Genomic DNA, 126,633 nt, shown 5'->3' with positions numbered 1-126,633 from the left:
CCAAAGCTGGTCGCCAGGGTCCCAGCTGGACAGTGCTCTCTACCAGTGCTCAGGGGAGGGTAAGGGCAGGGTGGGTAGAGGGGGTGTTCTTATCACAGCCCCTCATGATATGGTAGAGGGTGCCCGGAGCCTTGTAGAAGCGGCATTGCGAGGAGTACAGAGTGGGGGCCAGAAAGTGGGTGCTAGTGGGGTGGGAAAATGTGTTTGTTTGGATGCATCGGAGGTGGCGCTCTTGTTCTTTAGTGAGGCTTTTGTGCGCAGGGGGATATAGGGTTCGTTTCGTGTGGTAATGCTGGGTGATTTCGTGGAACGACAAGAGGGGGCAGACCTGCCACTGCTCGCCGAACTTCTGGCTTGCTCGGTTGGTCAACTCTCGGGCATGCTGATGGGCCGATTCGTTGCCAGACACAGTGGAGTGAGCTGGAGCCCAAATAATCCTGACGAGATGTCGAGGAGGATTCTGGAAAAGATTGGCCTGGCAGGTCGTGATATGCAACCGCTGGAGAAGCTTCTACATGCTTGTTAAGTGTCTGTGATGATTATTTCTGAAGAGGTTTGTGCAATGGCACGGGAGATGACCCCTTCCCGCGCCTTGAGTGAGTGGATGGTGGAAATCGATGCACATGTAATGAGGTCTCCGGTAGTAGAAACCACAGCGGTCATAGCTCTTCCCCCGGGATATGAAGCGGCGTCTGTATAGACTGTGGCAGGCAGAGTGTCGGCTGTATTGATTAAGCACCGCTTTCGCTCGAGCGTCCCTAGGAGCCTTGTGATGTGTTGGATGCATGTTGCGCGGCAGTGGGGCCACATAAATGACAAGCGAATCTCATGGGGAAGCTGAGAGTGTCATTGTCCTGCAGGTGCTGCAGAGGAGAGCGCAGGTGCAGTTGAGACAGAATAGCTATTCCGGTAGGGGTAGAGCTGAGACGTAAGAGTTGGATCAAATGGTGGGCTTCGAATAGTTCATCTAAGGTATTGTGGACCCCCAACCGCATGCGTTTCTGCGTTGAGGTCGTAACAGCTAGTCCTAATGCTACTTTGTACACCTTGCGTATCAGGGCTTCCACCTTGTCCTTTTTGATCTTGGAGAGTGGGGCGTAGGGGAGGGAGTAAGTTATTCTAGATACGATGAAGGCATGAACCAGCCGGAGTACATCCTCCTCTCGCATACCCCTCGTCTTGGTACTAACCCTCCGGATCAGGTGGGAGACCTGCTTTGTGGTGTTCTTAAGTCTGTTGAGCAGTTGGATGTTCGAGCGATCCGCTTATGATTTACACTGGACGGTTAACGTCTCTGGTGCACGCGAAGTTCCACATAGAGAGTAGAGCAGTGCCGGCCATATACCGGTACTTGCATTGGAGTTACTAATCACGAAGTCGCTGAACTCCATGCGGAACTTTGCACGTTCCTCTCGAAGACCCGCGCACTTTGAGATCACGTGATGTACCGACGCTGTGGCCCCAGTGGAGCAGGAGGTCCACGTGACGACCGTCACAGTCTGTTGATCCTGGCCACCACTAGAGCCCGCACTCTGGCCCCTGCACTCAACTCTTCGAAGTGCTGCGTCTGCGAGGCCCCCGGTACCCTCTACCATGTCATGTGGGGCTGTGATCAAAACCCCTTTCCCCTGACGTCCCCTGCCCTTCCGCTCCCCTGAGCACTGGGAGAGAGACTGTACAACTCTGACTCTGACGACCAGCTTTAGCTTCTGAAGACAGCCCAAGAAGCCGGACGGTGTCAAGGAGTCCGGTAATAAGGACTGTTTCCCAGGCCTGACTGCTATACAAAGACGTTTATTCCTCCTCCTACTCCTGGCCAGCATCTTGGCAGCGCTTCTGCATGTAAGCGAGCCGCTTGGTCAGCACTTAATCGGTAAACGCGGCACCATCCCGTGCCTTGTACGGAAGCTCTTGAGGGCCATGTGGTGATCCGAAAGTTAGTGGAGCGGAATCTTGCAGTACAAAATTCAGCAGCGATATCTTGGACGTGCGCGTGGCTTTTACCTTGGCATTGTAGGGTGGGCCGGGGAATGCATGGTTGTAGCGCAACTCCACATTTTTAATGAGGAAATCGCGCTATCTATGAGTATAATATATGCCTCGTTAAATGATTTAAAGAAAAGAGACGAGCATGACAAAATTTCGCTGCTGCGCATCCGTACGTAGATGACTTCACTTCACTCTCCGTTCAAGTGAGTGTGAAAGAAGTCTAAATCTCACTGGCTATACATACTGGAGATAAGGGCCCTCATTCTGCCCGCGTTTTCTTTTTCACATGAGTGAAGTAGCTGCCGCCATGCCAGAATTACGACCAATGTCAGTAGGCGGCTCCGAATTTCGCTCGTTACTTTAGAGAGGTGGGGGTGAAAGGTTAGTTACGATTTCGAGGTATGACGTCACAATTTCGCTCTCTTTTGCGCTCTTCATATTAGTGAATTCGTGGACGCTGCTCCGGTGTATCCCCCCCTCTGCCCAAGAATAAACATTTATTGAGCAAGAAGGTATTAGTTCGGGGATAGGGTCAGCCTCCTATGTCCAGGGGGTCGCAAGCCTGCGCTGAAGTCATGGCTCTTTGCACCAGGGCTTCTTGAAGCTCCGGTGCCGATCTGGTCAGCGCAGACTCCCACTGGTTAAGGGATGGATTGTTAATGGGATTTAGGTTATGTGGGCAGAAGAATGCGAGATGATACGTCGTAAGGAGTGAGTTGCAGTTTGGGCAGTCCGGTGAGAAGAGGGATGGTGAATTCTTCGAGAGGATTATGCCATTGTAAAAAATGTTTCTCTTTGCAGCCTTCGTGGTATGTACGCTTGGTAGTTCGATAGTCAGGGGTATGAGGGAAGGTATGTTCTTCTCATGTGTGTGTAATGTGAGAGTATTGAGTTATAAGCGGGCTGGGGTGTTTGTCCAGAAGTTGGGATATGAAGGCCGTGGATGGCAGCATGTGCTGCCTCGTTCCCTACAAGGCCTGAGTGGCCTGGAGTTCAGACGATGGTTACTTCCATGTCGCTGGATGGTGCTCTTGCCGCTTGATACACGCGACCGGCGTGTTGAGAGTCCGTTGTTATTGTGCAGTATGGCTCGTTGCAATGCGTTTCGGTGGTATGAGAACGTGCATTGCGTCTGTGCCGCCATTAAATAGGTGAATATACGGGGCCGCCATGGCGTTTCCCCCTTTTGGTGTGAACACCGCAAGAGTTGTTCTCGGCCTTTTATGGGTCTGTGAGGTGTGTGTGTGTGCCTTGTGTGTTGGTCATCTCCGTATTTCGGGATGAGCTGTCGAAGCCTCGCGCCGCGTCGTCTCTCATTGAAGAGTGGATGTGTATGCTTCGGAACAGACGCTCCTCTGGGTTTCCTGCGTATTCTTGGTGGTAGTGGCTCGTGATTTGGGTGGGGTAATTGTAATGTCCCGAAGTACCCTACTGCCAGCGGGAGTTCGAATGTGTTTGGATAGTTGAGATACTTCGTGGTATTCTAGGAACTCCCATAGAGTGTGGTGCTGCAGGACGTTTTTGTTTGATGTGTACGCTAGGAGCCCAGGGGCTGAATTTTCAGCGACAAAATATAATTGCATTGTTTACGGAACGCGCCTGCAATGGTCCAATAATTGCTAAAATTTACGCCTGAGAGAAATGCAAAGACCTGTCCGTTATATGTTTTGTTTCTGGCAGGGGCATTTTGAACACGGGGTATGTAACAAAGGTGTGTACATCTTATATGGTTCATGTAAATGACCAGAGTGCATAAGTGACTGTAAAACACGCAGACCTGCAATAGGGCTTAGTACCTTGTGAAAAACATTTGTAGTACATGTGCAGCTTGAATATTCTCGTTAATGAAAAAAGGAAATAAACACGCATGTCTGTTCGGGTATATGTTTTAGAACATTTAAGAAATGGTAGATTGCTGAATGAACAAATGCGACTGGTAGGCGTATACGCTATGAGCGACATTCATGTTTATGTGCGGTTAAGCGTACGTACTGTGCAATATAATTCCGTCGCGTTTGATCAGTGAGCCTTTTTGGCTTTAAGAAACCTTACTGCGCAACCGTTATTCAAAAGCATTTCAGTTTAACTGGTATGGATATTGAAGTCAGCAGGGTTCAAGCGTTACTAAACAGATGGCTAGATGCGAACGTAACATAACTGATACGGCGAAAATTCGGGCCGGTAAAAGATGCCGGACGTGATTCAATAAGGTGTCGCGCTTTTCGGGAGCTGCCCCCAATCCTCGTTGGCTCCGTTTGGATACTTGCTAGGTTACGTCTCTTGTATGCAGTACCTGATTTCAACGAAGGAAACTTATAGCGTGCGTGTAGTAGACGTTACCATACAAAGGAAAATTTGACATCCACCTGAATCGCAGCCGTACGGCAACAAAGAAAAGCTATAGAGCTTTGTCAAAACTTTTCAGTTGAAGAGAAATTGCTCCTGGTCCAAGCTTCTGAACTATGTAAGAGCAGCTCGGCCTTCGTAATGTTTATCCTGAACGCAGCGTTTCGCACTACTAGAATTCTCTTGCCTTGGCATTAGCTAATTGAGATACAAACTCTGTGTTAACCCGCAGTCCCATTCGCGTTTCACACTCGGCGCACAAAATATCTGTATAACCTGTTGGATACGCGAGGAAATGAACGATCCGACATCCAAACCGGTTTCGGGAGCCCGAGGCACAGGAGTAGCCTCGCCGTCACGTGTTTCGCCGTTTTAGTCGTAAACGCCACCATTAGTAGAGACAGCTTGCGTCTGCATTTTGGAAATATCGTCCGCCAAGGTGGAATACGTGCTGCATTTGGCTAGTTTGACGGGCAAGTACTTCATTACTGTAGCCTCCATGTGAGCTATCACAAATTACCACGTACTAAAAGACCACTCGCCCGTACGGGCTCAACAGAACTCGTCCCCTACCATATCAACAGCACGCAAAGTCAGAAAAAAGTTTGATGCAGCCTGCACTAGTGGTGCAAGGCTGGAGAAACAACAGAGCGGGGGGTCACCCTAGCTTCCCCGCACGCTGACAGCAGATCCAAGGAGAAAGGTAGCAGCCGGAACCCAGCAGTGAAAAGCCATTTCGGACGGCGCTATAAAGCATGAGCCATTAAAGTATGTACAGTGTTTTATTCAGTAGCAACAATCGCCTTCCGAAGGCACAGCCGCGTCCGGAAAGTCATTTTTTAGCTCGTTCTCGCTTCGGTAGACCTCCGCTCCTTCGCCAGCTGGTCCGGTGGCCGTCTCCACGTGTGGATTGTGAAGAGATGGCTTGACAGGTTTGTCATCATCTTTGGCGCGGCGGACCCGTGGTGCGCCGGTAGCTGCACGACGACGACGAGGAAGGCGGGATCTGGTCATGTGGCGCAAGCCCACGCGCAAGCCTGGACGACGCCGGGCGGTAGCCGCGAGGCACGCACGCACGGGCGCTGGATATTTATTTTGCTATAGCCAAAGGTCGTGCCCGCCGTCTCGCGCTGGGGACGCCGGGCGTTGTTGTTGTTCCTATTCTGGTGGCACATACCCACGTGGGGGATTGGCCAAGAAACGGGGTGGCTTTTCCGGGCTAAAACGCCCACCTCACAGCCCTATATAATCAGCCTGTAGGAATTGGGGAAACGGTTACCGAAATATATAACAGATCTAGAGAAGAGTCAGTGATTGATGCCATTTTTGGGAGAAAAGGCTAAAAAAGTTTGACCTTGTTAGCAGGACATGCGTCTGGTCTCTGATATGTACGCGTGAATGGCCGCAATAATCCCTCTATGACAAAACCCCAGTGATGTGGCCCCAAACGAAAGGAGCACAGGCATCGACAGAGGAAGGCCAATGCGTTGAATTCGTGCGGGTAGATACCGTGCCCGAATGAAAGAAAAACCGCTGCAGTACAGGAAAAAGTGTTCAATTGTTTCAATTTATTCGCAGGCAGCACAAAGACCACAGGAGGTGAGACCAGCGCGATGCAATAAAAAATTAGGCTGTGTTATTCTGCATCTGATGCTGGTTAAAGTGACCTCACGCTGGCAGGACTCGCAAAATCTCACATTCCAAGTGTGAGCAAGATGGGCATAGTCATCCAAGCCTGTGATAGTACCTTCCTGTGTCATCCCTAGTCGTAGATATCTGCGGAACCTTGCTCGCGCCAGGAGAAATGAGGTAGGGCTGAGGTCCACCATAGGGCCATCTAAAGCTGAACCGGCCAAAGAGTCAGCCGTTTCATTGAGCCATAGGACCCTGTGACCTGGGACCCATATGAGCCGTATGTCGCGTAAATAAGGAGGCAGAAGACAGTTGAAGGCACGAATAACTAATGAATTTTTTGGAGTTGGTAGCGCGGTACAAACCGACAGGGAATCAGAAATAATAGCAACATTTAAATATCGTGGAGGTAAATTTTTAAGGCCATAACTGTTGCAAAAAGCTCACCTTCGAATATAGGAGTAAAACCAGGTAAACGATAAGAAAATGACCAATTAAGTTGTGGGCTGAAAATTCCCACATCCGCCCTCTCCGCACGTTGCGATGTATCCGTTGCCACTACCACTTGTGAGCGCAAGTTCCCCAGATGCTCGTCCAGGAAACCTATTAGTATCCGTGTGGATACCAGTTTGGCGTTATGGGGGAATACGTTATCGAGGGACATAGGAGCAGGTTTGACTTCAGGTAACATCGGAAGAATTTCCGGAAGACTAATGTTGAGCGGTGAAAGCAAGCTTTGGGCATACACACAGTGAGGACGATTGTATCGAGGCCATGGAGAGTAAAAAACAATAATGGCTGAGCCACCATCAATGACAAAGATTTGCTCAGAGGAGACGCAAGGATTTTTATCATAGTCTGGACTGTTAAAAGTTTATATCGAGACTCTAGGCACGGCGAACGGACCTTTAAATAAAGAATGTTATTTGCCACATATCGCGTTAGGCCGAGGCACAATCTCAGTGCTCGTTGCTCCAAACGAATAAGAGGATGGAGTTTGTGCGCTGCTGCACGCGAAAAGAGGGCACACCCAAATTCTAAAATGGGTCTTACATAACCACCGTAAATAAAGAGTAGGGTGTCCCTCCGCATGCCAATCTTTCTGTTGCTAACTCTACGCAACAATGCTAGGGCTTTTTCACCGTTTCTCGAAATATTTTCATTGCGACGCACGCGCTCACGTGTGCCCAGGGTTTTATGTCTCCACCGAATGGATTTGTGTCGGCCTAAACAGCTTTGCTGTTCAAAAATAATCAATGTTCGACTGATGAATCTTGAAGAGAGCGTCATCACCTCGTTCCTCCCCCCTCGCGAACTTGAGGTTTGGGCCGATGCGCACGCTTTTCTCCGGCTTCAAAAGCCCGCAAGGAGGCGTCCTCGCTGGTCGCTCGTACCCAGTACCCACTGTGCTTTGCGCTGAAGCCGTCTCAGTGTTTACGTTTGCTCGCTTTAGCAGGAGAATTCGCTGCCAGTCACTCCTGGTTTCCGGTACAATCGCATTTCGTAGCCTTCATTCTTATTACCTCATCTTTTGCCACCGACACTGGCTTCAGACTCGATTTTATAACGTGTAAAAGCGGTGGCGGGAGTCGCAGGACCCGTCGAGACGACGTGCGACCGAACCGGCACGTCGGCAAAGGTCAGTTGTGAGCCGGGCGTCGACTTGTCGTTTCCCTGGCAAGGTTGCCATCGTTGCGAAGGGAGCTGGATGCAATCGCGAAGGCGGCTCTTCCCAATCCGTTGTTCTGTGCTCTTCTGTCGCTGGCTCTGTTCACGGACCGACGCGTATCGCTCACTTTCTTGGCAGCGAAGATCTGGCGCACATGCCGCAGCTATGGCTCATGCAGTAAAACAGCCGTCACAACTCGAGTGCGACCCGATCTACACTCAATGGGAATGCATCTCCTGCTCCCCTACCACTTGAAGCCGAATGTGCATACTGCGCACAACCGAAGAAACTCAGATCAATCAATCAATCAATCAATCAATCAATCAATCAATCAATCAATCAATCAATCAATCAATCAATCAATCAATCAATCAATCAATCAATCAATCAATCAATCAATCCATCGATCAATCAATCAATCAATCAATCAATCAATCAATCAACATTGTCCAAGGGTGCGATCAAAGCCCAAGTCTACGGCCTACTCCCCAAGTCTTAGGCGAAGTCTAGGGCAGTGGGTGTCGGCTGTACAGCGCCCGACAACCAGACCAGCTCCTGTTCCCTTAGACAGTTGTCTTAGTAAAGACGATGATGGATGCCCATGAAGAGAATACCGATGCGCAAGAACATCATCCCTTGCAATAAAGACGTTGCTCTCCCGATTTCGCCATGAAGGAGCCGGGACAGAAACTGTTTAAAGTTGTTTTGCTCGTCGTGAAAGGGGCTCGATTAGCATGATCTTGTTTATACTCGGAATAGGTTTACAAAATAAACTTTTTTCAGATAAGCATTTACAGCACTTTGGCCAACAGCTAAAGCCGTATATAGCGAATAAACCACTACAGTGTTGACTAATTGTGCAGTTCGCAAAACTAATCAATACCACCAGTTCACACCATTTTTTTCCAAATGAATTCGGTACAGTGACTATTAAAAAATGTTTTGCCTACATGAACATTTCACTAGGGATTTAGGCAACTGGTCTCCTTGACCAGAGTTGTGTATGTTGCAGCGAAAACGACTTTCAGACCCGCCGTGGTTGCGCAGTGGCTAGGGCGTTGTGCTGCTGAGCCGAAAGATACAGGCCGCGGTTGCTGCTTTTCAGATGGTGACGCAAAAGAAGAGGACACGCCCGTGTGTGGATATATCAGCGCACGTTAAAGGAGCCATGAAAAGAAAACAAAAGTTTGTTTTATTCGAAAGATTAGGTGTTTCATAGTACCCCAAGCGCTTTCCCGGAAGCAAATGATGCTTTATTCACTGAGAAATAAGGCAATTTAAGCCAAAATTTTAAATCTCCCGCTAAAATTGCATATTTAGTCACGTGAACAAGGGCGTCATACGAGCCGGTCCATGAAACAGATACTTAGTATGCCGACTCCATATAGCACCCACACGCGGGAGTCGACCGAGACGGCGGCCATTTTAAAAATACTAGTAAAACATAGTGCACCCGCAGCCCTAGTCATGGAATCGCCTGATCCGGAGAACAAAACTCTCGCCGAGGAGCTCGGGCTTGCATTTAACAACCTCACACCACTTGAACGCTCAATGCTTCTAAGTGCACGAGCGGCAAGAGTTGTGCGATACGCGGTGGACGGGAAAGCGAACATTCCGCGTTAGCCACAACAGACGAACGCCCAGCCCTCGGCACCGCTGCCTCGTCAGCCCCGTCGCGACGGACGAATGCAGACTGGTACGTATGTGCCGTATTTTCAATTTCAGTAGCAGTATCGCTTATGCCAGTTGGCCGGTGTCGTGTATGGAAAGCCGTTCGCTCGAGCTCTCTGCTCCGACCAGAAAGATTCGAGCGTCAATGCGCGGTGTGTACGGCAATTTTTTTCCCCAAGGTCAGAGCGCTTCGCCGAGGTTCGTCGTTGGGCAGCACATGAAAGGAGATCTCACCGGCGGGGATGTCGCACTCTCTCGACGATTTGCCCGTACTACACGGGCATTTCAAAACACAGCAACGAAATTTCATTGTAAAGTACTCGAACAAACTGAAGTTTTCAGTGGTTGTAAGCTGTTAACGAGCTCGTAAAGACAGCAGCAAGCAAACACGACCTCCATACCGAAACCTGTGCGACGAGTGGCACTATCTCGTTGCTGCTCTGTCTTCCTTACTCCCCTTGTTTCTATTTTTACCTTTGCTGGTTGGCGATATGACTGCCAACCTCCTGTGAAGGGATTACGATACCAAGCAAGGTCGCGGCTGTGCGTGCTGGAACGGTTCGTTGGCCCCGAAGAGCCTTGTACCCGAAAATTCGTCTGCGCGTCGGTGGCGACGGCGAGATGTCGAGTTCGGCCGGCGGTAGTTTCGTACGCATTGGCATACACGCTTGCGTGTTCGTTCGGAACTTCAACCGTTTACTCCACCGTTCTTTGTCATAAAAAGAATGTGCAGTATATTTCACGGGCATTTAGCTCGCTATGCAAACTGTAAGCCCTGCCTAACATGCGTTTGCTTTTGCCGGCCTCCGCCAATCGCGGAGCATTCTCGAGTGACATCATAGGTTCTGTTGCGGATAATGCGCTGGTGGGTCGCATGGTCATTTCCTTTTTTCCTAATTATGTAGCTCATTTGAGCGAAGTTTGCGTTATAAGTGGTGTCGTTATGGTTCTAACGAGGCAATCTTTCGAATGAACCAAACTTGTGTTTTCTCTTCATGGCTCCTTTAAGGAAGCACAGGCGGTAAAAATTAATCCGGAGCCCGCCCTCCACCACGGCGCGCTTCATAGCCCATGTGTAGCCTCGGCGCGGTAAACTAAGATTTGATCGGAGAAAAACTTTCAGGCCTTCGCTTCCCTCAAACCATCTCAATCCGGTAATTTTGCCAAATATGACCATCCCAAAGTGCGTCCAATTACTGGAACTACCTTAACAATCCTAGTTTCTTCGCAGGAAGCCTGAGAGTGTACCCTGAATAAACGGAGTGCACCGTCGACGTTTATTACATGGGGCATGTTTCGGCAGTGGTGCGTACGTACGACACGCGAGCCATGAGTGATGATTAGAACACGCAGGTGGTGTATCGCTGGCGGGGTTCTCTTGCGCAACATGGTCGTTCTATCTGAACGGGAAAAAACGTGTGTGAAATAGCTCCGTCTGCCTCACGGATAAGATTGCATGTCCTCGCTGCAATGGCTAACTACGCAAGCCACTAACGGGGAACCGTACGTTTGCGTCGGAGGCAGGGTTCTGGCGAATGATCGGAGAGGCCTGAATGAGCCAATAAAAAGCTCTCGTGGATGCACAGTAAGAGGCATTCAGACGCTAGGCACTCTGAAGGCGCGCACGCTTAACGATGTTCGGCTCAATAGGCTGGAGGGAAATTTTGTTGGCCACATTTCTAACCATCGCCTGTTTTTCCGGTATATGTTTTGCATCTGCAACGGATGGTAAGGTTTTTAAAACAAAATTATGTGTTTTTTATTCACGGTTTGATCGGAGAGTGGTCGCAGATTCGCGTTCTGCCTTAAACATCGAAGTCATATTACAAAGGTGCATGAACGCGCGGGGGGGCGGGGGGGGGGGGAGGCTTAGCGGGTACATAGGATATAATCCAAGGTTAGGACGTGGTCTTACTTAATTTATATGTAAAATGTGTGTCTGTGTTTGGCTCATTCAGTCGCACATAGAAATGTAACCGGGAAGACGGTTCTATCTATTCTGTTCCCTTTCGAGGTGATATAAGAGGGTGAGCACGTAACGCGGAAATGGCGTTGTAATTATTCTTTGTCTTGAGTGTTCACTGTAAGCATCTACCTACGTAGATTAAGTGCCTGCGAGGACTCATTTAAGTGAAAAAACGGCGTTCAAAGCCATCTGTTGGTTAACTCGTACGGTGTTTTGATTTTTTGGAGTGTCACTTTTCGCCTGGTATCGACAACTCGGGGGGGGGGGGGGGCATTATGTGATTACGTTTCACCTAGACAATTGCCTCTTCTCTTTCATTCTGATATGCTTTCATTTAACTATGTATGTGTGGTTATTACAATAGACGTAGGCGAAACACGCATATCTTAAAAGTAATGTACGTCAAAGTCGATTTGCCATAGCGCGGGTGTCTTCGGCCAATGACACAACTTCTGCACTAACAAACCAATTAAACTTTACCAACACGTCCGGTTGTACAGTTAAACCTGTATGTGACGAACCTCTATGTAACGAATTCCTGGATTTAACGAAGTGTTTCAATTACCCATTGCCACCCCCCCACCTGAAGCGCACGTGTTTGCGACCTCTATTTAAGGAAACATTGCAGCAGTTAACCTCGATGTAACGAACATTCTGAATAAAAAATCGGCCGGAGAAATAGGCTAATTTGGCGAGTGCTATCACTACTGTAAGGAGCCTGTAGCAACGAAAGCGCCGAGAATGGCTTAAAAACGAAATTCGTCCAGATCATGACGAGGAATGAAGCGGCTATTGCCGTACCGTGGCTAACGTACTGTCCACCACTGGTTTTGCTTGTGTAGCGTGACACCACACCAGGTAGCAAGATTAACTAAACTTCAGTTCTTTTTGGCCCGCACCGCCATCTTCCGTGCGTCTTCACGTGTAAGTGCGATTTCGTTTCGAGACTTACGTTTTCAGATGGCAGGCCATCCGGTCGGCAAGTAGTCTCACGTCTCCACTGTTATCTGTGGTATCGACTCAATTTGCTTCCAGAAAACGAAAAGTTGTACCCTATCAAAACAATAGCAATTTTAAATGCCGTATCCTCCAACGGGAACGAAAAATGTCGCCGCCTGGTACAGTAACCCAGCTAGTCCCGTTCCAACAATCTTGAGTGCAGCAAAGATAATCAAGTTCGCAAAAAAAGGCGCCCTTTCAGCTCCCATTTGGCTCTTGGAACGCCTTGAGGAACCGAAAGGGTCAAAAGGCAAAAATTACGTTTGTTATTGCGTAGGTAAGTGACCTTGCTTTTTTGGAGAGCCTTGCAGGGCCAAAGCTTGTGCAAAAGCTGCAGGCGCAAATCACGCCGTTTTTCACTGTGAAATAAATCCATGTAGGGTGAGTTCCCTTTCACAGATAACTAGCATTTTGGCTTCATTGCTGCTTCATTCCCGCGGGCCTTAAAACTCGAAACCTGCACGTAACGAAAACCTGTATGTAACGAAAAATTGCCACCTTTTGTCAACTTCGTTACATGCAGGTTTAACTGTATACAGAAACTCAAATAAAGGTATCATACTCATTATTCGTCAGTGGATCTTACTAAATGTTTTTGATCAGCGCCTCAAAATCTCTAGAATATCACACAACTCGGTTCTGTTCTGTGATAGTTGACTGCTTCTCATCGCTGTGCGACATAATGAGTTACGTAAGCAGCGTTCGGTCGGCGGCCGAGGTCTTGACTTGGTGGGTACGACTTTGTGGATTTTAATTACTGCTGAACCAGCGGTTTTTGAGTTAGAAACAAATGACAGCAAAAAAGGAGTTACAGTATGCCTCACCCAATGTGCAGCTTTGGATCGCCGTATTTTTATGTGAATGCGACCTTAGTCCGAGTAAAGGTTTTCATATCGGGGCAATACATTTTCTCTTCAATTGCATAGGGTGTTCTCTAACTTGCGCTGCAGCAGATATTATAAGGATCGGAACATACCGTATAGGTATTAAGCCAGTGCAGAAGAGCCTATAGGGGCACAAACACGGCGCTTCGTTCGCGGATATCCTCACAAATTAAAGGCGCCATGAAAATGAAATACAACTCCATCAACTGAAGAACTATCTATAGCCTTTGGTAACTCACTAAGCTACATTTCAGCCACAAAATATGGTTTTAAGCGAGGAAACGCAAAACGTTTAGGAAGTTTTCAAATTTTCCGCCACAGTGACGTTTAATAGGCAGCAGTGACGTAATATGGGTCATCACTACGGACAGTTTTGGGTGTGTAGACTGCACATTAGCGTTCGAGTGGTACAGTGAAACGGAACTGGAGGCCCCACTACAATGGCCCAGTCGTGTGTCTGTGCGCTGGGTTTGTTCGGCGGCCGCCAACCGTGCAAGCAACATTCTTTGACGTCATTTGCGAGTCATTCTTTGATGACGTCATTCTTTGACAACCTGCGAGTCGCTAGAAAGTGGCTGTGGTGTCGCCACTGCTTGATATGATTTCATTAATATCTCGAGTGTTTGTTAGAACTGTGCGATAAAATTGGTATCAGTGTTATCGGAACAAGGCAGTCTTTTACCGAAACAAACTTGCATTTTACCCTCATGGCCCCTTTAACTGCTGGCATTTTTTCTGAAAATGGCATACCGATCAGACCACCTATCTATCATACTGAAATTTGCGTTGCACTTGCCGCACTCATCTCCTTTACTGTTCCTACGGCTCGTTTTGAGCACCTCCTTTAAGAGGCCCACACAGTGACTGTTCTAATTTTATTGATCTGCGGAATTTTATACTATAGAATGATGATTTCTACTATAAAGTTCTAATTTAAGTCTCATCATGCTTCGCCAGAAGGACATCACGCGCGGTTCGCAATAAATATTTCACACATGCATTTCATTGTTTATTAGGCCTAACGCGTAATTTCAACTGCATTTGGTTTTGGTATTCAGACTACTCCGCATTATAGCGGAAGGCCTTGTCTGGACAGGTCAGAAGGCAGACATGCTAAAACATTAATTAATGGCTGTTTGTTTTATAGCCCTCGACGCTTAGAATAACTACCTAAAGGTTTCATTACGACCCCAAAAGGTACACGACGCGTACAACGGCCGTTCGCATTTTACTGCCGTCAAAACAGTGTCAAACACGTGGCAATAGCACTTGTCAGAACAAGCTTTCATAACATATTGTAACCGGATTGCAGTGGTAGGTGGGCTCCGTAATTATTCCGACTGCTTTCAACTATTCAAAATGCGCATAGAGTTGTTACCAACGATGCTTTTGCCTAGCTTTTGTAATAAAAATATCCCGCCTAATTTTGAACTATACTCAGTTAGAAGTTGAGAACGCTAGCAGCCCATGGAGTGTATCACTCCACCAAAGCGACGGACCCGGATGTCAACGCATGCTCACGTTTTGAAAAGAGATTTCGCCTAATACGCGACGTCATCTGTTTTTTTCTCACCTAGTTTGTTTGTTGCCGCCACAGTAGTAGTTTAAAAGCATGTTACGTGAAAACAAAATCAGGGAAACGACTCGTGTCACACTTGAATACCCGCACTAGCGCACTTTCTGAGCCGCGCGGAGGAACAAACCGGGTGCGGTTTGGAGGCGCCGGGGCAACTTCCGTTTTCGTCCTGGCCGGAGTTGTACGCAAGTACAGCAACTAAATATGTAGACAAACGTCTTTGAAAGTGGACATCCCTGGCGCGACTTCCATTGCGGAAAACGTTTAATTCGCCTCTCTGGTAGCTTTGCAAGTCAAAATGGGCAGATAATGTAGCATTATTTATAAGCATATATTCTGCAAAGAAACATCACGAAATGATAGGCTAGGGTAAAAGTCACAGGAATCGTTTCAGCGAGCTTGGAGTAGCGACGATTTCTTAGAATAACTACACATTACTGTTCTCCTCACTAAAATCAACAACTTTTTTGTACTTTCGTGTAAAATTGAAAATTTCACAAAAACCCCTTTTGTTCATCTATTTCTAACATTCACCTATCGTTGTTTGACGCAGTTGGCAACTCTTAAAATGTTTTCTTGAAAAGCCAAATTTCCGTAAGAATGTCAATCTGTTCTCCATTTATTTGCAACGTAGCTTGCTTAGCGGCTTCCAGTTAAACGAGGTTTTCCGCAGCCTAATTCTCCCACAATTAGCCTTTTCTCACGACAAGTGGCTAACATAGATTATAATAAAGTATCTACACAGTGAACATATTTGAAGTTTAAGTTGGTGTGATAATATTACTCATTAATAGCACAAAAAAAAAGAAAATGAAGGGATGAGAAATCGTCTGCCTTCAAGGCAAGCGTTATACGTTTGTAACCACCCCGTCTTTGACCGCCTCTTCTAAAAAAATGCTGCTTTGGCGGGTCGTATGTTACCTGCATGTGTAGTTTTTTCTGCTTGCATATTATGTGGTGGGTGTATTCTCTCCAGCGAAAAAGCAGTGGAAGGCATAGTGTTCGTCAGGTCGGCTTATTCTCATACACAGTGTCTCTTTTCCCGTTAATATATTTGTACATAATTACTTTATATTCTAACTATTCTTCGCTGTTATTACTATTCTTTTTTGTTGTTTTATTTTACAAATTATATTTACTTGTTCCGCCAACTGTGATAGCCATGTTTAAATTGTATATATTGGCAGGTGTAATGGGATATATGTCGCTGGAAAATTGTTACTGACGGCAAAATGCTACGTACACAGTGTGTAGGGTGCTGAGGACCTCGGTCAGGCCTTCTGTGCCTTCCGTACCAGTGCCTTCTGACTAGTTTTTTTCAAATTATGTACAACTAGCTGAACTTTAATTGGTTAGGGTTTACTATTCTTCGGATTACGGTGAGTGGGACATCAGCTCGAAAGGCTCATCAGCAGAAAATCGACAGCCGGACAATGAAGCAAATTTATGTAGATTATAACGTGAATCGTTCAAAAGATAATGCCAAACTGTCACTTCTCGTGAATTTTTAGGTCCTGCAGACGGAAATGTGAGCAGCTTGACAGACCTTACCAGTCTCGCTGATGTGACGACCCCTTCGCTTCCTGCGGCGGCAAACACGTCAATGGGCAATGATTGCATCGAAATAACCCTTCCAGATATTCTTGGCATTGGCCAGGTATGACGAGTATGTTCTGGCTTGCCAATCTGACATAATCGTCTGTGAAGGTTTGTAGTGCTTTTAACACTACGCTGGCTAAACAAGATGAAGTTCAGAATCTCAGCTCAGACGACAATATTACTTACGCTCCTGCAGAATACTTGGTATAACATATGTGAAATTACCGCACCCGGTCCGTCTTAAATGGAGTATTCACCAAAATGTGATTTTTCTATCTTTTAGGTGGGAAATTATAATGGCGCTCAATTAGAACGCTGAAATATAAAGTGTTATGATCAATTTCATCGCCTTGATTAAAGTAAGTAATTAACAGTATCAGTTTAATAGCGAAAGATAAGACACCGTGTCTACCGCAGCCGTCGTGGCAACCTACGGTGTTTGTGTTATTTGCGTTGGATTCAGTAGTAATATTAGCTTACTAAAACCATCTGCAACATTTTTGTCTGTTACAATAAAGAGGGCATTTACGGGAGGGGTCATTGGGCCGGTTAACGCAGGAAAATTATAAATGCGAGCTCAAACAGCAATGGTGATTTCGTGCGCCTTAACCTGCGCGGCTATAACGACGACGGGTGCTCTGGTCGTATCGGGCTACCGCACTTGCATCGCTATTGAACAAGTTTGTTGAGGTGTGGTAGGCTCCTTGTTTCTTTCATGGCGTCTCAAAGAAATAGGCGTTACGCACATGATACGAGTCTCGCTGAAACGTTAACTGGATATTACAATGCAGTTACAAAATTGAAGGGTGCTTCAATCACTTATGGGTATATTGCAGTAATGGTGGTGAACTGATTTTAGTCTAGCCTCATAGATAGAAGGAAGGTTATTGAAGAGGGATTGCTACATCGGATTATGATTTCGGCAGGCTTGTGATATGCATCCACTATTTATTAGGTTAAGGAGAGTGCTGCTGCGCTTGTAAATGTAAGCAGAAAAAGGGCAGTGGCGTGTTAAAGATCTCTCGTTTATAATCTTTTTTTCTTTTGCAGTGCCTGCGAGGTAATCTTGATTTGTGCAGAGAAAACAAGGTAAGCTGGGTGCCACTGGCCACAGTTTTGTAGTTATCATTTTACTTTTTATTTTGGCGGAATTTCGAAGGGTGGGTACATTACATTAGTAGAAAAAATTCTATCATTTTATGTGTTTTACGTATTGTGTTTCTGAAGAGTTCTTTTTTATTTTTTTCTAAAATTTTAACAGATGCTAATTTGAAGCATGAAAGCTTATAAAAAGTACCGTCGCTTTGCTGTGACATTCACATTACATGTTGTTTCATGTGAATACATTCGAAAATTCTGATGGCTGGATTGACTCGTGACTACATTTTTCTCCCTTTTATTTAGACGCTGGTGCCCGGATTACTGTCGCTCGTGAACGTAAGATAACGGCGCTGATGCAGTCTCTGTTTTTTTTCACCTATACAAGATTCTTTAAAAATGCCAGGAAATGCTAAGTCGTGATTAACAAGTTATACATAACATCAATGGATCCACTCATTAGCCTAGATAAGCAAAAAAGAGGCAGACACGTGTGCGAAACGTCTATCGGAACTACAGTTTCTCCTATTAATAGGTTCTTCTATTAACAATATCCTGCACGTCCGGTGGTGGCGCTTATAACAGTCCAGCGGCACAGCATTAATTTACTAATCTAGTAAACGGGTTGGTCAAATAGAAAGAATAAAATGTCACGAAAGAATGCGTGCCACTTTGTTCCCGCAATTACACAGCTTTCCTTCAAGTATGGGCTTATGCTATACCGTTTAATGTAAACAAACTACTTCACACTTGCGCCTCCACTTACACACAGACGCACGCACACACACACACGCACGCATGAATTCACGGACACACGCAAGCACAGGAAACGTGAGAAATAATGGCAATTTTATAAAAACGGGAGGCACTGCTTGTGTAATGACTCCGGCTGCTGGGCGCATATAATCAACACTGCCTGGAAAGAAAGGAAGCCTGGGTGATTTGTTTTCTGCGAACCACAAACATCAAGCTAGTAGGAGCATTTTACTATTCTGTTTGATCGCTACCTCGCATTGCTGGTGCTATCGAAGACAGCGACCAACGAAACTAGGAAATCTGACTGCTTGCATGCCCTTTATTAAGCTGGGCGACGACGTTTTTATCAAGTTGGAGTTGATCTAACACTGCAGTCCTCACCTGGCCAAGTGGCTGGAATGTGGCTGGAAGTGGCTGGAAGTGGCTGGAAAGTGGCTGCAGTCCTCACCTGGCTGGAATGGAAGGGGTGGCAATATCAGTGCAATGTTTTCTATGAGCCTCTGTCACCTTCCTCACAGATATTGCGATCGTGGACACGTAAGAGAAACGCATGTGTCAAGATTTGTCCTTCTGACGAAAACAGTAGCAATGTCTGAAGCAACGCTTTCACAGGCTTCCAAACAACAAAGTCTTGAAATCAGGGAAAAGTGTACGAGTGCTTTTAGCTGTTTGATCCATGGCGCGTGTTGCTTGAGAGCAATCCTAGCATCTTTAAACGGGAATATCCTACAGAAACACCAAAGTACCTACGACCCCTAACCCACACACAAACTAGGTGAGAGAATTACATAACAGTTGACCACGAGGATGATAGTAGTGAAATTGGAAGTGACCACTTGTTACTTGTTTTGAGCTCTCGCCCCCGTACGTTACAGATATACAGATGTACGAAGCATGCACGGCATTCTTCTGTACCAGGTTTATAAAATAATTAACTCCCCTTTTTTTCCAGTGCACTATTACTGGAGTCTTTAAAAACTTGTCGGTATTGAACGCCCTGCAAGCTCTACGAGACATCATCGTTGCTCTAGGGCATAAAGTTCATGACACAAGTAAGTTGATGAGAAAAGTTCGGAGAACCATTGTTGGCGGTCGCTGAAAATACTTGCAACAAGGGTTTGCCTGAATAGTTGTGATTTAACACTAAAACTTCCTATATTGTTTAACACGGATTCCGACATGGTCTTTTCCACGGAGGCAGCCGATTTAATTACCATATAAAGGCATTTCTCCAACCAATATTGTTTCACGAAACGACACGCTGTCATGCAGCTGTCGCGTAACGTCGGTTTCAGTTCTTTAGCGATAATCTCAACTCAACAAAACTTGTTGCTTAGCTAGTTGGTACATACTTATAAAAGAAAAAAAAAAAAAAACGTGGCGCAAATTAGACGTGGACGAAAAAGACAAGGTAGGTTGGTTGGTTGGTTGCATAGAGTTTCTCCGAAAATCAATGGCGCGTACGCACTCTGGGGGATTGGCCAAATCAGATTGGGTAAACTGGTTAAGTGTTTAAAGTAAGGGTAAAATAGAGCTGTGGAGAATGTGAGCGAAGTGATGTTGACAATTTTGAGAATCCAAGAAAAAAAACTATAACATACTGAAGTAAAACGTAAGCGAGATTGAGGTGCCTGTATCTGTCGTGCCTTGTTTTCTTCGTCCACGGCTAGTTTGCGCCACGTTTCCTTCTTTTATCTCAACTCAGCTTGTTTCCAAGATCCTGACAGCTGTTACCATTCGATTATTGATTCTGAATACTGCTTCGGCAGATGGGCAGAGCAGTGAAGGTGCACAGTTGGTCTTTTTCGTACTTTACTTCAAAAATTTGTAAACTGCTATGATGGTTGGTAAGTCTCTACATGTTAGGTGCTTAATATCTAAGAGCGGTGTTGGAGAGCAAGGTCGCTGGCTCTTCAGTTAACGTTGCAAAACACCAGCTGATGATCCGCCCTGGTTTGTCATGAAATGTCAATGAAACGCACGTTTATCCAACCAAGTTACCAGAGGTGTTTGGGTGACCACTAAGTTGATTCAAGGAACCTGCCGAATTGAAGTAGTTGTTTGACATAATGTCTGACATCTGCTCGGTGAATACAGTTTTCGGCGTTACGGTCTGTTTTAAGCTCTGTCGCAGCAACGGCCATTTGATGCAGCTCTTTCTGCGGCAGCTTTTAAATCAAAAGCCTAAGTGCCCAATTCTGCGAAAAACTCGTTGTTGTAGTAGTCGTTCTTTCCAGGTAAGAATGGCCCCCCACTGTCAACACTGAATATAAATTAAAGCAGTTCCCCCAACGTCAAAGCTGTCGGAAGTGGGGAGCCATGGCGCGAAAGACTGTCTGTTCGCAGGTTGCATTTATACGCCTATCCTACCGATTCCGCATGTATAACATTGCCTGATACAGGCAGCGTTGCTCCTACTGTCCCACCAAGAAGGGCTGTGGTGCCCTCTCTTGAGTAGTTTCGGTATCAGCCTGGCGTTGATAGCGAAAGTAGTCAAGAGAGGGCGGTGCCGCAGACCCTGAAAACACCTATAAAGAGGTACTCGATTCAGTTTTCATTATTTTGGGGTAAGTAATATTCTGTACTTATTCGCGGTCTCTCAACGGCAGCATCCGTGGCATCCGCACAGCCAAAATCACCACCAACACTTTGCACATGAGTAACGTGTGCCTCTGAGGAGCAGTGGGATATACATTAGAGAGTTTCAGCTGACGGTTTCTGACGGTCCGCTCCGCTCCGATAGCTAGCGGGAGCGCCATTGCGCATGCGTGGCGCGCAAGGGCGCTAGCGGCGATACCGGAGCGGGGCCCCGCTCCGCTAAAGCGGGATTCACGACACGGAGGCGGACGGATATGTGACGTCAACAGCACGTGACCGCCGGCCTGGTGGTGCATCCACACGCGCGGAGCTAAGGTGGCTAGAGCGGAGCTACGCGGAGTGACTAGCAGACGACAGCGCCGAGGAACAGGTTCCATTCCCCGCCGAGGGCCACCGCCGTCGAGCGAAAACATGCGGAGGCATTTTCTTTCCCGGAGCACAGCCTCCGCGATCGGCCGGCAGCCGATCGCGGAGGCCGTGCCCGGAGCCTCCGCGGGCTATCCCCACCGAGGGGCGGCGCCTAAAACCAGTCACGTGAACGGGTCCCGCGGGCCAGAAAGAGAGGGTTTCTCCGTCGTGTGAATCCCGCTTAACCGGGGCCTCTTAGCGGACTGTCGCGGCAGCATACGTTACCGTGCGGAATAACAACATGGCTGCCCCGCGATGCGAGCGCGCTCCCGCGAACTCCGTTTCTTTAGTTGAAACACGAGCGACGAAATCGGGAAAGCTCTGCCAAATAGGCAGAGGTGCCACACCCCTCAACGAAAGCGAGTACGGAGTACGGAAGTACGTAAGCGAAAAACGTCGACCGAAGAGCGGGTCTGCTTCTAAGCAGCGCGGAGAAAGTGAGCCTTGTCTTGGCTATTCCAAAGTTTATCGGCTTCTTTAAAATAATTTAGAACCATTATACCGTGTAAGCGCCTGCATTGTATAAAAAGGGGAAATGAGGCACTAAACACGGTACTTTACATTACTTGGGCGACCAAATTCCAATTCGTATCTTTACTTTGCGATGACGTTTGCACACCAGTGACGCGAATGATTCCCCGTCGAGGGAGATACAGTTACCGCTTATCTAAAAGCCTTTCTGCGCCCACGGTGCTGTTGTGCTTAGCGGTCTGTCCGGAGCATAGCAGAACGTCAAAAACGGTTAGTTAAAACTCTCTATTAGCTTTGTAACGCGAGGGACCCAGCTTTGATCCATACCAGGGGGAACGGTTTTTGTTTTCGAAGCCCCGGCTTGGGAGCGTGACGCCGTTACTCCGGACGAGCTAACGACGAGCCGTGCCCTAAAGCTGAGGACGAAGTCCTTCTACTCCGTCCCCGCGCCGCGTAATACGCGACCGTACGTCACGCTTGCTAGGCGTCGGTAGCGGCGCCGCTGGGATCGGGGACGGGTTGTCCGAGCTGTTCAGACGATCCCCGGCTCATCGGGGAATCCTTCGCCGTTGGCGCAATGCTTCTCGCCCGTCTGCAATCTCTGCTTCCTTTCTTTTTGGTGCCTCGCTCTTATCAGAGTTGCTGCTAATTACGAATGCGGGGAGTTCGGCGGGCCTATGTTTCTGGCTGGCATGTGGTGGCTGCTCCCGTAGCGCCGAGTCGTTACACCGCCGATCACCGGCAGTGGGAAACGCAATAAATGTGTTAACAGCGCACTCAAAGAGCGATGTTTGTGCACGAAGCTAAAGCATTTCTCTAACGGCCCAGAAATCTCCGCCGAGGCCACCCCTGATCACAGCGATCACAGCGGCGGCGCTCCACAGGGCTGGCCGCCTGCTTCTCCCGCGAATCTGCTGGCTGCGCCCCCCTCCCTTTGTTAATTCCCAGAGGCGTGACGTATGGTCACGTGATACGCGGCGCAGGGAGGGTGTGGATAGATTTCACCGTCGTGTGAATCGTCCTTGAAGTGCTCCGCACTTGAAAACACATGAGTGATCTGATTAGAGTAGCAGCCCATCGCGGTACCACATCGCTTTCTATGCACGTTTCTAGCGGTACAACAAGCGTGGTCGCTGTTCTTTTCTTCGTTGCACTTGCCAAATTAAGAGTCGGCGAGTGATTGGGAGCTTTGGGGGGCTATTCTGCCGCCTTCGAAACATTCAGAAAACTAAAAATTGCAAACTTAAAAGAAGTGGACCGGTGCCTGCCGCGTGACACCTCAACTAGATAGCACATAGACCACACTTCGGAGAACCCTGATTCTAGGGTGGCTGTGAATTGCTCTAGTCTGCTTGCTGACGTAATTCGCACTGTATGACGAAGAAATGAAAGCGAAGAAACGCAAACAGGGTGTAGCAGAAAAAGGAACCCAGTTGAAGCAATCCACACCGAAAGACGAAAGACGAAGACAGGAAAGCGTAGAAAGAGACGCGAATAAGATGCAGCAGCATGGTTGCTGATAAGTATCGCCTCGCCTTCGCCTATACAGCACGCAAGCAGGCTTTTAAGTGCCTCGAAGAATTTTTGTTGTGGAAATAAATTTTTCGTATTCCTTAGTTTGAGGCGGAATAAATTACATTGCACGTACTCTTAATATCTGATGAGAAGATTGCATGAACCTTTCGTTTCAGTTGGAAGCCTCCTCAGCAGGCTGTTGTCGTTTATCCCAGGCAACAATGCGGAATCTCTCGGCGACAGTACTTGTCAAGGTGAATTAAGAATTGGCTTTCCCAACAGTCTAGGAAAGGTAAGCATGCTCTTAAACGTTTGCTAATACTCATACCTGTTTTTAAATTCGGGTTACGAAGATGAAGGCACGTTTGCAGGTTCTAGTGATGGATTGACATTTTTGTTAAGAAATGAATGGCCATCCTGTCCTACGGAAACGGACCAACGTGAAGCTGTTGGGAATATCCTTATTTTGCAACTATGCAATATGTAGAGATTAACAAAGTCTTTGAACTAGCTCTTGTTGGTACAGTCGTCCACCGTCTTAGCTGGAGCAACTGTTTATCCACTTATCGTTTCCTCCGGAATTTGCGTAAGGTAATTTCTTCAGAACTTCTGGATTTCGCATAAGGGAATTAACGGGGAACTTAAGTCATCTACGTTCGTTTGAGCCGTTCTTCAGCAAAATGGTTGAGATATTCAACACTAAAGGGGAAAATGATGCTCCCGCTATACCTGTGGACGACCCTACCCACCGCAGCGCCTTAGTGTCTTAGCGGTTTTGCTGCTGCATCCAAGCACGCGAGTTCAGGTCCCGGCGCGGAGACCGCTCTTCAGATAAAGGTGCAAAGCGAAGACGTCCGTGTGTCCAGGTTTCGACGGACTGGCAATATTAATCCGGAGTTCCCGACTGCAGTTCACCTCATAGCCAGGGTGTAGCTGCGGCGCGTCTAGCCCACCCCCCCCCTTCCCTCCCCCTCGAAATTGTTTGAACTCCTTAGTGGCAGTTTGTAAACGTCTCTTCAAGTTACCCGCACGACAGATGATTGATTCTGAGTTTTGGGGTTTAACTTGGCGAAGCTACACGGAGTTGTCAATGTCGGCGTAGTGGAAGGCTGTGGAATAATTTTGGCCCCCTAGGGGTCTTGAACGTGTGCCGAAATATCTGTTAAGCGTCGGCAAGATCAGGCGGAAGGTTTGTGAAGGAGTGTATTGCTCTGCTTAGAACTGACTGCCACCAATTACTGCGGCTGGGTGGTTGAAGCGTGGCGCTAGCAAATACGTGGTCCCGGGTTCGAACCGAGGACGAGGTTGTCCTTTCTCTTGCGGTAGACGTGCAGATATACGCGCATCAAACCCATCTTTCAACCCCAGACTGTCGCCCATTTTTGGCGCCATGCCAGCGGATCGAACGGTAAGAAGTTGCTAGGTAACTAATCCAGCTACTAAAAAGTATTAGAACTCAACTGCCGAGCCTTCTTGTTCAGTTTGCGGCGTACAACGGTCGTTCGGAAATAAAACAAGATGAAGTTGACGTGTAGTACTTTGCCTCGTTCAAGTAGCGAGCGCGATTAGATGTTACGGCCCTTTACGATGAGATCATAGTGCCACTGCGTGTGCCAGTGTCAATTAATGTTAGTAGTGTGGTTATGACCTCACTTTATCTTCCCGTCCGCTTGTCACAGTACTAGGATAAAACGCCGGTGCCCTCAAAGGAAGATGGAAAGGGAAACCGCTTTTAAAGTTCCGTATTTTATCGCGGGAAAAGCGGGATCACGATCCAACCTCCGGTCTGGCTTCCAACAATGAAACTCCTCCGTCGCAAAAAAATTTGGAATGGTCACACGGGAGTGGTGTGAATTTGTGTTTCAACTGATGGTGTTATGGATCTAAATTATTGACTTGTTTTATTTAAAATTTATTGTGCGATTTTATTCGCTGGTAGGTATGTTGAACGGTTGAATGTTGGGCTAGTTGGTAGGTGTTCATATCTAATCACAGCGCGACAGGCGAGACAGACAGGACAATAACCACAGGACGAGCGCTGCGGAATAAGCAAAGCGTTCGTCCTGTGGTTATTCTCCTGTCTGTCTCGTCATTCGCGCTGGGATTAGATATGGACAGGTATGTTATGGACTAATTTACGTTATTTGTTCACTTGGATGTTGTGTGTTGTCCTTGGCCAACCCTATGATGGTTATGTGGTACTCCATTTATTTTTGAACACTGGGCATACCCAACTGTGCACGCACACGACTTGTGTGCGAATGCGCTACAACTAGAACTCAGCAATGGAAGATGTCGCAGCGGACGTTTTCGCACTCGTTTATATTATACTGGGATATATTCCTCTGCAGTTGTTCTAACCTTGTGGAATAGAAGATCTGTCTAATTTTTGCTGGGCGTGATAGTCTGCTTTGACCGGCCTTGGTGTAAGCCAAAATCTTGGTGGTATGACATGATAACCACTAAAAAGAACCTGAAGCGGAATTTCCAGTTCTGTTTATTTTATGTCGCTTCCAAAGTGTCCATTCTCACCGACCCCTGATTGGCTGAAAGCAGGCGGCTGGATGTGACGTAGCGCAAGCAAGGCTGGCCATCAATATGTGTACATATCATTGGTCGGAGGCCTCGCAATGCAACTGCGCCACGCAGCAAAAAAAAAACAGTTTCAAAACTACTTTAGAATTCCACTCCTGGCCCCAGCGCTTAATCCTGGAATGCCTTATCTACAACTAACCTCAGAGCAAAAAAACTTTTTCGTTTTGTGCATTTTCAAGAACTATTTTGTTTTAAAGTAATATCTTTGTATGACCGATCAACTGTCACATGCCGTAAGGCTATGGCTGTTGTGTGGCGCAATGTCATGTTAATTCAGGTTGCGTGTCGTAACTGTTATTGAAAATTGATTCTGTGGTGATATGACTTCCATACTTTATTTCAGTGCCTCAAAAATACACTAAAGCTCTGCAGTAACGGAGAGAAGGTTGACGTAAGTACAAGCATTTCTCGGGAAGGGTGAATTCCGAGCAGAGCAATTATTTCACGTTGCGATTGTTATTTCTTCATTATTCACGCAGGAACATAAACACCATTGCAACTTTAATTCAAAAACTTCCAGGAATATCAAATAAACGATTTTAAGCTATTGTTACGCCGATTTCAGAAGGGCTAAGATTTTGGCGCCTAAACAGCAATTAGCCTTGACTAAAAATAAAAGCACAAATTGCAAAACTGTAAAATAAGTATGAAACAGCTAGCAGTTTGAGGCCTCCTGGGCGATAAGGAATTTATTTTGTTGTTAGAGCACTCCCATGTTAAAAAAAACTTCTATGAAAACGCTGCCGTACGCCACTGTCAGAATGCTTTCAGGTTTGCGTAAGAATTCTGACTCAGTATATCATAACACTGCGTGTTGAATGCGTATAGGCTAACATGAATAATGTGACTTCTTCTGGCTGTGAGTATCAGTGGTGCGGCAAAAATGACGCTTGCATTTTTAACTGGTATTTTCCCGCGCCTACTTCTCTGCCGACGAACAGAGACGTGAGAGCCTCGAGTGTCGTGTGTAAATTCATAAAGTAGCTCTCCTTATTAAAAACAGTCATGATCTTCCCGGCCAAGAAAATGGTCTTTATTTTTCTGGAGTAGTTTCATAGGGCGTGGAATTACGATCTGAATCTATTCACACTCGTTTGATGAACTTTTTGGTTGTGCTTGCTTGTCAGAGAAGGTGCAAATTTTATTCCTTTCGTCACTGTTAACTACAATTTTGACATACTGAAGATGAATTAACGATATTTAAAATTCGCCCGAACTATGCGCATGCGGGACTGTAAGTTTATGATGTCATCGTTAACACACGCAGTATATTAAACAAATAGAACTGTTTGCGCTCTAACACTATATCTTATTCAATGTACAGCTACAGGAATTTGAGTTGGTGGGTCGAAGTTTCGTCGCGACTGTTTCGTCGCGACTCTTCCGTACCTGTGAAGTTGCAGCGCCAGCCAGTTTGTACCTTCGCCAATGTATTTAGCTGAAAATAAAGTAACAACAAACATTTACAACAGCTCAAACACTGAGCGAATATGTTTAATTGATTTCAGATGCCGGTCCTGGAATCACTGATCAGAGCCTTGTCTGTAAGTTTGTATACTTGACGTTGGGATGAACATGATTTGTTAGCGTCTGTTATGTGTATTATAGTGCCAGAGTATACGGCATACAGTTACACGGGAACGTTAATTTATTTCGGACACCTCGCTAACACGTACACCTTGATTACACCCCGCTGCCAGTTTTTTGACTGAGAGTGCGCATTTTGTGCCACTAGCCTGCAGAAACATGTTCCAATTTAACCGTCTGCTCGTGAATAAGAAACATGAAAGGGGCGTGGGCTAGCCGCATACATGGCTTCAAACACAGTTTCTTCCATGCTTGTTGAAATACACAAAGGTCAAAGTGCCATAATTCGTGTTCGTTTGAATTGCACGTAAAAACCGGAGAAATAAATAATGAAGCCCGATTATATTGAATAAGCGTTTGCAACAAGTGTGTGTTTAGAAAGTGAATCGCATTCATATGTACATAACAGGAATAATGGGTCAGGAAGGTATTGGATCAAAAGAATTGGGAATACAGAACGTGAAATAAAAACCAGTGAAATTATAACTGCATTAGACTGAAAAAAGGGCATTAGACTACACCGTTTCTTGAACTTTAAAGCAATTTCTTGAAATTCACAGAAAGCAATAATATCGTCATAAACGCTGTTTTTCTAACTTTAAAGTTGTATTAAAGCGTACAAAGAACTTTTTGTGCTTCCGTAAGTGGAGGATGATTTGAGGTTTTAGGCATTTGTTAATGTATTGATCATAAGAACTTTGTGCCGCCGCCCAATCGTTGTTTTCTCCGTCGTGAAGTTGCGGTGTGCAGTCGCATCAACGTATGAATTTCCGCAGGTATGCACTCTTGGAGCTGCTTAAGGACTCGAATGATGAGTGCGGTAAAGTAGCAGTACAAATGAAACAAGGCTTAATCACAGCGTCTACTGGTTTTGGGAGCTGCTACTTGTAGTATAGTTATATCTTGGAGTTATTATCGCCACAGACACGCGCACACACAAGAAGTGCGCACAGGAATAGGGAGAAGGGAAGTAATGACGTCACTATATTATCGGCTAGGTGATTGTATCGGTTTTATCTTCACGTGTGCTTGGAGGACGATACATTCGTAAGTTTTTGAACACCAAAGTTAACTTCTTTATTGCCAAATAGTAACGTATTCCAGTAATGCACACCATACATCTTCGCATGCTTTTAATGGGGTAAAGTACACCAACAGAATTACTGCAGCAAACAGAGGCTCTTGAACGTGCATCCTCTATTAGAATTATCCTAGTGTTGTTCTGGTATCAGAGGACATTCGTTACAAGATCTCAGTGGTGCGCGTGCAACGAAATTTGATGCAAGATTATATGTTGTTGGGCAAGTCAGCACTGAGCACCAGAACACATAACAACTTGAAAAGTGAATGAAGACTTAGACACCAACGAGAGGACAAGCGCTCACTTTCGACTGTTAATTTCACTGAAAATACACATCTCTATATCCTTCCGTTACCTGCAAGCGCGAAAGTGCACTTGTCTATCCTCTGTGTCTTCTAGTCTTCGTCCACCTTCTCGATGTTGTGTGTTCTCCGTCTGAGAGAGAATTACGTTTAGTTTTTATAGCTTTACACACCCATACCGTTGAATCAATTTTTAAAGCGTGGAACCAGCAAGCAGTCTATCACCAAAGAGACCCTTTTCATTTCAAATTATGAGCGCCTACAATGTTTGTCGGTCTGGTCGTGAAGGCACAATATTTAGTATATTCTTTTCGTGCAGTGCATTCTCACCGACCTTGTCACCAAGGAGCCGATCGAAACATTCAAGCAGCTATTTTGTGATCTTTCAATGGCTGCAACTGCCATACTAGGTGCAATACCAGTACTTGAAGACATGGTAAACCAGACACTTGGACAGTTTTGTAAGTGTGCACCCACTTACTTTCTCATGCGTGAAGAACTGGGGGATTTTTCCCTCCCAAAGGTGTAAAAAATTTCGCTCCTGTTTCTTGGTCTAGAATGCTGAGTCACTTTGGTGTTGAGCCTTTTTGGGTATCTGTGATTTTCCCTACGCTGACTCAGAGTGAAAAAGTTTGAGTTAGCCATGTATTTCCGTTGTAACGGTGTATTGAACATTTGTATTGAACTTTTGTGCAAGGACAACTGAAATTAAACTCGCGCAAACAATACAGATATTTATTTTTGTTTCTTTTACTAATGTGAAACACCCCTTGAGAACTTTTCAGGCAGTATATCTATTTCAGGAATGAGAAGCTTTTTTGTCTCAAATGAAAATAGCGGTAATAATGCGAGTGAAATTATTGGTGTACGAATCAAAATACGGATATGATAATATGCAGGATGCGTAGATTAACAAGTAAATATATCCTCTGTTAAACCTTCCCTCGAAGGTACGGGAAAGTATTTTCATTGTTGGCTGACCTTTCTTTGTCCCACTTTTCAGGTCGTTCATGAGGAAGAATACGCTTATAGGTGGTTACAGCCTGGTCGCGAAGTAACTTGGGCTGGCTCCTGCTGCAACTTCCAATAAAAACGTGTGACTACTGTGAACATGGTCATTTTTAGGTATTCATAACTTCAATATGGCTATAGGGTACTCATACCAATACGCGAATCGGCTGCAGACATACGGATGAAAACGTGCTTAGTTCTTGCTATTAAGCAAACATGAACAGACGGTAAAATCCCATAAATAAATTAAGGGATACAAGCCGAATAGGGCCTTAGCGCAAAAAATACGAGGACGGTGGCAGACGAGACTGGCGCTACCAAACCTTTCTTAATGGAAAACGTCATGAGTCTGGCACGGCAGTGTGCCCAGGCGATGTGGCTTAGGATGACCCAGGCTTGAGGAGAAGACACGGAAACAAAAGGGCCCACTGTACAAGTAAGGTACTTCAATAAAACCTTCAATTAGGAATGGGTTGGTAGCGCCTGTATCGTCTGCCACTGTTCTTTTTTTTCGCTAAGCCCCTCATTCAGTATGTACCAACTGGCCCAAAAGCATGTTTTATTGAAGGGGATACAATCCATATATTTGAAAACAAAGGCGCACTTCCAGTACCGCCGTAATATGAAGTGTAATTGTCCCAGAAGATTATTATGACAGGTTCGGATAACACCACTCGCGTGTTATACCGCTATCAGCTTTCCGACTTTTTACAGCAGAATATTATGTAACCGGAACAGATCCGGATTTAGAGCGGTAGTTTGGACAAAGACGGACTAGTGCTGTGGACACCAGGTGGCGTGTTGGGGAAGGGAGAAAGGGAAGGCGCGTTTTGTATACCTAATAACAGGTATCTTTTATTTGCCTGCGCACAGCACGTCTGCGCAGCTGTAAGCAGCTCCGTATTTTGATTGCCCATCAAGCTTCTACGGTGGGAGCAGTTTTGTGCTGCCCGAAACTGCTCAAAGCTGCTCTGGGCAGGCAAATAAAAGAGCCTAAATGCTACTTTGATGGACGTTTTAGGGATGAATGGTCACGCCATCGGCTTCTCTCACCCTGCTTTGTCACTGAATTGCAAGAGCCATTCCGACTTTAGTCATGGCACTCTATTGACCCGGCATGAAGGTGAATAAGTTGCAAACCAGCCCGGAGTGGAGGCCGCCTGCAAGCGATAAACATGCTGCAACGCCCGGCGCTTTAGCAGTGGGGGGTGGGTTTAGCCCACACATGCCTCCTAGTAAACTTTTAGGGTGGCTTAACCTCGCCACGTAAAAACTGCAACACAATATTTTTTCAGAAAACTCACCACTGGACGGTTTGCAGTAGACGCAGTATTCTTTCACTTGTAATGTCTTGTAAAATGGTTGAGAGATTTAACGGCAGGTTTTGCGACCTAGAGGTAAAAGGTAGGTAGGTATACGCGTTCCTGTACGTAACATTCGCAGTGTCTGCGCAACCTACTCAAACAAGGCCTTTAATGGAGTTATTTATTGGCAATTTATAGGCGATGTCGTGGTTCTGTGGCATTCTCAAGTTTTTTCGCGAGCATCGGAGCAGACAACAGAGCGATGACGTTCTGATAGAGCCACGTAACCACTAGTTCGAAGACGCAGTCTGCGGATTGAACAGAGAGCTGCAGCGATGAATGCGGGCTTGTTTATGCTGAGACACATTACACTGCGCTAAAATAAGCGTGCACGGAGTATTCGTTGAACGCGAAGAAATGGGAGCCTCGAGAAATGCGGCTTCAGTGTGATTGCTGAAGACAACCCTGTCGTGAGTACTGATGGTTTCTGTGAACATCTTTTCTGCACCGCCGACGATTAGTGGAAGACTGTTGGAAGGCGTCTGAAGCAATCGGTGGGCATTGTCTACACTATGGAAAGCGTACGGGATGTCGTGCACGCCTGCTACGCATTGGTATGTCGGGTTCCGTAAACGTATCGGTCAAAATATGCAGGCGAGATGAACGGCCAGTATGGTGTTGCCCAAAGGTTTGTTGAGTTTCGCGCATTGAGGATTTATCATGTGGCGATTCATTCAGTACGTGAGCCCGTCATCACGGGCATGGTAATCGACGGTGTCTGTGCATGAGTTCTGAAAATAGGACGAGGTCAAATGGCGCAGAAGTGACTGATATAGGATAGGAGTCCTTACTGAGGGATAATATTGTGATGAATCCCTGTTCGAGCCAAACATGCGGTGGGCGCTGGGCCACTGATGGAAGACGACGAGAACGACGATGCTTGGACCCGGGCTCACGCTGCTGCTTAACCCAGTGCTTCCCAGCCTATATACGTGTATTTGCCACGTAACAATATAAATTGAGATGCCGAAAACAGGCATCCCCGTTGAAACATTGGTTCAGAGGGCATGCCTAATGGGCGTGGCTTCAAGCCGTCGAGCGACACCGTTCAGTGTAACCATGGTGGAAAGAGTACTCAGGAAAGGCCCCTAGCATCCCAATGCATTGCTAAAAGTGTGGAGGACGTGACGTCATTTTTAATGAGCCCATCGACAACGTTGTCGTGCCTTTCACGGCTGCGGCGGATAAATCCTGCCAAATGCCACGGATAATTTTTTACGGCGCTTTGACTGTTGCTGCCTCGCCACGTTGGCAATACAGCGCAGTCGCTACGGCGTCGTCGTCGTCGGCAATCTGCGCACTGCAGCTGATTTTGCAGCGTTTCTTCTACTGTCGCTTCCTTTGTGGTGTAATGTTCCTTCGAAGGGAACATCCGATCATTATTAATTGGCGTTGTCAGTGAGCATAGTTGCCGTTCTCTTGCGGCGACTTGTTGTCGATTCTGCGCAGTGGTTTCCCTCCCTAATGGTCTGCCGGTGAGAAGGTGCCCGGTGGCAGCTTCGGCAAGTTTTGGAAACCCGGCAACCCGGCAGCCACCGGTGACGCATCTTGCAAACAACTGCAGCCACTTATCCACGTGAAGTGGAATTCATCGCATCTGAGACGTAGCGCACAAAGACCGCCGTGCAGCACGGACGCAAAAACTGCTTACGTCGTCGGCTTTCATGAGCCGCCCGTACTGCCCGTACCGCGAAGCTGTTACCAAACCAGACACAGCAGAGGAGAATGGGAAAAAGAGCTGGGCTCAGTGGGCTCGTTGACATGGCGGATGCGGCTTCACAAACGTGACGTCAGGGCCACGGAGTAAGATCAGGGCCTTTCCAGACCTTTTCTTTCCTCCGTGACTGTGAGAACGGATAGCGCTTAGACAAAGGCACACGTCAGACGCCTGCGTGAATTGAAACAGTGAGAAATAAACAAATCCAGTCTGAATGCTGGTCCTGGCATTCTCTTGGTAACTGCTTTACTAAGAGGCAACCCATGAACAGGCCGTAGGACGTAAGCTGCAGTTTTTGCCAGGCCTAACAAAACCATTTGCGATCGAACGTTGGAGGCACGTATCTCTGGATGCGAAAGTAGATGTAGGTTTTTGAAAATGGGCCGTCGATGTGACAGCTTAAGGTAGGGGTGCCAGGGGTGCATGTGTCCATTGAGGGTGTCTATATGCCAGACCAGAGCCTTCTTCTATTGAAGGCTTCGTGCCAGATGACCGGAACTACTCGGACTGATTTCAGTAGGAGACGGATGTCCAACAAAAGGCGTGCCAGCTCCACGTATAGTTGTTTGTTGTCTGAGGGTCTGCATACTTCCTCTAGGAAGCATAAAATGGCAAACACCTGACTGAGACTGTCCCAAATGGTGTCGCAACTTCTCTGGCATGTTGAAAATTGGTTTAAAGTTTAATAAAAAAAAACTGAGTGATGCGCCTCCTTAGAAATGGGGGAACCCCAAAGCTTGGTTTATTATAAAGACAGCTATGAGCTTATTAAAATTATGCTAATTTTATCGCACACGAAACAAATCATGGAGATGAGGAAAACAGACGAAGCAGTGGCGACTCCTCAGCCACTGTTCGGGGATTTCTCTGTGACGCCACACAATCTTGGTCGTGCAATTTTCGGCCATTGGCCAAAGCCATCACAGAGTAGCGTGAGTGAGCGATTGTAGCAAGTCCTCCAGTTCCATTTTATCGTCCCGCTTGAATGCTATCGTGCAGTCAGCAGATTGAGAACTACGTTTTTACTGCGGGTCCACATTACGTCACTCCTGCTCATATTACGCCACTGTAGCGGGAATATTAATTTTGTAAATACTTCTTCCGTTTTTTTTTTGTTAGAAAACGTCTTCTGTGGCTGGAACGCAGCTGAATGACGTACAAAGGTTATTTCTTTTAAATTGAGCCAAATTGTATATTTTCTGCATGGCCCCTGTTGCGGAATTATGGAAGAAGAGGAAGACGACCGGGTACTATTATCACGATGAGGGCCGAGAAGGAAGCGAATAAACCTCGGTCCGGCTCAGCCATGGCCTCGCGTCTGCGTCCCGTTCCATAACATTTCTGTTGCCGAGAAACCCGGGAACGACGGACCAGCGAACTTCACGGCGCACCGCCTTCAAGGTAGTGCGTGGTCTCAGGTACGTCGGATCTTCTCATTTCGGAGGCCTCACCCTTGAACGGTGCCTGCCATGGCTGCGTGCTGGACACAGACCCCCCACCTAGAGCCCAGAGATGAACCCCACCCATCGGACAGTCCCGACCCTTGCTTCTCTCCGCTCTCTGGTTTAGAGGACAGGCAGGTCGTGGACCAACTTATCAGTTCGCGGGTCATCCTCCGGGCGGACATAACGGAACTAGCCAACACCACTATTCTGGTTTTGGAATCGTCACCATCGAATATAAGTATGCTCATCGATTTGCACCGTATGGCAGAACAGAAACAAGACGAACTTCGAAAGCTGGACGGTCATATCCAGAGCCTTCTCGACTTTGAGAATTTTGTGGCAGACTTAGAAGAAGGCGAAGAGTATTCTAACGTGATAAGTCGCATGAAGGTTTCGTTAAAGGAACGAATTTCTCAGGCAACGTTGAGAACGTCGTTCACCGCGACGAAGAATTTGCCGCCAACTCAACCGACGCGTGGATCCTTTCAGAGGGGGCACCTACCTGAAAAGGGACGCGGCCATTGTAGCACTCCCATTCGCAACAAGGGCTGCTTGCAAAACCGCGAGTTCGTCGTGTTCAGCGGAAGAGAACATGGAGCAGCAAAGCGCCCCTACATTTGCAACGTCGTCGGTTAACCAGGCCGCGGGATATAGCAGCAAGACCAAGTTCGACCAAGCAGCCGGCGCCCTGGCATTTCGCCGAAGCCATGACGATACCATTTCAGACTCGGGTGCGCCCGTGGCCAGACCCAAGAAGCCAACCCGTATGGGCAACACTCAGATAAAGACAACAGATGAACAACCTAGAAGTGATCCCCCGTGCAAAGGCAGCAAGGCACTCATTCGTGCATCTCAGTTACAAAACGAGTGGCTCTCAAACAAATCTCGTAACACGCAAATTCAAGCACGTGAAGGGGAAGCGTCGGTCCGACTACAAGCAAGAAACTCCAGTTCCATGACAACGGTTCCGACGCGAGTGGGAAATACTCAGCCCGTACCCAGAATGAAACTTCGAAAGGAAACAGGAAGAGAAAGGGAAACTACTGACCAGAAGATTCAGGCTCGATTTTGAATACGATTCATCCACGCTCGCTCGTGGAGCAACTTCACTGCCTCATTCAAAAGAGAGTCTCATTCAAGAAAAACTTCTCGCCCCGTCTTAGCCAAGAAAGTGTCAAGAAGGCATCGTGCTTCAAAGCATCGATGAAGGATAAAGCAGAAAGGCATCTACCACCTCCAGACTCCGCAGGAATGACATTGGACTAATCTACGGCAAGCCTAGACTAATCTGCTCTGCACTTCCCCACCACTAGCACCACCGTCGGGGGTGGGAGTATGTTGCGGAATTATGGAAGAAGAGAAAGACGACCGGGTACTATCATCACGATGAGGGCCGAGAAGGAAGCGAATAAACCTCGGTCCGGCTCAGCCATGGCCTCGCGTCTGCGTCCCGTTCCATAACAGCCCCTTCTAAAGGCGTGAACTCATTATGGAGTGTCTAGTGGCCGGCGTTCAGGACGTAAGATCCCTCCTCTATGAAGGTGCGAAATGTACGCCGAGAAGACCGCGTGACCAAAGGCGCTATAAAAATGCTCACTGGTTAAAAATTTATTTAGGAGGAACCCAACAACGTCATTCCTTATCCGAAAAAGGCTTGTGTGCCGAAATTTCGGCGCACGATAAAAATCCCGGGGTATGTAAATGTATACGCAGTCCCCCTTCGGCGCGTGAAAGCCAAAAATCTGAGAACTTGAATTTCTGTGTCAGATTTTGGCAGCCATCGGCTGGACTGCGTATCGTAATGCAGATATAATTTTTCAAAGCGTGAATTAACAACAGTGAACAAGACACTGCCCACATTCTCGCGTTCATTAACCGAGCTGGTTCCAGTTTTTCTGCAACCGATAACTTTTTTTGCTATGCTGCAAACGAATACATTGTAGCTTGTAGGTGTCGAGAGTAAGAATTTTTTGATGGTAGAAATGCAAGCGGCATTCCTACCCCGATAAAAAGTTTGGAGCCATTTCATTGGTTAAAGGTGTGAAGCTGTAAAAAGTACACATCACACACAGTTTTACAACGTACACTTATTTGTTGTTCTCCTTTGTTGGTAAAAGTAGTGCCTATGGATTTGAAAATATTCAATGAAAATGGGAAAAACTAGAATTTTATCCTGGCAGACAAACATGCAATTCTTTGTTTTCCCCGTAGAAGCCCATGTATTAAGAGCACACGGGATTTACGCAACGTTTAAAACTTCACGGTAAACTGTGCGGGGCAAGTAAATGAAGCAGGCGTAAGGATTGAGTATTAGCGGCTAATTACCATATAGTCGATTTTTGTAAATATTTTCATACGACAAGAGTTACGACCGTTTCCAGGACAGTGTTCACGGTAAATTTGGCTTTTCTGGAAGGCGTTTCGGCGCACGCACTGAAAAACCTGCACACCATTTCAATCGTATAAAGCTCCGCCTTAAAACAAGCGATGTTTACTGAAGAAGAAAATGTTTTTGTCCGGTGGCCTAGCAGCGCGAGTGTTTTTGGGTGGGTACTAGGGAATTGCTCTTCCGGGTTACCCACTTTCTTATACTTTTATCACGATGGCATCGCGTTGTGCGAGTGGAGTAGGGAACCAGTAAGACGAAAAAGGGGCTGGTGGCCATACGAGAGATTACGGAGGTCAACATTATTGAGCAAGAAGACCTTGCCTAGACCAGGCCCCCGCAAAAAAAGTCAATGTTGATTAGTTAATAATAATAATAATAATACACTTGATTTCACTGCACCAAATACATATTCGGGCCAGTCCAAGCCAAATAAAGCTTGCGGGGCCGTGCCCCGCAGTTGCTGGCCTGTACGGACACAGCGATACAAATAATCTCGTCTGTAAAGGACACAAAAAACGCAAAAAATAAAAATGAAGGAGAAAAGCGAAAAGAATGTACGAAGAAGAGTCGAGGAATAAAGCAAGCACCAGAAAATACATTCAACAGTCAACCACGCAGTACAAAAACAGTGTCTCTAACTGGAGCACAGGAGCTAAAAGAAAACAGTTCAGAGGGAAGGGAGTTGAGGATAGAAGGGACACAGAAAGTACGCCGCCGTTCACCATACTTAGTGCGAACCCTCGGCACAGCAAAGTGGTCTCGTAGGCTGAGGTCACGTTGCGGCGTGTACAGTATAAGGTGTTTATGGCACCAAATATATTTTAACACCACTGTTTGCTTAAACAACACAATGAAATCTGGCATTCTTGTCAACTGAAAAACGTCTACATGCGACTCAAGCGATGCAGCGTACATTACTGACCTAAGAAAGAATTTCAATAGACAGTTAATTTTGTTTTTCCAGAAGGCGGTACAGAAGTAAAAACTGCAAATGCTATACCGCAAGACGCTGTAAGCAAGTGAGTAACGATCGTTTCTCCGAAGTCCGGTGTCGATCAGGAACCCAATCGCCCGGGCTCCAGTTTATTTGGCAGGAGGCTGGCTGGGCGATGGTGTTGAAGTTCTTGGAGGCGGCGGTCGAATTGACGAACTCAAGGCGTTGGGGTTGATTAAATGAAACGAGGGGTTTATATGCAGCTATTTACAGTGGGAAAACTGGGTACATGAATAATAAAGGAAAAACTGCAAACTTCAGCTAGACGCTAGCTCCGAGTGCGCACAAATCACTCGAGCTCCTCAACTTCGTCTAACTCTCGTATTCTCGGAGCGTACACAAACCGCTCGAGAAACCACGGCCGAGACTCTGTCTCGCCGCAAGATCCGCCTAGTTGCCCGGTGCGGCGCTGCACCCTAAACCTCCGACGCGATCTTAACTCCGACTAGGGGGCTCACAAATCCCAACCTAGCTTTAACGGTCGAGACTCCTTGTCCCGCCGGGAACTGCCAGCTCAGCGCTCAGACAAGAACGATTTCCAACGGCCAAGTTCGGCCTTATATAACCTCGAGATCACCCTCTCTCGGGAACGCCCCTGTAGCGTTCGTACACGCGTATGGGAGTTCCCGAATTCACGTAGACAGCTGTCACTCAGCGTGCCACGGAATATTCATTGAGGCGCCGCCACATTCGGGTCAACGGCACGCCCACAGACGAGCAGTTTCGTGCGACCCCGCGGGGTGAGAGCGAAAGACGGCGACCGTGCGTCATGCTGACCAGGGCGCGACAACAATAGAGACACGCCGGTAATCCCACCACCTCCGCGGGTCGGGCAGGCGTTCCTGGAATCCGGCGGCGGTGTCTGCTTTCTCAATGGGGGATTATCCTTGAGGAATGCGGTGGGCCAGACAATCCGTCTCCCGTGCGCGCCGCGACGAATTAGCGGCAGTTGCAGCGCAGTGTCGGCAGTGCTACGTCGCTAGACAGATTCGGCGGGTTCTCACACGCAGCCCGGGCGCCCGGCTGCTAATCTCATAAGTGGACCTTACAACACCGCCCTTTAAGAGGGTTACTGGACCTCTTGGTTCAGTCAATCTAAAGAGAATTTAAAAGGGCCACTCGTTTCAACTCTCCTTCCGCAATAACAGCGGAACAAACAAACAACAGAAAAAAAAACACGTGGAAGGAGCTAGGTATGACCACAAATGAGCCCCCTTCTATTTCTGCAGCTGATCCAAACTCTCTCTCGCCTAAACTATAAACACAACCTATTCAATAGCCGTCAACAGGGACGGAATACTCTAGCAAACCGGAAACACACACAAAAAAATGCTAACAACACGAAGTGCGAGTAAAAAGAAATTGGGTCGTGTCTCCGGAGCGCGTAAACGGCACGAACAACGAGACAACTCAACCTATAACACTGATGCGCGCTATACTTGCACACACGCACAAACATTCTGGCACTCGACAACAAGAACAAAAGGGATAAGGACTGGCAAACACGGGCAATGTTGCCGTCAACAAAAATAAAACGTTAAGAAAGTTTGCATTGTGACTTTGCGCACGCACGCGAATGTCATCCTTGACGGCGTAGCCTGATAACGTTCCTTCAAGAATGTTCGGCTGTGCTTTCGCTCACTTGCGGTGTACAGAAAGTTCCGTTCGGTGCGCGGATCGATCAATTCGGTGCACGGATCGAGCACCCAAGGCATCTCGTCGCGCACAACCACGGTACACACACACACACACACACACACACACACACACACACACACACACACACACACACACACACACACACACACACACACACACACACACACACACACACACACACACACACACACACACACACACACACACCACACACACACACACACACACACACACACACACACACACACACACACACACACACACACACACACACACACACACACACACACACACACACACACACACACACACACACACACACACACACACACACACACACACACACACACACACACACACACACACACACACACACACACACACACACACACACACACACACACACACACACACACACACACACACACACACACACACACACACACACACACACACACACACACACACACACACACACACACACACACACACACACACACACACACACACACACACACACACACACACACACACACACACACACACACACACACACACACACACACACACACACACACACACACACACACACACACACACACACACACACACACACACACACACACACACACACACACACACACACACACACACACACACACACACACACACACACACACACACACACACACACACACACACACACACACACACACACACACACACACACACACACACACACACACACACACACACACACACACACACACACACACACACACACACACACACACACACACACACACACACACACACACACACACACACACACACACACACACACACACACACACACACACACACACACACACACACACACACACACACACACACACACACACACACACACACACACACACACACACACACACACACACACACACACACACACACACACACACACACACACACACACACACACACACACACACACACACACACACACACACCACACACACACACACACACACACACACACACACACACACACACACACACACACACACACACACACACACACACACACACACACACACACACACACACACACACACACACACACACACACACACACACACACACACACACACACACACACACACACACACACACACACACACACACACACACACACACACACACACACACACACACACACACACACACACACACACACACACACACACACACACACACACACACACACACACACACACACACACACACACACACACACACACACACACACACACACACACACACACACACACACACACACACACACACACACACACACACACACACACACACACACACACACACACCACACACACACACACACACACACACACACACACACACACACACACACACACACACACACACACACACACACACACACACACACACACACACACACACACACACACACACACACACACACACACACACACACACACACACACACACACACACACACACACACACACACACACACACACACACACACACACACACACACACACACACACACACACACACACACACACACACACACACACACACACACACACACACACACACACACACACACACACACACACACACACACACACACACACACACACACACACACACACACACACACACACACACACACACACACACACACACACACACACACACACACACACACACACACACACACACACACACACACACACACACACACACACACACACACACACACACACACACACACACACACACACACACACACACACACACACACACACACACACACACACACACACACACACACACACACACACACACACACACACACACACACACACACACACACACACACACACACACACACACACACACACACACACACACACACACACACACACACACACACACACACACACACACACACACACACACACACACACACACACACACACACACACACACACACACACACACACACACACACACACACACACACACACACACACACACACACACACACACACACACACACACACACACACACACACACACACACACACACACACACACACACACACACACACACACACACACACACACACACACACACACACACACACACACACACACACACACACACACACACACACACACACACACACACACACACACACACACACACACACACACACACACACACACACACACACACACACACACACACACACACACACACACACACACACACACACACACACACACACACACACACACACACACACACACACACACACACACACACACACACACACACACACACACACACACACACACACACACACACACACACACACACACACACACACACACACACACACACACACACACACACACACACACACACACACACACACACACACACACACACACACACACACACACACACACACACACACACACACACACACACACACACACACACACACACACACACACACACACACACACACACACACACACACACACACACACACACACACACACACACACACACACACACACACACACACACACACACACACACACACACACACACACACACACACACACACACACACACACACACACACACACACACACACACACACACACACACACACACACACACACACACACACACACACACACACACACACACACACACACACACACACACACACACACACACACACACACACACACACACACACACACACACACACACACACACACACACACACACACACACACACACACACACACACACACACACACACACACACACACACACACACACACACACACACACACACACACACACACACACACACACACACACACACACACACACACACACACACACACACACACACACACACACACACACACACACACACACACACACACACACACACACACACACACACACACACACACACACACACACACACCACCAACGAAAAAGGACGGGTGAACGGGAACGTTCACGTCCGTCGTGGCGGTGTTAAGGCTCGGAGGCAATTCAATACTAGCCTCCCCAAGCAACAATCTGAAAGCAGGGGAGTGCATTCGCGTACTTCCAGCCCCCTGTGCAGATGATCCAGACCGCGCGGCGTTGCAATGTCAACGCAAGTCTCGACAATTTAGCCCCATGAGGCGAACACAACTTCGGGGAAGACAGAGTGGTATCACAAAGTGCGACCCCGTTTCCTGCCCCATAGGCCAAGCGGCCATGCCTATCCAATGCCCCAACGTAAGGCAATGCTGCGCGCTGGCCGCGTGAGCGCAGGGCTGATGCTGAAGCGTAATGGCGGCCCGCGAACGCGACGACCTTCTCGGGATCATTCTTTCCCTTACGTACAGACTTCCCCACAACAACAACCTCACAAGCACCTGTCACTACCAAAAACCGCTCGTGCACGCTAGGTGCATTCTGAGCAGCGGCCTGACAAAGACAGTTTTTCGGCTGTCCCAGGACGCACTCATCCTGGCACAACTCAGAACTAGGGGCTGTGACACACTGCCAGGTCGCAGAACTTAGTGCGTCAACCCATCCAGCGTGGCTCCCGACTAAATCTCGGTAATGGCCACAACCAACACTAATACCTGTGACACACGGCAACGCTAGATCTCCTTTAAACTAAACCCCTTTCGCCACGCCAAAAGGCATTTTGTGGAAAGGAGTGGCGCTCCTGACACACAGCAACCCCCGATCTCCTTTACATACTTGCTGCAACTGACACACCAATACAGTGGCGCTAGCAGTTCTGTGGAAAAAGCATGCACGATAACAAAAATAAAGTGCGGCTAATAGACCTTCTCTATTATTTTAGATAGAAACTGTGCGTTTTATTGTTGTTTAGAAAGAATAAATGGGTAATTTAACATATTTGTATTAAACAGCAACGATGGAGTGCTTTTTGTAGCCTATGTTCTGTGCCTAATCTGGCAACAGTAGGCAGATGTTTACAGAAATAATTTACGATTGGGCTTGTTTCGTGCAATTTATTTCATTGCAGTTTTAACAATTTATTAAAGTATTATGAAATCGCATTTGGTCTCACTAAGTTCTGGGAAGCTTATGATTTGCAAGCGCCTGCTTACGAGGCTGCGACGCTAGCTGCTCCTTTTCGTGCGGGAAAGGAGATAGGCGAACACCCCTTACGGGAAATGCCCGTTTCGGTGAAGGAGATTCTCCTTTGTCGTGTGTCACCGAGGCGAACGCCGTTTCGGTAGCAGTCCTTCTCTGCAAAGGCCTTTTAGGCGCCCGTGTGTCAGGGGTATAAAGCTACGAAACTCAGACACCGGTTTCGCGAGATCGCCGATTCCGTCTCGTTCCTCGCTTTCAACTGTAGCTGCCTCCTCACACGGTTTTTCCCTCTCCTTCGCAACCTCCTCGGGAGCTCTCACTCCTTCGCAACCTCCTCGGGAGCTCTCATTCTTGCTTTCGCAGTCTCCACGCATGCGTTTTGGTGTTCTCTATCAACCTCCTCGGTTACACTCTCACCATCAAGACTACCAAACTCACGCGACATCTCCGTATCGTTCCTACCCTCTTCAAACGTTATGAGCTCCTCATCCTCCGTCTTTTCGCGTTCTCTCTCACTTCCTGTTCCATTTTCGACATGTTCAACCCAGTCTACCTTCTCAGCTCCCTTATCCACCTTGAACTCCTGCGTTTCCTCAGCCTGATCGTCAACTCCGCCTCTTTTTCGCTCCGTTTCGTCACATGCTTTCACGTCTTCTATCTCCTTTCTCTTCTGGGCGAGCTCGTAAACGCCCGACACGGAGTTCGCTTTCTCGTGCAACTTTCGAGCGTAATTGGGCGCGCGGCGAGCCCCAAGACTTTCCTGTGCGACTCCAGTCTCCTCCGCTCCGCCGATTAGAATTTGGGTACTGCCCGTGCCAGCAAGTTCAGCGCAGCGTCCGGTGCAAAAGCAGCTGGCGGCTCTACACCCGCAACAACGGGGCTACCCTTGACACCGCGCTCGCTGGAACACTTTTCACTCTCGCTTCCCTTTCCATGCAGCTGTTTCCGGCTGAGCTTCTCGCCACCTGTGCGCAGCCGCGACCGCTTATCTCGTTGTCGCGCGGCTTCAAGTTGAAAAACGGGCTGCCCCCATTCAACTTTGCTGTCAGTGCGTAACTGGGCCTGCTCGACGGGTTCTGCCCTATGCACTGCAGCTCCATCCCCAAACTTTGCCTGCGTGGCTGCTCGTCATGTTCGAGCATCACTTCGTTACACCGCTCTACGGTATCACCGGCCACGCCTACCTCGTCGCTCCTCATCCCAATGTCCATCTCCGCGCGTTCGACATCGGCGGAAATGCTAGCCTCGTGTAGGAAGTCACGGCTACTTACTTTGTCATCGCAATGTTCAACTTCCCCACATTGGCCGGAACCATTCGACTTCGCTGTCGCCATACAACTGTCTGGGTCCGTGCCCCCTTGTCTCTTCTCAACTGTGTCCGACCACGCGGTGCCCTGCCTTCTCCGCTCCAGCTCCAACTCATGCTTTCGCAACTGCTCTTGACATTCGAGCTTCAGTCTTTGTACACCATCCTTCCATTCCCGCACTTCTCGGCTCTCGGGCTCCGCCGCATCGCGCGCTTCTGTTCTCTCCTGCTCCTTCGCTAGGAGCTTCAGTATTTTAGATTCTAGTTCCCTTAGTCTAAGAATGAAGGCCTCGGATGTCGCTTGGGCAACCCCCTCTGCCGTCGTACCTCCTCGAGGCGGCGCCTCGCGTGTCTGACGATTTCCGTCTCCTTCCGCCATGTTCGCCAGCATGCTCCGCGTGACAACCATGCACCCTAATACTCAGGCTACACCGCCACAACGAAGCGCAAGAAATCCCACTCACCCGTACCTCCGGTGGTCGGCTGCCGCGTCGTTGGCCCCGTGTGCTGGCTTGGCTCTGCCTTGATGAATTCATAGCGCAAAAAAGGACGAGGACATAGAGAGAACACACAACACAGCGCTAACTTCCAACTAATTTTATTTCACACAAACGTACAAATATGTATCCCCAGCCTACCCTCAATCACTTCCCATCGTCACCGCCAATGCTGACGTGTTGCAGCCATGCGCAGAAACGTTGCCTCCTTATCCGACAAATTCAGTGACGGCACACTCACACAGGACAACCCCGCTTTACTAATCAAATCTGCCTCTACTCTGGCTCTGCCGCTCCACTCCGCGCGGAGCTCGGCTGCCGCCGATGAAGGCGGGCTTGCGTCTGCTTGCTGCCCCTGGTTGTGGCCTGGTGATTTCTTCTGCCAAATCCTGTCGACTGCGCCAGTAAGGATCGTTTAAGTCCGGTGTCGATCAGGAACCCAATCGCCCGGGCTTCGGTTGATTTGGCAGGAGGCTGGCTGGGCGATGGTGTTGAAGTTTTTGGAGGCGGCGGTCGAATTGACGAACTCAAGGCGTTGGGGTTGAATAAATGAAACGAGGGGTTTATATGCAGCTATTTACAGTGGGAAAACTGGGTACATGAATAATAAAGGAAAAACTGCAAACTTCAGCTAGACGCTAGCTCCGAGTGCGGACAAATCACTCGAGCTCCTCAACTTCGTCTAACTCTCGTATTCTCGGAGCGTACACAAACCGCTCGAGAAACCACGGCCGAGACTCTGTCTCGCCGCAAGATCCGTCTAGTTTCCCGGTGCGGCGCTGCACCCTAAACCTCCGACGCGATCTTAACCTCGACTAGGGGGCTCACAAATCCCAACCTAGCTTTAACGGTCGAGACTCCTTGTCCCGCCGGGAACTGCCAGCTCACCGCTCAGACAAGAACGATTTCCAACGGCTAATTTCGGCCTTATATAACCTCGAGATCACCCTCTCTCGGGAACGCCCCTGTAGCGTTCGTACACGCGTATGGGAGTTCCCGAATTCACGTAGACAGCTGTCACTCAGCGTGCCACGGAATATTCATTGAGGTGCCGCCACATTCGGGTCAACGGCACGCCCACAGATGAGCAGTTTCGTGCGACCCCGCGGGATGAAAGCGAAAGACGGCGACCGTGCGTCATGCTGACCAGGGCGCGACAATAGAGACACGCCTGTAATCCCACCACCTCCGTGGGTCGGGCAGGCGTTCCTGGAATCCGGCGGTGGTGTCTGCTTTCTCAATGGGGGATTATCCTTGAGGAATGCGGTGGGCCAGACAATCCGTCTCCCGTGCGCGCCGCGACGAATTAGCGGCAGTTGCAGCGCAGTGTCGGCAGTGCTACGTCGCTAGACAGAGCGGCGGGTTCTCGCGCGCAGCCCGGGCGCCCGGCTGCTAATCTCATAAGTGGACCTTACACAAGTGCATGTGATATTTGTTTGCGTATGTATACGGGACATAAGGATTTATTAGAAAACAGGAGGCAAGCAACCTTTCTGAGTTTGGTACGTACATAGTCTGCATGGCTATTCCAGGACATACCAAAATCAGACAATAAAGCTTAGTATTTGACAGTAGATAGTTGGGCAACAGTTCCACATGTACATGGGACACAATTACTATTTTGCAAAGAAATTGGAACGCGGTGAGGAATAATCTTAGCTGGATTATGGAAGCAGACTAATTGTGAGTCATTGTTATTTATTTGTAATTAGATTATCGCTGTACCATCGCATTACTTGCATACAGTCATATTGCAGGTATTCTGTTGCTAGTTCAGCGTTATGTCTGGATCTGGATACAAGTACGATGCCGTGCGCATACTGGAACACTCTGCAATGAGGGCAAGAATACCTGAGGTGGTTAACGTATATATTAAATAAAATAGTAGCAAGAATAGACCCCTGAAGAACGTCTTAGGTTAAATGCTGTGAATTCCTTTTGATAGAACTCAACATAACCATTTGAGAATGGTCGGATAGGTAATGGTTAATTAAAGATAGAAACTGGCCTCTGAATATATACTGGAACAGTGTATCAGATAAAATGGAGTGAATAATAGAATCGAATGCCTTGGAGGCATCCAAAAACATGGCACAGGCTACTTCATTATGTTCTAAAGTATTGTTTAGAAGATCAGAAAGATCTAAAGCTTTTTCTGTTCCACGCCCTCTGACAAAACCGAATTGGTTGGGTGAGAGCAAATCATGTGCATCAAGGAAACTCAGCATCACCGTTGCAGTGTGTTTTTTTCTAAAATAAGCGCAATGGTAGGAAGAATGAAAATCCTCCGATAGTTTGTAACGGAATTTTTCGGGCCATTTTTGTACAATGGGGCGACAACAGCTTTTTTTAAGCCCAAAGGTACAATTTGTGTATCAATGATATTGTTGAATATAGTGAGTAATTCATGATTAAGACGCTCAAAATGCCTACAGAGAATGCAACAGAAATGCCATCAATTCCTGCAGCTTTATTTCTTTTGAAACCCGCCGCGGTGGCTCAGTGGCTGAGGCGTTGCGCTACTGAGCACGAGGTCGCGGGTTCGATTCCCGGCTGTGGCGACCGCTTTTCTGATAGAGGCGAAAAGCAAAAACACCCGTGTGTTCGAGATTTCGGCGCACGATAAAGATCCCCAGGTGGTCTAAATTAATCCGGAGCCCTCCACTACGGCGCGCCTGATCGCCTGCGTTGCGTCGGCGTGTTAAACCCCACAATCAATCAAATCAATTTCTTTTGAAGCTGAATAGGATGTAACTCAGATCATCTGCGGTACAGAACGTTAAAAAAGCTGATTCAGATATCGACTGCAGCCTCTTAGCGGGGAGGCAATGCGCATGCGTTGCTTGGCCAGCGGAGAAAAAAATAACTGAATTGGTCAGCCAGCGTGATTTACGCAGCACCGAAGTTTCGGGCGACTGTAGCGCATGCGTCTGTCGATTTTCTACCGCGCAGTTCATTAATGGTGGCCCGAATTTTAATCGTGTTTGTCCTAGAAAGCCTGAACTTTATGTTGAAATGCTTGCGCTTTTCAGCTCGTATCAGGGCATTTGCTCTATTGCTGGCGGTTCTGTTTAGCCATCTTAAATAAGCATTCTTTGGAGCATGCCTAAATCGAGCCCAAGCCAATTCCCGCTCGGCAATGGCAGTTAGCACAGCAGCAGTAACCCAAGGATATCCAACTTGTCTTTGTCTAATATGAATTAATTTTTTCGACGAATTCTGAATAGACTGAAATGCCTCTAAAACCCGGTTGTACAGTTAATCAACTCGGTATGTAGTCACAAGGGAATTCCAATCGTGATGGTCCACTGCCAAGTCCAATTTCTTTCTGGCAATTATTTTCACTCTGTCGGAGGGCAAAAGGGATTGCCACATAGCCTCCGAAGGAGAGAAAACACGACAGCCAGTAAAAAAATGATCCGACATTTTTTGTTCGACAATAAATGCTGTGTAGTCACTCTGATCCAGACGGACGTTAACGTGATCAAGACAGGCAGAAACAAGTTTGTCGTGCAAAAGTTCAATGCGAGTAGGAAGCTTAATCGCAGCTTCGACACCGACGTCCGCCAGAGTATTCAGATAATCTACCACAATATGTTTTTCGTTCTTTAAAAGGTTGATGCTCAGGTCACCAGTCATGCGAATACGTCCAGCAGGCCAATGGAATTCATTCAAATCTTCGATGAATTAGCAAGCATTTTGATTAGGCGGACGATAGAATGCGAGTAGGGAAATATCGAAGAGTGGGCTCTGCAGCGCAACAGCTAAAAATTCTGCACTGGAAAAGGAAGTCGTTACGGCAGAAGATAGCCATTTCTGCTTGACAAAAAGTGCAGTGCCCCCGCCCAACTTGTTAGCACGAGTAAAATAATAGGTGTCGTAGCCTGCGATTGAAAATTGTTGGGTTAAGCAATCAGGAATATTTATTTCAGTCAAAACAATGGCGTCTAAGGATTCTTTTATTGTATCAGTAATACAGCATAGTTCGTTCCAATGTTTCTGAATGCTGCGAATGTTCACATGAATGAAGGTGGAAGAGCCACCTGTGATTGCAAAAGCGAGTCTTGAGGTGCATCAAAATCTCTTCATACAAGTGTGTCAGGTGCAATGACAGCGCGAAGCGATGAAGGAAGCGGACCGACTAATTCAGCCGTTCGAGATCTGAGAGCTGATGAACTTAAATGGCCGGTTCACCTTTTTTCTTCCGGAGGTAGATACGGCCGTTCTTTACCCACACAAATTGGATGTTGTGTTCGTTAGCCACTGCACGCGAAGCAAAGAAAAACTCCCTGTTTGATCTGGTAAGGTTCTCCGAGAAATAGAGAGGGGGGTGATCGTTGCTGTGGGTCAGAGCACGCAGCTTAGAGCGGGCAGCCAACCAATGGTCATGAACGTCTTTAGATGTGAACCTCACCAGTACTGTCGCAGGTCCGCTCTTACACTTGGGAAGCCTATCAATAGCGGACACCTGATTGGTGAAAATGAAGGAATCTGGAGTTTTTTGCTCAAGTCTGACAAGAATACGCTGAGGTTTCGTGAAGCGGGGAGGCCGTGTATTTTAAGATTTGATGACCCGCTGTACTGCTCTTTGTCATTGAGGTCCGATTGCAGCCTTAGTATGATTGAAGCGTGTGCTTATACACAGCCTTCAAGTGAAACAATATGCTCCGTCAGTGCATCAACAGCGGTGTCAAGCGCCTTCGCGTCGGACACTAAAGAGTCTTACATTTTGGATAATGCGACCAGGGACAACTGAAACCCACCGACGACTCCTTTCAGTTTCTCTACTTATGGCTTCAACGTGAGAAGCTCGTACAGCTTCTGTTCGAGGGATGAGATAGATTGAACTTGAGTTTTAATGGTTTCGAGCATACACAGCTCCTCAGGAATGTCAGACAGAAGGGCTGCAGCGTTCTCTGAACCATGCTGGGACGAAGGAGCAGTACGACAAAGCTTACAGCGCCCCTTTTCTCGTCTAACGCCCATAGAAGCAAAATGGGATTCTGCCACTCCTGCACATCTCTGGCCTAAATGGTACTTGCAATAACAATTGGAACATCTTAGAAACCGAGTGTCACCAGAAATTAAATCCGCTCAGAACAAACATTGCACTCGTCATCCATGGTGATACAGCGCAGCGGGTAGTATGCAGTTCACGGCAATATCAATACATCCTACAACTTAATGCGTGGCCGCTCACCTGCAGTGCCAGAAAGGACGAGTTCAGCGCAGGTCCGAAATGCGCCGCCAAATGCGCCGCCAACCGCCTCCTCCCAGACCAAATTTGTGGTCTGGGAGTTTTGGAAGGCCCATTGTTTAGTAACCTATACTTCCATTTGAAGGCTAGCACTCAAATTTTTGAGTTTCTAAAATAGCGTTCATTCAAACTAAAAAAAAATGTTATGTTGTCTTTGGAATGGAGTAGAATAAGACAAGATGTTCTAATACGTCTGGCAGCCCTGCAGGGGTAGTTGCTTTTCAAGGCATCACGAAATTGCAAGCACTTCTTTGTGGGACGTTAGTTAACAAAGTTAAAAAAAAAAAAAACAGGCAGCTTTCTGCAACTGACTTGCACGAGGCTGGGTTGTCAAGAGTGCTGGGAGCAACATGAATTTTCTCAGAATTACCGTTGTTAACACAAAGTATTTATATGCAGGGATCCATGAAGATCTGACTGGCATGACGTCACGGAAATGACATCGCCAGAAAAACGCGGCTGCGAGCCGGGCACTCCGTCGGCGGAACGGGGCGTGCCACGGACTTTGCCGACTCCGCTACGAGCTGAAGGCAGACAGCCGTATGAACGCGCCATCTATCATTCCTATGACCTCCTCTATTTCGATGGTATACGTTGTAGTGCATCACGAAGCTAATGAGCGCCGACAGTTGGCGCCAGCTGAGCTCGTCGCAACGCAACCGTCTGCCGCACACTCCACGGAGAAGGGACGCAGTGGTCGCACATTGGCGAAAGCGACGCGCCAGCAGGTTGTCGCTCGTCAAGCACACCCACAATACAGCCTCGCAAATCGTGCTCTTTCGCTGCAGCGGATCGTGAGTGCCCCAAACGGTTCGCTGGCAACCCGTTCGGTTTCGTTCGCATGGTTTGCAAGTGCGTGTGGTTTCATTCGGGGTTACGCAGTGCTCCGGTGCGTGCAATCTAGTGCCTAATGTTGATAAGTCTGACGGTGCCATACCAACGAAATATAAACAGCAATGTGCAAGTTCATATCGATGAAGAATAAACATTCAACTCACCCTGTGAAGGCACATTTCACTTTCGTCTTTTACCGATTCCTATGAAAGAGGGATCAACCACATTTTTTCTTTATTCTTCAAAGCCAGTAGTAGAAAAGGGGTTGCTACAAACCGGTGCATACGTAGAAGGTCCTGCTTAGTGTGGCGACCGTTCTGTTGTTCTTGAGGATTAGCCCTTGTTCAGCGTGGTATACACACTTATTACTACTGCTACTATGCGGTGAATTAAACACCGAGAAACCGATCAGTGCGTACCCCTCTCACCTACGCCTTTAAGGCGTACGTTAATAACATGCGAAATACACACGGCGTTTCTCTACGGCGTAGATTCTCGCGAGACCCTGAGCGAAACGTTCAGCCAGCAGCGCGACACTGTCGCCACGTATACGCAGATATTCCGGTGAACACGGCCCCTGTGAGCCAGAAATTCTCGTCTATGCCACGGTACCTCTACGAATGGCGCAGTTTTTATTTTATTGCTCACGCAAAACAATGGGTGTTTTTCTGGGATTTCGAAGGACTCAGCCGAGATGAAAAAAATAACATTACAACCCTCCGTACTTGTTTGGTGGTCGCACATAAAATGCATTGCTTCCGGCTTGTTCCGTATTATTTTGTATAAAGTTTCCGTGGATATTTTTAGTGAAACGTCCTTCTCTCTCTCTCTTGTATCCGCTACTTGGAAAGAGGCTGTTAAGGTGGGACAGTACAAGGTGTCTTCATGGAGGAGGAGGTTGCAAGGGAAAGGGGCATCGCCGTGCTCCCTGCCGTCACATCTGACATCGTTTTCAGTGCATATGCAGCTGCACAGGAAGCTGCTGCCAACATCAGCACGTCGTTTGCTAGCCACTATAGAGAGATCCGGCTCTGCTTTTGGATATCGCGTTAGGAGTGTTTTTTGCGCGGAGCACAGGGCCTGTGGAGCCGTAGTGCTTGCAACACCAGGAAATCGGTACCCATGTGAATGAAATTTTCACTGACGTTATCAACATTTGCACCCTTGCTCTGAGGAGTACTCCTCAAGGGGACAACGTTCGTCAGTGTCACTGATCCATGCCCGAAGACTTCGATACGTGAGTTTTCACAGAGCCAGTCGGTGGGCATATTTCTGTGCCTGTTTACGCGGTCGAGATTATCCCGTAGTTTGTTTTTGAATAGAGCCGGGTGGCCGACGGATACCGGCATACGCATGCATCTTATCGACTTGTTACCTTTTCGATAATTTCTATTTGCCGAACCACCATTTTCTAAGGAATTAGAGGGCTCCCTTTTTGTGATGTTTATTGTCCGAATAACCTATTTTGGAAGCCCGTGCGGTCCAAGCAGGAGGCAGAACGGGATTCACTGATATGTTAATCACAACTGGCACGATTGACGGCACACATCAATTGAATATATTTGGAAAGATAGTTTGAAGACTTAGCGGGTGCTTTGCTTTCGCTTTTATTAGGCCCAAATCTTTCTGGTGGGTTTATGAGGAACAGAACCGCTCTGGGCTCACTTCTTTGTAGGTACCAGAAATGACAAAGAACAGGAACCGTAGCGACAAGATTAGACACGCACGAAGTAGGTGCCATTTGCCGATAGCTTGGTCGGGGGATGTACGGGTAGATTTCTATAAAGTTGGAAAGAAACAGCGGGTAACATCGGACACAGTAAAGAAAGGTGTGTACGAGCGAGCGCTGACTAACAACTGTTTATATGTTTAGAAAGAATAAAATATTTGGGCAAAAATATTCTCGAAGAGTAGCCGTGCGCATGATCGGCGAACAAAATACAGTAGATCGATATAATTCAAACCTGGGGGCCTCAGGCTTTTGTTTAAATTAGAATATATTTGAATTATCAGAAGTTCTTAAAAATATGATTCGGGGCAACATGCGAACTCGTGTTGTGATACACAAATTCACATTTATTTATTAATAAAACATTCACACACAATACGGAAGGGCTGTCCACGCTTTAAAAACAATCACGAATTGATGTCTGCTTTGTCACTGCATGAGAGTTCCAAACAAAGTTTTTTTTTGCCAGCATGGGCAGACAGTTTAAAGGAATTGTTTTTTTTCACTGGTCAAGAACTTTCGGATTCCAGCAATATGCTGAAAGGATGCAAGTGTGCAGCTTTAGAAGCCGCAAATGCAGCCGATATTTTCAGGCTTTATGGATCAAACAAAAAGTACGATGTAACGGAATTGACGCAATTAAGCAGTTTGAAATAAGCGGCTTCAAAATACATCCAAAGTATAGCTGACCAATCAAAATGTTTGAGTCTGTTTCAATTAACCGGAAACTTTAAATATCCGTGTTTTAATTATCAAGAGTCTCCTGTAAGTTTTTTGCACACAGAGGGGATGTTAGGATCAACGAAAGACGCTCTCTGAGAAGTATGCTACTTCTTTTTTCCAAGAATGCTACTGACGGGGTTTATACGCGAGGTTCCTTTATTGTGTATATTAAATGCTTTACAGATCTCGGGTGTAGCTGGCGTTTGTATCTTCTCGAGATTTTGCATTCTCCGAGCTGCGGTGCGCTCCGCAAGCCTGGGCATGTTGAGAAAGCATGCTGCCCGTTGCAGTATTCAGTGTGTTGCTGTGCTCCTTTAAAGGTACCCTGCAACAGATTTTCCAACATTTTTTAGAAACAATAACTTCTATCAGTATGTAGTAAACCAACACACCCAGAACTTATATCAGGGGTCGCAAAGTACCTGAGCCAAAAATTCTGCTATATGCCCAGTAGATAACTTAGAATCTTGCAAAAAAAATCACAGGCGAAATCTGTGAAGCGTGTGCTGTACACAATAGACGAACCTCGCGTCTCAGTGCCCCGTCAGTAGCACTTTCGGGAAAAAGTGGTCGCCATCCCGCTGTGCGAAAGTGGATGTCCAGTGAAGCTGTTGTAAACCACTGCAAATGCTGATGACGGAGGGTATGATATGTTTGTCGCCGTCTCGGTGGGCGTTTCGCTTGCGCTCGGCTTTTCCAGCAGCAAATGCTCGGTCCCGCCTAGCTTGACTCATGCTTCTTGGGCAAGAATTGCTCTATTTAGTGACGCTAGTCTAGCCTAGCCTGGAAACATAATCTGCAATCATATTATTTGTTAGGAACACACGGGGAGGGGGGGGACCCATTGTTCACAGGTGCCTTATCACCCATAATACGGTTTCGATGCTTGTTTTGCGGTTTGCTCCAACGAATTCTGAAGTCTACAAACCTTTTCATGCGTTAATTTTTCATAAGATCAGGACATGTCCTGGGCTGTGTTGCGCATGTCCAGTTACATATTCCTGTCAACTGCGCCAATTATAGGGCCGCTAGCGCAGCCCACTGATAAAATGGCAGCTTTCAGGACGAAGAAGTTGAAAAGGTCTATACTTTGAGCCTGATTAGCCTGACGCATGCGCTCGGTGTCTTAGGCGAAAACTGCTGGGTCCTGCTGGCGGTTTTTGTTTACAGCGCAAAATTCTTCGACCAACTAGCGGCTAACAGCTTCGCTGTAAAAGAAATAGCAGGTTTGTCTGGATAGCGGTTTTCATGGGGACGGACATTCGCTCTGTGTGCGAATAAGTTATTTTGTTCACTGCTCATGTGGACGGCTACTCTTCGAGAAAATGTGCGTGATGCAGTCAAGCGAGTGTTTCTCTTCTGACGGCGTGTATGTGTTGCTTTACTCGATCTACTGCTTATGCTCTCAGGTGATGATGTTGAGACTAACCCGGTGCCTGATGTGGCCGCAAGCATCGCCTCCTGTATTTTTACAATGCCAAACGCATCGGCCCGGACCAGCCAACCAAGCCCTCTCCTTCTACTCCGGCCACTCTCCCCCGATCGGTAGCCTTACCAGCGCTTCAGTCATGTGACCAGTTCAGCTTGGGACGACGCGTGATGGAGAGTGGCAACGTTGGCAAAACATGCTCCGCCGCGTCTCTGAATTTTCTAGTGCTGGCGCGAGCGCCATTACTCTGCTAACCTAAAACATCGGTTGCCTTGGCAACCAGGCTCAAGCCACTCTCGAATTCAGATAAGGTTGCGTGATACCGGTTCAGCTCGCGGCCCCAACTTGCCACATGTGGGCAATGCAGGTGTACCACTCACTCGCATTGGGAAGAGCGCGATGCATTTGGCATTGTAAAAATACAGGAGGCGATGACGTATGTACTGCCACGCTTCATTCTCTTTTAAACACTGTCCGCCGCATTGAAGCAGGGCAAGAAACAATGCTGATAGAACTAAAAGGTGTGAACGAAAAGCAAAAAAAAAAAAACCGATACCCAAATAACAGAACTAACTGACAGGGTAGCTACCCTTAAATCAAGCCTCACTCCGTTGAACCCTACCGCACCCAGCTCTTCTGACAATGCTTTTTCTACATAACAAACTAACTTCATAGTATAACATCTATAGGTGCAAAGATGCTGCAAGTAGGCTAAGACAATCTAGTCGGTTGTTTTTTGGTGTTGAAGACGAAGACGAAGAGGACTGGAACAGCTCTGGGGCAAAAATTATTAAATTCTGCTCAGATAAACTAAACATTACAATCACTCCTGCTCAATTCAAACGTGTCCACAGGCTGGGTAAATTTTCTCCCGAAAGACAGAAGCCCATAATGGCTAAGCTAACTTGCTTCGAAGATAAACAACGTATTCTAGGTTTTGCGCACCAGCTGAAAGGATCAACATTTGCCATTGGTGAAGATTTTTCATTAGCTACGCGGCAAGCAGGGAAAAGGCTGGTCGAGTTCGCCAAATCGCAAAAAAAAAAAAGCCTTTCACGTTGGCAGTCTATAAACTACGCATGGATAAGGAAACCTTTGTATTTGACCCTCCTTCAAACGCCGGGGTGCAATCGCCAATATAGATAAAGAAAAGTGCATCCCCACGTGCTCGAAATCAGCCGCAGAGATCTGACGTAACACCGTAACTAACGCTGTCCTACACTAATATTCGAAGCCTAATGGCGAAACGTGACCAAATTCTCTCGCTAATAGATGATAGTGACACAGATGTTCTCGCGTTTACTGAAACATAGTTAGAACCTGAAATAAATACCAGTGAAATTTTTTATACTGACACTTACAATGTCCATCGACACGACCGCGCAGACAAAAGAGGGGGCGGAGGGCTATTGGCGATTAGAAAAACAATACCTTCATTCAGCATCGATACTAACAGTGGACTCAAAATCACCTGGGCTGCATGCTTAACCCCATCCCCCTGTCAAATACTGGTGCGTGTGTGCTACCGTCGACCGGACTTTTCCAATTCGTTCATAGAACCTCGCAACAGTATCACTATTGCTACTCAGCGGTGTTAGTTTTCCAATATTTTCCTTTTAGGCAACTTCAATTACCCCCTAATTGACTGGCCTAATCTCTCATCGTCTTGCCGTACGTCACTTGAATTTATTAGCCTTACGCTAGACTTTAATTTGTCCCAAGATATTTTGGAACCTACTAGGTGTTTTAATACTTTAGACCTTCTTTTAACTAGCTCCCCAGAAAACGCTGAAAACATTTTATTCATTAACGACTTTAGCGACTACACAGTACTCCAACTACCCATTTATGCCCCATAAGCCTTCAATGGTTGCACAACAAAAAAAAAATCGAGATTACAATAAAGCTAACTGTCTGTATATGAACACTGAACTGAATCTGTTTTTTAACGGACCTTTTTTTGCCTTTGTTCTCTAGCCGATGTGTCGATGAAAACTGGATGCTGTTCAGAAATAAAATGTCAGCGCTGATTGATAAATATATTCCTCTAATCTCAATAAGTAATGATAAAACTAACCCGTGGTTTAATAAGCATCCTAAACGTTTGAGGAAGGAAAAGAAACGCTTGTACTCGAACGAAAAGCTTGCTTCTAGCCCAAGGTCTTGGGCGAAATATAAAGAATGTCTGAATAACTACGCGTCTGGTATTACCGCTGCTAAGCACAGATATTTCCATTGCTACTTGCCTTCACTTCTCAAATCTAATCCGAGGAAGTTTTGGGACGGAATTGGACCTCGTAAAGTCGATAATAACACTTTGCTAGTGGACAATCAGATGCCTCTTAGAATTGATGAGTGTACGTCAGCATTTAATACGTATTTCGCATTTGTTTTCACGCGGGAAGGTCATTCTAACAACCCCATACTCCAACATTTTGACTGGCCATTCATGGAACCCATCAACATCACAGTTCAGGGAATCGCATCACTAATTACTAACCTCCAAACTTCAAATTCCGCTGGCATAGATGGTATTAATTCTAAGGTGTTAAAACATACGATATCCATTTCAAGTCAGATTCTTTTTCACAGCTTCCGCAAATCTTTATCATCCGGACAGCTACCCAGCAAATGTGGTTCCGGTCTTTCAAAGTGGCGATAAAACTTCCCCTGATGACTATCGCCCCATTTCACTGACTTGTATTTGTTGCAAGCTTCTCGAGCATATCATCGCCTCCCACATTTACAATCGCCTCGAGTCTAACAATTTCTTTTTCACTAATAAACACGGGTTTAGAAAAGGCTGCTCATGTGACGCTCAACTTTCGGAATTCACGACTGACTTGCACCAAGACATGGATAACAATCTACAAACCAATGGCATTTTTTTAGACTACCCTAGTCTACCCGCGTCGCCCACTGCCGCGTCGCCCACTACCCGCGTCGCCCACTGCCGCCTCATCTCTAAATTGATTGATTGATTGTATGGTTTAACGCGCCGACGCAACGCAGGCGATAAGGCGCGCCGTAGTGGAGGGCTCCGGATTACTTTGACCACCTGGGTATCTTTAACGTGCACCGAAATCTCGTACACACCGGCGTTCTTGCTTTTCGCCTCCATCAGAAAAGCGGCCGCCGAGGCCAGGAATCGAACTCGCGACCTCGAGCTCAGCAGCGCAACGCCTTAGCCACTGAACTACCGCGGCGGGTTCAACTCTAAATTATCGTTCCTTCAATTAGATTTCGTTACACTCTCGTGGCTCCATAACTTGTTATCCTTACGCCCGCAATTTACAATAGTCAATAGCTTAAGCTCCTCCTTCACTGACGTCACATCGGGAGTCCCTCAAGGTAGTGTTCTTGGCCCTTTACTCTTTCTAATTTACATTAATGACTTACCTACTAATGTCTCGTCTACCATGCGACTTTTTGCAGATGATTCCATTATATATCGTCCCATAAGCACTCCTTACGATCATATAGCCCTTCAAAATGACCTAACATAATTTATAATTGGTGCAACACCTTGAAGATGACCCTTAACTTATCTATGTGCAAAATAATTTCTTTCTCTCGCAAGCGAAACGATTCTAACCGCACGTATTCTATCAATACCACTGACTTGACAAGGGCGACGTCATACAAATACCTAGAAGTACACTTAACACGTAACTTGTCATGGTCGTCTCATATAGCCGCAGTATCTGGAACGGCATCGAAATAATTGGGTTACCTACGCCGAAACGTGCGCAACGCACCTACTGACATCCGTAAATTAGCCTATTTAACTCTCGTTCGTCCACAATTAGAGTTTACTTCATCTGTATGGTGGCCACATCAAGCTTATTTATAGCGAACAGTGGAAAATTAATTCAAAATAGAACTCCACGCTTCATTTCTCGGAAATATGGCCGCCACGCTAGTATTACTCAAATTAAAATAGGTATATCAATTCATCTGCTAGAAACACGGTGTTCAATCTTTCTTCTCTGTCTTCTGCACAAATACATAAGTTCAGCTACGTCATCGCCATTGCTTCTGGAAGCAGCTGTAAGGCATGTTAGCACGGCTTCATAACAAATTCAGTTGCAAGCGAATATTTGGTAAAACACGTTTTTTCAACTTATCTGCCCTTCCACGCGCCATTTCATTGTGGAATGATCTTCCAAACGCCATCGCCTGCTTATTGAACCGTGATGCATTTCATGAGTGGCTCACTAGCCATTTTTCTTAAAGCTTAATCGCACATCTTAATCTTGTAGTCATATTGTCAAACTTTCTTTTTTTCTTTTCTTTGCTTAAAATTGATATTGTAGTCCACTTTAACTGTAACAACACTTGCCCGAAATTGTATAATGATGTCATATAATAATGTTTTAGGACATTTCGCAATGCTTCTGTTTTACTTTACTACCCAACCTGCTACCAAGCTGTTCTTAATAGCCTGCATTACCAAATTCATTGTGCTTCGTTGAGGTTTTCATTATTTACACCATAGAATTCCAATGTACTGCGCTGTGCGCATTTTTGTTTTCTTTTCTCCCCCCCTCGCGCAATGCTCTTCGGAGTCTGTCAGGTAGTGTGAAATAAATAAATAAATAAATAAATAAATAAATAAATAAATAAATAAATAAATAAATAAATGAATGAATGAATGAATGAAACTTTATTGGCACAAGGATGGCGACTCGGCCTATGTGGGGGCGGGTGGGGAGGGTGGTGTCAGTTCGGGAAAACTACATTCTCAGATGAACGCCAGTAGCGAGAGCGAAGTCCCACAAGGAGGCAAACACCTGCTTGGCTGTGGCTGCGGGTGGGTAGAGCCAGTCCGTCAAACACGTAATGCTGCTGTGTTTGCAAGACATGCGCTCTGCGTGCAGACCCGGACACGTCCAAAGGAGATGTTCGGTACAATAAGAAGAGGTATCAACTTGGGTGTGAGGTATGTCCTTCCTGATGAATATGGCGGCCTGTGCTTCTGTTTTGAATTGTCCCCCGCGTTGTTTGTGATGTATGGACGGCACAAAGTAGCCCTGATAACCTGCTATTTCTGGGGTCGTACCTCTCGTTTCCTGAAGCAGGAGTGCGAGGGGCTGACCTGTTGTCCGGAAAAGTTCCCCAAGCTCTGCGGCACTGTACTTCAGAGAACGGCAGTTCCATTGAAGAACGTCAGGGTGGGAATAAGGCTTAGACGAATCCATGAGCTGTGGTTTCAGGGTTGTGACCAGTAGTCACGTCTAACTGCATGGCAATACGTTGTAGAGTCTTCTGAGTCTCAGTTAGCTGTTGCGCTATGTGTTGCATGCATTGCTGAAATGACTGCATGTCCTGGTGGCATTCGACTGGGAATGTTGCTGCCTCTTTTGTGTGTTTTTCTACCATGGGGAGAAATTTGTGATGACTAGGTAAATTAACTTGAAACTGTGGTTCGTCCGGCGAGGTATCATCCTGGCGACGAGAAGTGGCAGGGGAGGTGGTTTGTTGCTTTTCGAGAGTGTTGTTTGCTTGAGGCTTGCTTGATGCCTGCTTGAAGGAGAGATTCTGTCTGTGTGTCATAATGTGCTTCTTTATGTCATTCATTCGCTGCTCATGGTTGCGTTTGAGTAATAAAATTTGTTTCTGTAGAGCTGCCATCTCCTCAGCGAATTGTATCTCGGCTTTTTGACGTGCTTGTTGTAGTTCAGCAATTATGGGATCATCCTCGTACCTGACGGCAGATTCGAGCGGCGTGAAGTCTTGACTAAGATAGTTTATCTCTGAAGCTTTCGATGCAACGGGTAAGGGCGAGTCGCCGGGGTCTGTAAGTCGCCGTTGACGGTTGCCATTTTGGTAACGGTTTTTAAAGCGGTTTTGTTGTTGGCGTATTTTAAGCGTTTCGATGAAGTGAGTGCGAGCTGGACAGTGTGGGCTAGTTAGTGGCGAGGTGTCCGTCTTTTTTACAATGCACACAGTGCTGCGCCTGTTCCTTATAAGGACACAGACCTGGAGAGTCCTTCAACTCGTGGTATCTACTACATTCGTTACAGATAATAGTTGGGGAAGGACAGCTGCACGCCTTATGTCCTGGTTTGTGACAACGTGTGCAAATTAGTGACTTCGCCTGGTAAATTTGCACACGGCGTAAGAAACCGTGGTAAGTTACAAACCGTGGAACGATGTCAGAAGCGAAGTGGATAAGCACAGTTCCATTACGACCCATGGGGCGTGCAGCGAGTATAGCGACGCCATCAGCTTTAAGAGCGCGCATGAGCGTATTGTTATCGGCTCCTAATAAATAAATAAATAAATAAATAAATAAATAAATAAATAAATAAATAAATAAATAAATAAATAAATAAATAAATAAATAAATAAATAAATAAATAAATAAATAAATAAATAAATAAATAAATAAATAAATAAATAAATAAATAAATAAATAAATATTATTTCCTTCTTTCTAATCAAATAATTAGTTGTTGCTCAGTGCTTGTGTACATACGTCTTTCTTTGCTCTGTCCTGTGTTTAGCGCTGTTTCGTTCGAAGATGTACGAACTTCCCAACTACAAACCCTGTTGCAGTTTCTTTCTCTAAACTGGTGACCAGGCACGGCCGGCTGTATAGAATTGCCCATAGAAGCCGGCGACAATGGGAGCCAGCGAGTCAAACAATTGCGGGGTATGGGGACGGCGCGTTCTGTCAGGCCGTGCTACATTTAACCCCAATCTCGCCAGCTTCGCTTAGCTCGCAATGCTACCTGCGTCTGCTCGCATAAAATTTAGCGGCCATTCTAACCAATACCAATTGTACTAATCAGCGCCTATGACACATGCCAGCGTGGAGAATTTACGGTTCAGTCCTTCAAGCTATGCAAACTACAAGGTACACAACGGAACCACACTGCTACCACATCTGCCTGCTGAACTCGCATTCTTTATTTGCGAGCATTGCCGTTCATTTACGCTTCAGAAAACTTTATCGGCTTTAGCTTTACGCTGCCAAAGTTGCTTTTTGCGTGCAGCTCGTCTATGCTCGAGCAAAAGTTCAGCGCTCGTGTGTATCCGGTCTTCTTTTTGCCGGTGCAACAGCTGCGCTGTTTTCCCCCTCATCATACCTTTTTTAGGATCACCACCCATGCTGCAGTGGCACTGTCTCCACAGAGGCTGAAGGCCAACCAAGCTGCAGGCGAAATTTTTGATCCACTGTAACTTTTGTGGTTTTTGTGTTCCACGCAGCATTTGAAACCGTGCGCGCCGTGGATTACTTTCAGTGTTTATTTTTTTAGTATCCATCCTGTAGTGGAGAACACGCTGAATATCTTTTTGTATTTTATTCTTTGTGATGTACGGGCGCTATGTAGCGCGTTAACAGAGGGGTTACTGCTGTGGATACTTCTTGCGGGTGATATCCTGCGTTTGAGCGTTCGGTGGACGCCAGCCGGGTGAGTTCTTTTTGCCAATTTAGCAAGTTACACTTGCGCGTTAAAAACAAAGAACTCTTATTTGCGCACACCTTGATGATGATGATGATGATTCCTATTTGTTTCCCCTTGCAGGGGTGAGACAGCTGCGCATATTGCGCCTTTTTGATACAATTCCATTTTCCTGCGCCAAGCTGCTCCAAAAGCATGAAAATTGCGAAAATTGCGCCAAACTGCTCCAAAAGAGCCTGAAAGGCACGGATTTTGATGCTCATGTCAGTTCCGACGGGGACGAAAGCCTCCCGCATCGCAGTGACCGCTTTTATTGGCGGTCAGTTGCAAACACAGAAATGACAAAAATAGAAAGACTGAAGAAATGAAGCAAACGATAGCTTCTAAAACACGATTGGCTTTCTGTCCGGGTTCGCTGAAACGGCCTTCCCGATTAGGCATCGCTGTGGCTACAAACATGGCCGCCGCCTGATCTGCCATACTGCCTATTTCACGCGCTCACTGCGCATCGCCGATATTTTCCCTGGTTTATTTTACGCTATCAGCTGGGTTCCAGTCTATTCATTCTATCAATTGTGGCTCTGAACAGTGACGTTAACGCGGGGATATGGTTTGATATTGGTGCGAGATTACGAGAAGTTGCGCGGCTCGTACAAAAAGTTTTGAAATGTGGGGCCTACGACTTCGGCGTGGTTTGTCCTTGAGTGCGAAACTCGGTGCGTGCGTCTATAATCGGGTTCGTGAATTGAACTTTTTGGCTCGTTGTGGTGTTATAAAATGCTGAGGTGTTGCTATGCTTCGAAGCGCGGTCGCGAGCCTCGGCCCGGGAGGAAACGGTCGGCACGAAAGTTGCGGGCGGCGCTGCGGCGCCGCGACCTGTCCAGGCAGCGCCCAATAGGTGCAGGACTGCATGGTACGCGACTAATAACACTAATAACAACAGCACGCGACTAATAACACTTGATGTATGCGAAGTGAAATTTAATTCCCAAAACTAGGTGGAGTAACGCTACTCAAATGATCACCGGGTGGACGTGCGCCCCACGGACTGCAACGGGTAGGCATGCGACCGTTAGCTCGAAGTTGCTCAACTGTTGCCGTGACTACACTCGTTCGTACAACGCAGCCTGGGATTACAAAAATAATAATTTTAGCATTGAAACGGTAAAAAAAAAAAAAAAAAACGCCACAATTGCAGAGCCCTTAAATTTGATAATGTTAACGGCAGTTTTGTTGTCAGTGTTGCGCACAGCCACAACACAATCTCACCAGTTAGGAAAAAGGTAATGCAGTTAGAACTTTGTGATACTCTTTACAAATTCTTTCACGTAAGGCTGTTTCAGTGTACGTGTATTCAAAACTGATTGAAATGGGTACTTGATCCTTCAAATTGCTGAAATTGTGATTTTTTAAGCTCACAAGACGATGTATGAAATGTCCCTACCTGCTCCAAATCAAGCTTCTTCTGCTCCAAAATCGAAATTTTGCTGCTCCGAAAACTGCTCCCAAATCTCTTTGGGCTGTCTCACCCCTGCCCTTGGAAGCGGGGTGATGACATGTCATCTTACCAAAAAGGACTAATATAACCATGTTTTACACCCTTGGTTTAATACTAGTGCTGCTTAGGGCAGGCACTAAAGCTTATTAGCCCCGAAATACTTTCTTTTCCCTGTTAGAGGTGGTAACTGTCCTGAGCAATATTCCCCTCTCTGCTTTTCGTCCACCAGCATTCTAATCTTCTTTTCGTCCCCTCGACAGCCTTGAAGTTAACTTCATCTCTAACTTCCACCTTATCCGTGCACGCAAACTGTTAAAACTGTTACTTGCGCACACAAAGACGAAATAACAATGACGGCAGGCAGAGCAAACCCGAATATAGCGGATAAATGGCGATGAAATGCAGCCGAATCCAGTACAGTGGTGTCGGAAAGAACTAAAAAAAGTCGGACAAGCAATAAATTCGGCACGCGAAATCGCCGAGCATGGGCAGGTCGCTATGTATGGAGCCGGTCGTGCACCGGGGTTGCCGTCAGCGGCTAAGCAAGAACTGGCGCAGCTTCCACTAATGGTGAAGGCTGGAGAAACAGCAGAGCTGACGGCCCCTTTCCCTTCGGCGGAGACCCGGCTGTTGCACATCGCATTTATTTCCGAATTTGCCGCTGAAACTTCTTCATTAGTGGCAGGCCTGGGTCGTTTCGTCCGCAGGCTTTCGCAACCCTCCCAAAATGGACCGTGTTAGCACGCGCTAGAATCCGCGGCCAAGTCCAAAGCCAACGGCCGCGCTGCGAACTCTAAGGAAATGCTGTGTGCCCGCAACGCGATGATAGCTCAATCAGGTAGACGTCGGCTGCATAACCCGAGGAAGCCAGTTTTGATTCCGACCACGGGAAGCATTTTTAACGCGATAGCGTTATTAGGCTCATTTTTCGATTTCCCCGTGGCTCCTAGCCGTCGGTTATCAGCCGTGCTCATCAGGCGTCCACGGAAATACGTCACCCCTGCCACCCGGAAGCTACGCCTGAGGTAGCAAGATTAAAGGGCTCCTCTGAACTTGTAATGTGGCGCAACGGCAACAGAAGATTGCAGAGGAGGACAATGATACGTCGGATACGAAAAAGAGAACGCGCGTTTTCACCAGGTGCCGCGCCGGCTCGGTGAAGTTTGTTCTATGCCCTGGCGGTGGTAGCATGCCCGGCATACAAGGTCTCCAGCCGCGCCCGCAACTTCCGTCATCACACCAAAGCGTGTTTCCATCAGAAGGTCAAAAATATGAATTTCTGATAATTCCTGTACTGAAGCTACACGAGGGGTACGAGCCACGCCGATGAGGATGTCTGCGGAAGAATTTAGACCACTTCAGGATTTAAAAATACTTTCAAAATACTTTTAAATATTCCCACGGTTCTGTATCCGCTGCAAGCTCGGTTCGGTAAACGACAGATGGCGCCACGCGGCCAAGTTAAAAATCACCATAAAACAAGTACGAATATTCTCCCAGAGGACAGCCACTTAAGAATTCTCGGCGGGGCTCGAAAGACAAGCGGTAGTTCCAACTCGTGCATTCGCACTTTCACATTCTTCCCCTCGGGGAAATGCGGGGAATTTTTCAAAAAAGGGCGCACCAACAGTGTAACCGGCTGGACATGCCTAGACGGGTCCAGACGGACGGCCATTTACTGGATGGAGGGATGAAATAATATTCGGAGCAAAGAATAAACTCGGGAAGCGCAGGACAACAGCGGGTGAAGGTCAATAGGAGTGCCTTCACGCTGCAGTCGTCCTAAATGGGATGTTGGTGAAAATGACAATGGATAGGTCCTCAACGTGTGCCTTCCTAACGCATTTAAAAAAATCGACGAAACCACTCTTTTCGCACCAAGAAAGAAAATTTAAAAACAAAATCGAGAGGGGCCATCACACCCCTTCTGAAAAGAAACAGGCCACCCAAACAGACACCCCCAGCAGAAAAGAAAAAAACAGCCGCCCCCCCCCCCCCTTTGAAAGGAAAGCACAGCGCGCCATGATAGACATGGCACCTATGCAGTGACCCCACATAAAACTCTTCGCTACAAAGATTCGGATCCAATCCTATACAAGCAGAGGCGATATGTCAGGATCAAGCTCATTCGGGGAAAATTCCAATATCATGATACCACAGTATGCACCGAATAAGGGATGTACGAAAGCACGAGGCCTCAATTGTCGTAGTTGACTACTCTGGCAACCTTTGTGACTGCATGAACCTCTAAAATACAGGACCAAAGAAGTGGAAGTTGGAGACATCCTCTTGCGAATCCGAGTAGCTTAAGTATCAAACTGAAGCGTAACATCATTACAAACGCTAAAATGACATTATCCAAGCTTCTGGAGGCAAAATTCCTCTCCAGTCGCTGATCATGTTACTTTGCCCTACATATGCTGAATTGCCCGTTCCCCTTGGGCCTTCGGGGCGGCGCCGTGGTTACGTTGCCGGTTTCACGGCGTAAAGTTCCCGGGTTCGATTCCGGGGCCTCCCTAAACACATTTTGTGCTTGAGGCTTCGAGATTATTTGGTGTGATGGACGGACAAAGCTTGGAGTAAATGGCTGAGAAGAAGGTAACTTTAAATGATTTCCGCCACTCAGTAGCGCTGGTAATGATGTATTCCGTTTTGTTTACTAATTTTTTTGTTGCCTGCGTCTGGCCTGTTTTCGAAGCGAAGTACGGGTTTCCTTCTTCTTTTGTAGGCCGCACACGCTGCCTTATTTGATAGAAACAGTGCTTCGATCTGCCTACAATGTTCTTCGTTGATTAATTTTGTCCTAATTCGACTGAAGAACTATGCTCGCAGAGTAAAAAAAAAAAGAAACAAGAAACCGCTCGCAGAGCAAACGCCGCGGCATTCGTTTCACGGACGATCATCTGCGCACGTCACTCTCTTGGCTGCTTCATCGACGCTTGTGTATGTCCTAAGTTCTTTGCGGAGCACATTTTCGCTCCAATTAACGTTATTTATTGAAAAAAGCCTGCATCGTCCTTGTCTATGGGACATGTGGTAGAGGTGCTGGGTGCATGAGTCATAAGCCTAAAGCAAGCCGCCAAGCAAGTCTGACTCGGCTTTTCAGGCTTTTATGCAAGATCTTTCCCCGAATACGGTCTTCTTCAGGACAGTTTGATAAAAGCAGAAACAGGGATATTGACCATCCCTGCGAGGTCGTCCTGCATGGTTCTGAAACAGCATTGTGTATCGCCATCGCTGCGGGAATGCACCGCTGAAAACCCGTAAGAGGGATTGGAGAAGCTGGCGCGCGTCCGGATGTTCAGCAGGGGCACGAGGAACCAAATTTCTCTCCTGCGTTCTTTTATTTAGAAGAGGCAATCCTAGTGCATTACTCGAAGAAATGCAGGGCGCAATCGACGCAGTCGCTGTCGTCGGCTTTCTATACGTGTCCAACGACGCCCGAAGACCTGTTGCCTCATTCGACATGAGCTGGGTGCTACCTCAAGAAAAACTGGAAAAGTTAAGAACTTTGCCACGCCGCTGCAGCGAGTGTTTTTCTTCGACTTCCAAGTTACGACAGACGCCCCTGACAAAGCACCGAATTATAACCGAAAATGAAGCCCGCCTAACGCGACACTGCGTCTCCACGCCAGCGCGAAGCTATCCGTTCGCAAGTTGAAGGCATGATCGACGACGACATCATACAAACCTCGAATAGCACATTGGTGGCCCCGGTTGTTCTCGCTCAGAAAAACGACGGTACTATAACTTTATCGGTTAACTCTTCCTAAGAAGTTTAGATTTAAAGCAACGCTTTCAAGTTCTCACTTGGCAACCGTCTGGGCACCAAAACTCTGTGAACCTCTACAACCTGAACGAGAGCGAACGAATCCCCCGCGAGAAAGCAGATCCTTTCAAGCATTGTCGTCGTTAGACAAATGGGCGCTAGCTTTTTAAAGCAAACATTTACTACTTTCGTCCAGCGACTTCGCGGAGGGTGCGCAAGGTGACCTTTTGAGCGGAGACACCCCCCCCCCCCCCCCGACACACCTCTCGAAGCGCATCGCGTGATTCGCCGGGCCCGCTGTCGGCGCTGCCACAAGGCCACGTTTTCAGTGGTTCTGCGCCGAACGAGCAGCGGTCGCCGACCAACCCCGCAGCTTCCCATGCCGGCGGCGCTGGGTTGTCTCGGGCAAGGTCACTCGTCTCGCGCCCGGCGACGGTACGTTCGCCGTGAATGAACGCCGCATTCGCCCCGGCAAACGCGGCGTTAATTCGCCCGGCCTCCTTCTGTGAGCGTTGCACGGGTCTGAACGGCTTTGAGACGTGGTCGGCAATACAGATAAATCAAAGGTTAACCAAGCGAAACCATGACTCAACCAGACTAAGCCAAGCTTTTGCTTTGCAATCCAAGCTTAGCTGAGCTAAGCCGCAGCCACTGTTTATTTATTTTCTACATAAGCATCGAATACCTTTGTTGTCCATGGCGTCAAACAAAATAGACCACAAAATGAGACCTTCATGTAAAGTTTTTGCGCTACCGGAGGAACGCTTCGCCCGAGAGAAGTTTTAAAGACGCTTAATATCAAAGTAACACCATGTAAATATGTGTCTGTTCATTTCAGTTGGTGGGGCTGTACTTATACTATCTCCCGCTTGTTAGATGTGTACTGATATTTTATCAACAAATTCTGGTACGCTATGTCATTAAACCATCTTTTAAATGCAGAGCATTTCTTTAACTCACATGTAGCGTCCGCCGTCCGTCCGCAACAGCTTAGCGCGCAGGTGCTCCCTCTCCCCCACTCCTCCTCTCCCGCATCACGCTACCCTCCTCGCTCTCAATAACAGGTCCGAACCGCTCCCCCTACATTATATAAAAAAATATTACTTACCGGCGCCTGGTTTCGACCCCACGACCCTGCTGGCGGAACGCAAGGTACATGGTGCTCTTCCCACTGCGCCACAAAGCCGACACAGAATCAAAGGCTACGAACGCGCATTATATCCTTGACTCATTCAAACTACGTCAAGAAGCTGCTGATACAACGCATTCACTACCACCAACTCCCCAAACACTAAACGTTAACGCAATACACCCACCCCCTATGCGACGCATTTACTCGAGTCCCCCTCGCGGGGAGATGGGTCCAATTTTTTTCGTTGGCTGAATAAAGATTTACCACTGGCTTGACGAAGGCTCGCCGAGGTGAGTGTCGTTGAATGCAGTGGAATGTCATCCGGTTTAATCGTATAGGGTGGCAGTAAAACTTCGGGCATAGAGCATGTGCTTCCTTTCTAGGGGCATTGCATCTCTTGTCATGTGCTTGTTGGAACGCGGCTGAGCTGCTGCGGCCCCAATTGCCCTTCTCTCTCAGAACCATGAGCTTGCAATCGTTTTGTTAGCTTAACTGCACGTGTCGTACATGACCCGGTTGGAGTCGGTGCAACGGCACTTCATGGTTTTAAGACGAAAGTGTTTTATGCCGGGGTCCACCAAGATACAACTGACGTCATATTTGTCACGGAAATGGCATCGCCAGGAAAACTTCAATAGACGCTGCGGCGCCGAAATTCGAGCCACGTACGCTTGCGCCGCAACGGGAGGTACGAAATGCGCTCCTGACTGCGCTATATGAACCATATAGTTTCTCAATGCCACCTAGAGTGGAAAGTGTCGTTGCGATCGCACGCTGCCATGGGAATTGTGGGTACTGTGGGAATCGGATTGGCAGCAAGTGGCTATAGTGCATAGGGCTATGGATTAGGCTTCTTGCCTGCGAAGTGTTTGTTAGTTCTGTTTTCGGTATGCTGTTCCGTTTTCGGGATGCCACTTTCTGGCATTCAATGGCTATCACAGATATGTTTACACAACACCGTCATTAGCACTTAACGCGTCTGCTCGCATTAGCAGGGAGTTTCTTGAGAAGGGGTGACCACATGCAGCGACGGCGACAAACGACGCGGAAAACATAACTAAAAAGTTACACCAACAGAGTGTACTGGGCGACAGCGACAAGCGAAAAAAATTAATACACTGCCGCCAATGTTCTCTGTGGTCGTCGCTCGTCGCTACAGTTCACTGTATCGTCTCTGCCGCTCGCTTGTGGGCTGCTTCTGGCCGGCAAAAAGCGAACGAGGGCCCCGGAGGCCGGTGTATAAATTTATGCCGCTTGCCGCTGTCGCCCACACGATTGCCACTAAATAAGCCACGATAGCCCACACTATCCGTTTTCTGTACCCATTCAGTTACGATTCTCGCGTCGCTCGTCGCCATCGCTGCGTGTACCTACCTCTTGAAGCATGCACTGACTTGGACAGGCGCAATGAGGCAACATACATAGCGACTCGACAAGCCAGTATTTATTTGCCATTTAAAGAATTCATGTAATTTAATTATGCTTTGCGTGCGTGCTTGAAGACTTACTTGCGGCAATAGGCTCCGCCTTTAGGTTTATGTATATCTGCTTGGACAAAACAAATAAATACGACGGGATTGCATCATCCTTGCATCTCTATGGTCATCTGACTCGGCTGCCAAAGCGCGTCGCGTACGATAATATTGCTGCATTGAGAGGAAGCAAGAACATAGTTTAAGACAATCTAACAATTTTTCTCAGCTAATTATTAAAATACTCAAAGAAAACCTCAACCAGTTTGGAGTATGTAACATTTTAAAAACATATCCGGGACGGCCCGCTGTATCTCGCGGCGTGAGCCAAAGGCAGTACTTCTGTTTTTTTTCTTCTTTGTGCCCCCCAGGTTTGTTTTGCAACATAATCCTTGTAACACAGTGTCTTATAGTGAAATTTGTTAACGGCGGCACAATGAGCAGCAATTTTCGAAAAAAAAAAAAAAAACTCAATTTGCGATAGCCACAAAGTCGTTGCCGGCCATGCGACGCCTAACTTCCGGCCGAACTACACGGTATGGCGGCACCCATGCAGACATGGAGCGCTTTCGCAGAATCACGTTGACGCTAGCGCCAGATTCCACTTTAGGTAAGCTAGTGAGAAACTCTATGCTATGAACAGAGGCCTAAACCGGACGACAAACGCGCCTGTAGCCTTTCCTTCAGATGGAGCTACCATCTTGGAAAGACGCAGGAGGTAGTACACCATGACGCTAATGAGCGCCTAAAGTTGGCGCCTGATGCCAACGCCTACGTGTACGGGGGACTTGTAGCGTAAGCTGCGGAGAAGCCGCATTGCGGATGTCGCGCTCGTGGCACGGTCCGCTGGTCACACGGTCCGCTCCTCCTTTAGCTGCAGCGGACCGTGTGTTCACCAAACGATTCGCTGACAGCAATTTGGTTTCGTTTCCACGGACGGTTTGCGAGCGCGTGTGGTTTGAGTCGGATGTCGATTTACGCAATGCTCCGACGCGTACAATCCAGTGTCTACCGTTGATGCGTCTGACGGCGTCATACCGACGAAATATAAATTTCGACGTTGAAGTTCATATCGGTGCAGAATAACCATTCAACTGCTTTGTGAAGGCCCACTTCACTTCCGTGTTTTACCGGTTCCTATGGAAGAGGGAACAACCACATTTTTTGTTGGTTGTCGGTATCCTATTCAGAGTGTACACTGATATCGAGATAATAACTATTTGCGAAATTTTGTGCCTGTGGTTTGTGGTGTGAGTGTTTAAGTACTTTATTGGTGAAATAAAAGCTATAGGCGTACGCGCGCGCATGCGCGCACACACACACACACGCACGCGCACGCGCACGCTAACACACACACACACACGCATGCACGCACGCACGCACGCGCGCACGCACGCATTCACACACGCATGCGCGCACGCGCGCACACACATAGTTCAGAAAAACGTTGTCTGGCTTAATGGTAACTATACGATTGAGTAGTCACAGCGAAAATAATAAGACGCATATTAACGTTTCGACAGGGGTCGGTTCCATCTCATGAATATGTTGTGGCTATACCTGTTGTAGTACAGCGGCTCTACATTTTGAGTGTCAAGAAAGTTTGATTCGAGGCATTCTAAGAAAATATTGGCCTAGCTAGGTCTAATGGAACGTCAATGGAAACTCGAATTGGACATAACTATGCGAATATCTTTATGGCTAGCCTGAAATCATTGACACTCAGAATTTTAGGCCACTGTGCTACAAAATGTATGTTGACGGCATATTCATGATGTGGCAGCAGTGTGAATCGGAGGTCTTAACCTTCACTGAGGCATTTAACCCAGGACATCGTAGTATTTCCCTTTATTATTACTACTCCAAACACAGTGTAAAGTTTCTGGAGGTTACCGTTACTTCTTACCAGGGCCGGGTTCAAACTAAACTCTATAGAAAACCGAAAGATATGCGGCAGTGTTTGCATTCCCAGAGTACTTACCTCAGGCACTGCAAGACAGCAATACCTTCTTGTCAAGTCTACCGTTTTAGGAGAATTTTCACAAAGCAAGCCGCTTTTGACTGCAACTGTCGAGAACATAAGACCACCCTATTGAATAAAGAAATGCTCGGAACAGGTTATCGACGGGGATATTATCCGGGCGAACAAATTAGACCATGATGAAGTTCCTAGGAAAAATACCCCGAAGGTTATTCCGTAAACTAACCTAATTTAAACCCACTCAGCCTCCACTCTAAGAGTGGCAACCGTTATAAGAAAACATCACAATGTCCTTATTCAAAGTCAACTCATAACAAGTATATTTCCCGAACCACCACATGTTGTCTACCAAAGCGTTAGGTATCTAGGAGACTGTCTCACTAACTCTCGCATCAGCCGTCCGCAAACCCATGGTTGCATGCCCTGTAATAAACCTCGATGCCCACAAATGACCACGAATGACCACGAAAGTATGACCACAAAATCATGCCCACAAATGACCACGACGCAGCGTGCCACCAGCAGGGCTTAAAACTAGTACGGGAATAGAAAAGGTAATTGTATCTGTGACTCCACTCACGTAGTGTTCCTTATCGAGTGCACTATTTGTTTGCAACAATATATCGGCCAAACTGAAACGCCCTTTCGAATGCGGTTCAATAATGACCGCGCCCATACAAAAACGTTGTCCTTATTTGCCTTCGTCAAGACATGTGAATGGTCCCGATTTTCTATTTGAACAGCTTAAAGCCACAATTTTGGAATTCGCTTTTAAAATTTACCATGACAACGAGGTTCATGAATCTTATCTCATTTTGGTTCAGGAAACTTCATCCGACGCCGTTTCATAGAATGCCGTTTTGCAGAAGCCGTTTCATCGAAAGCTATTTCACCGAATATTTTCTCATCGAACGCTGTTTCGTCGAAGGGGTTTTGAGACACGATACGAAAGGTGATTGCGAGAAGGAGATAATCAATTTTTCCTCGAAAGTACACCGATCTAAGCACTTTACTTTTGGCGATTGGGTTATAAATGTTCGGGGACAAGTTCCTTTAATTCTACGGAACGTCACCTGCGAAACATGAATTTGGATCTTCGCTAGGGCGCGAAGCTCAAAGGGCTACTGACACCAATTTCCAGGGTTATTATTATCATGTAGTTCGATTCCCTAATTCAACAGAATACCCTGGCTAATGTTTGAACTGCCGGCGACGCGTGGGGAATTTTAATATCAGATAATTTATTGCGCCGACGGAACAGGCCGGTGACTGGCGCGCGGCAAATCGACCTCGACCCGTGGTACCAAAAACATGGAAAATGTGGTAGGGAAAAAATGGCACTCGTGACCTCATATCCCATGCACGGCTTTGAGAGCGGCCTACGCGGCGCGGGCAGCGTTCACGAGCTGATACACGCCGCCCATACTAAATGTGTCACCAATTACCGAAATGGTACTCTTGACAAAGAAAAAGTTCCACGCGCGGAAAAAGAGCGAATGATATAGCGGAGAATCGTGGTTTTCCGAACTGCCATGATTTCCTCCGCAGTTGTGGTGTGCCCAGCCACTGATAGCTGCACGGCAGAAACGGGGAGCAATGCCGTAGACAGCTGGCACAGTCGCTTTTTGAATATTCTCTGCCCGTCGGATAATAGTTTCAGCCGATTCCTAAGCCGCCAGCAGCAAGAGCACGAACCTACTGAAAATAGTAGTTGCTGCGAAACCGGAAGCCACAGATGTGTGAAGGAATGCCGGGGATATCGGAGGTTTTTTTTAGTACTGGAAGTGTGTTTCAATTAATTTTATTATGTATAACACACAGTCTGAAAGCAGCCACAAGATGGTAAAAAAAATTGTCAACAATTTTGATGCACCCCTCATCCATGTCAATGTTCGATTAAAAGGGGGCCTGCCTATTCGATAAAAGGGCTTTGATGAAATGGGCATTCTTTCGGCGAAACAGCGTTCGATAAAAAGGCCTTCGATGAACTGTCGTGGACGTTCATAAGTTTAGTTCAGCTTCACTTTGTATCAATGTAAGATACTTTAAACTAACTTGCTTCTACCTCGGTTAAAATTGGCGACCTCGTTATACTGAGGTTTTTTTTTCACCTTTCTTCATTAATACCACAGGGACATTTACCATCAGAATTAAGAAAAACTCTATTACGCCGCAAAACGTGTTCTGTCTTTCATTGTCCAGTAGCTCATTCAGCCGCTGTCGCCAAGTACAGTGGCTTCATTAGCCTATGCTGACTGGACAATGTAATTCCCCTTTGGAAGAAGCCTGAGTTCCAACTACTACTTTGCAATTTTTTAACCCTCCACGGACCATCTGTTTGGGTGTGTGGTTGTGGGCTTTTCTTCTGTGCCGTGGTGACTTTTTCATCTTCTCGGCATGGACAAACGTACTGACAGGTGTTCTGCGGCTTTTCTTCTGTTGGATTGCATTGCACCCCCTCCTTGCTCTAATGTCAGCGCTGATACTTGCATTTTGTAGTTCGTTCTTTTGTGCACAGTATATATTTTTCACATACGCCCAGGAGGGGCACTCACGCGTTAAAATCTCACTTTATTTCCTGTATGTAGCCGGGCAGACCTGTTTGCCGTTCCCCTGATTACCTTTGTGTGTACATTTCTCTTCGTTTCGAAACTACATCGTTCGAAGCTGGACGCGCACTTCTGCGGTGCCTGGATGTGCCGCCATAATGCATTGGCCTCTACACCGCGGTCAGTTGCCATGTTATGGTGCAATAAGGACACCTGCATTTTCAAGGCAACTTTTCCTCTTCACTCTCTGCTTGCGCTCTTGCCCGCGTGCAATACCCAACTATACATACCTGCAGGTTCCGAAACATCTTTCTCTCCTTCTCACAATTTTTCACAAAGCTACATAAAAAAATTGGTTCCAAATCTTTGTGGCAGCAATATATATAACTGTGTTCCGATGAAGGCAATTCTCATTGCCGCTACGTGAGTTAAACTTCTTTGTTATCATTCTTGCCGTTTTTAAAATTGTTTACATACACTATTTTTACGCACGCTTTGTGAGCTCGTGTGTGTGGGTGCAAAAACGTGGGTGCCAATACTCGAATGGACGAACAAAGCTTGTATTTTTAAGGGTTTCTATAGGGCTCTGAACTTCAAGGAGAATTCCTTCAGTGGTTCCTGAGAAAGTTGAGAACTAATCGAAACTCTCGGATAGATACAATATTTGTAAATAATAAAATGAGTATAAAGCAACAAATGTTGTGGGTTTTCTCTGTACGGCACGCCAAAGAATTGAGGCGCACTGCATTTTTGCAATGAACTGCTTTGCTCGCATCATGTCAGTCATCAGCCAACAGCAACGACCTATTCTGCCGTCGGATATCTGGGTGCACACTTAAAGACCACTGCATGTCAACTCACGTCAGTCATTTTCGTGTCCGAGCGCCAGAACACTGGTCACGCAACATTTCCCATTCATCCATCTGTTTTGCAAACCCTCCCGCTCCCGCACACCCTATCACTTCCTGTGACATCTCTCGGGGGACTCCTGGTGATGTCTCCGCGGATGTGGCATTGCCGTGGGCAGGAGGTCGTCAGCAGTTGAAATCTGGGGTAGAGCTCTCCGCGGGGGACGCAGTGGTGATCCCCGCAAGGTGTAAAGGTAACGTATCGGACGTACTAAATATAAGTATAAAGACAATCTACCACACCTAATAATAGAACATAAATAAAAACAAACTAGGAACAAAAATTGTGTATGATGCACAAACATAAAGACCATCTACCAGACCTTTCAATAGAAAAAAACTAGCAACAAAAATTGTCTAGCAGTTGTCTAGCGGGCATATTGTGTGCTACAGAGCACTCCATGAGACGAAAGAACACGGGGTGGGATTTTTAATCTATTAAGAATTAGCAGGCAACGTAGAAGAACTATTCAGCATTAGCGAAGGAGTTGCAGCTGTTCTGATCAAGCAAAATAAGCGTTGATAATAAAGACAGTGGAGGCCCCTATGCGCCAATAACCAGCTATGATGATGAAGCTGTAAATACCTTTTACGAGGAGGCGGATTTAGCAATACCGAAGGGATTAGCAATGCGCATTGTTGATCTTCCTTCCTCTGTACGTCCGGTTAGCGCAAATTACGTGATTAATAATGCACCAACAAGCCCAGCAACACATTTTACTGATTTTACGGAATAACACAGTTCACGATTGGGATGTGGGACTTTAACCCAGAAGTCGGTACGATGCAAATCGGAGAAAGGTCAGAGGGAAAATCTGGAATCGGCACTCGCAACAGGGGGAGGTTCACTGGTATGATTTGCGGAGAGAAATAATCTGTGGCTGATTCACACATTTTTCTGCAAACGAAAGAATACGAAATGAGCATGGTTAAGTTTCGGTGGTACAACAAAAAACGAAATTAGCTTCATTTCAAGTGAAGACCATTGTATTGTGGACGATGTAGAGGTGGTAAGTAAGATTCTGGGCAGCGATCACAGGATGATTAGGTGTAACGGAAGCCCGAATCTCTAAGAAGAAAGAAGGAAACTCGTGAAAAGTAATAAATCCAGCACGCAGTAAGTCAGAGCCAAGACGACGACGTTTAAAATAACTCCCTGAAACAAATTTGAGGTTATAAATAAAGAAAACGAAGATAGTGTAGACAGGCTACACGACTGCCTAGCAACGGCAATCACAGAACCTGCAGCAACGGTGGCAGATGCAACATATAGGAAAGAAACGGGAAACTGGCTCAGAAAACGAAGGATGGAATCCCCAAATGTAAGAACATGACGCGCATAGTGCTGTGGATCAAACTGAGTTACCTTAACTGTTTAATTTAATTAACAGGAGTAAAACTAATGACATTCGTGCTTCCAACATGGCATTGATTGAAGAAACGCTGGGAATAGGAAGAAGTTTCAAAACAACTAAGAGGAAGCTTGCCATCGGGAAAGACAGAATGTACGCACTCAAAGACGAGGGAGGCAACATTACGCACAACAGGTACGAAATAATAAAGGGTAGCAGAACGATTCTGCAGCAGACTGCATGCCAGCGACTTTAGATCAGGGGAAACTACTGAGAGTACAAGATAATTTGCGATGTCCCACTAGTTATACAGAGGAATTAAGATATGCTCTTGAGGGCATGAAAAGAGGAAAAGCTGCAGGCGACGACGGCATAACCGTGGATCTTTTGATGGTGGGAGGAGATATAGTACTGGAAAGACTTGCTGCCCTATTTTCAGAATGCTTAAGCACCCCAAACTTGTCCATAGTCTAGAAAAACGCCAACAAATTCTGTGTCATAAAAAGAGAGATATCAAGGACCTCAGGATTACAGACCCGCCAGCCTACTCTCAGTTGTTCACAAGCTGTTTACAAAAGTTATAGTTAACCGCATTGGAGACAGCCTGGATTCCAAACAACCGAGACAGCAGGCGGGGTTTGGAAAGGGGTACTCAACCATGAATCATATCAATGTTGTGAATCAAGTGATGAAAAAATCTGCTAAATACAGTAAACACTTTTCCATGGCAGTTATAGACTATGAGAAAGCGTTTGATCAATGCAAACCGCAGCCGTGCTAAAAGCATTAAAGGGCCGGAAAATATAACAGACCTACATAAGCTTTTTAGACGACCTATATACGGTATGTACGGGCAGGATAAAACTTCACAAGCGAAGCGATAAATTCCCCATCCACACGCGAGCAAGACAGGGAGACACGATCTCGCGAAAACAGTTCACAGCACTTCTGAAGGGATATTCAGAAAGCTTGACGGGAAAAAAGAGAAGCTTAAGGATAAATGGAGATTTGGAGATTACTCAAGTCATTTGAGATTTGCAGACAATATAGTATGGCTGAGTTAGACTGGAGAGCAGCTGCAAAAAATGTTTGAGGAACTAAAAACAAAAAGCATGGCTGTTGGTCTAAAACTATTTATGAATAAATTTAAAGTAATGAGGAATAAGCATGTGGTAAGCGCACTATTCAGTTTAGGTAACGAGGGCTAGAAGTAAAAGAATTACTACCTCGGGAAGATTGTTAGTGGTGTCCCCAAGCAAGAGAGAGAAATTCGGCGCAGACTGGGTATGGGTTGGGGGAACTGCGGCCTGGGCAAGCGCTCCAAAATAATGAAACGTAAGCTACTTCTGTCACTGAAAAGAAAAATCTACAACCAGGCAATGATGACATGCGACGCTGAAACTTGGCGCCTTACTAAACAACTAGAAAGCAAATTCAGATCGGCTCAACGGACCATGGAATAAACAATGACAGGAGTGATACGTAGGGACAGAAAACGATCTTCCTGCATCAGGGAACAAACTCGACTAGATAATATTGTAGTTTAAGAAAAAAATGAACTTGGGCTGTCTATGTAGGGAGACGAACCGACGACCGGTGGAATATTAGTGTAACAGAGTTGATACATAGAGATGGGCGTAACAGACCGGACTATCTGCTATCGGCATTCGCGCTGGGTGATATCACCTCGTTCTCCTCTCCCCCCTTCCGTTTGCTTTACTTTCCGTCCTTGTTTTCTTTCCCCCTTCCCCGCGGTGATCACAGCTACTTAAGCGCAGCAAATAAACGGCCGGGGGTCTTTCGTCTTGGCAAGGCTCAGCCAAATGTTGATCTCCGTCTTGTCTGAATACCAAACGTTAACATGGGTTTTGAAGAACGGGAAGACCAATAACACGATAGAGGGATGAAATACGGGAGTGCGGTGGCCAGCAGTGAACTCGAGCAGCGCTGGACAGAAACTGATGGAAGTTAATGTGAGGGCAATTTGCCCTGCAATGGGCCTAACTAGGCTGTTGATGTTGGTGATTATGATGATACACAAAGATACCACCGGCCCGATATATCAACAGTAAACGTTTTGCTTTAAAGGAACACCCCTCAGGCAACGTTATTCTTCAATCGCTGCTATCTATACCATTTGTAAAGAAAGTAATGGTTTAGCGCGCACGTATGCTTATAAACGCCGTCATTCGTAGCGAGGCCTACGTCAACACTGAAGGCGACGAAAATAGCCTGCCGAGATTTCTGTCTTTCAAAGGTAGTTATAAAAGTACACAGCTTCGTTCTTCGAATCAAAATGAATTTGGTGTCAATTACGTCGCATCTGTGTTGAAACTGTTCAAAGCTTGTGTTACCCAGTTTAGTAGGAAAGGGGATAATATTTTATTTTGGATGCCTCATCAGTTTTCCAGCCTTATATCCGTAGTGCCGCTGGGAAGTGACACAAAGAACGCTCTTCTTAGGCTCTGCTGTCTTTATCCATTTGTGTTGCTGTTAAAAGTAGCTACTAGAGCGCTCTCCCTTCTAATGCTTTTGCTCCTGGAAGACAATAGTCTAAACCATTGGTCAAGTGGGAGTGCGCAGAACTCTTACGCAACATCAGTTGTAGGCCTTAAACTTCAGTGTATCCATATTCATAAACTGGACAGTGAATGTATAGATCAACGCGGGACCATTCTTGATGGAAACATGCATTCGCAGTCATGTGAATGCCTACTTTTACGCAATGTTAGTTGCTCTTAAGCTTAACCGAATTGTATTCGCAGAAAACCAGGGGGATTTCTAAGATAAATGCTGGTTTGGTTCTTCACCGATCAACGAAGAACCATAGTGGTGAAAGGAAAATATAATTAAGGGAATATAAGCAATTTGCTATCAGTTTACGAAGTCGTTAACAGCGCAAGGCAGTTTCCATGTCTGCGGCAACATTCAGAGATACAACATGAATGCGTGCAAGTAAAGAAAAGAGAGATCAAGAAAGCATGAATGAGCACTCTTTCTGGGAGTTTGGAAAAGAGTTTCATTACGCTGCATGACATTTAAGTATTTAGATGATTGCACTGGGATGCGTAAATATATCGAATTCAGGGTTATTCGAAGTGTTGCACATTCAGAATGCTAAATTTTCAGTGGCGTTAAATTTCCAACGTGTCTCAGTGAAGTATATGGCCTAGCACTTCTTTGGACTGATAAAACACTTGTGGATTTTTTGCAGGCCCTATACGGTTTGGCATCATGATGGATTCAAAGCTGCCTCTGTGCCTGCTTTGCGTTTTCTCGTTGGCGGTGTTGGGCTACCTGGTGCTCAGCAAGCTGACCTGTGTCAGCCTTGACGGAAGCTACCGTCTGATATCGAAGCAAAAATCCTATCCTGCCCGGAGTAAGGATACCGGTGGTGGAAAAGCGCCAGGTCATAATTTAGAAAGGTATGCTGAATGCCCATATTTTGTTTCAGGTCACTCTCCGGATTCATATACAACTTGATATGTTTAAATGAGTATTTTTCATATTTGAAGTTTTGCGTCTTGGATTTGTTTATTCAAACAAGAATCTTTTTTCGCGGATATTCAGGCTTCATAATAGCTAGCTTATAAACAGTGACGTATGAGGTCGTATTCTCATTTTGTGTTACTATAGCGCTACAGCCGAAACCACAATCCCGAAGCATTAAAACCACCCTTCTTGTTCACGGTACTTCAGAACTTTTTTCAATATTCTGAGAATGCTCAAAATACTATCTTCTTGCTTTGATATCATGGAGACCCACAAAATATCAGAGATTGGCGCGTTTAGGAACTAAGAACAGCTGATCAAAAAGTTTAAACGCGCCATGGTTGCCACTTATGTGAACAATGCTGCCTCGTGAATGGTTTACCTCACAGATTGAGAGGTTTTTATAAAATATGAGAAGGGAAAAGGTTTGCGCGTGTTGGTTCATCGTCACACGGAAAACAAGCGCTAAACAAAAACACGGGACGAGGAGTAGACGGGACAAGCGCTGACTTTCAACAAAAAGTTAATTGCCGCTCCAGCGCTTATAAACAAGTCTGGGAGCACGAAGAGAGGGGAAAAAAGAAAGGGAAACATCAAAAACGGAAGCCAAAAAAAGGAAGAACAGTGATGTGCCGCCTACGATAAGAAATCCAATTTGTGTTTCGATAAAGCCACAGACGGCCTGCTGACGCATTGATCCCCCGACCTCGCTATCTCGGCCGCTTCCACAATTTCCCTTGTGAGGGCCGAGCGGTGAAAATACAAGATGGTAGTCTGGTCGTACAGGGGATGACACTGGTTACCCGAGTCACATTTGTTACAGTGGGCAGCCAGCTGGCCGTCGGTGGCTACGCTCCTGACCTTGTTCTTGTGTTCTTGTAGGCGAACGTTCAAGCATCTGCCGGTCTGGCCGATATAGTGTCTGCCACACGACAAAGGAATTTTGTAGACAACGCTACGTCGGCATTTCACAAACGCGTCCCTGTGCTTGATAGCGCAGATCGGTTTCCGCGCACGCGTGGGACAGCTCAACTTGCACAAAGCTAAAAGCTTGTTGGGCACCGTGAACAAGACCTTGACCTCTGAACGTTGCCCAACTTTCTTGAGGTTATGGGATATTTTATGTATGTACGGGATGACAGCTATTTTTTCTTTAGCTATTTTTTCTTTAGCTCTTCTTTCTTTGTCCTTTCTCTGATTTTCTGCATGAGGTCAGGAGCGTAGCCAGGAGCGTAGCCACCGACAAGGTCAGGAGCGTAGCCACCGACGGCCAGCTGGCTACCCACTGTAAAAAATGTGACTCGGGTAACCAGTGTCATCCCCTGTACGACCAGAACAATCTTGTATTTTCACCGCTCGGCCCTCACAAGGGAAATTGTGGAAGCGGCCGAGATAGCGAGGTCGGGGGATCAATGCGTCAGCAGGCCGTCTGTGGCTTTATCGAAACATGAATTGGATTTCTTATCGTAGGCGGCACATCACATCACTGTTCTTCCTTTTTTTTGGCTTCCGTTTTTGATGTTTCCCTTTCTTTTTTCCCCTCTCTTCGTGCTCCCAGACTTGTTTATAAGCGCTGGAGCGGCAATAAACTTTTTGTTGAAAGTCAGCGCTTGTCCCGTCTACTCCTCGTCCCGTGTTTTTGTTTAGCGCTTGTTTTCCGTGTGTTTATAAAATATGGTCCCCGAAACCTGGTTTATACAAACATATTTGCCCCGAAGGCCGTGAGGTCAATACTAAATTTTGTGGTTACGTATAGTTCCCAAAATTATTTAACTCTTCTCTCTTGGTCCAGCGCTTGAGATGTTGTTAGCATTACTTCTTTTTATTACTGGGTGCATTTTAGCCATCGAAGTCGAATGAAAGTATTAATTCCGAGATTTTTTCGTGTGTAGTTCCAAATAGAACGCGTAAAAATGCACCATTTTCATTTTTACTTCACTCTACTTCTCCTAGAAGCAGCATGACATTGGTTTTCGTAATATGCCAGAACCACTTTGACCTTGGTATGGTTGCAATCAAGTCAGCTGTCGCATATTCCACCTCTCCACTGCACCTCATCATCATCGCGGACAAGGCGAACATGGCGAAAATTAAAAATGAGGTGAGGCTGGTGTTTGATTTTCACATAATCGTGGGCGTTTCAAGTGTGAGCACTACCCAAAAACTATGCGCAGTTGTTGAACTGCGTTGAAAGGGGGCTGGAGAAGGCTCTTTACCCTTGGTATTTGTACGCGGAGTTTTTCTCTTCGATTGACTCAGCGTTGAGTTTTGCAGGTGTACAGTGCGGTTCACTGTTAAAATCAACACGGGAATTCATTTAAAACGCCCGAAAAACGCACCCTATAAGCATTGTGCCTGCGCATTGAGTGCCTCCGGTCGTACCGAGGACCACATTTGGGAGGTAGCTCCTGCTGCTTGCTGTAGAAGTGCGCGTCAGCTTAAGCAGACGTAATGAAACACACGTTCATGTTTCCTTGAACAGTGAACCGCACTGTACACTCCAAAATTATTCACACCCTTAATGGTAATTTTTGTCTATAACGAACTCCCTTACACACCACTTAAGCACAAGAGAAACAATCTCTTTAAGGGCGTAATGAGGGACAAAACTCCCTCTAAAAAGGTGTTTTCTTGTATCTTTGTTGAGGTTTAAGGGTGTCAATTACTTTATCGGTGTTTTCTAGGCATACTTTATGCATACGTTATCTTTATACTTTGTACTTTATGCATACTTATGCATACTTTATCTATGCGAGGTGTTTTCTTGTATCTTTGTTGAGGTTTAAGGGTGTCAATTACTTTATCGGTGTTTTCTATGCATTCTTTATGCATACGTTATCTTTATACTTTATCTTTGTACTTTGTACTCTATGTATACTTATGCATTTGTGTATACTTTGTCTATGCATACTCTATCGGTGTTTTCTTGTGTTTTTTGATAGGGTGTAATGGTGTTAGTTATACACATTGAATCTTCCCTTTAAGGCTGTAAATCAGTTTACAGTGTAGCAGATTTTTAGAACAGTGGTGGTTTATCCGCATAGTGTAAGTAAATCAAGCGCTTGTGGTGTTCCGAAAAACCAAAAAACCGAAACCTACCAAACACTCAGGTGCATTTGTTCAGCTTGCACTTAAGACTATTACTGCTGATATGTCTTGAAGCTGCTTTTCGAGGGCAATGCAGCTGCAACTATCTTTCGCACGGTGCTCGCCTGTGTGGCCCGGGCGTTGTATAGCGCCTGCCCCTGACTTGCGGCAAACTGTTTCTTGGGCAATCTTACATGTGTAAACGCGCGCCTACCGGAGCGACAGAATAACTTCAAAATTTAACATTTACCCCGCCGATGAGTGCACGGTGGAGGTCGTGGCTGCTCGCGGTGTTTTGTTAATAGCGACGTTTTTACGCCCACAAGGACCACATGACACGCAAAGTTTTGGAATCCTATTATATAAACCATAATTTGGCCATGTCAAAGCAAGCCTTCTCTGACACCGTATGAAGAGAAAAAGGCGTTTCTATACACATGTTAGCCATGCGCGTGGTGTGATGCGGTTCATTGGGATGCGTATCATTGTGGACTGCAAGGAAAACCCCGACCTGGCACACTTTCCAAATGCCCTGTCCCCTGAGCAGTGGGAGATACATCTGTCTAGCGGTCGCCTGGAGGACCAAGCACTCCTTGTAATCCGGGCTACGACACCATGGTCAACGCATGGCGTCCTGAACTAAGGATCCACCCCTACATTTGCTGCGCCATAAACGTTTCATATCTCTCTCTCCCTCTCTCTCTCTCTCCCTCCCTCTCTCTCTCTCTCTCTCTCTCTCCCTCCCTCTCTCTCTCTCTCTCTCCCGACTTCTAGGCGCCGGAAACATGCCGCGACCCTCTGCCGTTCGCCGTCCTGAACCTTTTGGCACTCAACGCCAAGAGTACACTTTTATTGACACCCACTCCCACCCCCTAAACCACCTGCAGTGCAGTCCGCAGTGTAAGGAAGACCGACATGTGACTGTCATGTGGTAAGAACCCATACCCGAAGGGGGATTGGCCCGAGAAGAAAATGACGAAAGAAAAGAAGAGGAAGAAGAATCAGCGCACGGGATGGCAAGGAGGATTCGGAAGGAACCAATAAAGAAGGTACACAGGGTGACCGAAGAGGAGGAGAAGGTTATCTACGACAGCAAATTGGAGCCTCACACGATATAATGCGAGGTGAAGACGGGGAGAACGAAGTTGGAGCAAAGAGTGTGGAGCGGGTTCTTCGGAGGAACGGTGGCAAGTTCGGGCCGTGCCTGCACATCGCACCAGCGGCATCGCACCGTTTGGCAGCGGGCTGCCCGGAACCACCGATTACCAGCAGCTGCGCTCTGCTGGCCTCCTGCTGACCGGCGGCATCGCACCGCCGGCGACCCGTCGAGCAGTGCCCCACGACGCACCAGCGGCACCGCACCGTCTGGCAGCGGGCAGCTCAAGACCACCGATTACCAGCAGCTTCGCTCTGCTGGCCCCTTGCTGAGCCGCGCTGCTCAGCGAAGCCGTGGCATCTCACCACGGTCATCCCGACCACTGAAGAACACCACCCGCCATCAAGACGAGCTGCTACGTTCGGAAACATGTAAGCCAACCGTTCCACTGGGCCACGTCATCGGCATCGCACCGTGTTCCTAGTAGTACCGGAGGTGGGATTTGTTTGAGTTGGGCATTAACAGTTAACGTGTTATAGTGACGTTTTGGGCTAGATTTTTGGTAGGGTGAGGTCGACCTTGTTTTTTTATGTATTGTGTGATATGCTTGTGGGTTTGCTATGATTCTGTTCGTTTGAGTAGTTTTGTTTTGTAAATATATTGTGTTGCCATCAAATGAACCAACTTGAGCCTCATTTCTCGGCCGCGTGAGACGCGTGACAAACATTTGGCGAGCCTGCCAGGATCTATCCTTGGCCCAACCACACGTCTCACCCGGTGGAGAGATGAATCTCGAGAAGATTTTAACCTTGGCTAGTACGTTAGGTTTGACCAAGGAGGAGGTGTTCAGTCTGTACGAACGGGAGAGTACAAGGTTACGAGAGAGAGCTCAAGAAGATGAGAGGAAAGCCGTGCAGGAAATAGAGATGTTGGAACTTAAGATACGCCAGGCAGAGTTAACGCGGCGCCTCGAGCAAGGGGAACGCATAAAGAACCGTGAACGCGCCACACGTGAGCCTGAAGGCACGCGGGTCGCCGACCTCTCTGAGGCACGAGAGAAAGAAAGAACGCAGATAGGTGACCGCGAAGAAGCACGTGCTGTTGAGAGAACGCGGTTTGCACAGTGCTGTGATGGGAATGAAAAAATAAAAGAAGAAAGGTTCTCGCGAACGACCACTGTGGCGAAAGGCGCGTTTGATCGGCCAGGCGGTGAACTAGCCGGATGGGGCAGAATCGCACACCAGGCGCCTGAAGATGAGTGCACTGAGAAATCGCCAAGCGAGGACAGCGCATTGCCGCCTAGTATCTCTGTTGAGCCAGTTGGTTTTATGGTCTCTGAAAGATTAATAACTGAGACGGAGGTACCTGCCACTCCGTGCACTGGCAGTAATGGTATCTGGACAGAAAGCTCTACTGCTGGTCGGGTAAAAATGCCTATGACTATTGAGAGTACACTACTCCCGAAAAAGGCCAGTGCAAATTCTCTGGACGGCTCATCGGACAGCTCAGCGTCTAAGATGGTAAACGGGCTCAACAGTGCGCTGTCAAGTCAGCGGAGTTCAGAACAGCTAGGACAGCTCCCCCAGACTCAGCTCCTTGTGGTCGACGGAGAGTCCCGACTCGAGGAATTCAGGTTAGGCACTGGACAGGGGCTGGTCTCAGGTAAAAGGCAGTTGCCAGCATCCGGTAAGGGGGCTGAGAAGCAAGGGGGCGGGAGAAAGTACCCGCGTTTTCGTAAGCGTGCGAAGCAGAGGAGGAAAAAGAGTTTGGTTCTTAGGAAGGTTCGAGTGCATGAACGGAGCTGTGCGAAAAGTGACAGGGTAGCTGGGAAGTTCGCAGAGTTAGAGCACGCTACGAAGATGGCGCGCAGACGACGAGCCAAGGCCTGTAAGGCGAACGGATGGCTCTGTAATCAGCACCCAGGCCAAGGTGGCATCGGCCAAAAGATATGCAGTGAGTTCTCTTCCGGGAGTAGCCGAAGTAACATCAGAGGCAAGCGAAAGCGCAGACGCGCAAAGAAGGAAAAAACGAAGAAATCGTGCGAGTCGAGCACAATCGAGAGAAAGCTTGTAGTAGAGAAGGACTGGAGACAGGGCACGGGTCATAGGGCAGTGAGACAAGTGAACATTGATGGTGGTGCCAACCGAGATGACAGTGTTGTGAAAGGGGCTGAATGGACGAAGCGCAAGAAGGTGAAGATGAAGGCAAGTGTCACCTAACCTGATGGAATACACGGAGATGACCTGGACAGAAAGAGGACTCATAAAGGTGACAAATAGGTTGGGTACTAAGATAAAGCATAAATGTTGTGGTATGGTGCAGACAAGGTGTTGTAGGAGTATGAAGTGTACACAGAAAGGAGGTAGTTGAGTAGTGTAGATTAATTGTGGTTGCAAGCCTGAGATTTTTTGATGTGTTTGATTTTGGTGATATTAGAGTACTTTGCGTGAGTGGATTAGTGCAAGAGAATGAGGAAGAGTTGTCTTTTAGTAATACGTGTTGTGATTGACTGTGGGATTTCAAGTTAGTTTTCGTGAACAGTGAACTGGGTGTGTGATGAATATTAGTAGTTGAGTAGGACTGATGAAGTAGCTTAATAGGACTGATGTTGTTGTGACGTGCGGACCGCGGACTTTGTTTTCATGAACCGGCGTGGTGTATAGCAGTTTTTTTTTAGGAAAAAAAAAACTCTTTAATTTCGGGGGGTAATGTCATGTGGTAAGAACCCATACCCGAAGGGGGATTGGCACGAGAAGAAAATGACGAAAGAAAAGAAGAGGAAGAAGAATCAGCGCACGGGATGGCAAGGAGGATTCGGAAGGAACCAATAAAGAAGGTACACAGGGTGACCGAAGAGGAGGAGAAGGTTATCTACGACAGCAAATTGGAGCCTCACACGATATAATGCGAGGTGAAGACGGGGAGAACGAAGTTGGAGCAAAGAGTGTGGAGCGGGTTCTTCGGAGGAACGGTGGCAAGTTCGGGCCGTGCCTGCACATCGCACCAGCGGCATCGCACCGTTTGGCAGCGGGCTGCCCGGAACCACCGATTACCAGCAGCTGCGCTCTGCTGGCCTCCTGCTGACCGGCGGCATCGCACCGCCGGCGACCCGTCGAGCAGTGCCCCACGACGCACCAGCGGCACCGCACCGTCTGGCAGCGGGCAGCTCAAGACCACCGATTACCAGCAGCTTCGCTCTGCTGGCCCCTTGCTGAGCCGCGCTGCTCAGCGAAGCCGTGGCATCTCACCACGGTCATCCCGACCACTGAAGAACACCACCCGCCATCAAGACGAGCTGCTACGTTCGGAAACATGTAAGCCAACCGTTCCACTGGGCCACGTCATCGGCATCGCACCGTGTTCCTAGTAGTACCGGAGGTGGGATTTGTTTGAGTTGGGCATTAACAGTTAACGTGTTATAGTGACGTTTTGGGCTAGATTTTTGGTAGGGTGAGGTCGACCTTGTTTTTTTATGTATTGTGTGATATGCTTGTGGGTTTGCTATGATTCTGTTCGTTTGAGTAGTTTTGTTTTGTAAATATATTGTGTTGCCATCAAATGAACCAACTTGAGCCTCATTTCTCGGCCGCGTGAGACGCGTGACAGTGACAAACTCTCTATTATTGTTAATTCGCCCACGTCTGTCGTCGCTGCCTTTGCAAGCGACTCTGTCTGTTAGGCAACGAGTTCAGCGACGACTTACGCCCCTCTGCTGAACAGTAGTGCCCGAGTGAGATTTACAAGTTCTAGCCGTCACTGAAGTGCTCATTCGTACGTTGGGTTGAACAACATCAACGTATTTGGTAGAAAAATAAATGCCATTGATTAGAGATATCATCCCAATGAGAAATTGAAGATATTTACTCCCAGTATCATTGTTTCATCACAGCATTTTGAGCCACTTTTTTTCTCTGTGTGACATGCTAATTCGGCGGTGAACAAACTGTAATAACTGCATAATAAACTTTTTATTATTTTCGGCATCCCTGCTCCTCTGAGGGTGTATGATGCTACAAATAATGACATGGTATTCTTTTTTGCTTAATTGTTGCTTCATTTAACCAATCTTTAAACACCTCAGATAGGGGTACCTTAGTTGATTACTTTGGAGCGAAGCGAGTTTCTAGCCTGGTGGTTCTGTGCCCTTTTTCGAACGTCTTTTCATGGTACTCGTATTTTATGGATGGCATCTTTATTATTTTTGCAAGGTGATTTCATGGCCCAAGCATATAAGAAGGCGTGTTCGATGCGACGTCCAGCCAGTTTGGTACCCCGAGGAGACGTACTCCGACTGGTGGGGCATGTTCAGACCTTGTGCCACACAAAGACTATTCCTTCCGGTACGTACACGGCGCATAGTTCGCTTAGCTTAATTTTATTAAGCGAGAATTAGTGCACACTATCTGCTTAGCTTAATTTCATAAAATTACAATCCGTCAGTAACTTACAGCTGCTAGGAAAAGCAGTTAAGCTGTGCGATCCGTCCTCCACATAAAACACAACTCATGTATTCTGGATTTGCTTGAGTTTATTGCTTAGGCGCTGAAACTGTTTCATATTGCGTCCCGAAGGGATAAAGATGTTCGGTAAGGTATTCAGATTGCTTTTTTCTTAGATAACAAATTTGCGAAACCTAACTGTTTAGACATTGACACGGATATCGCGGGATGGCTGAAAGCGATTTCATAGCAGCCATAAACCATATGAGAGTTCTACGGACGCACGTTTCAAGAAGTGCAGCAACAAATATTGTACAGCGCAAAAAGACGCAGTGTGTTGAAAAAATGAATGGCAGAAATCTCGAAAATGAGCCACGTACGCTTTACTCGTGCTACAGGAAAAATAAAAGAGAGTTCTTCTGAAACGATTTGAGGGCATTTTTAGCTCTTGTCAGAAATGAAATTCCAATAAATGGACATTTCCTATGACAAGCGTTTTGTCCAGGCAGTTCGAGTCTGCTCACGAATTGGTAATAGGGGTACAGCTCTGCTGTGGAAGTTTTAAGCGTTTGCACTACAAGAACCATTCACTTTGCTGAAATCGCTGAAAAAACACAAACTTTCATTGCAGTTTTAAGACTACAAAAATAATCTTAAAACCAGTTCAAGGGGCTACACCAGCCGGATCTTTGTGAAGCCGTGCTTTGGTGGTTGTAGTGTCAATAGTTTTTCGTAACTTTTGAGGTTCTTTTGAAGCCCGCACAAAAGTTCGTGCGTTGTCGCTGTAGATGGTTGTGCGCAATCCACGCCAGGAAACGAACCTCCGGAAAGGCTTACGAAGTTTTTTGTTGTTTGGTATTCGACGGGCTCCACATAAACAGTTCATGTGCCAGCACAAGTGAACAGCACAGCTAACGCCCGTCCTCGACCTCTGTTACCTATGTAGAACTGTCCAGCAGGATCAACTGCGCTTACAGGTAAGGGGAAAGCATGATTTCCCCTCGGGATAGTCTATTTTACTAGTTGTCCTGCACGCGGAATCCAAAATTTTTGCGAACTTGGCTAAGGTAGTCCCGTACTTGTCGTAGAATGACCTGTGCTACATGGCCGCGTTCCATCGCGAGAGATGTGAACTAAGTGCCATTCGTTGTAAGTTTGTGACGTGTGCTCCGCAGGTGTTGTTGGTGAGTACCCTTTCGCAAGCGCGCAACGACTCGCCGCCGTTGGCGAAGAGTCGTCACTCTTTAGGACTGTGCGCGAGATGTTTTTTGCTGCACATCACTCGGTATTTACGATATGGTGGTGGTAGATATGGTCCTGGTGCAAATTTGGGTCCCCAGATGGACTCTGGTTTTATTTGGAAGGTGCCTATTCTTGTTTCCTCTTATTTAGGAATAATTTACTAAGCAATAAAGAATATTACTCTTGCGCATCGAGACTTCAGAATCATTTGTGTATCTGGCACCGGAAGATTAGTTTTTTATTGTGAAAGAAGTTCTGGATGGGAATTGAGAATAATTTGAACACCAGGGTGGTGGCGGTGTATTCCCCTGTAATGGCTGCTGTGGTCGACTTTTTACCGCAACACTTAGCGCGTATCCGCAAGCATGCATCAAGGAACAATCTGAAGTTGTTTTGCGTATTATGAAAGTCGTGTTATGCCATGAACATTTGCGAAGTGTTTATTTCCGTTTATTTCATTGCTTAGGGTTTTCTGGTCTCATTAGCTTTTTAGTCCATCTGGAGGCAGGAGCGTTTCATTTCAGGCATTCCTCCTGGCTTTACCGCATTTCACCAAGACCCAGCCGGGCATCAGGACTTCAGCGATGTCATGCCACTTCCATTGACGCCATTTTTGTGTCTGCTTTTCTCTTCCGATCTTTTAGTTCCGCGTTTCTCCCCACCACACTACCGCCGCTGCGTGCCTCTTTACCAGAAATATTTCATGACTATGTAATTAAGAGGCAGTTGCGATTTCTGATTCCCTTCTTAAGACCTTAATTTATGTCTCTCAATGTCCAAGAAAAGCGAAAGACCTGGCAGGTCACGTTTATGCGAGTACGTCGGGTGGCGTACAAATGGACTAGCTTCACACAATGGAATGAAGCCATCACAGAAGAATACAGAAAGGATGAAACAAAAAGTCCTAATTGTGAGACTTCCAGAGGAAGAACCAGTGAATTTATAGTAATTTCGAAGCGTATAAATCTGACCTGTGGCCATTCGTGGTTTGGAAATTGGCAAAAAACCTCCTAGATGGATTTTCGAGGAACCAGAATCGTCAGTTGGGGACTACTTTCCCTGTTTGTACTTTCTGTTTGGAAAAGAAAGCCTTGGTATTGTGCAGCAAGAACAAGTTGTGTGTTAAAAACCTCCAAGAAATAACAACCTCTGTGGTCGACTCCTGGACCATGTATGATACCAGAAATCCTCGTCCTGAAATGGTGACTTTACGCATTCTTATCAATGAAGTGTACAGATTGAGTAAGTATTTACTTTCCGGAACTTATCAGGCCGGGGTTGCCAACTGCAGAACTTAATACTTGGCCAAAGCATCTTTCTTTCCATAGCTTGCACGCAAGCACGTAGAAAAAATTGGTAGTGATTTGGGTACCTCTCAATTATTCATTTCCAAAAGGAAGACCAAATTTTGATAAAGCCATAAAAATAGGTTATGCCAATAAGGCTAGAATCCCGCTGGAGTCCGACAACCGCACTTCGGCCGCACACTGGTGGCTTTCGAATGGCCGAAGCCCTACGGCGAAAATCTGTCCGTATGGCCGTAAGCCGGTCGACTGGCCGACGGAGACTGGTTGTTGGATAGCCATGAGAGTATGGCCGTATAGGGCCAAAATGTCCGCACATGGACATGGGCCGAACGTGCCTGCCGGAAAAAGGCCGGATAGAAAATCACTGGCCAAAGTACATCAGCTTGAGTTGGGACCAATGGTCCTGTGCAGCCTAGGATTGTGCTGCTTCCTCTTGAATATATTTTTGCCTTTTGGCAAACTGGAAAAAAAGACAATACAATAAAGGCATTAACGAAATGCTTTAGAAAAAAGGGGTACACACGCTGACTTTAAATTTATTTCTCTGTGCTCTTCAGATCGGTTTCAAATATTTCGCCTGCTATCGCTTGGATGTTACGAAAAAATGAAACTTCAAGTATTGCAGAGCCTAAAAAGTAAATTTTTGCAGAGCATGCTCCCGAAGGAGGACGCGGTGATATACGTGGACACCGATGTTGTGTTTCTACACCCCGTGGAGGATTTCTGGAGGATGTTCGCTGCTATGAACAGTTGGCAGATGGCAGCGATGGCGCCAGAGACTGAGAGCTTCACAAACAATTGGTATCTCACCAAAGCGCAGCACCCATTCGTCCGTCCTTTCGGTAAGGCGTACAAAATCAATCAATCAATCAATCAATCAATCAATCAATCAATCAATCAATCAATCAATCAATCAACCAATCAATCAATCAATCAATCAATCAATCAATCAACCAATCAATCAATCAATCAATCAATCAATCAATCAATCAATCAATCGATCGATCGATCGATCGATCAATCAATCAATCAATCAATCAATCAATCAATCAATCAATCAATCAATCAATCAATCAATCAATCAATCACTCAATCGATCGATCGATCGATCGATCAATCAATCAATCAATCAATCAATCAATCAATCAATCAATCAATCAATCAATCAATCAATCAATCAATCAATCAATCACTCGCTCACTCACTCACTCACTCACTCACTCAATCAATCAATCAATCAATCAATCAATCAATCAATCAATCAATCAATCAATCAATCAATCAACAAGCATTTATTCGAGCAGTCAGGTATTTAACCAGTCAGTCAGTCAGTCAGTCAGTCAGTCTGTCAGTTTAACTATGCAAGCAAGCTAATTCAATACCGGAAATCTCAGCTATGAACTGTTCATTTCTGTTGCACGATGTACAAGATTAGGCTAAAATTTTCCGGATATTTCAGGATGATGGTTTGTTTTCAAGAAGAGCTGGATCTTAGTTAAGAGATATACATTAGGAGCGAAAGCTTGACTTTTCCACCACCGTTTCGGTCAACGTGCGAAAAGGGATCTGATGTTTAAATGAGAGGTGGCAGCTAATGTGTACAACCAAGTCCGAATGAGAATGGTTTTAAAGAACTCTGGTTGGCCTAAAATAACCCGTACCTTTGTACTACGGTGCTTCTCATTGCTCATGGGCGGCTTCGGAAAGTGACATGGCGATTTTTGAGCAAATTGAACAAACTGGCCAGAAATCTGCGAAATTGAAAACTGAAGCGTAGTTTATAGTTAAGAGACTAGGTGTTACGCGTCAATAACACAGGTGTCAGAAGGTAGCTAGTCAATATTACCACTAGAGGCCGGATTTGTATGTGTTCAAACAGCCCGTTTTAGGAGCCAAAAACAGGCAGGTAAAACACCGATGTAGGCCCCCAAAGTCATAATAAATATGTGCACCGTAAGTTTTTGCATAAATACACAATTTCGAACGAAGACAGGGCGACTTGTATCTACGACAGGAAGGGCAGAAATGTTATTGTTTATAATGACACAAAGGCGCCAACAGTTAAGCATGGCCGTTAAATCGTCCCTTACAACCGGAGTGATGCGATTCATTGGGTTAATTCCAAGGCGCACTGCTCACATTTATGTTCAGTGGCCACTGTCGCTTGATGGAGCGTCGCATATAGCGAAGCAGGCATGAAAAAGAATACTTGAGAACTGGAAATAATGAAAATAGAGCTACTTTTGCCTGCCTGATGCAATTTAATTCGACACAACGAAAACACACTGCAGACAAATAATAAACGCAAGAAAGACAACGATTTATCTGGCGAATTACATGCTCTCACAAGCGGACTGTTGGGTACAACTCTAGCAATTTCCTAATGTACGCCTCGAGCGCGGCCTGTACGGGTGCCACTGAAATCAGGGTGTCGAACCGAAATTTTTTCGGGTTCGGTTCGGGTTCGGGTTCAAGGCTTTCGGGTTCGGTTCGGGTTCAGTTCCGGCGCACCATTCCGTTCCGGTTCGAACCGGTTCGAACCGGTTCAAACGGGTTCGAACGGGTTCGGTGAAAAAAGAGCAGACGTGTTTTTTCCTGTTAATTTTTTTGTGTTCGATTTTCGTTTCCTTGTCAGGTTTCTTTGTCAAAAACGAAGCCATAATGTAGGTTTTTTAGATGCGACGCTCAGAGCATCTCTTGTCGGCGGCCCTGCCCTTCCTGCGTGCATCCGTTGTCCGCGTGCGTCCGTTGTTGCCCGCAGCCACTCTCCCCCTCTCCTCTCCGATAGCGAACACACTCTCGCGAAGGGCATTGGATTGGATTCGATTGGATTGGCTTGGCTTGGCTAGCTTGGATTGGATTGGATTGAATTTGGATTGGATTTAATTAAAGTGGATTGTGTTGCGTCATAGCCGCGGCACTCTCTCCGCGGTCTGCTCTCCTTCGGGCGCGCTGCGCATATAACCGGTGTGCCGCTCTCCGGCGGCCTTTCGGTCGACGGTGACTCTCCGCTTGCGCTTGAACCCCCCCTCAGCGTCGCATCACACCAGGGTTCCCGCGAGGGGAGGTGGGCGTAATTTTTTTTGTGAAAATGTTTTGTTTTGGCCAAAAATAAGCAACCCTGCAACCCTTTTTTCAACTTTGTTCGAAATCTTGAATGCTTGCAGAAAGTAGTCAACCAACACATGCAGTACTTAGATCAGGGAGTCGGAAAGTCCCTCAGACAAAAAGTACTGCTCTGTCCCCATCAGATAACGTAAAAACTTGCTTCAAATATTTTTCTCTCTTCCCCAGTCATGGCGTTCTTCTACCGCTGGAATGGCGTCATTACAGCGATGTAGCGGCTATTTGCCGGCTTTCCTTAAGTTGCGACATTCAAATGAAACCACAAAAGCGAAGCAGAAACGGAAGGCGTATCTGCTGGGACGACCAAATCCCGCACTGCTCCTCTGTGCTGGAAATAGCTATAATTTTTGCAGTGCTTCCAGATGCGAAGATAAGAGTGAGAGCGTTGATCTAAAGTGTTGAAGAGTTCCTTTAACTGTAAAATGTACTGCAAAATGTTTTCTATGGTAGGTCCACGATTACAACATTAACTGAAGCGAAATGAAAAATTCGCTCGGACACATAAGACCCCGTATTTGTATGAATTTGAAAGCCCTGCTTTTTGTGGCCGCAAGTTTATTTTTTATTGATTTAGTTTCTTTCATTTTTATAATTTATTTTAATTTATTCTTGGATCATAACACTGCAGTTTTATACCCCGCAGTTGTTTTCTTGAGGAAGAAAATGACGGACGATTACGACACTCGTTAGTGCGAAATTTGAGTGCAGCGCGAACTGTAGTCTTCTCGGCGACGGCGCGTAGATGCTGTGCCTCAGGAAGTGATCGCTTCATCAATTAATGCACGACGGCGCGCGGCATACTCTGTCGTTATCTCGTAAGGGATGGCCACTGTGAAGCACGTCTCGCACGGTCACGGAATTACGCCCTCCCCCTTACACTTTCGCCATACTTGCAACCTCCGTTTTCCTGTTAGCTCTATCTTCGGTGGCGTCTTCGTTCTCTCGGTTACAATGAGTCCAACGCTGAGGGACTACGCGAAACCACAGGAGCGGGTTGTTAAGGATTGTGTTCTAACGCATGGCTCTACGTAGCCGCTGTGCAGCCATGTGATCCACTCCCTTCGCCGACAAGTGACGGGCCGCACATCGTCTCCAAATAATGCGTTCTCGCCACAGCTTTCTGGAAGGCAAAAAGGTAGCCTCCTGAACAGTGGGCAGCACACGGGTGCCTCCGACGCCTCCCCCTCGGTGCATCTTAACCAGAATCTTCTGGTAATGGGCAGCCTCCCAGCAGACTGCCTATTGCCCCGTCCTACTAAGCAGACGACCCATCCGTCCACAATCGTTTTAATCTGTACCATTCTTTGCCCACAGCAAGGACCGTGCAACCCCCTTAATTTCCACAAAAATACCAATCTCGTGGGAGTTCCACCTGCAATCGCTATAATAGCGTAAATGGAGATAACTGGTGGCACAAAATTTCTGAAAAAATAAAAAATAAAAAAAGTAATCACCGAAACTGGCAAACCGTGTGGCACAAAATTTCTGAAAAAATAAAAAATAAAAAAAAAAGTAATCACTGAAACTGGCAAACCGTGTGACACCCTGCATTTCCACAATAATGAGGATTTCGGAAAATTTCCACCTGTAATCGTTATGTAGGGTAAATGGAGATAATTAGTCGAACAAAATTTATAAATGTAAAAAAAAAGTAAAATAATTGCGGAAACTGGCGAACCGTGTAACACCCTGCATTTCCACAATAAGGCAGATTTCGCGAGTTACAATTGTAATCGTTATAATAGCGCCAATGAAAATAATTGGTTGAACGAAATTTAAAAAAAACTATAAAATAAGAAAAATATTTAGCAATTAAGGAAAATGGGAAACCCTATAACTGCCCGCATTTCCACAATAATGGAGATTTCGCGAATATTCCATTTGTAATTCTAGCAGCGTCAATTGAGATAATTGGTCGGACAGGATTTATAAAAACCCCCAAAAATTGGCTGTAGAAACTCACACAGGACAAGCGGCATAGGAATGCTACGCATTAGTAGATAATTGTTTGAATTTCTGCAGAAATTTTTTAGTACCCTGGAGTGTCGCCATGGACAGCATTTTGCGTCTCCGCCGCCTCCCCCCTCCGCCCGGGCGTCTCGTGGAGGGCCGCCCCTCGTCCCGAAATCACGCATCCTCGCAGGAATCGCCTGCCTGGCAGGCAACCAGGCAGGCGTTTACTGGCGAGCGGGCAGTCTTTTTTGGCGGGCAGGAGAGCCTGAGCGCCCAACATCTTTTTTGGTTCCACCAATTGTCTAGGCACGCACGCGCGCATGCACCCCTGTTTTCGCACAATGAGGCAAATAATTTTGCATTTAAATAAATTGACTGGTTTGCTACGCTTTTCATGTACCCTTGTTTCAACGGCGCTTTAGCTTTTACACGAAATCATTAGCACTGCTAGAAGTCGAAAACAGTCCCGCGTCGGCGTCAACCTCCGACTGTCAAGCGTGGCTGGTGGCGTTTAAAGCGATTTCCTTCTGCTCATCTTTCATATGCTAACGTACCAGTTAGAAAGAAAGAACGGCTTTAATGACTCATTGGACGCCGTGTACAGGACGGCATTGCATAGGGAACCACCGGAGATATGAACTTGCTAAATGGCACTTCAGCGACAGGTGAGAGCGCTTGGGATCTACGAAAGATAATAGCTGAGTGAAGTCACAAGCAGCAGTAATTATCCCTCGTAGAGAGAGGGAAAATGAACTTTAAATAAATCGAGGAAAAGTTTCAGATAGGCGTCCTCATTCAAGGGGTAGAGTCGACAGTCGTTTCCATCAAGAGAAACTGACCTTCCAGGCCGGAGCTGGCCAAGGCTTTCTCCCAAATCTCTATGGAAACGTGTAGGTTGGGTGGATCTAGGGTGGACTTGTCGTTGTCGCAGACGCCTACTGTGTGTATGAGGTTTCCAGGCTCCCCACAGAAGCGACGAAATGGAGAGAATTGTGTCCCGTCAAAGAGGTGAAGACTGGTGATGTGTGGGAAGGTGTTAATCCGCAGTGCACAGAATAATCTTTCCTGGTTATTCGCTAGTGATTTGTGCGGGAAGGAATACGTTCTACGGGAGAGCCTATAGTGCTAATTAATTTCCTGGTAGTATACAGGATGCATGCGCTCAGGCTCGGCTTCATCATCGCTGGCTAAGTGGGTCAAATGTCCAGCCACGAGGTTGGTTATCTTGTCTGCCGGCGATGCCAGTATGAGCTGGTGCCCATACAATCCTGGCTGGTCTCGTTGGTGGTCTCTGCTTGTTCATTCGAAGTGTTGTAACATGCAATAGACTGTTGGCAAATTAAGTTGCGCCACGCCTGATAAGAGTCTGTTATGAGACTTTTGGCGGCCCTTTGGCTAAGCGCACGTGCTATCGCCTCTTCCTCAGCTTGGAAGGGGCTGTGTTCGGGGGTTGAGATGCTACACCTGTGGAAGGCGGCAGAACGGTAGCACGAAGAGAAGGTATCGGAGAATGCTATCAGGTGTCTTTCGCATCAAACCTGTTGATCGTTCCTTTTTTTTTCTTTCAGTTTAGTCGCTTCCTAGTCTTACCTCATATATATACACATTTTGAGAACCTTTTCGTGAATATAAGACATGCATTAGGCAATTATTTTTTAACTTCAGTGTGAGATGTAAATCTTACGCGAGAAATAACATAAGAGCGTAATACGTGCATAAAAAAGGCCTTTTATAGCATTCAGGTGGTCGACACATAACTTTCCGGCTATTTTGTGCGTAACTAAATTTCCTGATTGGTCGAGAAAGAGAACGCTGCAAAATTTACAAATGCCAAGGACCCCAAATCTATCATGCTTGGTACAACCCTCTAATCCGCTTTAACTGACCCGCTAATTCCTCTAATCCATATTAATCAACACCGCAGTCCCACTGATTCACATTAGTTCATTCACTCATCTCACTAAACCACCCTAGTCTACCCGCTAATCCGCGTTAATCGACTTAAATCCATGCATCGAAATGCTATCGCATTTACTTTAAAAGTGAAATATAGAAGGCCCCATTTTTTTTTTCAATTCTCATGTTCTCCTAGGGCAGTAACCAAAGGACACAACGGCACTGTACAAGAAAAAGTGATGGTGACGTAGAGAACTGTGAGTGTTTGTGTCTCAGTGCTGTTTTTTATATAAGTGCCCACTCAAACTAAAATAAGTGGAAGATACGGATTTATTGTTGATGGTGTCCCTGAAGGCCTTCACAAGCGGACAAGGATGCATTCGAATTAACAACATGAAAACTTCACACGATTTTAAATACGCTGCAGATAGAAACCATACAGAATACCCCATGATATGTTGCCACGGAATATGCGTTCTAACTCATGTTATTGTGAATGCAAGAAGATAATTTGGGGAGATGGGCAATACCTAAAGCAAACTAGTAGTGTATACGGACTTTACATTAAATTTAGGGCAATAATAAAAAGAGAACCTTATGGGCCTTGGTAACTGCAGACTATGCAAAATATTGCGTGGTGGCGTCTGGCGAATGGTAAAAATATCTTCGGATGCAAGGTAGGGTGCCGGGATGGAAAACTAGAAATCACAGTTTTGAGGCCCCGGAACCGGTTCGGAACGGTTCCTTCAATTCGTTCCGGTTCGGGTTCAGTTCCAAAATGGCAGAAAAAATACGGTTCCGGTTCAGTTCCGGTTCCGGGCAAAAATTCGGGTTCGGTTCCGGTTTTCGGTTCGGTTCCGGTTCCGGTTCGACACTCTGACTGAAATCCCCCTAGCGGTCCGTTTCGAAAGCAGGCGCGGGAGTCTCCGTCCCGGTCCCCACTGTCGCCGCTGCTTTTGCGGCATGTCCACGACTGAGATTTAGCGTTTGCGGGCGTTGGAAATCCCTATTTATGTAGAGCAGTCACTCTGTTCGTAAATGGGGTGTGTTTACGAGAGTGTAAATGTTTCTGACGCGATCGTAGTGTATAAGTATATTCGGTCTGTATAAGCGCCAGAGGCCTATGCGTGGACCTCATTGTAGTTACACTGTCCTGAATTTACTAGCAGTGTCTCCGTAACCACCGTTCCTCAGATGTTCATGCTACCGGTATACACTACGATGTAAATCGGTTTTGTACGCTTACATATTCAGCAGAATACTAATACTTGACAGCACGCCAGTTACTTTTGCCAATAATATACCTCATATATTTACCACCACTATTTAAAAGCCAGTGTGTGTTAATTTCGGGAACATTCAACGTAAGTACGGCGGATAATGCAGAATTATACTCGGGGATCAGCACACGACAGAGTCGCCTTGACGTGAGGTGAGCGCCCGCAAACATTCATCTGCTGCGACCGCAAACATTCATCCTCTGCGAGCAGCGCGCCGACGGGCTTAGAATATAATCGGCGTCCGCGACTAAACGCTTCTTTGAAATATCGTCACATGGAACAGGGAGCCTTCAGAATAAAGGAGAAACTGAAATCAGAGTGCCTTAACACATACCCCACTCTTCCAACGACACCTTCCATCGCTTGTGAACTGCCTACCCTGTATACGTCCAAAAATACGTCCGCCGAACGATCAGCTGTTCGTCGAAGTCGAAAAACAAAACGACAGTGAACGCGAGATTTGTTTCGCGAAATAGCAGTGCATTTCGCGTATAGTTGGTCCAGTGAGCCCTACCTGGCTTAAGTTTCGACGACCGTCTTTAGCTTGTCAGAAGCTGCACTGTATTTTTTTTTCCATTTTCGTTAGAGCTATTATGCTTCTTCCGCACTTGCACAGCATGTATTTTCCGTGGTTTCATATTGATTGCCTTGGTTCTTGCTATAAGGCGTGTGTGGGCACATATTTAATGACGTACAGGCTTGGAATATACTTAACATTTTTGCATTGTTTATATTCTTATAAAAGGCATAAGTTGTTGTCCGGGATTGGGTAATCACATCCCCGAAACATATTTTTCTGCGGCGTATATACGCGAAACGAAGCCGCATTCGTTGTCCATGCTGCAAAATGAAGCCAACCGCTCACTGTGCCAGTATCAGGTCTAAACGAGTCGACAGTAGAATTTATTTGTGCCTGACGTATTTGGAGGTGACAGGGGTGATATACTGCTACCGTCGCCGACGCCCGGAAGAGCGGCGACGTTGCGCGCAGAACCACGTCCCCGGGTAGCTCTTGCAGGCGATCGCGTGCTCTACGAAGACGCAGCTGCTTTTTAAGTGATCTAAACGTACTCTTTGCTTATAGACGTCAACGTAACAAGTTTTTTCTAGGGCGCGGAAAGGCGAAAAGAAGCGAAACAGAACCAAAACACTGCACGAGCCCCTATCAACCACGTAGCGCACATCCCGTCAACGCCGCGGAGAAGCGGCGGCAGGCTGCGCACCGATCGCGAAGCTCGAGGCTTATACAGTGCTGTTATCCGAATCGTTCAGGAAAGACGTGTAAACACTGCTAAATACACTTTCACAAATTGGAAGAGCATTTTTGAAAAAGATATTTAGCAGCTGAACACACTTTTGATAGAAAAACGTGTGTTAGAGCCCGTGGGCAGTGTGAATTCTAAAGCGTAAAGAAATTCAGTTGCGCAGTGATGTGTTACCATGGGTATTTATTATAGGTGTGACAGGTTAACAAAGGAGTGTTCGATGCTCAACCGTTGCGTTGAAAATAGTGTTGGATTTGAGTATGCTTCTGAAAACGAGAATGCGATTGCACATGCTGAAAAAAAGTCTGCTTGGAGAGCACGCGGAAGTCAGTCTAAGGAACACTGTGAAAATTATGGAAAGAATAGGAAACTACAGCGACCTTCAGATTTTTGGATTTAAGGTTGTGCCTATTGTCACTGAGAATGATACTTACCTTCTACTGCTGCTAGCGGTTCTTTTCTGGGAGTAGGTTGAACTAGAGAACCAGGTTGAACCCCATAGAGTTCCAAACAGTTAGTCCTGCCCGGTGAGATGAATAACTACCTCCGACTGCACTGTAAAGCTAAAATTGTCTCTAAATAGTGTTAATATAGGCACCGATTTGTAAAATAGGCGTTTATAGGCATTTAGGTAAGAACGCCAAAATGGGCAATTACAGGCACAGCGAAAACGCCAGAAAAGGCTTTGCTAACCTCCAATTCGTGCTGATATATCAAAGTGGGGTGATAGGAGCGCATTGAACAAAATAGAAATTTGCTTAAAATCTTGTCTAAAAATTTGCCTAAAACAGTATGATTATTTGTGTGGGAAACTGGAATTAACTACATTCTATGCGAGAATGGCGTGTGGCCACAGAAGTTATTGTAACAAGGCTTTTCTGGTAGTTTAGGCCTATGATACACCAAAAGCTCAACCTGAGTAACAACAGGAGCAGCAACTGTATATTTTTTCTGCTTTTTAGGATGCGGACTCATTTGTCAGTGGAAGCCTCCTTTTGCTCGTACATTTCGTGGCGATATTGACCTTAAATGCGAACACTGTCTATGTTTGTGTCACTTCGCTAGATAACATTTGTGGGCCCACAGCGGAGGCTTTGTGGCGCGTGCAACGTCAGTCTTGTGCGCAAAAGCGCTAAATAGGAAGCCACGAAACCACTTTCAGACTCACTGGCATAGCCCATTTATGACGACATGAACACCGCCTCCTTAGCTTGGCTTTGCGGCCTCAGTAGTTGTGTACGCACGTGAACGAAGTGGAAAGTTTCTTGCGTGTAATTTGAGGCTTTATTGCGAACAAGAAAAACACAAATATTGGTAAATGTTTTGGGTTCTTGTCACGGCGTATTAGCAGTAGTAATAAACAATTCATTTTTCAGCTCGACCTGACTTAGATATCTTGTTTGTTCCCTTAATCGACAATTTTTCCCTTTCTTAAAAAGTTTGCGCAGCTTTTACTTGTTCGCATCCCCTTTTTCTTCACAGGGAAAGCTTTGTTCATGTAAAGCATGTTTCCTCTATGTCGTGTCATGCGGAGACAAACCTGTATTCTGAGTCATTGTTCATTGTTCATTTGACTCAGCCGTCCTGTTACAGTGCTTCAACTCACTGTATACGAAGGTTTCGAGTGCTTTTCTCCGTTTTGCATTTTGTTTGTGAGCGCAGCGAAGTTAATCAGCAAAAAATAGGAAAATCAGAAATGATGCCGCACAAAAAATTGAAAAATTTGTAACCAACAATATTCCATATATATGCCTTAACGTTTAGAGGACCGTGCGGAAAAGAACTCAATTTTCATTATTCTGGCGCTCCTAATTCAAATTTAGGGGTGCGTATGTTGCGACGAATTGAAGTTTTACGCACTTTTATACTAAACCATAGGCGAAGAAAATGTTGCGAAATTTTCTTGTTTGAGGTTTTCAATGGCTGTGATTTGGGATTAGAAGCCAATAGGTGTTCGCCCCAACACTCATAGCTTGTACAAATAATGGGCTGAGCTGTGCTGATATTATTTACGTACAAGTCTGGGTAATGACAACAGGACATAATCTGAGATTTTTCGTGAGCTCAGTTTTTAAATTTTCTCTCCCAGTTTTCAACGAAATCTGACATATTTTTTAGAAAAAGTAGAGGACTTCGTCGATGGGTCTCACAGAACTGAATAATTTTGTTTCTCGACAGCTTTGAACGCAGGTCTGCTGATGATGAACCTGACACGCATGCGGGAATTCGGCCTCGAGCGCCGAGTGGTGCAACTGAAGAAAGAGTTCGAAGGCCGAATACCTTGGGCTGACCAGGACTTGCTCAACATTCTCTTTAGCCGCCACCCGGAACGAATATTCACCTTTACTTGCCGTTGGAATTACCGCCAAGAACACTGCGGTGGTAATGCTCTGTGTACGGATGGACCCGCCGCTGTCGTGCATGGCTCGCGCAAGATGTTCATTGATCCGATGGAGCCAGCATTTACAACATTACACGCAGCTATGAAAAAGGTGAGTATAATAAGAGAGGCATAATGAATCCTATGACAAGTATGTGACAGCTAGCTGTGCAGAGACATTTTACATCAACAGATTTTTAACCTAGGCTACAGTCACGACCACGCTACTTCGTGAAGTTGTGTTTAATACTTTGCGAAGGAAATACAAAAAAGATGGACATCAGTTGTGAAGATGTTGACCATAGTCACAAAGTTCATATCCCGCACCAAAACACTGTCACCTAATCCCATTATTTTTTGCCGAAAACGTGCCGTGAGTGGAACCACCTGCCTGCTTCATTAGCTTGCATTACTAACCCTGACCATTTCCGGGAAGCATTGTCGAATTCGAAATTGTTGTAAGTTTTTTTTTGTCTTATGCTTTCTAGTAAGGAGTGCTTTTTCGTGTTGCGTCGTGTTTATTGTTTCTTTTTTAGTGTATTGTATGCTTGTCTCTATCCGCCGTTTCTGTGTTCTTTTGAGGCGAATGATGTGCGTCTACAGTTTGCTTTCCTTTTGTTCCTAGTGTGATTGTGTTTACGGCTGCGTTTAGTGCATTTGCTTTACCGCGTTTTTTAACATTATTGAATATTTTTGTTTTGCAATTGTTAAACACTTGTTGCGTGCTTTTGACATCTGTTTTGCTCTTCTCTCTGAGCCTCTCCACTCTACAATGCTTGCATGCCCTGATGGTAAAATAAATAAATAAATAAATAAATAAATAACAAAGAAGTAAAGAAGTAAAAATGAATCATCAATAAATTAACAAATAAATAAAGAAGTAAAAATAAATAAATAAATAAATAAATAAATAAATAACTCAGTTCCTCCTACGCCTTCCACACAAGGAAGGCTTAGTTCTGTAGCACGAAATTTCATATTCGTGCTGAGCAGCAGCAGTGAAAGACAGAATTCTTTGCGGTCAATAAATGTTTGTCATGTACTTTGTAGCAATTTTAATTCATACAGAAATAGCACAGAATTCAACTGAAGAAGTGTACCACCGATATTTTTAGTTACGTCTTTCTAGACTTAAAAAGAGGCGATACGTCGAATTTTTTTAGGTTTCACTGAACTGAGTTTTGAACACTATTTATAGTGCACGAATGATGTAGAGAGTGCGTACACCATGATTTTAGCTAGCGCGCTGGTGTACACACATTTTATTGGGAAAATTGCTCTGCAAATTTCTTGTTTTGTCGATCCTTGCGGATCCAAAGATGTTGCCTATGGTGATATACTGGCGAGGTCGCAGGGCTACATGTAACCGATGATTTGCACATTTAACATGTGCAACCTGTGCGGCAGAAAACTAAAAAGGGATATGAACATAAAAGGAACGAAAATGACAGCGTTGAAATCTAAAGTAGCTTGAAAACACTTTACAGAATAGCAAGCAGTTGTGACAACAATATTGCGGTAAGTGCGAAAGGTCAGAACGATGCATAACAATTACGGTTTTCCCGCCTGATACACAAAAGCCAGCTCTCTCGACTTTCTCTTGCTAGTGCAGGAATTGGCGTCACGGGTCACAAATAATACGTCACCCGCCGCGGTGGCTCCGTGGCTAAGGCGTTGCGCTGCTGAGCACGAGGTCGCGGGTTCGATTCCCAGCCGCGGCGGCCGCTTTTCTGATGGAGGCGAAAAGCAAAAACGCCCATGTGTACGAGATTTCGACGCACGTTAAAGATCCCCAGGTGGTCAAAATTAATCCGGAGCCCTCCACCACGGCGCGCCTCATCGCCTGCGTTGCGTCGGCGCGTTAAACCCTACAATCAAATCAAATAATACGTCAGGAAACTTGTTTAGTGTGCAGTTAAAATTCTTTGGACAGAGAGTGTATTGCGGCAGTCGAAACTGATAAACATGGGCTAGTGCGGAAAATGGGGCGTATGAATACACCGATGGCGACTCGCAGCTTCGTGTCGCTGACCGCGACTGGGGAAAGGACACTGGTACGTGGGATCGTGGAGGGATAGGTTAGTAATCGGAATTTCGCCCTCCGAAGGTTTTCGCTTTAACTTTGAATTCACTGGCTTATTTTCGACGGTATCCCAATTTGTGATTGCGATAAGAATTTGGTTAGAAGTGAAACATTGTATTTAGCCAATACTGAACTTTAAGTGCTGCAAACTATAATAAGGTGCACTGGGAACTAAATAAAAGATGTCTTGCGCTATAAGGCCAAGGGAGGCATAGGGGAAGTGCTAAACTTTTTTGTTGCTTGGATTAGGGAAGTTTCCATATTACGTTTTTTTATCTACGCCAGAAAGCGAAGAAAAATACACGTCCGGAGTGGGGCCCGGCGGTTCGAAAGAAGGTTCCCTTCACCTCGCGTTGTCAGAGTAGCGCTGGCGACCAATTTCAAGCGTCAGATATGTAGTTGTGTTAAATATAAATACCCCACAAAATAACAGCGAACACAGTCACCCAGACAGCCGGATTGGTACACATTGTTCGGTCCCCACTCTGGACGCGTATTTTCCTTCACTTTCTTCCCCATATAAAAATTAAAATGTTCACTTCACTAACCGTAGTAAGACAAAGTTTAACGCGGTCTTCCTTTGGGGCCATAGACTTCCGGCCTTTCCTTCTGTATTTACTGAACAAGTCCCTCATTCCTACCCCCTCCCCACACCCACGTGCACGCACGCACGGAGACTCATACGCGCGCGCACGCACGCCCGCACGCACGCACGGACGCGCACGCACACATATGCATACTTACATACATACATACATACATACAAATATGCATACATACATACATACATACATACATACATACATACATACATACATACATACATACATACATACATTCATGCATACATACATACAAATATGCATACATACATACATACATACATACATACATACATACATACATACATTACGAATGGATTGAATGGATCCCTTAGAATTGAAGAAACTATACAGAGTGGATCTTTTATGCAAAAAACAAAAACAAAAGAGAAATAGGCTGTCTAGCATAGAATAAATTGAGAGGTTGTAAGTAAAGAGATTACAAGATTGGGCGGACAAAAGAAAGGGCGGCACTAATTTGCAAAATAATATGTTTAACAGAATCGAAGTCAGCCTCTGGAGAATTTCAAAAACAAAGGAATCTGACTGCATGGAAGCCAAGGAGCAGCGCTCAAAATACTTCGCAACAGATCGACTCTTGCTAGACATATGTGAAATTGCAGAAAAAAAAACCAAGGTGCCGGTGTGCTGTCGTGCATTGGAATTGTCATGACTTAACTTTTTGTTGTAGTTTCGCTTGTGCAGCTGGCACGTGCGGGTTTTGCTCATTAGTAAATGTTTTTCCTAGTCGGTATATAAAAGAGCAGCCTAGAGGAGACCTAAAATGATAGCCGGCGTTTTAGTATCCTCTTTTCCTGGCCTCGTCCTTGTTTACTTGCACCAAAAAATGCGTACGTGCGTCAGGATGGAAAAAAAGAGAATACCAGCTGCCCCAAATACTAAGCCTTGCAAGCTGCAGATAGATAAATGCTTTCCAAAACAGTAGAAATATAAATGCTTCAGTCACATCGACCTTGTTTCCAACCAACACACGGGCTTGTACAAGGAAAAGTTCTAGGCTAACCTATTTTCCGTTGAACGAAGTTTTTCAAACGAAGCAGTGCGATACGGGACATTACGTCGTGCACAGCGCATGTTTACGTCGTCTCCATACAATGTCCCATCTTTTGCATTGTTTTGATCTTAGATGTACCAGCTTGAACACTTACAAAAATTGCTGAAGTTGTCCTGTCATGTCAATATCACAACATAGGCAAACGTAAACCGCCCGTTTATAGGAAGAGTTGAATTCAGTTACTTAGCAAGTTTACGGGGCATTAAGTAGACTTTATTGAAAGAGATTTCAGCCGTGACGTTTTACGCTTCGAAATTTTGTGTAGGTAAAATGCTGCCTCAAAATGCTGCCTCAGTAGGTGTTCTACGTTGCACATTTTTTAAAGATAAATTCCTTTATTATCTAATACAGTTAACCTCGTTATAGCGAACACGGATATCGCAAATTATCGGGTATAGCGAACTATATACAAACTTTGGTTGGTCATGAATTATTCAAATCACGCTTATTATTCTTATACCGAAACTGAAACCGTGAGAGCCGTGCGCGATATCGTATACACAGTGAAATCTCGATATAACGAACTTCAGGGGACCGTGGAAAATTGCTCGTTATTCTGAAAGGTCGTTGTAGTGAAAATCGCAAAATTTAGGAAAACAAATAGTATTTCAATGCCTAAAACGACCTACGTGTACAGCAGTGCATCCTTGGAGTCATTTTTCACAAAACAAATGCACTAGTGATTATAAAACAATGCACGTTTATTTAAAGTGGTTGGCGATTTTCATCTAACGCGAGTAGCACAAGCTTCCTAGCACGAAGGACTCAAACTCTTACACATTCCTGGGGAGTGAATCAGTGGCCGTGCGGTTTTTCCCCGGACATGTGCGGAGTTTTTGTATGCTGTCCACCACATCCGCAGTCGTCGAGAGCTCGTCGTAGTCTTCGAGTGCTGCTGCGGCACCCTCAGAGGCATCGTTGTTCATGCCATCCTCGCTGCCATCTTCACTTTTTCATCCTGAACGCTCACGGTCTGGGCAATGTCTTCTGTTGTCAGCTCCGCTGATGTCCGTGAAGATCCAGCAAGCCACGTGAGCAGCGGCGGAACGTAGAAAAAGTTGGGGTGAGCGCGAATAGCGCGGCCGCGGCTTTCGGGACGGAGAAGGCTACCCATGCTTCATTTTTTCTCTTCTCCTCACCTTTTTTCTCCCTCTTGCATCGGCTGCCGCATTCAGCGGAGCAAGTTGCAAGACGTCCTCTTCTTCGCTGCGCTTTGTCGTGTCGTCTACTAGCACACTGTCCCGGTTGCCGCGATTGTTTAACGGACTTCTAAGAGTATCCGGCCTTGAAAATATGAGTTCGTAGTACTGAGGTGTTGTTAACATGGCACGGAACTAAATAAAACGATCGTTATTTTGAAACGTTCGCTATTCTTAAGAACGTTGAAGTGAAATAATTTTACATTAAAACTATAAGCAGTCTTCGTGGGATTTCTTAAACGCTCGGTAATCTGAAAAGTTGGTTAATGTGGTGTTCGTTGTACCGAGGTTTGACTGTATAAGGAAGGCATATTTGAGCAGGAGTCGGAAAAGCTACAAGGAAAAAAGCCGTCGTTTGAAACTGCAGTAGTATAAAGGTCCTTTTGTTCGTGGACACTGTGGAAAAGTTCATCCTACTCAATGCTGTGAGTCGCCACCAGACGAAGATCACATCCGTCATCAAATAAATGAGGAGGCAGGCCTGCTTTGCCAAGTGAACTTTGTTCTGTTGTAATTTGACGAACTCATGTCCAGTTCATTGATGTTAAAATGCAACAAGGAGAGAGCTAAGGGCTATCTTGTTTATTTTGGATTCGAAGCTTAAAGAAATGCATGTTTGCGTCAAGTATTTTTGTGCGAGCCAGATTTTCGATTTGTTAGAGCCGATTTTTACCGCTACTGTTACAACGAATATCGGATTTAACGAACTAATTTCTGTCTCGATACTACTTTGTTATAACGAGGTTCGACTTTACGTCATTTTCTTTACACAGGCTACCCTGATAACGTTGATATAAGTTTTGTGCTGTATAATTTGTCCCTGCGATAGTCTAGTTCAAGCTGGCGCAAACTGGCTTTTCGGTTTGACGAATGAGAACGGTTTTAACCTACCGGCAAAGAAGTGACGTTATTTTACTCCCCTAGGCGAAATTTGTGCACTGCGTGAACTGCAGCCTTCTCGGTCACGGCGCATAGCTGATGCGTCTCTGGAAGTGATCGCGTGATCAGTGAACGCACAGCTGCGCACTCTACTTTCTACATTGCCGTTACCTCGGTCGGCTTCACCGCCGCTGAGCATGTTGTGAATCTTTTTTGAACCTCCTACGCAAGTGTCGCGTGGTTCTGATGAACCACGCAACGCGGAGAATGCCGAAGGACCAATGTACGTGCAGCATGCAGCCCGTGCTGGGCTCACCATATTGCCCTCCCCTCACACTTTCGCCATACTTTCATTCTCCTCTGTCCTGCGGGCTCATATTCGATGGTGTCTTCGTGCTCTCGTTTATCGCATAGCGCGTCGCCGCGGGTGAGTGTCTCACACCTGCTAGCATACCGCCCTCCCCCTCACACTTTCTCCATTCTTTTCTCCTTCGTTTTCCTCCTGTCTTGGGTGTACCCTTCGTTCGTTTGGTTATGGGGCTGGCGACGCTGCCTATAACCACAGTAGCGGACGCTTAAGGGCTGTGCACTAAAAAGCAATATTGTTTTTACCAAGCAACTAGGCATCCGACCAAATGCGCCTTTTTCTCCCAAAGGGGCCATGAATACAAAATATGTTTGTTTTATTTGAAAGATTTTGTGTTTCATAGTGTCCAAACGCTTGTCCGGATGCAAACGATGTTTTATTCGCCGAGAAATTCATCAATTTATGTAAAAGTATGCTTTTCCCCGTAAATCGCGTGTTTTCGTGGTCTGCAAGGAACCGACCGCTCTGGAACCGACCGCTCTGCAGCCGATTGGAAAGCTTTGTTTACCGTTAGTAAACCTGGATGGCGCCATCATACCGTGGCAAGCAGTTTTCTGCCTCTGGTTTGTTTTTGACCGTATGTGAACTGGCTTGTTTTTGTTCAGGGAGAAAATAATCGTTTCGTGGAACAGAGTGCTCGCTCGACAATTATGGTCACGTAATACGCCGTTGCTTGCGTCAATCGGCAAGTGTCGTCTAAAACTTCCGCAAAGCCCCGCAGTCGTGTGCAGCTAAACCAAGCATAGGTCGAGCAGTACCAAGAGCAGTACGCATCAGTACTTCAATATTTATGTGTCCTTTCGTAACTTTCACAGTCGTTCCCACCAGTCTTACTGCTTTAAAAAGAATGTGGCCTAAATTTAAGCGCAAATAGCCTGTTCGGCAAGCTTATAAGCACTGCCTAATTTGCGTTTGCTTTTGCTGGCCTCCGCCAGTCGCAGAGCTGGCTGGTATGACATCATAGGTTCTGTTGCGGGAAATGAGCGAGTGGGTCGAATGGCCTTTCCCTTTTTTCTAAATATACAGCTTATTTGAACGAAGTTCACAATAAAGGTGGTGTCAGTATGATTCTAACGAGGCAATCTGAATGAACCAAACTTGTGTTTTGTCTTCATGGCTCCTCTAACAAAAAAGATATCCGAGTAAAAAAAGAACAATAATATATGTGTGTGATACTTGGAGAATACTTAACTTATATACCAAACACAAAAGACTAAAAGAAAGATTCAGCAAAACTTTGAACATGAGCACAATTCTTCCCGGCCAATGATATAGTACTGATAATTCTTGAGTGTTAAAACATTTTATTACGTGAGTAGATCACGGCTCGAGTAAAGTAATGTCGTCTCTCAATCGGCACGAAAATCAACTTTCAAAATGTTAGACCCCCTGTACTACTTTGGACACCGGGATAGGATACTGGCGCTTTCAAAACCAGTCGAGTGCAACGTCTGTACGTCCAGTTCTGTACACGGTGTTGTCTAAGCCAGCACACTTACACAGAGCTCTGTTGTATGAAGTGAAACAAGATCACTGGGAGGTTGTCCCTAAAACATATAAAATGGCTCCGCAACTACCGGCTTGGTCTCTAAACGACACTAACGTAGTCAGCAGAACCCAATAGCCACGATTGCTCTTGAATATCTCATTCGCATTTTTATGATTATGTACAAATTTTGTTTCACGGATCACGGAAACTTAGACAACATTTTGTGACTTCAAGTTTGAGAAAACTGACGGATAGCGAGCACCCACCTATTAGAATGGCAACACTGTTTTAGCATTAAACACAAACATATAAAACAGAATTTACGAAGAGGGTTATAATACCTTCTACGCTATCGAGTGCTTCTCGCAGGCTGAACTTTGGAATTACGAAACACTGAGTTCTAGTGCAAGCACATTCACAGTGGAAACGCTTGGAATCGGCCAGGTCGTTAACATACATTAGAAATTAAAAGACTGAAGGCGTTCATATAGGCAGATTCTTCGAGCGGTGTAACATATCTCTTTTTTAACAAGCCATACAGGAATCAAGATCTTAATTCTCTAAGCAAATGCGTTACGTCTGCATATGTTGTCGGTTTAAACCTTACCGCACTCTGGAATCCGGATAAGTCATAGCGGTTTCACAGTAACTGAAGCAGCAGACAGAAAAAACGGCGCAGGTGACCTGCAAACTCCCCAGGCCTAGCTTATGCATCGTATTGTTATCTCAGACCGCTTATAAACTCAGGATTGAAAAAAAGAGCGGGATACAGAACGTCGTAAGAACCTAGAAAAGGCCAACTACACATCAAAAAACGAAATAGAAGCTCATAGAAGTTGTATGTTGTAGAATCAGAAGCAGACACACCCACACAACACGCTCACGCATCTTGGAGAGCACATATGCTCCAATCTACGGAAGATGGCAAACAGGGCGTTTCGTCCTCCGCGGTCGGTTTGAGTTGAGAAAAGATGACTCAGAAAGAAACATTTTCCCAAACTCTACACTTCACATTCCAATTTATCTAGCGCACTTCTTGGCAGACAAATCTGTTTTAAGGTAAACGCTTTTTTGTGCCTTTTAATTTTGTTGATACATCGCGTTACTTGACCGCGGACAGAACACGATCACATAGAACAGGTTCTGAGTCTTCTTTGCCCTCTATCAGTAACTTTGTGTTTCGGCAAAATGAATACTTGTCGTGTGTTGGATATTTACGGAACGTTTCCAATCTCAGATAATGGGGGCGCACACACTCCTTGACCGTCACCATTATCAGGAGGCATCATCAAATTTAGTTTTTTTATTAGCCTTATATAAATACAATAGAATTTTGGTTTTTTAGTTCTAACCCACCTTTACTAGTCACAAAACTTACAATTCTAATTAAACTAATCACATAATTGTCGCTCTTTGGCACATGTGGCCTTTGGGCCCGAGGACACAATAGCGCACTCATTTACGCACTGAGGCATTGCACAGTCACACACCCACACACACACACTCACACACACTCACACACACACACACACGCACCCCCCACACATGCATAGACGCACGCACGCACACACATGAACACGCATGCACACATGCACGTACAGAGACGCGGACGCACGCGCACGCTTGCTACATGTAGCCCTGCGATTGGCCAATGTGGAGCCCTTTTATACTCATTTTCCCGCAAAAGTAATTGGATACACTCCGGAAAAGTCCCAGCAACGTTCATCTGTTCTACACTTAAGTCTGATGAGGTAACTGACGAGGATGGCGAAATCGACATGAAGTTGTTTAGAAGCACTTACACCATACATGTTGTCAGTAATGTCAAAGGCGACATAACAGCTTATGAAGCAACGCTGTTGGATGCGTCGGGAAAGCGACTGGATTCATTGCGTAAAACTTGCGTTTCAACCGGTGTTGTCGATTCATATGAGCCCATAAAGGGCTCCAATTGCTGATGTGTCAGTTTCAACGGAGAACACAACGCAGAAAGAAGACTAAAGAAAAGAATTACCAGCCTAGCGGGAATTCTCAGCACATCTTTTCTATTGGGTCGTTTAACCAAAGTCCAACAATACGGTTGAAAAGAAGTGTTACTGTCGAAATGATAAGATGTGTACAATATTAGCGAAGGAGCTTTATAGAAGGACCGTAAATTTGTTGAAACATCATTGCACTTTTTTTGTATTTGCATGACACTGCAAGGTTACACTCATCGCAATAATTCAGTTGCATTACTGGTGCGTTAGTCGAAAATTTCTATATAAACGAATAATATATCCCCAAGCACACTTGACCGCTCAATTATTAGAATAAACAACGAAGCGGAGAGCTAGTTCGGAATCTAATAAATTTCTCTACGCATGCGGTACTCAAACCGTGTTTTGTCTACCATGTATTTCCTAGAAAAAACACATTCTAAAAAAACCGGCCTCATTGCACTGTTTAAAAACGAATGATGGCGATTTTATATTCCTATTTAAATGGGTACATGATATGTTTCATATATTTTACTTCGACAGCTTGATATCACCATTAAAATTACAAATGCTTTATAGTTCACCTAGCGAATTCCTTCTGTTCGGAGTAAACAGCTTTTTCATGTTCAATGACTGCGGAATCTCTATAACTACAAGGTGTGCAATTTCACCGAGTAGAAATAGAGATATGGGCAAACACGGGTTGCAAGCAAACTATGCTTTACACTGCGAAAGTTTTATTTGCGGTATTTAAAGATGATGGTCATTGTTGGGCCACTTAAACCCGCAAAATTTGAGTTGTCGGTAGGTATGTTTGTATCTCTGTCGTTCTGTTATATTCGTATGTCGGTCGTTCTGTCTGTCTGTTCGTTTGTCTGTCTTTCCTTCTGCCTCTCCTTTCTTTGATTGAGCTGTCCGGCCAAATGTTGATGCTTGGACGAGACGCTTGAATCAGAAAAACATGTCCAAACTACTAAATCTGGTGGCAGTGTTTATACTTGTCAACAGCGTTGAGCAAAACGAACATATTAGGCATATTTGAGGAAGTACAAGAATGCTCAACTGGTACTCGCAGTGTTGTTTTAATTGAAAATAAATGTATGCTCAATATCAGCGACAGCAAGTAACAAATACGTGCTGAAAATGATATTTGAGTAAAAAAAAAGAAAACGATCTCGCGCGAGCCTGGACCTCGGGACAGTGTTTCAAGTTCAACAGTAACAACAGGTTCCACTAGATGGTGTGCGTGCTGTGGAACGAGAAGAAATTGAGTTGACTTTACCAATCATCCTTCGGGTTTACCTTGGGAAGATCAAAAAGGAGGGAAGAACATTAGATGCAGGAGGCGGAAAGAAGAGATGTTTACGTAACAGAGGCGGCAGACGATTGCCATCTTTCGACGATATTTGCAATAAAGTAAGCATTACACGGCCAATTTTTGCACTGTGCTTCAGCAGAAAGTTCAAAAACGTAGTACACGCGCCTCAAAATGTTCTTCAAGTAACTGTTCAAGAATACCGCCAAATATTACTTCTAATTACCCTTTTTGTAGCCCTTACAAGACTAGAGGTTATCTTTGAAATACAAATAGCCATATACCGTTAAGTATACATGCATGGGCCAAACTCTTGTTGAACTTTTAAGCTCCTGTTTTGAATACTTTGAACGCGGCACTTGAACATCGTACCCGTTAACATCTTTTCATATATTGTGTTTCTACTTAAGATATTATACTGTGGGTTACGACTTCGACCAATTATACTTTTCATGTGATAACACGGTGCTCGTTTTAAATAGTTACTGGTTTCTATGGATACAATTCATTTAGGCAGCTACGTGCGTCGTTGACAATTGATCTGCTGCGCAAATAAAGAGCATGACCGCGAAATTAGCTGTTCGAAAAGTTTGTTCATTAGTTAGAGTTGGTAAACTGGATTCTAGTGTCGGCGGATCTCAAGATGAAGCATTTTTGATTCATATGTCTATACATTTAGCACGACTAAAGTATTTCATGCAGAAAAATGTGATTTGAAAGGAATAGCATGGACTGGAACGATGAACATATTACTAACTAGGTAATATACTTGATTACGATTTCACCTCTCAAAAAAGAGGAAGGTTAGGCATACACAATGTGTATAATATTCTATTCATTTCGAAGCAAATAAAAAACAGTCCAAAATTATTGTGCAAACTGGTATATTTCTTGTAGTGTGACCATTTGATTTGGCAACACCTGATACTTACTAAAAATATTCAATCCATTTCAGTACAACCTCGGAGAAAGCGTGGTACAAAACTTCATCGGACAATTGAACGCCAGTTTAACACTCGCAGTACAAACACCATGCGTCCTAGAGTTTTCTCGGCAGCTGAACCTGTGGCGCCGAACGGCTAGCCACGTGGATGCCGAATCGAAGAAAAATCTTGATCACCCCCCAGGATTGCATACTTCCACCTGACAGAACAAGACAACGTAAGGTGCCCTTTGATCAAAATATTTGTAGTTTGCTTTCGAACACGAAGCGCTTGCCAGGTCATCGTATCGATGAACAATCTCGATACTAATCTTGTCTTTTGGATTTACATAAATACGTTGTGCCACGTATTGTAAGTGTTCAAGTTGTCCATTCTTGTGGCAGGTGGGTGGAATCCACCACCTGCTCGCGTTTATTTTGAGCTGGCTTCACCCAGTTTTACTGATAACAGAAGCACGTTTATTGCCCTGCCGGAGAGCGTAACAAAATGTTTTGGTGACACAATAAAAATAAACTTTACAGGCTCCTCGAAACTGAATATACACCGGTGTACAGTCGAGCCCACTTATATAGGTCGCAGTTATAACGAACGCTCGGCTACAACGTGCGCACATGGCATGACCGTCACAGGATGCATTGAAACAATGGCATTTTGTTGCAGATATAACGGGCTGATGCGAGGGTGCAACTCGGATACAGCGAACGATCGACCATCACCGACGGCGCCTGGCGTTCGTAGTCGCCCCTTGATCGGTTTTCTAGGAACAAAAAATGTCAAATGAATTGCGTGTGGTTCACCCTTTTTGAACAAAACTGATTGCAGCCAGCAAAAGAAAACCAGAGGGAAAGAAAATGTGAACAAAAAAGGACGTTGTCGCAGATTCTTTGGTGCATCCCCTCCGCACCCCCCCTTCTCCAACTTCGTCTGCAGGTGGACGGAGGGAGCACACTACGGAAGAGGGTGAACCGAGGTGGAGAATAGGATAGGGGACACGTTGGCGAACTGTAAGCCTGGTAGTTCTGTCACTAATGTTACGCATTGAAATGGTTTCCCAACATTGCAGTCAAGACGCAGATTCTTGCGCCTAAACTTTTTGTACCTTTTAAACCGCAAGCTTGCTCTGAACCCTGACCCCTACCTCACACCACCAAGAACACGTCAGACACGGCATTCACATGCACTTTCTTTAACACCGTATTTTGCTCGTACTAACTTGTTGGAATTTTCTTTTTTTACTCGTACCACGGAGAACTGGAGCGGTTCGCCTGCAAGCAGTTTACTCTCTCCTGAGCTTATTTACGCCGATATTTGAAATTGTTTTTCTAACTATTGCAACTGTTCCGCGTTTTTCTCCCCACTCTTTCCTTTCGTTTCTTTTGTATAAAAAATTGCTACGCTGTCCGCCTTTCTTGTTCGTCGTTCTTTTGTTGATGTATTTAAATGTTGCGTGTGATAACTGCATTATCTTGCCCCTCCTGCTCTGAAGTCTGTCCAGCGGTATTTGTAAATAAATAAATTTGATTGATAAATTTCTATTTGCGAGCATGAGGCGCAGATGGTAGGGCGCCCGCCCCGTGGAGGGCATCTTTAGTCCAGGATACCCTGGCTGCGGCTGCCTTTCCGGGCCCTCGTCACCTGGTCTTGCTGGATCCTGAGGCCCGAGCTATTCAGGCAAGCCATCCACTGCTCATAGGATGGGGTGGGGTTGGGAGGGAGGTGCGATGTTTTTTTACACTCCCATACCTGATTACATAGGTACCAGGAGAAGGACAGAAATTACAGGTGGCGGGGTATTGAGTTGGGTAAATGGCGTGAAGAAGGGTGCTGTGGGGGTATGTATTTGTCCGCAGTCTTCTCAGGGTGGAGGGTTTATCTCTGGATAGTCCTGGGTGGGGTTCCCGGTATTTTCTTCGGTCGAGCCTGTAGTGGGCTAATATTTCGGCGTAATTCGTGAGCGGGTCCATTTTGGGGGCAACAAGCAAAGTTGTTCCCTCTTCGGTAGTCCTCTTCAGACGTGCGGATTGTGAGAGCGGTCATTTCATGCCCTGCTGCATTTGTTACACACACAGCATGGGCTGGCCTGTGCGGATACGGGGACGCGTCCCTGTATCGTGCAATTGTGCTATTATCGTATTTAGCGCACATAGATCTCACTCTAGCGATGCGCCGAGCCTTATTGTGAACCGGATCCATGTTTCTCGGCATCCGGGCTACACGAATGGCTTCTCGTAGGTGCAGTGGTATTCGTTCTTTGTGCTCTTGTAAGGGGGGTGTCGAATAGCCTAACCTTCTCAGCGTGGCCCGTCCAGTCGGTGTTAAGTTTAGGCGTTCTAACTGGGAGATGTGATGCGTCTCTTGTATCTTTTCCCATGTGTTATGGATTCCTAGACGCAACAAATTCTTGTTTGATGTTTTTTTAGGGGATGACGGCCACCAGGGGGCCAAGCATGGCGGCCGCGTTTCACATGTGCTCCCGCGAATTTTTCGCATAACACGATGAAATCAGGCTAAATAGTGCTGATTGCCCACCCCGGGGCTGCGGTATCGAAAGCGATGACCCGGGGCGACTCGCGCTTGAACTCTCCCGAGCGCGTGAGCATCACGGAGACCGGCGACGGGGGCCCCGGCACACCGGCGAGCATGGAGTCTGGCGACGAGCGACAGCGGGCCGGTGCGGTGCCGACGCTGGCCGAGATCGAGGGCTTTCCTGACGACACCGAGGTGAGCCTGAGCCCCACAACTCCCCGAGGGAACTCCCTGAGCCCCCCAACGGACGTGGAGCGCGCAGCGGGGGACGCCGAGCGGCAGCTTGCCTACGCCGCAGTGAGGGCGACGCTGGATATGCTTCACCGGTAGCTCGAGCACCTGCGGAATCTGGACGGGCGTCCGACAGCACAGGGCGAGCGGGTACAGCGGGCCATCCCGCTTGCCGCCGTCGTCATGGGCGAATTGGACACCCTCCACATCGAGCGGGAGCGAGGCAGTCGGCGAGACAGCGAGGCGACCAGCGGCGCCATGTTTGATGGAACGGGAGAGGATGCCGCAGTAGCGGCGGCCATTCGGTCCCTCCTCACGGCTGCAGCAGCGGTGGAGCCCAGCCCGGTGGTGACAATTGGTGCGCGGCCTGGGGACGTTCCGGGAAGCAAGCGAGCTGCCGGCAGCTACGCGGACGCCCTGCGGGGAGAGCCACGGAGGCAGCCGCGGGGAAAGAGACGGCCACGACAAGGGAGAAGCGAGAAGGTGGCCAGAGCCCGTCGAGACCCTCCCGCTACGGTCAGAGGTGAAAGCAGGCAGACGGGAACCGTAGGAGCGAGTGAGGATTCCGCAGGTGGCGCTGCGAGCCCTAAGAGCTGCCCACGCGAGGACGCAAGCACAGCGCGGCCTCCTGCCGATGCGGCCAACGGCGGACGCCGTAACCAAACCGCCCAGGACGTCTGGCGGGAGGTCGTGTCGTAAGAGAGTGGCACGAAGGCTTCGAAACGAAGGGAAAAAAGCTTCCCCCACGCCCCACAGACCTCGGGACAGTCCTTTTTCGTCCGAAGGATCCGAGGGCAACGTTCACGAAGCTGGAGCGCGACGCAATCGCTTGGCAGCTCACGGCGCAGCCTGGCGTGTTGGACGTGCGTGTGAATGCGCACCGTAACGTCGTCGCGGAGGACGCGGGCACCGAGGACGCCATGGAGGTGCTCCTGGCCATTACCACCATATGTGGCATCGACGTGAGCCCACGAGCGCCGTCGTCGAGCAGCACAGGCGTCATCTTGGTCGACGACATGGCGACCACGGCCGAGGCAATTGCCACGAGCCTCGAAACGCCCGTGCCGGTGCAGTCAACTGTTCGCAGGGAAACCGCAGTATACCTGCGCTTTTCGGCGACCATCCCCCCTGCGGAGGTTGCGCTGCACAAGCTCCGACGGCCGGTGAGAATGTGCCGACCGCGACCACTGCAGTGCAGCAGGTGTAGCAGGCTGGACCTCGGCACCGCGAGCTGCAATCGCGAGAGGAGGTGCTGGCGATGCGGGGGTTCCCACCTGAAGGCAGCGTGCAAGGCCGCGAAGCCTTATTGCACCAACTGCGGGGGCCCCCACGTCGTGATCGACCACTTCTGGCCGCGCTGGCAGGAGGAGCGCCATGTGTGTGCAGAACTAGCACGAGCCCCGGCGCCTGCCTCTCGCTTTGACGTCCGTGCGGCCCTGCGCGCGGCCACCCAGCCCCAGCCGACGCCTGTCGCTCCCGCTACGATGCGCCAGCAGCCAGGCAGCAGCAGCAATGCCGCCGGGACGCAGCAGACAGCCCAGCGACAGCTCAGCAACCAGGCAATCCCAGCGCGGTCGAAGCGAGGTCGGAAGAGCGGGTGCAAGCAGCCGCCCCCGCGGGGACAGCCACACACCGAGCCCCCCCCCATGGCTAAGAGCCGCCGCACACAGCCCGTGGTACCTACAGTGCTGCAGTGGAACGTCAATTCTCTGCGACCGCATCGTGCGGAGTTGAGTGCGTTTCTGCTGCAGCACGAGCCCCATGTCGTGGCTCTACAGGAGAGCTATCTGCGAGGCGGAAGGTACGGCTCGGGGGGATTCGCCTGCCGGGCTACATCGGCTATCACAGCCCCACGGCGTGTGACAGTGCCCAGTGCTCGGAGGTGGTGTGTGGCGACCCGTCCCACCCCCCAGGAACCTCGCGTGCCTCACTGTTTGTGAGGAACGATGTGCAGCACGCAGAGCTGGATACCAGTGCGGTGACGATAGTGGTGCAGGAGTGCGCGGCAGTGACGTTAAGACTGAGTGCGGGTGGTGCAGACATTACAGTGTGCAGTGTGTACGTGCGCCCTGGTCAGCGCTGGGACGCGTGCCTCCTGGATCGGCTGGTGTCCCTGTGCGCAGCGCGCCATCTCCTCTGTGGTGACTTTAACGCACACCACACTGCGTGGGGAGATGGCCGGATGGACGCTCGCGGTGAGCATCCATGGGACGCCATGTTGCGCCTCAACCTGTCTGCACTGAACACTGGTGAGAGCACCTTCCGGCGTGGCAATTGCGCAGCCACCGCCATTGATCTCACCCTAGTGTCAGCCGGGGTTGACGCCACCTGGAGGAGGGAGCCCAGCACGTGGCGCTCCAACCACTACCCACTGCACATCGCACCACCCGACAGGACAGCCAAGCGAGCCGCACCGCACCACGTCACCCACTGGGACCGGTTCCGGCGCTTCCTCGCCGAGCAGGACCTGGGGGAAGGAGCCGAGCTGTTCCGGGGCCTGGTTTGCTGTGCCAGGCAAGGCACACAGAGCTGGAAAGTAGCCGAGGGGGCCACCACGCCGGACGTGAAGCTGCTGCAGCTGCGGGCGGTGCGCAACCGCGCGGAGAGGAAGGCTCAGCGCTCGGGGGAGCGGACAGACTGGACGGCGTACGGGCTAGTGGATGCGTTGTGCCGTCGTCACGCCAACCGCCTGAGCCGGCAGCGCTGGGCCGAGCTATGCGTCAGCTCGGAGGCCGACCCACGCTGCCGCCGCCTCTGGGGCATCTTAAACTCCATCCTGAAGCCCCAGAGAAACCGCAACCCCCTGGCTGCCATGGCCATCCGCAGGCAGGCCAGCTTTGCGGAGTTGGCCGACCTCTTCGCTGCACACTTCCTGCTGCCACACCAGGCGGAATCAGGGCCCGCTGCTGCTGTTGCTGGGACCGGGGATGTGCACTACCCCCTCAACAACGCCCCCATCACAGAGACTGAGCTCCGTAGTACCCTCCGCAGCTGCAAGCGTAAGTCGGCGCCACGAGCAGACGGCATCACCTACCAGATGATGCGCAATCTGGATGAGGAGGGGTTCGGCCGACTCCTGGCCGCCTACAACGTCATATGGGACACGGGCCAAGTGCCACCTGAGTGTCTGCTGGCCATCTTGCGGCCCATACCACAGCCAGGCAAGGGCCTTGCGGCAGTCACGGCGTACCGGCCTGTGGCCCTCACATCATACGGCTGCAAGCTGCTCGAACGGGTGGCACTGCGGAGGATGGAGGCCATCGCTGCGGAGGAAGAGGCCATCCCCGAGCAGCTGACGGGCTTCCGGAGGCACCGAGCAGCCACCGGCTTCATCGCCGACGTTGTGGCGGCCCTTGAACACGCCAGGGCCACCAAGCAGGTGGCCGCCCTGGTGCTGCTGGACGTGAAGGGCGCCTTCGACAACCTGCAGCGATGCCATCTCCCTGGCCATGGAGGAGGCTGCAATTGCGGGCAAGCTGCGGGGCTTCGTCGAGGCGTTCCTGCCGGGCCGCACTGCGCAGGTGCAGGTGGGGGACGCCCTGTGGGCCCCCCGGCCGGTGGACGTGGGCACCCCACAGGGCCCCGTCATCAGCCCCTCCCTCTTCAACTTGGTGATGGCAGCCCTGCCAAGCTGCCTGCCCAGAGGAGGGGGCCACCGAGTGTACATTTCGGTGTACGCCGACGACATCGCCCTGTGTGTGCTGGGGCCCAAGGGTCAGGGCAGAGCCATTGTATGGAACTGCAGGCGGCCATGGATGCAGTCCGTGCCAAGCTGGCGGGCGTCGGCCTACAGCTGTCGGCGACAAAGACAGACGCCATGCTGGTGCATCCGGACGCCGCCGCCCGTGAATAGACCCGGCGCCTCGCCATCGATGGCGAGGAGCTCCACTGGAGGACCAGGGTGCGGTACCTGGGGCTCACCCTGGACCACCGGCTGAACTTCCGGCAGGCGGCCAAGGAGCTCCGAGCCAGGGCGCAGCTGGCCACCACGGCAGTGCACAAGATGGTGGCCCGGGACAGCGGCTGCTCGCACCGGACAGCCCTTTGGCTGTACAGTGCCTCGGCGGTGGGTCTCCTTATGTACGTGCTCCCACACGTGACCCTGCGGAAACCCACCTGGCGGCAGCTGGAGGGAGACCACCGCAAGGGGGTCCGCGCTTGCCTCGGTCTGCCCCAGAGCTCGCCTTGCGAGAAGACGTTGGCCGAGGCGGGGGCGTCAGCCTAGAGATGACAGCTGACTTGCGGGCACCTGGCCAGACTGACCGGCTGCGAAGCGCCGAGGGGGGCGGTCCGCTGCTGCGGCAGCTGAAGAGCCACCACCACTCGCGTATGGGGCGCATGCTGATGCTCTAAGAGGAGGTGGTGGCCCCGTGGACGCGGGACCTGGTGGCCCCGCTCCTGTTCTGGCAGCTGACGTGCGGCTGGACATCGCGGGGCTGCACAGCAAGCGGCGGACGCCCCACTGCGGGCAACTGCAGCTGGCTCGGGGTGTCGTCTGGGGCGACCTAAACGGCCACGCCCTAGTTTACACAGATGGCTCGGTGCGGCAGCAGCACGGGTCAGCCGCAGCGGCCGCCGTGCCGGGAGAGGCCACTCGACAGGCGCGGCTGTCCTATGCCTCTTCTTCCGTCACGGCTGAGCTGGTGGGGGTCGGACTGGGCCTGGACCTGCTGCTGGAGATGGATCCCTTGCCCGAGCGTTGCGCCCTGCTGTGCGACTCCCGAGTGGCCCTGGTGCGTCTTCAGGACGGAGACTCGCACTCCCTATTGGTGCGGGGCATCCGGGAGAAGGCGGCACAGCTGGCGGACCGGGGCACTCAACAGTGCCTGCAGTGAGTCCCCGCCCACATTGGTCTGTATGGCAACGAGCGGGCGGACGAGCTGGCCGCCGGGGCACACGCGCTGCCTCCGTCGGACATGGTGGCTCAGGCGGCAGCGGACGACGCCCGCCTGCTCATCCAGCGACACATCCGGACCAGGCATCCGGACCCGCGGCTGCGTGTAGGAGGTGGCCTGCCACCTGTGCGGGCCTCACGTCTGCCTCGACTACTGCGCTGGGCCATCCTGCGTCTCCGCGTGGGGGACGTGTGGACGGCGGAGCGGAAGCACCATCTGGGGCGGGCGGCCAGCCCCGCCTGCACTCACTGCCAAGCGCCCGGGCAGTCCCTGCCGCACGTACTATACCAGTGCCCCAAGTTTGCGGCAGGGCGGGCAGAGCTGCTGGTCGTGCTTCACGGAGTGCGGCCACTTAGGAGCTGCTTTGGCCCCCGGGCAGTACTAGATGGCGAGACAGAGTGCTCGAGGCCCTGGGTACATACCTGCGGGCCTCGGGGATGCAGAGCGCACTCCACTACAACTCTGCCGCACTGCCCAGATTGTGGTGGAGTGCTGCTGCTGAAGCAGCTTCTGTACTTGTGTGTGCGTGTGTGTGTGTGACCCCTTTTACATGTGTGCTAAACATTGTCCTTTATAGATTCATGTGTTGTCTATATCTGTAGTGTTTCTGTGTAATGTTAATTTTGTCAATGTGTAACTCCTTTTTTTTCTTATTCCTCTTTTTTTCTCTTTTGCGTTTTATATTTACCCTTGTGTGTGTTATATACATTGTAATGCCAACCATCTCCCCTATCCTCCTATTCCTATGTACTCTTTTCTCGCTATCCTCCCCCCCCCCTACACCAACAGGCGTTCCAGTGTCCACCCCCTGGCGAGACAATTTACGCCTGTTGGTGGATCTTCCTTTATTAAGAACAATCAATACATACATACATTGGAGGTAGGCCTAAGGCAGTCTTGTACGTCTGGCGGAGCAAAATGTTAAGCCTTGCTCTTTCACTCCTTTTGAGGGCCAAATATGGTGTGTCATAGGCGACCCGACTAATGAGTACGGCTTGTACAATACGTAATGTATCAGACTCTTGCATTGATTGATTGTAGGGTTTAACGCGCCGACGCAACGCAGGCGATGAGGCGCGCCGTAGTGGAGCGCTCAGGATTAATTTTGGCCACCTGGGGATATTTAACGTGCGCTGAAATCTCGTACACACGGGCATTTTTGCTTTTCACCTCCATCAGAAAAGCGACCGCCGCGGCGGGGAATCGAACCCGCGACCTCGTGCTCAGCAGCGGAACGTCTTAACCACTGATCCACCGCGGCGGGTCCACTCTTGCATTCCGAATCTTCGATTGGATACACGGTGTATTAGGTGAATGAGTTGGGAGAGCGTTCGTTGCAGCGGTGCGATCGTATGGAGACCTGATCCGTTTTTCAGAATCGTGAGACCCATGATGCGGAGATGGGCAACGTTGGGCACTGGTTTTCCTGCAATTGTGAGCGCCAGATCCGGGACGCTTTGTTTACGATGGTGCGCTGTCTTGGTGCAGAGAGTAAGGAGGGCCGATTTTTCCGAAGCACACACAAGGCCCCGGGCGCTTAGATACTGCTGTGCTTCTTCGATAGCGCTTTGCATGGTGTCTTTTTGCTCGCCCATGGACCCCGTAGGGGTCCATAAGGTGAGGTCATCCGCGTAAAGCGCGTGCCTCAAACGTGGGATATTTTCCAATAGGGGGGGGGGGGGGTAGGAGGTCCTTCATAGCGATGTTAAACAGAAGCGGTGATATGATGGATCCTTGAGGCGTGCGTTTAGAAATGGTCTTGAATGTTAGGAATGGTCTTGAATAAATAAATAATAAAATAAATAAACAACTTGCAGAAAGTTGGCGTTCGCACTTTGCCAACACCGGCGAGGCACATGCGTTGATCCTATCCAGCCTGTCTGCAGGCAGACAAATTGGCGGAACGGAATTCGTAGGGGCCACAAAATTAGCTACGAATAAATTTTGTCCGTCCACGTTCATGCTCACAGAAGCTTCCTCTCCAGTTCGGCCAAGAGAAAAGTGAAGAGAAAACAGGAAGCAACGTGAAACATGTGCCATGAACCTAAAAGTGTCGAGTGCCACCCACGTGTCATAGGTTCTTTTCTAAGGACATGGTGGTGAACGATCTTATGCAGGGGGGCAGAAAACTGCAATCTAGTCAGAAGTACGATCTGTTCAACTCGACAATCTCTACAATTCTTAAAGACAGGGAAAAGATCCTGAGCCCCAAGACCAAGCGGACGCTGCACGCCACGTCCGCTTGGACAGCGCCCTCAGGTGCCGTCAGAAGTAATTGGAACACGGGAGCTGTGGCCGAGCCGTAAGGGGCGCCATGTAGCAGCCCCGGGGGTAAACGAAAGGAGCAGAACACGCATGCGCGCCTGCCCTGCCGACAGTGATTGCTTATCTTTACCTCTCAAAGCACTTCCTTCATTCTTGACGGCTCATACTGGTCTCAGCGATGGTGGTGGTAGCAGACTCGCAAGAAAAATATTTGAAAAAAAAATGGCACTTCAGATCCATGTGACAGTGTTGCTTCTCCAGCACCTCGCATGCGCCGGAAGGGTGCGAGAGACGTCAGATGTGCCTCCCCTATCTGCATCGTTGATGAAACCTGAATGCTGAGAATTCTCTTGGCCACGTTAGAAGTCGCTTGAAGAATATAGATGGGTCATCACTGTTGGCAGGCGCGCTTGCGTGTTCTTCTACATCGTTTACCGCTGGTGCTGCTCCGCAGCGATCCTACGCGGTTCGGCCACAGCTCCTGTGTTCCAGTTACTTCTGACGGCACCTGTACATTTCTGAAAAAAGGCTGCTTTGGTGCTGCGACTACTGCGTGTTCTCTGCCACTTTCTCCGATCAACGGCTCGAATTGGGTTACCGTAGAAATGAAAGAAAAACAAGAAGAAATTTACATCTTTATAAATTGACAATGTACTCTTTCATATTTTATGAAACAATTAGGAAATATCAAATGTAGGAAATATTGATACAGTACCACCAAAAAATACGGGGTGCAGTGGGAGCACTTGAAACAACAAACAAAAAACATGCATGATGATGATTGATGATGATGATTGCTATTAATTTCCCCTTTGTAGCGGGGTCAAGACGTGCCATCTTAGCAA

The 126,633-nt window shown here is 47.2% G+C and overlaps 2 protein-coding genes across 4 annotated transcripts; both read left to right on the top strand.

The window, feature by feature from the left end:
- The first annotated feature begins 11,012 nt into the window (after window positions 1–11,012).
- Window positions 11,013–29,852, top strand: LOC144139522 (uncharacterized). The gene is made up of 10 exons (XM_077671837.1): window positions 11,013–11,035; window positions 16,244–16,389; window positions 17,382–17,420; window positions 17,736–17,768; window positions 19,138–19,237; window positions 23,354–23,469; window positions 26,116–26,163; window positions 27,281–27,316; window positions 29,062–29,203; window positions 29,746–29,852. The coding sequence occupies exons 2-10, from the start codon at window positions 16,336–16,338 to the stop codon at window positions 29,754–29,756; spliced, it is 579 nt and encodes a 192-aa protein (XP_077527963.1). The 5' UTR covers window positions 11,013–11,035; window positions 16,244–16,335; the 3' UTR covers window positions 29,757–29,852.
- A 22,537-nt stretch (window positions 29,853–52,389) lies between these two features.
- On the top strand, window positions 52,390–117,365 carry LOC144138831 (glucoside xylosyltransferase 1-like). Of its 3 annotated transcripts, none has more exons than XM_077671317.1 (8): window positions 52,390–52,659; window positions 80,591–80,801; window positions 82,822–82,969; window positions 89,260–89,391; window positions 92,689–92,881; window positions 103,738–104,051; window positions 115,883–116,088; window positions 116,532–117,365. In XM_077671317.1, exons 2-7 carry the CDS (start codon window positions 80,611–80,613, stop codon window positions 116,072–116,074), a joined length of 1,170 nt encoding a protein of 389 aa, XP_077527443.1. In that variant the 5' UTR covers window positions 52,390–52,659; window positions 80,591–80,610; the 3' UTR covers window positions 116,075–116,088; window positions 116,532–117,365. The 3 variants fall into 3 exon arrangements, with proteins under 3 accessions (XP_077527443.1, XP_077527445.1, XP_077527444.1); XM_077671318.1 differs by lacking the exon at window positions 52,390–52,659 and adding an exon at window positions 62,612–62,724; XM_077671319.1 differs by lacking the exon at window positions 89,260–89,391.
- The last annotated feature ends 9,268 nt before the right edge of the window (window positions 117,366–126,633 follow it).

The sequence above is a fragment of the Haemaphysalis longicornis genome, unplaced genomic scaffold (genome assembly GCF_048455015.1).
Source record: "Haemaphysalis longicornis isolate Haplotype H1 unplaced genomic scaffold, Haemaphysalis longicornis Haplotype H1 scaffold_5, whole genome shotgun sequence".
Taxonomy (NCBI): Eukaryota; Metazoa; Arthropoda; class Arachnida; order Ixodida; family Ixodidae; genus Haemaphysalis; species Haemaphysalis longicornis.
Note: the sequence above shows the minus strand (reverse complement) of the source record. Positions and strands in the feature narration are given on the sequence as shown.

Bases quoted from the DNA above. Each gene is read 5' to 3' on its own strand.
- LOC144139522 (XM_077671837.1), top strand. From the start codon at position 16,336: ATGGGCAATGATTGCATCGAAATAACCCTTCCAGATATTCTTGGCATT. The intron at 23,470-26,115 runs GTAAGCATGCTC...ACTTTATTTCAG, and splicing joins TTCCCAACAGTCTAGGAAAG to TGCCTCAAAAATACACTAAA. The intron at 26,164-27,280 runs GTAAGTACAAGC...AATTGATTTCAG, and splicing joins GTAACGGAGAGAAGGTTGAC to ATGCCGGTCCTGGAATCACT.
- LOC144138831 (XM_077671317.1), top strand. From the start codon at position 80,611: ATGATGGATTCAAAGCTGCCTCTGTGCCTGCTTTGCGTTTTCTCGTTG. The intron at 82,970-89,259 runs GTGAGGCTGGTG...TATTTTTGCAAG, and splicing joins TGGCGAAAATTAAAAATGAG to GTGATTTCATGGCCCAAGCA. The intron at 89,392-92,688 runs GTACGTACACGG...AAATTTTTGCAG, and splicing joins CACAAAGACTATTCCTTCCG to AGCATGCTCCCGAAGGAGGA.